This window comes from Vigna angularis, chromosome 4 (assembly GCF_016808095.1).
Source record: "Vigna angularis cultivar LongXiaoDou No.4 chromosome 4, ASM1680809v1, whole genome shotgun sequence".
NCBI lineage: Eukaryota > Viridiplantae > Streptophyta > Magnoliopsida > Fabales > Fabaceae > Vigna > Vigna angularis.
Window position 1 is genome coordinate 26,024,365 of NC_068973.1, and position 144,179 is coordinate 26,168,543.

A 144,179-nucleotide genomic window follows, 5' to 3' on the forward strand; every position below is an offset into this window, starting at 1 on the left:
GAAAAGAAAATTTGGTGTGTAAATTGAAGAAATCAATATATAGAATGAAACAAGCTTCCCGATAATGGTATCTAAAATTTAATGATACCATAACTTCATATGGTTTTGTAGAGAACATTGTTGACCAATGTATATATATATATATATATATATATATAAAGATCAGTGGGAGTAAGTTTGTTATATTGGTTCTATATGTTGACGACATTCTTCTTGCTGCTAATGATGTTGGTATGTTACATGATGTAAAGAAGTTTCTCTCTAGCAACTTTAAAATGAAAGATATGAATGAGGCATCTTAAGTGATAGGAATAGAAATATTCCCTGATAGATCACAAGGATTGTTAAGTTTGTCTCAAAAAGGCTATATTAACGAAGTGTTAGAGAGATTCAGAATGGAAAAATGCTCTCCCGGAGTAGTTCCAATTCAAAAAGGGGACAAGTTTAGTCAAATGCAATGTCCCAAGAATGATTTGAAACGAAAGGCCATGGAGTACATTCCTTATGCGTCAGTACTTGGGAGTTTGATGTATGCTCAAACTTGTACTCGGCCAGATATCAATTTTGCTGTTGGAATGTTAGGTCGATATCAAAGTAATCCCGGAATGGATCACTGGAAAGTTGCAAAGAAAGTTCTTAGGTACTTACAAGGTACCAAAGAATACATGCTCACCTACAGAAGGTCATATCATCTTGAGGTGATTGGCTACTCGAATTCAGACTATGCTGGATGTGTGGATTCAATAAAATCCACATTTGGGTATGTTTATCTATTAGTTGGAGGAGCAATTTCTTGGAAAATTACAAAACAATCAGTCATTGCTACCACCATGGAGGCTGAATTCGTGGCATGCTTTGAGGCCACGGTTCATGCTTTGTGGTTGCGAAACTTTGTATCAAGGCTTGACATTATTAACAGTATTGCTAGACCAATAAAGATTTATTATGATAATTCCGTAGCCGTCTTCTTCTCTAAAAATGACAAGTACTCAAAGGGTGCTAAACACATGGATTTGAAATACTTGTTGGTCAAAGAAGAAGTGTAGAAACATAGAGTGTTAATTGATCATATTGGTATGGATTTGATGATAGCATATTCGTTAACTAAAGGACTACCGCCCAAAACTTTTATTGGCCATGTTGAAAGTATGTGCATTATGGATAAGTCAATATGAACATGATGATGTTATCTATCTATATGGATATGTATAGTTATATGGTTATACTGTCATGACACTTGTGAATTCAATTAAAGTCATGTTTCTCTTTATTCTATTGTTATCCACATTAAGTTATATACATGTATTATTGATTGTGGTAACATGTTATATCTCTTTTAGATACATGAAAGTTATAAGATTGATTAAAGTTATGTTGAGTTGTTTTGATTATGTGATACATGGAAAGAATCTTGTCGTTTATGACTTTTGCCCGCCATGATCCGATCATTTCAATTCATATAAGGATGATGACTTGGTAATTCTAATGAATGGTGCGCACTTAAAGTTTAGTTTTAGATCTTCAAGTCATCACATGAACCAAGTGGGAGAATATTAAATTATATTAATTTAAGATTGGTTCATGTAATTTAAAGTATAACTTTGATGTACATATTCTAATGTGATGATTATTAGAATATAAAGTATTAAAATTATAGGGATTATTTTAGAGTTATTAAAATTAATCCCTCTCTTCTCACTTCAATAAAGGACATTTTGGTATTTTATTAAAGTTGATTAAAGTTTATGAAAATAGAGAAAAACAAGTTACGTTCTCTGAAAGAAAGAAAGAAACTGTAAGTTCTTTTCTACTATGTATAAGAGAATAGTGAGTATCATGAAAATTTTCAAGATCCTGTGTGTGTTTTTCATTCAATTAAAAATTAAAGAATTGCTTACTGTTACTCATAAAACTATTTATATTAAAACTTTTTAATTTTAAAATAATCAAGTCTTATTATTTTTAAACTTCTACCACTTCTAAAATACTATTTTCTAGACTTTATCATTTATTCTGTATTAGACTCAAAAATTCGTTATCTTAGCAATTTAAATTGAATATTGTAATATTATAATTTATATCCTAATGTCATATCTTATTTAACATCATTATCTGGAAAAAAAATCAATTATTTTAAAAAAATGAAATCAAAATTTTCAAATAATTAAGATAATTTAGAATGGTAATAAAAAAGTATACATGTAAATAGACAATAGTAATAAAAATATATCTGACAAGTTGTATCAAGAATAAAAGTTTAATTTGGTCTATCATATAAAAGTATATATGATGATATAACTTCATCTTGTTGATCATATACAACCTGATAACTTTCATTGGAAAATAAATGCAATGTCATTTACCTCTACACTTTGTCTGTTAAATAGATATGATATTCACGATGTTACCGTGTTAATATGCATATAGATCCAAGCCAAAAGTTTGTTTTTACCTTTACAACAAAATAAAAATAGGATTTAATTTAAAATATATCACAAAACAAGTGATAAATGTTTAAAATACGTAAATTTTCATATGATTTTAACATAAGTGTATGAATTGTTCATATTTTAGAAATAAACAATTCTCTTTAGTTTAAAAAGACAAAATAAGGTACGGAAAATTAAAATTTCTAAAATTTAATGATATTTTGGTGAATTTTAGAGAGAAACATAAATGATGTAGTTGAGTTATAACTATTGACTATGAACACTTAAAACAACAAAAAAAAGAATATGAATTTTGACCTTACAACTAAGCGATGTAGAATAATGTTGAGCCACAAAATAAAACCCCTTGTATAAGAAAACATGAAACACCAAGTAAAGGGGTTAAGTTACCAATGACATCCTGAAAAGAAGGAAAACTCAAATGTTGGTCATCAAAATGAAGGGGTGAGCTGAAAGAAAATTCATCATGGGAGAAAACCTATGTTGTTAATCACAAAAAAATGAAGTTGAGCATTGCCCAAAATTATCTATAAATACAAGGTCTTGCCTCTGATTTTTTTCATCTCATTTTAGCTACTGTAGGCACTCTCTTTGTATTGAAGTAGAATATCTTAGTTAGAGGCATAAGGGAGGTACAACAAACTCCTAGAGTTTAACATTTCCTATGTTGATGTTGGGTGTAGTTGATTCTAATTCTTTGTAGTGCTTCCTCTTTACTGTTTATGTATGCTTTTATTCAACTATTTATGGTTTGATTTATGCTTATTGTTTGGGTGAATTAACTAGTCATATTATTTTACTGATTTGGATTGAGTTGGAAAAGTCATTTTAAATTGTGGTTTAATCAAAGTATCTCATTTTTATTAGAGGCTAGTACATGCTCTAAAACTTTGACTATGTATAAAAGTCATACACTTAAGATAATGATTCATTCAACTATAATTGGAGTAGAGAAATAAAATGGGTAGGAAGTTCTTAGGTTTTCAAATATAGGAATGGGTCTAAAATTATCTTAAAGTACTTCCAAGACATTGGATAAATTATATACTAAATATAAAAGATAAATAATAATATAGTAGAAAAATAATAAATGAAATTCAACCTCAATATATATTTATTATAATATTTTTCAAATCTTTATAAAGCCTTGTTTTTATAATCATCACAAATTTACAAACAGTTTTCCGTTGAAATTAATTCATAATTAAATATTAGATAATCTTAATAAATCCTTATGAATATTACACTTAATTAATACTAGTACGTATTCAATACATTTGTTGATTTTTTTTTTATAAAATGAAATAAAATATGAATTGAAATATTGGTTAAAATTAATTTAAAAGGAAATGTGTGTGATTAGTTAAAAAAATGGTTTTAATCCATGAAATTAATTTAAAATAAAATGTCAGAAAATAATTTTAATAAAATGAAATAAAATCTAAATTGAAGTAACTGTAAAAGATTTAAACAACAATATGTAAAAATTTTGTTGATAGATCATATTACACATACAAATAGTTAAATTACAATAATTTAAATAAAATAAAATAAAAAGAACAATCATATCTATCATTTGAGAGAATCATCAAACTTTTGTTCCAAAGTGTTAATTCTTTCATTCATCCTCTCAAACTAACTAATCCTTCCTACCACTCCAAATTTGTGAAAACATTTAAGCATCATGGTGGACTGAGGGTTATGGTCTATTGGTGTCAATACAATTGTTAGGTATTGATCTTAAGGATCTTGTTCTTAAGGTTTTTGTTCACCATCTTTATTCATCCTATCATGTTGTCAGACATGGTTAACATTAACGACATATAATTTGTTTAAGTTTTTTTTTTTTTTTTTGTGTGACAAAAATAGTGTGCTTGCCCTACTAGTCTACTTAGACTTTTCATTGATAGACAAGTCTCCCTAATAATAGTCATGACGAGGATAATAATAATAATATTATATGGTAGAAATTCTTAATCCTATTTAATTATATATTGCATGATGTAATTAGATTAATTAATCAATATATTATTTTTCATAACGTATTACATAAGAATGTCTTTCTCCAATAATTATATAAATTTAGTTACTACTGAATTAAAAATATATGCATGTAAAAGTCTCTTATTAATATTCAAACGACTTACATTCTTAAGATATTAATTATGCATTTTTGGTCTAATAATGAAACTTAATGTGATATCACATCATATATAAACTTTTTGTAATGTTTGTAAATTACAATTTTTAATCTTGTTTGAGATTAGTTATAACAAATTAATTAACATGTTTCATTTTAATATGTATCTTATTAATATCATTACAAAGATTACTAAGTGTTTTGGGTATAGGGTAGAAGTCTCTTACTCAAAGCAATACAAGTCGTCTTGAAGATCGGACGAGCTTCTTAGTGGTCCTATATCTTCTAAGTTGTATTTGTTCTTCCTCCTTCTCGTCAAAGTCGTGCAGGCGGGTACTTGTCAAAATCACTCCGACGTTCAAGTTAGTAATATAACCGATTGGTTAGCTAAGCAAGTCAGGCATATAATGTGCATCGTGATCCTAAAGTCATACCTGAGACCTTTATTTATATTAGTTGGTGATAGATCTTTACCTTTCGCTAGCCAAATGACGATCCAATCACACCTTAATCTGCATTAGAGGCTTAATGAATCATTACCGCTGGACACGGCCTGAGAGGACGACCAAGGGAGGACGGCCACGGGAGGACGACCACTGGAGGACAACAACGGGAGGACGGCCTCGGGAGGACGACCATGGGAGGACGGCCACAAGAGGATGGCCACGGGAGGACGACCATAGGAGGACGGTCACGGGAGGACGGCCACGAGAGGACGTCAACGGGAGGACGACCTCGGGAGGATAGCCACTAGAGGACGATAACGAGAGGATGACCACGAGAGGACGGCCTCGGGAGGACAGCCACGAGAGGACGGCCATGGGAGGATGGCCAGGGGAGGATGACCCTAAGAGAACGGCCCCATGAGGGTCGTACGATACACAAGCCCCCCAAGCTCGAGCATGATGTTATTCTGTGAATGGGTTCTGTACATGACCCTTTTGATAAGGACGGGTTCTCCGGTTGGCCTTTTGTCTCTATGTCCTCTTTGTTCGTTGATCATGATGGAAAAACGGGTCTTGCCTTTATCGGCTGAGCTGGATAAGCTACTGATCCTTCGATGAGGCCGACATTGATTCTTTTGGTGAAGATCCACAGTCGCCGACCTTCAGTGAGGTCGGCCGGGATTCCTTTGGTGAACATCCACGGTCGTCGACCTTCGGTGAGGCTAGCCGGGATTCCTTTGAGACCAAGGTATGACCGAGCAGTTGAGGCCGGATGGCCGGATGATTTATGCCAAATTTGGCTAAATACCTGTGAGGCCAGATGGGCGAGTAGTTGAGGTCGGATGGTTGATGCCAAATTTGGCTAAGCACCTGTGAGGCCGGATGGCCGGATGCTTGATGCCAAATTTGAATAAGTACTTGTGAGGCCGAATGACCGAGCAATTGAGGCCGGATGACCGGATGCGTGATGCCAAACTTGGCTAAGTATGTGTGAGACCGGATGACCGTGTAGTTGAGGCCGAATGGTTGATGCCAAATTTGGCTAAGCACCTGTGAGGCTTGATGGCCGAGCAGTTGAGGCCGGATAGCCGGATGCTTGATGCCAAATTTGGCTAAGTACCTATGAGGCCGGATGACCAAATGCTTGATGCCAATTTGGCTAAGTATTTGTGAGGCTGGATGGCCATTCATTTGAGGTCGGATGGTTGATGCCCCATTTGGCTAAGCACTTGTGAGACTAGGTGGCCGAGTAGTTGAGGTCAGATGCTCGATTCCAAATTTGGCTAAGTACTTGTGAGGCTGGATGCCCGAGCAATTGAGGCTGGATGGTTGATGCCAAATTTGGCTAAGCACTTATGAGGCCGGATGACCGGATGCTTTATGCCAAATTTGGCTAAGTACCTATGAGGCCGGATGGCCAAATGCTTGATGTCAAATTTGACTAAGTACCTTTGAAGCCGAAAGGCCGAATGCTTGATACCAAATTTGGCTAAGTACCTCTAGGGCCGAATGACCAAGCAGTTGAGGTCGGATGGCCGGATGCTTGATACCAAATTTGGCTAAGTATCTGTGAGGCTGGATGGACGACCAATTGAAGTCGGATGACCGGATGCTCGATGCCAAATTTGGTTAAGTACTTGTGAGGCCGAAAGGTTTACGTCCTTTAAAACACCACTCACTGGTTCCTTATGGTTACAATGGGGGATACTAGCTCGGCCCCAGGGTGGGCGCTAAAATGTTTCGGATATAGGGTAGATGGAAGTCCCTTACTCAAAGCAATACAAGTCGTCTTGAAGACCAGATGAGCTTCTTAGTGGTCCTCTAGCCTCCAAGTTGTATTCGCTCTCCCTCTTTCTCGTCAAAGTCGTGCGGGTTGGTACTTGTCAAAGGCACTCCGACGCTCAAGTTAGTAATATAACCGATCGATTAGTTAAGCAAGCCATGCATATAATGTGCATCGTGATCCTAAAATCATACCTAGGACCTTTATTTATACTAGTTGGTAATGAGCCTTTACCTTTCGTTGGCCTAATGACAACCCAATCACACCTTAATTTGCATTAGGGACTTAATGAATCATTACTGCTGGACACGACCTAAGAGAATGACCACGAGATGACGACCTCAAGAAAACAGTCACGAAAAGACAACCGCAAGAGAACGACCACGAAAGAACATCCACGGAAGAACAACCTCAGAAAGACGGCCTCAGAAACGACTCCAAAAGACCAAATTATGTCAAAATAATAATGTCTAGATCTTTGTAGTATACTGTTCTAATAGACACAACTTGTGTTAACACTTCAAAATACAAAAATCCAAACAATTTCACTCAATTTCACTCACTTGAGACAAATACACAAATATGACATTTTGTGATAATTTAACCAAATGCTCTATTATAAGAAAGACTAATTTTTTAAATCAGTACTGTTGTTGATTACACTAATACAACTCAACTAAAATGTCAATTTAAAATGATGAATTTCCTGTTTGCATTTTTTAGTAACATCTAGAAAAAAAAAACATGAAGTGTGAGAGGTTTTTACCGTAGGTATGAGGATGGTGAAAGAAATAATTAAAAGCATAAAGTAAGGTGTAAAGGAGTGGGTGGGCTGTGTTGTGAATTTGAGGGTTTGACCTGTCTCGTCAATTGTGGTAAGCCATATCACGCCCACAGCTAACGCCCCTCACGTGAGACTTTTGGAGTTACAGACAAAGTTACAAGAATTGGTCTGGTATGGTTTCTCAACTCCCACTCTCACCTAACATTTCAGTTCACCTTCCTCCAACACCATCAATCAAAAACCAAACACCACAAACCTCAAATCCCAATCATTAAAAACATCAAACAGTATCATTAATCCCACGTTCAATTCCCTTCCAAAACAAAATGGACAATTCCACCCAAGATTCTCTCTTGCGATCGGAGAACTCCGTCACCTATGAATCGCCATACCCAATTTACGCCATGGCTTTTTCACCCTCCCACCCCCACCGTCTCGCCCTTGGAAGCTTCATTGAAGAATACACCAACCGCGTCCACATCCTCTCCTTCCACCCTGAAACCCTCTCACTCTCCCCACACCCTTCCCTCTCCTTCGATCACCCTTACCCTCCAACCAAGCTAATGTTCCATCCTCGCAAACCTTCTCCCTCTTCCTCCACCGACCTTCTAGCCACCTCTGGCGACTATCTCCGCCTCTGGGACGTCCGCGAAAACTCCGTCGAGCCCCTCTCCCTCTTCAACAACAGCAAGACCAGCGAGTTCTGTGCCCCCCTCACCTCCTTCGACTGGAACGACATCGATCATAACCGCATCGGCACCTCCAGCATCGACACCACCTGCACCATCTGGGACATTGAGCGCACCGTCGTCGAGACGCAGCTCATCGCCCACGACAAGGAGGTCTACGACATCGCCTGGGGCGAGGCAAGAGTCTTCGCCTCCGTGTCCGCTGACGGCTCCGTGCGAATCTTCGATTTGCGTGACAAAGAACACTCCACCATCATCTACGAAAGCCCCCACCCTGATACCCCTTTGCTTCGTTTGGCTTGGAATAAGCAGGATCTCAGGTACATGGCTACCATTTTGATGGATAGTAATAAAGTTGTGATATTGGATATTAGGTCCCCCACTACTCCTGTGGCGGAATTAGAGAGGCATCGTGGTAGTGTGAATGCCATTGCTTGGGCTCCTCATAGCTCCACGCATATTTGTTCTGCTGGGGATGATACTCAGGCTCTTATCTGGGAATTGCCCACTCTGGCTGCTCCCACTGGGATTGATCCCATGTGCATGTATTCTGCTGGCTGTGAAATCAACCAGCTCCAATGGTCCGCTGCTCAGCCTGATTGGATTGCTATTGCTTTCGCCAACAAGGTGCAGCTTTTGAAGGTTTGAGGTGAGGTGAGAAACAAACATAGTTAACTTGGTTGTGTGATAGATAGGACTCTTTTGCCGAATGCTGCTGCAACTTGTCAGTTCTCACTTATTTTTTTTGGGTTTTTTAGCTTGTGGATTACAGTATGAGTGAGTTAGTGTATACCAGTTAGCACAGACTAGTTTGCCTTCCTCTCTTGGGGGAAAAATCGATGTTTCACTTGTTATAGTTGTAAAATGTTGTATGTATTCCCATTTGATCGTTACTAAATTCAAGCACCTTGCTCCTGCTACGAATGGATCTGTGATTTTGAGCATCTGCTTTCACGCCTCCATCACTTTGCTTTGCTGATGCTGTTGTTTGTTATCACTTAGAGTGTCCTTGATAAACATTTATTCGTCTAACTGTAATAATCTCATTTCTTAGACCTCTGAATATTATGATGTTCGTAGACCACAATAAGATTATCAGTTTTTTGAACTAGCTGCAACTCAATGATTGGTTTTGGCAATTCATTTGTGGCCCAGCCTAAAAGTCGTTGCTCATTAAGGATATCATTCTTAGTGAGGTCCGTCTGGTAGTGCTGGAAGTTTGGTGTTAAATTCAGGCATTTGTCTGGAGCAATTTCAATGACAAATTCCTGTTTTTTTTTTTAATTATGACCCACTTGAACCTGTTGCTTCATTGAGCACTAGTGGTCTTCTACATTTATGTTTTGATCGTCCCTTCAAATCGTGTGGTTTGCTTGAGTTAGTCACATGATCTTAAGCTTCCCATCACCAAGGTTTTAAAGTCAATTCTTGGAGCTTAACTAGCTTTATACCTGCAGTCTATCACCCCCTTTCAAATTGGGTTGCAATATTAATGTAGAAGGTGTGTGTGGGGGGAGTTTATTTGATGTCAAGCTATTTTGACTTAGTTGATAACGCCGTTAATAATAACATAATCCAATGCCATGCTCTTTTTTCCTATTCCTATAACTGTTCTGATGTTACCTGTGGCATTTTGAAGTAAATGAATTTACTCTGTGTATTGATATAGTACATTTCTAATACATGTCGAGTCCTGTTGGCTGATGATTCTGCTACTTGTAAATGATGGGATCGCTTATCAGTGGAGCTCATAATTAATTTGAAGTTGGATGTGTGTGATTTGTACTCATATATGCAATGCTTATCTTTTCATTCAGAAGCAAACTTATAAACATTCGTGAACGCCTTGTCTGCATGTCCTAGTACTTTTGTTAGGATGTTTTTAAACGCTTTGCATTACTAAGAAGTGAGGCTAATTTTGGTTTTCCCCCACGGCAATGGTAAAATTAACTGAATTACTGGTTGGTAATATTTTGGAATATTTGATTACTGCTATTGAAATTCTGGTACAGGGCCAAGTAACTTCGTTGCCTTCATATTTTTCTAGTTGTAATCCAGTTTCTCGGAGTTGGGGACAATATTAAATTTGTTTGAGGTGTTTATGTTTTGACCGCAAATTTGTCTGAGGTTAAAGTGCTGGGGAGATGAATACATTTTCAAAAGAATCAAGTGTTGACCCACATGTCTCTGTGGTTTTTCCGTGGCCCATGACTTGACGTTTTTTATAGTCCTTTTTCTATGGAAGACAGGCCCTTTGGTTTAAAGTTTCTTGTACTCATAACTTCATTCCTCTAGGCGCGTTGTCTGTTGGAGAAAATTCCCTACATGTCGTGCCAATTAAGATGAGGAGTAGTTTACTTTAACATAAATGAGAGTAGCTTTTTTTAGATCTATGACCAATTTCTTTCCCATAAGCCTCTAAAAATTGCATGAAACGGTACTTGTTACATTAGCCAACAGTGCCTGATGTTGTTCTTTAGTAAAACATGGTACATTCTGAGTCATTATTATCTTTAAGGCTTTATTCACTTGAATGGATTTGGAAGAGAGTGATTGAATGAATTTGAGAGGATTTGAAAATAAATTTTTTTATTGTTTATTCGAGTGGATTTAGAGGTAGGTCACAGTGGATTTGGAAGTAAATTTTTTTAATTTGTCACATCAATCAAATCTTACAGTAATCTTTACAAAACGTTGCTTCCAAATTCACTCTTACTTATCTTTAAATTCACTCAAATAAATATTTTGTTATCTGCTGGCATTTCACCTCTTTCAAATAGGAATTGTTCACACGTGAGCTTTGGTTGTTATCACTTGTTGGATAACCGCCATACCTTTTTGAGCAGGTATCCTCCACCTCTGTCTCTACCTGTCGGTTTCTTGGTCTTGAATGCATTAACAAATGTTTACGAATTAGAAACTACTTCATTAAAAAGTCCTATAGGTAACGGATGCTCCTCATCTCAGAAAACTGCTCCGAACTCCTCATTATGTCTCATAACTCAGCAATTCAAATGAGATCTCCTCGAGAGAATATCTCTTTAAAATCATTCTACACATCAATAGCAGCATGTATTATATGAATTATACTTTGATTGATCGAAGGTGACAACGAATGTCGGATTTAGGATTGGACGAGACATTGTTGCTTGCGTTTCTCCCATGCTTTATAATTACGTATGATACTCGAATCATGTCATGGATGGACCCATATTTATTCTTTGAAATCAAACAATCTTGTCAAAGTATTAATGGTTTCTCCACTGAATGGTGGTAGGATTCTGGTTCAATGCGCATAATAGAAACTGGTGGGATTTAGTGTTGTGTTTAGATTCACAGTCATGGATGCTCCACATGTATTCTAACAATGTCGTTGATTCCAATTCAAGGAATGGGAGAGAAAGAGAACTCTGATACCGTAAAAGCTTCCGACAAAACACGTTCCAAGTAAACAAAAGTATATTCTTCCATCAAAGGAACGATACACAGTAGCAGCAGCATACTTGTTTTTGTTGAATTCTCTTTGCTTTCTTCATCCAAATCATGTAAAAGGGTTAATGTATTCGCTTAGCTAAACTCAGATTATACGAAGGATGTAAACTAAAAAAAGATGATGTTTTGATTGATGTTTTTGTGACAATCTTTTGTAACTAATTTCTGGTGCCTTATGCCGGTACGAAGACAGAGTATTTAGTAACTAGAAAGCAAATGACGAGAGCAGCTCTCCCTCAACCTCTTACTTTTCATTCTCTGCAACTCCAAATTTCATTAATAACAACCAGTTTGAAAAAAGTAGTTTAAGAAATTTATTTAATCGATTTAGTTGATAAAATTTTAACCAACTTTTGAAAATCGGTAAAGTTTTAACCAACTTTTGAAAATTGATAAAGTTTTAACTAACTTTCGAAAGTTCGTTAAGTAAAATTTTTAATCTAAGTTTTGGTTTTTGAAAATTTGTTAAGATTTTTTTAAAAATTTTTTAGTTTACTTTTTGTTTTTATTTGATAAAAATAATAATAAGATATATTAAAAAATTAAAAACAAAATTTAATATTTTAAATTAAAAAAATTATTTATTTTAATTTAATAATAAAAAAAAACTAAAAATAAAAAATTTAAGAAAACTATACTAATTATATTTAGAAATTTGGTTAACATATTCGATTTAAATATTAATGTATCAAAGGTTAATATATTTTTTTAAGTTTTTTTCTTTTTAATTTTTTAATATGTTTTATTTATTTTTGTTTAATAAATAATATTTTTTAAATTAAAATATTAATATATATTAAATTAATTAAACATTTATTTAATAAACAAATATTTTATTATTATTAAATTTAAAAAAAATAATTTTTTTAATTTTGTTTTGCAATTTAAAATATTAAATTTTATTTTATAATTTTGTAATATGTTTTATTATTATTATTATTATTAAATAAAAAAAATTAAGAAAAATTAGAAAAAAAAGAAAAAAAATCTTACCCAACTTTTTAAAGCCCATTAAAAAATTTACTTAATCAACTTTTAAAAACTAGTTAAGATTTTATTGACTTTCAAAAGTTGGCTAAGGTTTTAATCATTTTTAAAATTTGTAAACTTTTTAATCGACTTTTAAAAATAGATTATTATTAATGAAATGGGGTAATGATGAAATTTTTGGAGATGTGGATGAAAAGTGCAAGATTAAGAGACGAGGATGATGAGTAAAGTAAATGGAATGATATTATTTAAGTACTATGATATGTTAATAATTTTTTTTAACAATTTTTTTATAATATACTATGTATTACTATTTTATTGATTTGTATATTTGTAAAAAAGTTGTGAAAAGAAATTGTTAAAAAAAGATTTTCCTTTATTTAATTGAGAATTGAAATGTTAATTGAGAAATATTTGAGGCATTGGTGAAGTGGGAAGTAATAATAAAAAGAAATAGAAGAAGAAAATGGTTGGGCCTGTGAAGATGCAGGGCAGAGTAGTAGCAGTGAAGTCCAAGTAGAGAAAGAAAGTGGGACCATAAGAAATGAGAACCATAGAGAGAGTGGAGAGTGAATGAAGAAGAGGGAAGCCACGTGATGAGAAGAAAGCCCAAAGGCCCCAAAACACAGAGGGAAGCAGAGGAACTAAAAACAAAAACAAATCAAAATATAAAAGAGAATAAGCAGAGGAATCAATATCTAATCCCATCCCCACCTCTTATTTTATTTTATTTTTCTTTCCACAAAACAACTTAATAAATCAAATTCACCAACACCAACCCAACCCCATTCACCCACAATGGACCTCACCCCTCACACGGCGCAACGCCCCCCAACCCCCCGCCGCGCTTGAGATGTTCCCACCGCCTCCTCAGCCACTGACCACCCTCCCCTCCCTGCCCGATCTCCTCCTCACGGCTCTATCCGTCTGCTTCCTCGTCTCCTCCTCCAAGCCCAACGTCGCTTCCACCCGCTGCCCCTTCCCGCGCCGCTTCCTCAAATTCCCCGCCATGTCCCTCACCGCAACACCTTCCAAAAATACCGCCACTGCCCTCAACACCCTACCCCCGCGCCGCCACAACTTCGCGTCTCCGCAATCCCTCTCCGACTGGCTCAGACCCCGCCTCCCCTCCGAGTCCTTCGCCTCGTGGGGCGTCAAGCCCGGTACCAAAAACGTGCACAACCTCTGGCTCGAACTCTCCCAGGGAGAAACCTCCCTTGCCGATTCCACTCCTCCGGTTCGGACAGTCCACGTCGTTCTCGTCCGTGTCACCGCCAAACACGGCAAGGTCCTCGTCGAGTCGCACCAGGAGTTGTCCGATGGCAACGTCCGGAAGCGCGGCAGGCCCTTGTCGGAGAAGATGAAGCCCAACGAGGACCCCGAGTCCGCCGCCGTCAGGGGCATTTTCGAAGAGCTTGGCTCTGCGATTGTTGGTGCCGGACCCAATCCCGAAATCGCTGACATTGTCACCATCGATCCCAATTCGTACGAGATGCGGGTCGAGGAGCGCGATTCGGGTTCGTACCCGGGTTTGCCCGGTTGCTACGTTTTGCACACGCTAAGCGCTACGGTTGAGGGTTTACCCGAAGGTGATTTTTGCACGTACGAGGTTGATGAGTACGAGGGGGTTGTTGAGGAGAAGAATCTTGCGGACAGGGCTGTCTCTGTGAAGAAACATTATTGGACTTGGGTCAGTGCTGATTCCATCCAGACTTGATTCATACATACCTTTTTGCATTTTCATAGTTGAGTTTAAGCTGACAATTTTTTTCTTTATGTTGGAAGTTTTTATGGATATCATATGAAATATTGATAGCATCGGTTTTTTGTTTTACTTGTAATATAGTATTTGAGATAATAAGCTGGGGGCAGATTATGAGAGTAAAGCTGCTACTTGAATCATGTCAATAAAGCACGGGTATAGAATTTGCTGTAATTGTGGCGTTTCTTTATTCTCTTTTCTGACTTCAATCACCTCCACTCTTAGTTTTCATTGCATGTGAATTGCCAAATTTCTGAGTTGGGTGTGTTGCTGTTTCCTTCTTGAATGCCAACTACTTCATTTTGTTCAAATGAATTCAGAAATAGGAGTGGTAATCAGATAATGGGTTGAATGAGTTGCTGTTAAGTTGTTGCTAATGCACAGCTTGTGTTTGTATTTGTGAGTTTCTCTCCATCTTCGTTTTCTCCATGGAGGACTTCAATGCGTTTTATCCTTGATTGAAAAATCATATCTAAGTAAAGAATGAGATGATATGGTGAATGAAATTATTCCAAGGGAGGATGCAGAGGATAATGCACGTCATTCATTCACCCTCCTTACTCCCATTATCATGAAAAGATGACTATGAATCTTGTATTATTTGTGAGTCAAGCAAGGTTAGAAATTTCTAAGAATTTGGTGACGATGACCCATCCCCTATTTTTCATGACAGTTGCTGTATCAGTCTAAAGGCGGCTATTGCACTCTAATTGTTAGAAAGTAGAAGCCTCTCCGTCTACATCTACATCTAACTAAACTGCAAGCATTTCAGAACCTCCTATTTACTCATAACGTAAACAGGAATCAAGCACACTAATATCTAACATCTTGGCTCCAAACTAGTCATGGTAACTCCATATGCAAACTAGATATAAATATAATTTCCACCTGTGACTAGTGCAATAGTGTTTACTAATTTCATGAGAATCAAGACCAGCCTGTAAGCCAAGCCTAAGACTGGCTTGGACCAACCATTTTTTCTATCCAAATTTGCATTGTGGTTTTGGAATACTAGCCTACACGTTTGGGAAAAATTAAGTTGAGAGTCTTCTGCAACCAAAATAAAGGGCCTGCAGTTGGGAATACGTAAATGATTAATAAAGACAAATATTTGATACCGCTGGCGTAGAAGTTTATAGAAAGGAAACAAAAAAACTCAGTTAATAACGCATAATGGTCCAAGTTTAAGGAATTTGTTTTCCTTGAAATTAAACAAGGCGTTCCAAGTCTTCTAAATGAAGAAAAAATGTGAGGAGTTTTGCCTTATTAAGTTCACTTGTCTCAACCTAGATTAGTCCGAGCCAAAATAATTTTTAAACATCAAACGTGCAATACTTTCTGTATATTTTTTAACAAAATTGTTTCATCACATGAAACAAATTACCGTACATTAATTTTCACTGTTCAAAAGTCCTTCTTCATGACGTGGTCCCAGTTTCTAACTTTTTTAGTGAAATCGCATCACAGATTAAAACCAGCACCATTTTCAGATTTAACAGTTATTTTAAGAGAGGTGGTTCCCTTAAGCACTAAGTCTGCTTCAGAAATTCACAGATAAAAAAAAAGGTTTACTTCCTAGTCTATGATAGATGAGTAACGTACTCATTTGAGTATATACTAATAATGGATGAGTAGGGGTTTGGAGTTGGAGATGGTAGAAGCAAGCTATACGTATGTAGCAAACAAATAATATGTACTCAACTAAACTTTTTGACAAATTTGTTAGATACCTTCAAAAAGTTACACGTTGTTCAAGCAAACCAAGTTGAATTTTCGGGGTTCTCACTAACCAACACGTTGCCTAACATTTGGAAGCGACTTTCATGTCCATTAAAGCCACTGCACATCAATTTTTTCAAACGTGAAGCCATCAAACCAATGAGCCCAGCAGCACTTCCAAATTGCTGTTTCTCATACATCCAATTTTTGGGTCACCTTTTGCCTCAACGTCAATGTACACTTTTTTTAGGTCAAGTCTTATAGCACTTAAGTCTCATTTGTAATTTAGATGAAAAAAAAAGACAAAAGTGTGAATGATTTTATATTTTCTTTCCTTTTCCACTCAAAGAAATAACATAGCAATAACTTCCGTAATATTCATGGTCTGAATAATGTTACTTGAAGAGACATTGTAATTTCTCAAAGTAGACGAGTTTAAAGTTACTTTTTGTGAAGAATTTCTGTTGAGGTAGGTTTCCTTGTTGGCTGACTTTGTTTATCAAAATTCTAAGTGCGACAAGTATTTGCCATAATACTTAGTTTCTACAATTCTACTCAATGTGGAAGAGGGTTCTCGTTTTGAAGACTTGCATTTGTATTTTGTACAACATCCTTGTTAGACCAATTGAAATTACTTTATCTGCATACATCGTTTGGGACTCTGGAATTTTTTAATGGAAGTGTTTGCTATTGTCAAGTTCATTTGTTTTTCCTTGCCCTTTTTCACGTTAATATCAGTTCCAATTTGTAGGGACCGGTAGGTAGAGATTTTTGGCTTTTATAATCCTCAAAAAGTTATCTGAATTTACATTATTTGAGCCACTATAATTTTATATTATAATATCATAATCTCATCTCAGCTTAAAACTAATTACCAAACTTGCTGCTTTAACTTTTGTAGGCTTACGTTTTACGCATCTGTTTCGTGAGCCATTCGCTTTCAATAGCAACACGTGTCGTCCAAAGAATTCTCTCCTTCATAGTTCATAATACTAATTTTTTTAGACTGTAAGAATATCTCAAAATACTACAGCCTTTATAAGATGAACACAAAATCAGCAGAAATATAAAATTAAGTTGGTTTTTATTTTCAGAAGGACTAATTTAATCAAACCTGGAATATTCATGTAAATTTTTTAAAATACTCCAGTCAGACCTTTTGACTTGGTTAAATAAATATATTATAAGTAAAAGTTTTTCAACTGGGAGCTTCGGGATATGCATGTAATTAAGAATTCCGAAAATATTGCCGCCATGGTTATGGTTGCATTGATGAAGGAGTAGCTCTTGACAATGAATGCGTGAGACAAAAATGCAGTAAATAAAGAAGTAATCAAGTTTTTAACTATGAATCCCTGGTATATTCGTTTGAGACATGCATGGCCAGTATCATCTCTTCTTTGTTAAAAAAAAGACAGAAAAATGTAAGCTGATTCATAGTTACCAAAAGTTTGATTAAAGTAAACCACACACGATTCTTAAAGGCAAGGAATTGACATGTAAAATCTGCAGATTCTTCAAAGAAAGCTACCAGTTTTCTTTCTTTCTCTCTTCTCCGAATCACATCTACAGATTCTTCAATCAAAGTGTTTTTTCCTTCGCATCCAAAAAACAAACCAAAGAAACAAAGGTGACCCAACATCTACTCATGCATCCACTTCCAAAAGCCACCAGTGAGACCCCATGAAATCCAACACTAAACTCCTTTTCACTTCTATTTCTACCATCGCGGCTCAAGCAAAACAAATTTCAATAGATAGTGCGAGGAAAAAGAGAGAAAAGAAAGAGAAAGAGATGAAACTAAAAGGCAAATTAAAGAGATAAGACGAGCATCGATAATAAGCATTCTCTTTTCATTTTCACTCACAAAGTGTAACTTTTTTATGTCCTACCATTAACATATATTTTATTTACAAATCACTTAGCGGCTGCAAAAACACGTTTCAATACAAAGCCAACAAAAATCTGCAAAACAAGAAAGCTTCTTGATATGAGTAGTACTGGATTATACCATTACCATTTATACGTTGAAGTTAGCAAGATGATGCTGATTTTAGAGTGTGGTAGAGCACTGCGCTCCTCGATTGGAAGTGAGAGGAGCTGCAGGAATAGAGGGTCCAAAGGCATTGATAGCGACACAATTAACATTGAACCTGTAACGCCCAGAAACCCAAGTTCCCACCTTCCAACGAAGCTTTCCATTGGCTTTGAGATTCAAAACCAGTCTTCCAACAGTTTGATCACGACCCAGTTCAAAGCCAAGAGAGGGAGCCACAGGTAAAATGTTTCCCACCAAAGAGGCTGTTATGAGATTACTCTCCTCTTGGCCCTGGTAGAAGGGTGGCACAGGCGTGTCAGCGGTAATTTGCTGCCCCTTGTAGGCTGCATAGACTTGAATCTCGTCGTAGTAAATGCCAACTTTCTGGTTAGGGTTCTTGGAGAAGAGGGTGAGTTGGATGGAGGAGTTGAGATTGGGGCCTGAGAGACTCAGCTGGTAGATGTCAACTTCTTTGAGGGAGAATTGAGGCTTGGCAGGGTGGAGGATGAGCCAAATAAGAAGTATTAGCAGTAGAATTGAGGTAAAAAATGCTGATAAAGTGAAGTAGAGCTTCTTGTAGTTGCTCTTAATCTTCAATCCTTCTTTTGCAGCACAGTGTTTTGGAGAGGTTACTGTGATTTTAGACATTTGTGAGAGAAAGAGTGAGAGAGAGAGAGAGAGAGAGAGAGAGAGAGAGAGAGAGAGAGAGAGAAAGAAAGTGGAAAGAAGAAGGGATGCTTACAACGTTAAGGAAGAGGGGGTGGGGTTGTTTATAAAGAGAGCAGAAAGTCACAATTATTATGTCTGCTAGCATGCTTTTGACTGGTAGCACTCGCCTTCTCATTGTGCTGATTAGTGTTTAATAATTATTATTATCAGATGTTAAAGCAGAAAACTTCTTGAAACATTGTAAGGGAATTCTGGTAATGGCTCAGATGCATACGCGTCTAACTAGCATGGGTAAATTCAGCTGTTAACTTTGCTGAAAATTTACATAAACTTTTTTAGGTTTCTGAATCATACCCTTTTTCAAAAGAATGACAGTGTTATTTAAGTATGGACATCAATTCAGATAACATATTACTATTTACTTTGGAAGTAAAACTAGAAAAAAAGAAAGAAACGCATATTCTAACATTCTTTTTCACTTTGCGTTTTCCAATATAATTACAACTAAAGAAGTATGTATATACTTTCTTCTTCAGCCTTATTCACAAGATTCTTGAGCAATTTAAACAATTAAAAAAATGATTAAAAACAATAAATTTGTATGTTGTTTTAAAGTCATCATCCTTTCACGTTTAAAACTAAAATATTTGAGACTTTGGTAACCCGTGAAAGATGAGGAAAACGCTCCTTGATTGTGTATGCACTTTGGGACACACAGAATGAACTACTTTGAACCTGTAGTTTGGTGCATCCGAATGTCACCGAATCATTTCCATCACTTTTTCTTACCAAACTATTTAATTTTTCCAAAATCTTTTGCAAAGAAATATTAGCGAAGTTTCAGTGGTACAGGGGAAGCTTTAGCCTTTTCCCTTGAAAACAAAATTTGCAAGTTCATAGTTAAAATGTTTAGAGCACTAAAGTTCAGAGAGATAGAGGGTAGAAATCCTAGAATGTAACGAGTTGTGTTAATGTAATAGGTATTTACGTTGTTTCGACGGTACTCATACTACTTTTCTTTTTGCCGTAAACCGCTATGGTCGTTGTCACCGTTTTCTGTAATGAGATGATTGAGACTGCCACACAACGCTAAGAACCAAATATGTGGCAATAACTGTCCCCTATCCAAGCTGTTCTTTTTGGCGCAATTGGGTCTGCACTACCTTACTTTTCCAAAAGATCTTAATTCAGACAAAACTTTGTTTGAGCAATTCAAGCAACACCAAAAAATAAAAGTGCAACCTGAATTGAACATCCAACCTCCTTTAATTCGTATCGACTTTGATATTTGATTCTCTCAAACATTCAATAAAAATGTTTTACTTGAATTAGCACCAAATTAAAAGGGTTCTACTTCTCTGGGAAAAATTACCAATCAAAACTTCCAAGTAAAGGAAGTATCTTTAATGTGTTCTTTGTATACTGCTTCATTTCTTAGACATTGAAAAGTTATGTATGTAGCTCGAAGAATTAATAACAAGCAACAATAACAATGTAAAGAGAACAAGCCAAATAGCCCCATGAAGTGCACGTCACTGGTTGCTATTACCAACTGTAATCACAGAAGTAGGACACATGAGACCTAAGAGGGTACACTATAATTCAGTGGGCCCGAGTTCCTCCTCCCAAATACATCAAATATATTGGATGCCTTATTGCCCTAAGATAACTCATAAGGATAACTTTTGGGAATTGCAAATTAAAATGATAGTATTTTCATGGGTCTTTTTCAGGAGAAATTATATAAATCTAATCCACACAGAGAATCCAATATTACTTTTAATCCAAAACTTTAAATAATTCGTTTTATCAGTTTTTTTATGCTGTGTTTAACTTTATTATTTGGACTTAAATTAATATTTGAGTTATTATTATTATTATTATTATATATGCAAATGATTGAAGGAAGAGGATACGGTTATAGATGATAGGTCTTTAAGCAATAATGGGGTGATTAGAAAAGAAAGGCAAAAGCAAAGCTTCTTTTGTAAAAAGAGACGTAGAGGAAATAGGCTAAATAGACTTTTTTTCATGATTGGAGATATGGCAAAAATGGCCTAGTGGCATGCCTCTGGCTTGTGCCCATTGGAAACTATATCCTAGCGGCATAGTGTGATGTGTTGTTCAGAAAATTGCAGAGACTTTGGTTCTCATGATCTCAGTTTCATGGTTAGATTGGTACGAATAATCTTGATCAACTTTTAAGCAGTTGATTAACCAAATAAATAATAATTATAGTGGTAGTTAAGTAAAAGGATTACCTTGTGAAGTTCCATCATGCACATCAATACATGGTAATGGGGGACCATTTGATTGCTTTAATTTTGGGTCATTTGTCCTTCATATGACCCTTCTTGTTACAAGTTTAGATACAACCGTAGCAGAGACGTTTGACATTAAAAGTACCTTTTTTCTGTTATTATTGAGTGTTGATGACCCCATGATCAAGTGCTTTATCCTCTTCTCACCTTTGTTTCTCAATTTATTTTCCTTATTTCTTTGCTAATGGATTATATAAGGGGAAATTTTTTGCTTAGTTTTGGGAGATAAAAGAAAAGTTCCACACTTGTAGTTATATATGTTTCTTTTCTTTTATTATTTCCAGAATGCCAAAGGGTCACCTGATGGAATAGAAGCATTTTTGGCTGCTACCATTTGTCCATTTCTAAACTATGTATTCTGTTTCTGTCTGCACACATTTCTTCTTAAATTTTATCCACAAACTTAAAAAAGAATGCAAATGCTTTATTGCTACCTGCAATTCTTGAAGCAAATACGAGTCCATAATTTCTACTTACGCAATTCAAAAATTCAGGTGATAAGGATCCGAACTCTGATATTAGCATGTGAAGGGGAATTGTTTTAAGCTCTGCCTTTTGTTTTACTTCTTTGTATGCATCGAAAGTGTGGACAATTTTGAAAAGAAAAATAAGTATTTTTTTTTTCATGATTTAACATTTATTTGAGAAAATTAGAAAGGACTTGAGCAAAAAAAAAAAGTATTAAGCTTTTGTTTCTTTTAAAACTGAACTCATCTTAAAATTCTTCAAGCAAGTCCTTTTTAATCTTAAAATGCCTACTTTAGAATAATATATGATTGAGTTACACTTTCCTTTCTCATAAATGAACATGTATTGTACATAAATACATTTTAATCTAAATAAAATTTTACAGTGTTGCTTTTTTCTCTCAAACTAATTTAAAACCTTTAGTATCAATTTGATGACTTCGGAAAGTTAGATAAAACCTGTAAACAAAATTTATAACTAATAATAATAAAGCTTAATATTCAATTTTATCTCTTTTAAAAATAAAATTAATATTAGTGGACAAAATAACCCTCAATAACATAAACAGATGCAAAAGAAAGAAAATGCACTCTAAAAAGTAAATAAATCATTATTTTGAATTACATTAAAAAGTTGGTCCCAAAGTAAAAAATAACATGGCAAAAGCTATTAAAAAGGTAGATGGCGTCCTGATATCATGCAGCTTCCAATGGAAATCAATGGTACTTCTTTTTCTATTTTTTAATTCTCCTTTTGTGGGGAAGGAATATGGGTGGTGGTGGTGGGACGGGAATCACTTTCGAAACTTTCATATGCACTCTTTAAGAAAAGTTTGCTTGCTAAACCTGCAACCACCTTAGGTAAACCAAAATTTTACAAAAATAATAGGTGATGCATGTCTTGAACAAAACATAAAAAGTTATATGGTAGTTATTATAAAAATTTATAAAGTTATGGCATTATGTAAGGACTCTTGTAAGCGATCAACAAGTAGCGAGTCCTTGTAAGAAACAACTTCCTATAAGTTAATAAATAATGTGGCACAAATATCTCTGTAAAACTTTATAAAATTACAATGATATAATAATACATTAGGTATATTATTCATGATCTACAGCGAGGGAAAATGAGAAAATTGGTTTTAGAAAGCATATACAGAAATCTGGTATTTAAGGATTCAGGAAAACAAAATTTTGAAGCAACTATACACTATGAATTCATGCTCTCCTCTCCAGTGAGTCAGAAATCCGTGAATGATCATATTCTTTACCATCTTGTTCTGCAACAAGAGAATCAGGATGAACTTGACGAACAAACTGTCCTTTCACTCTTGGACGCTGCTCTGCTAGTTTCTTTCTGCTCTCATATCGAACCTGTTTAAAAGCACAAGAAAAAGTTAGCATCTTTCTGAAACAATGGCAGTCTTAGTATAACAATATTACGGGGATAGTGGTGAACCTTCTTCTCATAGCATCTCTCTTTTCTTTTCAACCGGAATTTGTTTAGTGCTGCTTCTCTTTGGATGGATCGATGAGTGTTTGCATTGTTTGTGAGGTCCTCATTCTTGTTCTCTGAAGCTACCCTGACAGTGGTAACTTGATCGGCATTGCTGCTACTTCCACAGTTGCTTCCATAACCGATGCTATTAAAATGGCTTGCGTTTCCATTACAGAAACTACTTGACACACTTTGATCAGTTGTAGGAGAGATATGCCCGCGATCCTCCGCATGTTCTGATTTGTGTTCCTGTGTGTACACGATGTGATTCTGGGAACTGTTCCCATTTGGACCAAGAGGTTGATAAAGCTGCTCTGTACTACTCTCTTTAATGTTTGACTGATAAAATGCATTCTGAAAGTTTGGTTCAAGGAGCACAACTGAACTTGGACTTGGCATTACTGGTGGACCTGATTGTGTACGAAACATTGAAGGAAGTACAGAACGATAGGCTGTGCATAGATCATTGAACCTTACACCCTTTACTGGAATTGGGAGAGAATGCCCTTGCTGAGAGTGTGAGGTTGCAATTTCAGACTCTTTTGATTGGACTGTAGTTGGAGACACGATACATCTTTGCATACCTGGTGCTGAACTATCGGAGTTGCAGCCAGGAACAATGTGTGAGATGCTTTTGTCACCATTTGCACTCTGATCTCTTTGTTGGTCAGTGAAGTTAACTAATGCTGCAGGCGTCAATACTTGCAATTGCCTGTTAGTATACCTGCATCCATTTCAATGATAAGCATATAGCAAGTCAACAGGGCAGCGAATTTATACCAGACCAATAGACAAAATTCATAAACTTACAAAATTCTTCCCCATCCCAAAGAAGAAACAAACCTAACAATGGAATTTTTAGTTATCAAAATTTAAAATGTTTTTTAGGTCCGAGAAATTAGCGCTTTTCTCAAAATTATCACTCAATAATCACCATCCTTTAATATATTTCAGCAGGTAATTTTAACAAAAACTGAACTCAACCTTTTAATACATAATTTTAGACTAGAGATCTGATATTTCCACACAAGATAGTTTGTTTAAGGCCTTTTCATCCCTGGAACTCCTTCTTAGTAAATTAATTAAATAAGGAAAGGTGCACACATATAGCAACCAACTGATTTCTACCGGTTAAAGAGAACAAGGAACTTCAACAAAATTTAAAATCAGGATAACAAGATTTTAGCAGATACCGTTTGAAGGCTGAAGCATTGGAATGCATCAGGGTGTGCCTTTCTTCAGTGAGTTCATTCTCAAAGCTGCTGGGACGAGATCTTCTCAGAGAAAGATCTAATTGAGGAGAAAGGTCAACCTTGTCTGTGCAATCAACTGTGGGACTTTTTACCGTCCAGTTGGGATGAGTATGAAATGCTCCAATCAAGTCAATAGCTTCCTTAGATGAGTTAATTTGAACATAGTGATTGTCATGAGCCTCACCACTGATGCTAGCATTCCCCAAATGCTCCAGATCAGCATCCTTGTCATTAGTTGTGCTTGCTTCACCAGTTCTGTGCATAGTTAATCCTAAAAAAATACAAGTTTGGTTCAGTTTTAGACATTCTTCCCTTCCAAGTAACTGCATAACAAAAGATTTGCAGTAAAGTGGTAGAAACTTACCTCCAGCATGACTGTCATTCATCATCAATGTCTGTCCTAAACGAATGCATGTTTCAACCTCTTGTGTCTCTGCTCCACTTGGATATTCTTCCCCACATTTCAGTGGAGAAAATGCCTGCATGTTATCAACAGGCCCACTCTCAGCTTCCAAGTCAGGCTTAGTACATGAGCTCTGCAACAGAAAGCAAACATACAGAATCTATATGAAAACTTAATCCAAACAACCCAAAATGAAAGCAATTTTTTCTTTAAACTATCAGAGGTTTATAGCAGTACAAACATGTAGTTGCATTTGAAATACAACAAGGAAATGTAAATTTTGGAGCACTGTTACCATACCAAAAGGTGATACGGTTTGGTAGTGTGCCAAAGAAGTTCAGAAGTCAATTTACTTAAATAACTGCTAAGGCAATTTCAGACACATACGATCGAATTTCCAAGCTGATTAGAGACTGGCATGCAAAAGAGACAGCAGTGGAGACTGTAATGAGTGTAGTGTGACATTATCCTAGCATCTTATAAGAAACAACAGTTGGGTTCTCATTCGCAATGAATTAGCCAGAAAAAAAAATTATATTGATAATTAGATGGATCTATGGAAATTCTGCATCCCCCGGAATCTGGTGACATACCCAACGTATGTGATTGTGTTGTTCTTAGTCCTTTGCACAAATGTCTTCAAATAAATGCAATAATAATAACTTCTAGCTTTGGAAAACTAACCTGTGCATCACTTCCTTTCTCAATTAATTCCATATTTCGCTGAATGCAAGCAGCATCACCACTTGAACGATTACTAGCAGCATTATTTTCAGCAGTGGCTTCGACCTTCTGCTGTGCAACACTCTCATCTTGGGGACCATTTATGCCAGTGGCTGACTGACAGGGAAAATAAATAAATTAAAATTTCAATCAGATGCCAAGAACATGGGATATTTTAAGGAAAAAGGAACTGAAAACGAGAGAAGAAGAGTCCTACTGATTGTCTTCTCCAAACATGTTGCCACAGATTTCTCAGTTCATTTTTTCTTATTGGCTTAACAAGATAATCGGCAGCACCCCTCAGCATGCATTTGTATACCGTGCTAATTGAATCTTGGGAAGACATCACTGGAAAATCATTAAGAAATTCAAATTAAATACTTTAGGTGTTAACAAGAGTGGGAAAATTTAGTAACAGCTAAACATTTAGCAGTGATATCATACTTATGACAGGGATGTTTTTGCAAATATCATGCTCCATAATTAAGGTAAGAAGTGCATAGCCAGATATGGATGGCAAATCCACCTCCGTCAGTATTAGATCAATATTGCCCGGTCTTCCCTTGAGTAATTCCCACGCCTTCAACCCATCAGGAACAGCAGCAACTGCTCAAAACAGATGGACAAAGTTATTTTGATGTTCTAAGAGTGTGTAATTAGTTTAATGTACTTAATATTCTCACGTTAAAGCACTAAACAAGAAAAGGTCAATAACAGAAATTCTTTATGCAAATTGACAACTAAAATAATTATATCATGTAAGAAAATAATTGAATCATGTAAGCCTGTAGTTTCCAAACTGCCAAGACTCTTAAAGCAAGTTGAAAGGAGCCATTAGTTCCTTAGACTTTCATTGAACCCAGATCCCCATCACATAACCTGTCAGAAAATAGATAATTTCTTTTAAAAGGGAAAATATAATTAAAACGTTATAAAAGAAATAAAAGGCCCATTTTTGTGTACACAGTTTTTCATTTCTCTCCCTAACTTATTTTTCTGTACTAAAAATCCTCACGAGCTTTCCGACTGCTGGCACAGTTTATATTACCAAAGATCATATGTCAATCCTTTCTCATATTGGGACTCCAGAGACCTCGATTTCCTATATTTTCTTCCTCTTGCTCCCCCCTTCTTCATTGAGTGTGGTCAATAAAATCCCTAATGACTCAGGCCCCATAAAAGAACCCAATGTTTACAATCAATCAAACTCACGGTTTCATCCCCGAAAAACGGAACCGAGACAGAGGAAAAAGCAGAACAGACCAACTGACATGTTTATTTTACAGAAAACCATTGAACATGCAAGCCACAGAATACAAGATGGAACAGAAGCTAACATAATGCAAAAGGAAAAACAAACAGTAAAACTAACAACAAAAAAATGCGAACTGTAATATTGACCATGAAAGAAGCAAGCGAGTTCTGATATGCAGGTGGAGTCAATCGAAGAAAAAAATACATTAAAAGAAACAAACATAAATCGAAATTCATAAAAAAAGAGAAAAGAAGAAGCAAAAGAAAACGAGCGTGGTGAAATTAAAGACAGAGGAGATAGAAGAAGGTTGTCTAACCTTTGTAGCTGCATTTTCTGAGAAGCGCAGCAATAATCTGTCTTGTGGAGTCATCGGCTTCAACCAATAACACCCTCAAAATCATCCTGGGAAGAAACTTCTCCCACCTCATCAAGCCCTTCAATTCACCCTTGCTCCCACTCCCACTCTCTTCCTTCTCCACTCTGACTGACTTCTCTCCACTCATGACCACCTCCCCCATATTCCCACCGAATGAATCCAGCCACCGAAATCGCACTACAGCATCAGAATTCAGAATCTTGGCGGAAGCAAAACCTCTCTCAACACGCACAAAGAGAGAGTAACAATCTCATATCTTGTATACAAATTTGGAGGGTAAAAAAAACATAAAAGCAAGAAAAAGGCGATGTGTGGAAGCAAGGGTGGACGGGGAGACACCGTTAAGTTTAACAGAGAGTTGATCGAACGGCCTGGGAGAAGACAGAAACACTGACCGCCCTCTGATCCAACGGCCAGCGAAAATATCCTTGTTTCAGAAAATATCTAGACACTTGGAGACGGTGGCCCACATGTTCCACGTCATCAATCAGATCTGATTTTCGACCAAAGATCTAAAGCCAAAAAGCCATTGGGTTCTCGTGGTTGGTGCTGGTGGTGGATATTTTTTCACCCTCCTTTTATTTTATTTTATTTTTCTTTTGGTTCTCATTATTTCGCTCCTTTCGTTCCCATCCAAATCCAAAATATCAGAATTTATTATGTGTGTGCGAGCATTTGGATATTTTTCCTGTGGGACACCCATTAAGATATTAACACTAAACCCACTCTCTCTCTCTCAGATATTTTTCAAGTGCTTTCACCCCGCCCAGCTATCACATGGTCGACATCGAGACACGTGGCTCTGTCTTAGGGGATAGTCTTCTTTTGTGGCTTTGAAGTTGTCAAACGCTATCTACCACATCTCACGCGCCACACCTATATCGTGTTCAAAACTCGCTCTTCCGTTGGATGCTAGAATATCCCAGAGCGTGGGTCCTCCCTCCTTGTTTGACTTTGTGTTGATTAGAGAGGAGAGAGTGCGTGTTAATTTTATATTACCACCTGAGCGTAGGTGTGGTGGAAAGCTCACCTCAAATCAACCTAGGAAATTTTTCAACATCCTATTGCTTCTCATAAACCCTTCTTCTTATCTCGTAATTAACTATTTAATTACTCCTTTTTCTATCTCCAAATCTCCTAACAACCTTATAAATTAAATTGATGTTTTTGCACTCGTTCCAATCTCTACTACCACTAGTTTGTTTTTCCCCCACTTGTCTCTTTCTCTCTTTTTCTCCTCTTCATCTTCAACTCTTTCTTTTCTTTTGCAAATTATAATCTTCAATATTTCATAACTTTATTTCTTGCCAACCACTCTTTGTTGTGTGTGTATTGATTTCTTTTCAGCAATAGTAATGTTGTAGGAACGAAGCTTACAACCACTGAACTTTAATTTTTAACCAAAATATCTTTCCTTTTTATTAGTTCTAACGACAAAAACAATTTTGGTTTACCAAAAACACTACTTCCGACATCAGTATTGTTTTCTAAGACACGTGAACAATTTATTTAGTGTTGATTTGTAACTGTTTGCTCTAATTAGTTAGCTATAATAGAGCTTCAAATTTTAAATAACTAAAATTAGAAATAGTATATTGCTAGAAAACTAAATTATGCAGACATGTATTTGGCCATTCCAGCTATTTGATACTGTTATTAATCAAGTTTAAGCTCATAATCTCACTCCTATAAACATAAAAATGTGATTGGTTAGAAGTCTGGTTTGATGGAAAAAACTGTTGGGTTCCTGTATATGTGAAGCTGTGTGACTTTGGATATAAAATATCTTCAAACATTAATGGCATTAGACGTTACCCGGGAGAAGATATTTTATTTTCAAGAGAAATGAAAATTATTCATAAAGTTATATGCTAACTGAATTTAAATTGCATAGCAACGGATACTAAAGGTTTTACCTTTAAGCTGAAGATATTAAAAGTTCCCTATTGAAAGTGATAATGAAAATTTGTTTGAAGTGTGTGGTGAGTATCGATGAGTGTTTAAGGGAAGGAAGGGAGAAAAAAAAGGTATGAGACAAAACATGTGAAAGCATAGGACGTGCAAGGGTTATCAGCCTTTTAAACTTTTTTTTTTCTGCCCAAGAATTATGTAATCCTGAGAGGTCAGGATTAGTTCCAAGAAAACAAGAAAAAGATATTATGAGATTATAAGTTTGCAATTTTTATATAAGATGATCATAACTGAATGGTAACAGCATGCAAAATAACAACTTCCACTAAGTGAATGACAGCTGTCTACTAATACATTAGATAAAATATTCAGTGTTCTAGTCCTCCCATGAACATTTGGTGAGGTGTCTTGGCCTAACTCCCTCGTCATTCTTAGGTCCATCATCATCAGTAGTGTTTAGATTTTGAATCTTTGTTAAATATATTTTTCATCTTTTAATTTTAATAAAAATTAAAATTAGTTTTTTTTCGAGTCAATTTAATTCCTGATTCTTATACATATGTAAATTTAATTAATTTTTTTTAAGTTTCTTTTGATGTTTTAAATCCATTTCATTGTAACATTTGAGTTGTTTATACTATTTGATATTTTTTTGTTTTAGTTGAGAAACGTGTTTTAAACTTTAAATAAACTTAACAAAATTTGTTTAAAAGAACTAAATTCACACTATTCTAAAAATGAGAGGCTTATTTCGAAGAGTGACTTATTCAAAATTTCATAAAAGTTAAGGGATAAAAACATATTTAATTCTTTTGAAATCTTTCGAGAATTTTAAAATTCATTAAAGGCTTTAACGAATTTTAAAATCTATTGAAAGTCTCGACGAATTTTGAAATTAATTGAAGGCTTCAACTATTATTTCTTTAGTACTTTACATTTATCATAACTATTTTTTTATTTTGAATTTATTATTAATTTGTTAGATGCCTTTTATTAGTTTATTTTTTTAAGTTTTATTATTTTAAATTTATTATAATTTGTTACATGGTTTTAAATAATTTTATTTTGTTTTATTATTTTAAATTTATGAATAATTTTTAAGATTGTTTTTAGTATTTTTTTGGTATTATTATCATTATTATTATTATTATTATTATTATTATTATTATTATTATTATGAATTAGGTTAGATATTGAGGGGTGTGTATTATGTTATAGGTGATTTTACTATAAAATAGAAGAATATCCTTATGGGATAGATTCTTAGGTAAATTCTATATTCATATCAGATTTTTCTTCTTTCATAAATGAAATAGTATAGGGAGATTTGACAAATAATTTCACAACAAATGAAATATTTTTCTTTCGTGATGACTTAATTCAATGAGTAGGAGAGATTGCACATCATTTTGGGTTTTGTTGTTGTAACGATAAGATCGGACAAAGCTATAAATGAAGCAGGAAGGAAGACGTTTTTCTTGTTAGGATGTGAAAGAGGTAGAAATTATAAGAAATACAAACCCAATGTTCAGCCAAGTATATACAACACAAGAAAATGTGAGTATCCTTTTAAGTTAAGGGGCAAACCATCTTCTAATGATAACAGGTGGATATTGAAAGTAATATGTGGATATCACAACCACGATTTGATAGGGAGTTTAGTGGTACACCCTTTTTTTGGCAAGTTAAATCCTAGTGAAGAGTCATCACTTGTTGATATGACTAAGACTCGAGTAACACCTGCAAATATTTTATTAACTCTTAAAGAAAATAACAAATGTAATGTCACATCAATGAAACAAATCCACAACACAAGGTATACATACAAACAATTATTAAGAGGGTCGAGAACTAAACTGTAGTAGTTGATGATGATGTTGGATGGTAATAACTACATTCTTTGGAGTACATGTGTCGATAAATATGACGTTGTAAGTGACCTATTCTGGATACATTTTGATGCAGTCAAATTGTTGAACGCATTTAATATTATTTTGTTGATGGATTTGATGTACAAAATAAACAAATATTGGTTGTCCTTGCTTGAGATAGTTGGTGTGATATCTATACGGTTGACCTTCTCAACGATTTTTACATTCTTATCAAGTGAATAGCAAAATAATTTCATTTGGGCTTTGGAACTATTGAGAGGTTTATTTTTTTACATCTTAGAGTGATGCACAAGTCATTGTTAGTGATACAGACCTTGTTTTGTTTAATGTCATTGTCAATGCATTCCATTAGTCTTATTGGTTGCTATGTCGCTTTCATATTCTAAAAAATATGAAAGCCAAGTGCAAAATGTTAGTTAGTTTTGTTGAGGCATGGGATATGGTCATGGAAGCATGGGAAAATGTCATGGATTGTGAAGACGAGTCCATATTTGGTGACTATGTGAATCACCTTCAGTATGCTTGTAATTCATGGCCTTTATTCTTTGAATATGTGAATCATACTTGAATTATTCCTTGTGTAAGACCCATGAAAAATATTTACCTTAATAGTAACAATTTTATTACTAGTAGTAATAAATTTCTTTGTGAATGGAAAATATAATAAGTTTATGTAAAAATAAAATGTGGAAAGCTAAATAAGAAATTTTGGTAGCTTAATTAGTAGAAAATTGTGGTGATTTCAAGAACATGAATTCAAACTCTTTTCTACCTTTTTGTTTAAAAAAAAATTAAAATATTGATAGTGTATAAAGCACTCCAGGTTTTAAGGCATTATTGAGGGATCCAATATGTCAAGTGGTGATTAAAATATTAATAACATAATATTAAAATAATAAATAATATTAAAAAATTGTTGAATAGTAAAATTTTTGGACTATAAATAGTCATGAGAGGGGAGGCTATTCTACACAAAGAGAGGAAGAATCAAGTGAGAAATCTTGAGAAATAGAGAAGAAAGAGTTAGGAAGAAATTTTTAGTTGCAAGAAGAGTAGAGGTTCTGGAGGGTTTTTGGGGAAACAAATTCTGAGCAAGAGATTAAGTCTAGAATAGAGGTAGGGGAGCTAACCTTTCTAAGCTTTTATATTACGATTTAGTATTGTTTTATTACTATTCATGTCTTGAAATTCTGTGTGAATACTGTTAATGAAAAACATAGGTGCTTGTTATATATCTATATTGAATTTCTGTGTTAATATTATATGTTGTTGTTTTGAATCTGTAAATAAGAAATTTGTTAAAACTAGCTGAGGAACACTTTGGCTAAGGAAAGACTTGGTACTTAAGTTGTCCATTGTGACACACCTCTCTTTCCTAGAAGTCTACTCGACAAGTTTTTAACTTAAATCTTGTTGAACAGATTATGTACTGTTAAATTATTGTGCAATATATCTCGTTGGAATGAAAATGTCTGATGAATTCATGTTATCGTGGTAGATATGGAATTATGAATTATAATTGTGATGGTAGGATAGAGGAATCTTAAAAATCGGAGTTGGTACATCCCTGATCATAAAGCAGCCCTGGTCAAATCCAGTAAGTTGTGACTAGTCATATGTACTGGCGTTTATGGTGAGTTTGATTCGTCAAACATTTGATTCTTCTCCGGTGACCATTTATGGTGATATTTTAGTATTGTTAATTTATTTTGTGATATATTCATTTTGTATGATTTCTGTGATGATTGTATTTTATTATATTGGATTTGAATTTATGCATCTCAACATGATATGAGTATTATGGGGAGATTTTGTAAGGGTATAATGTGAGTTGAGGAATACGAGCACGGTATGAGTCTAGTGGAGAGATTCAGTAATGATATGGTATATGTGTATATGTTGATGTTTAGGGTCCTGTAGTTGGAGGTTATCATGATACTCTAATAATCATCCAGTCTCATGTAGAGAAGGATGGATTATGTGGTGAGAAGGGCAGGAAGTCCTGGTCTATGTGCCGGTTTTGGACATAGTGTTGAGGACTAACCTTGTGGATGGTATGGAGTATTTTGGAAGTGTATTTGTAAGAGGAAGTAGAAGTCATCACAAGTGCATAACCTCCCGTGACCGCTCATCAACATATCATCGGAATGAGTGTCTATTGGGTATTGTGGAATGAGTGTCTATTGAGTATTGTGGAACGAGTGTCTATTAAGTATTGTGGGATGAGTCTCTATTAATAATTGTGGTATTGTGAGATGAGTATCTATGATGCGATTGTTGTATAATGGTATGAGTATCTATGATGCGATTGTTGTATGATGGTATGAAGGTGTCTGACATAATTATTATATGAGGTTTGTTGAGTGTATCAAAGTAATGGATGAGTATCTATGATGCGATTGTTGTATGATGGTATGAGGGTGTCTGACATAATTATTATATGAGGTTTGTTGAGTGTATCAAAGTAATTGTGCATGTTTTATAAATGATTGGTTGCATGTTAGCTCACCCTACTTGTTTGTGTTTCTGTATGTGCGATGATCGTATAATTCGTTATACGGGAGCAGATGGAGGAATGTCGTCTGATTCAGTGCCAATGAAGAAAGAGATAGAAGAATAAATTAGAAGAATTCGAGTTATATTTATGAGTTTGTAGTTGAAATCTGAGTTTAAAACATATATATATATATATATATATATATATATATATATATATATATATATATATATATATATATATATATATATATATATATATATATATATATATATATATATATATCAACTATGAATTATCAAGTGTGAGATTAAGGGATGTTACCTTAAATGTAATGCTACAATATATCAATTATGAATTATCAAGTGTGAGATTACGGGATGTTACACATTGTAAGTCATACTTTGTAAAGGCTTGGATAAAGTTATGCATTTAGGAAACACAACAATAAACATGTATGTTTTAATGTTATTTTACATAGTTGTTTTTGTTAAATATTTTATTATGTTGTTGAAGTCATTTTTGTCAGGGTTGAGTTTGCTCACTAGAGCCTTAGGAAATTTTTGGGGAGCAGTATGAGATATCTTTGTTCTTATTGTAATGTTATTCAGAACGTCATTATCCTCCAACATAATAAAGATAACAACATCCTTTGAAAAAAAAATCTAAATCTTATAAGTGAAGCTTTCAAAGGAATTATATACAGAAAACTTGTTGGATTTGTATCCAAATATGCTTTGAGACTCATTGTTGAAGAATTTGAATGAGTAAAACATATAGGATTAAATAGTGAAAGTTGTGGATGCATATTTAGACAGATGTACGATCTGTCATGTGCTTGTGAATTAACACGATATGACCTTAGGTGATTCATTTGAATAAAATTTATATTATGTGGACCATATTGAGTTTTTCAAATATTTTATCAAATGAATCCCGGTCAAAGTTATCCATTGAACGTGAACTTGATATGGTTCAAGAACGATTCAAAGAGGTTGACATTGGTGGTAAAGTCACCATCAAGCAAAAGTTACTTTAAATTGCTTGTCATGCAATGACATCTATGATACCTTTATTGCATAAAATTAAGACAAATGGTGCATAAAAGAGAAAACTTCACTAAACTGAAAGGTCTACAAAGGGTGAGTCATCATATTTTGAGCACGTAGACGTCGTGCACTAATCAAATGAATCTTCATCTAAAAAAACAATTATAATCAAGGAAAATTTTTTGCAACGAAGGAGACAACCCATGATAAAGTAATTCCATCCTATTTTTCACCCATACATTCTCGATGTTGTTGGCTGATGGTCATTGTGGTTGGGGGATGAGTCATGGCCCCTTATCCAACATGATCTCTACAAAGAATTTAGTCAATGGTGTAATGAATATGTAACACTAGTAGGAAGCAATGAGCAACTCAAAGAACTGAGGAAGTCTTTGTTAATGGAGTCACAATCAATGGTACACATTCTTATATTTCACATTGTATTTATTATTTGTTTCCTTTTTCTATCGTAACAATTTTTTTCATTCCTTACAAGCTAATGCCAACAAGTGGATGATTATACTGACATTGGCTATGCAATTGTTAATCGATATAATGTGTCATCTTAGTTTGTCTGTCATATGGTCAAACTTATCGATGCACGCCTCATGGAACAACCGGGGAGACTCCCTTCAACCTGACGTACGGCACTGGCGCCATGTTGCCGGTTGAGCTGGGAGAGCCATCATTGCGGCGGCAGGTCGAGGACCTACAGCTGAATAGCTAGGAACTAAGGATCGAGCTAGACTCCTTAGACGAACGTCGAGACCGGGCGGCCTTAAGAGCCGAAGCATGCAAACGCATGGTGGAAAGAAAATACAACTCCAAGGTGCGGCCTAGAAGCTTCCAGGAAGGCGACTTAGTATGAAGAAAGGCTGGCGAAGCTCACCGAGTAGCTGCGCATGGCAAGTTGGCAGCAAAATGGGAGGGACCTTTCCGGGTAGTCGAAGCGCTCAGAAATGGAGCATACAGACTACAAAACTCGGACGGACGGCCTATCCCAAACACTTGGAACGCTACACATTTGAAATTTTATTTCAGTTGAATTATGACTTGTATTTTCATTGTTCAATTATTAATTCAATGACAGGACGCCCGTTTTCTCTCAAGATTAAGTCTCAGATTAAGGCAAAAGTCCAAGTTGATGAACGGAGAGTTCCCCAGGAACCACTGTCAACTTGGCCGGACGGTGAACGGAGAGTTCTTTCCGAAGAACCACTATCATTCGCGCCCTAAAAAGTCCAAGTTGATGAACGGAGAGTTCCCCAGGAACCATTGTCAACTTGGCCGGACGGTGAACGGAGAGTTCTTTCCGAAGAACCACTGCCGTCCGCATCCTAAAAAGTCCAAGTTGATGAGCGGAGAGTTCCCCAGGAACCACTGTCAACTTGGCCGGACGGTGAACGGAGAGTTCTTTCCGAAGAACCACTGTCGTCCGCGCCTTAGAAGTCTGAGTTGATGAATGAAGCGTTCCCCAGGAACCAGTCAACTTGGCCCGACGGTCAGCAAAGATTTCTTCTCCGAAGAGCCACTGACCGTCCGCGCCTTAAAAGCTCAAGTCGATTTGGGCGGACGGTTAACGAAGAATAACGTTTAGTTTGGTTTAGTTTACCTCAAACAAAAAATATAAGTGTACATCGAAAAAACTTAAAAGAAGCAAAGAAAATAAAGTTGTGTATTGATCGGCAAAAGCACCAAAACGTGCCAGCATTTACAAAAGGACCGCCCGGCCAACATCTCGACAACCCAAGATGTTGGGCGGGCGGCCACAAGAATACACGTTACAAAAAGTTAAAGTATAAAAAAGAAAATCTAGTTATCCCTAACGATCTCCTCTTCAGCCTGCCCGGCCTCGACAGCTTCCACAGCTCCGGAAGGCCCCTCGACCGCTGGATCTTCATCGTCCACGGTATTGAGATCCACGAGGACGCCATCAAAAACGTCCTTCTCAATATCGAAACCCAGGGCGTACGGTTCCTGAATACCGGCCAGAAGGGACGCTTGCCGGAGGGCTTTGTTAAAACCCTCCTCATGCTCAAAGACAATGGTCGCCTCGAGCTCGGCGATCCTCTCGTTGGCTTTCGTCAGATCGGCGGACAGCGTCCGATTGGCCTTCTGGAGCCCCGCCTCAGAGTTCTGCTGGAGTGAAACCTTGGCATTCAGTTGGTTGCACTCCTCCAAGACCCGTTCGCGATCGCCCCGGGTGACTGCCAGACGATCGTTGGCTTCAGCGGCCTCCCTCTTTGATTTCTCAAAATCGCTCTCTAGCTGCTCGATCCTCTTATCATACTCGTCTTGATTCAGGATCAGCTGCTCCATTTCTAATTGGAGGGAGGACGAGTTCTTCTTCTCCGCCAGCAGCTCGGCGCGCACTTCCTCCACCCCCGGGCGGTCGGCAAACTTCTTTAAGTACCACGCAAGGGAGGCCGCCCGGGTTGACATCTCCAGCATGGCATTGGTAAGTTCTACCTCAGAAAGAGGTTCAATGAGCGCCCGCTGCGAGGAGCTCATGTGGAATTTTGTCCGGTCGCTCATGCTGAACGCCAGACTAAATATCCCGCCCGATAGGGGAACCCTGGGAGTCCTCTCCTTGTCCTTCTCTTTCTCCTTGCCCTTACGGGCTCTCTTCGACGCTGACCGCGACGAAGAGCCTTCCTTGTCCTTACGGCCTTCGACCGCAGGATCCTTCCTCTTGCGCACCAAAGGGGCGCCAGAAGTAGTGGCCGCCTCGGAAGACGGATCCACGTGAACGGCTACAAGTTCAGAAGTTGGGGGTAGGCGGCCGCCCGATTCAACTTGGGGGGCTTGCTGTGCCTGCGTGGAGCGCACTGGGGGTAGGCGGCCGCCCGACGATCTCAAAGGCAGAGGACGGGGTGCTTTAGGCGCGACCTTCGGCCGGGCTGAGGATGAGCTGGCTCCACCCCGCTTTCGGGAAGCCATGAGTTGGATTGACGGGGAGCAGGAGTCGTCATAAGTTCTGAAAGAAACAAACCAATTCAGAAACGTTAAGATCAGTGTACTAGATACAAACAAACTCAACATAATAATACCATACCGAACGCCATTTGTCCACAATCCTCAAGACTAAGGCATTCGACCAAGTGACGGGCGGAAATCCGGCGGGGGAGGGCATTGATGGTGCGCACGGCCTTAAGTCGGATGGACTCAACGCTCCCACAGGGGACGCCCTTATTCTCCGGGGCTCCCTCGTCCAGTAAAAAGGGAACAACGGTTTCCCCTCGCCATCGTGGAATTCATGGCGGTCGGCGGCGTCGATGATTATTTTAAAGTAGTGGTGCTTGAAGTTCTTGAATGAATCCGAGAAGGGGCGGAAGAGTGTCCTCTCCCGAACGGAGGTGAAGGACACCCAACCGCCGGTGGGAGGCGGACGGACTTCAAAGTAGTGAAAGAAGACAGGAATCGTGGGAGTGACGCCCACGGCCAAGCACATAGCCAAGAATGCTTGCACGGCCGCCCAAGAGTTAGGATGCAGTTGCGCGGGAGCCACGTTAACCTCCCGGAGGACGGCCATTTGGAACTTGGTAAAGGGCACCCGGACGAAAAGATGAGTAAAGAAATTCACATACATATAGAAGAAATCGTCCGGGCTCGACCTCTTTTCGTAGAAAACCCTCTCGTTTCTCATACTAACTCCCGCCCGGATCAATCTCGAGTCTTCTATATCCCGGACGATATGCGTACGATTGACCCTCCACTCCAGATCCTTGCGGGAACCATACGCGGAAGCATACAGGCCGGGGACGTAAGGAGCCCAGTCAGATACCACTATCCCATAACCGTCCGGCTCGTAAGGAGAACCCTCTACCCGGACGCCGCCTTGGAGCAAGAAGAGAGGCACGCCGTGGAATATCCGATCGCCCGCCGTGTTCGACGCCTCCGGATCCGGCCCCGAGAACTCGACAGCCTCATCCAGGAAGCGAGAAGAAACCGAACTTGGAGAATCGCCGCCGCTCCTTGCAGACCCCCCCGGACTCCACCCGACGACTCAAAACCAGAAGACCCAGTATGGACAACGGCCATTTATTACCTGAGGGAAAAAGAATTTCTAATCTTGAATGAAACGGAGAAAAGTGAAAATGACACCGTTCCCATCCGCTATTTATAGAAAATTTTAGGTGACCGTTGAAGGCATCTGTGCTGTCCAGATCCAACGCAACCAACGCCCCAGATTTGAAGACGTTTCCCCTTCCGCCAGTGTGGATGCACCACGTGTTTTCCCGCCAAAAGTCCAAACTCAAAAGCCCACCAGATCCGGCCCAACTACGGATCGCTAGCCCACGCCGCGCAACACTCGAAGTCCTACGCGCACTACGTGCACTAGGGCTTGGGGGGCTTGTGTACCAGCAGGGACCGGACGCCATACGGAAGGACACCCACGTCATTGGACTGCCAACTGACCGGCCGCCCACATCACCGTATGAGACCCAAGGACCGGCCGGACACCGTACGAAAGGACATCCATGTCATCGGACTACCAAACGGACCGGCCGCCCACATTACCGTATGAGACCCAGGAAACCTCTTTTACTCACTGTTGGGAAGGGTCAGGTATTGAAGAGCGGACGCCCATGTGCCCGTGATCACTCACTATTGTGAAAGGTTATGTATGGCAGGGCGGACACCCGTGCGCCCATACTCAAAACTCACCCAAAGCCGGCCGCCCAGGCCGTGGACTCGTCAAGACCGGTCGACCTCGAGGATAAGACCCGTGAGGGCGGTCGGCCATGTTACTAATCATCCTAACTTAAGGTAAGTAGGGTTTAAAAGCTATTTGGGCTGAATTGGGCCGTGATTAACTTTTCACTAATCCAATGCCCATAGCGAAAACTATAAATACAGATCCAGGGTGAGTGGTAGATAGGTTGCATTTACTGCACATTCATTACTGTCTGAGAAAAACGCCTTAGCTCTCAACTGACTTTGGCATCGGAGAATCTTTTGCAGGTCTCCCACCGGCGAACTGAGGAGTGAGTACAGAGGATCCAACGTACGGAATATGAGAAGAGAGTGACGTGGAGACGTGGGACCAGTACAACCCCTCACATCCGAAACAGTAGGTATATTGGTTAATGATGGATTAAGACTAACCTTAAGCCCATTTATTTTCTAAGTGGACTAACTGAAGTTAGGTCTTTTAATTTAAGATTTTATGTTTAAATAAAATTATTTATAATTGTATGGATTTTATATTTGATATTCACTTAAAAAAATATAATTATCGACAAAAAAAAACTTGTTAGTAATAATAAAATATTGTTGATAAGTTAAGATTACAAACAGTTAAAAGTGCTGCTAAATCTTACTTATTAATTATAAAAATATGACGATATCAACGACCAAAATTCATTGGTAACGTTTTTTTGTTTGTAACGATTGACAGCCAAAATCTGTCGTAAAAATTGCCAACCAAATTTTTTTTTCCTCCCCAAATTATCAGATATGAGATGCAAAGGAACTCTCATTTATTTAAACTGTAATATGGAAATATACAAATTAATAGAGGATTAGTAGATAGAACATGGTACACACTAATTTGGGTCTGATATTAATAAAAGAAAGAGAAAAGATTGTAATTGTTCTTCTTCTTTTCACATCCAATATGTCCATGACCATCTTTTTCCAGCAATTTTGCACTGACGTGGTGCCACACGTGATTATGACAAGAGTCAAGATTTAATATTCTTTTATGTTAAAAATTATAAATGAAAATAGAAGTTTGATATTTTAAAATTTTCATATTAAATAATAACATTTACGTGTTAAATTTAGTAAAGTTAAATTATATAAATAATATTTATCTTTTATGTTTTATTTATTTTATTTTTTTCTTTTATATTTTTAAAATACTTTGATATCTTAAAAAAATTAACTATGTAATATTCAAAAGTAAATAAATAGTTTAATTTTGAATTGTGAATTGATTAAAAATCACTTCAGACATGATTTAAAATTTATTGTAAAATTAACAACCTTGTCATATTTATAATTAGATAACATGGTAAAGGAATTACTTCTAAGATTATATAAATATAGTTTGTGTAAGTAAAAAAATAGCAATTATATAAATATAGTATATGAAAAAATTAAGTATAATTTTTTCTTTTTTCGTAAAAATACTTATAAAAAATTGTGATATGAGTTGTACTATGATAAAAAAAAGTATATTATATTTCTAAAAATAAAAAATCATATCTATGTGAGATCTAAGTTGGCTTATAATATCCATGTTTACTTCTCATCTATAATTTGAAAAGAAAAAAAAATTGTCATGAACTCTAAATAAGAATCACTACAAACTATCTCTTTTTAAAATAGTAAGATATTATGTCATATCTATTAGGTTTTACCTTTTAGGGTTTAATCAATTTTAATTCAATTATTTGTAAGAATAAATATTATTTAAAAAAATTATGACTCAAAATTAATTTAAATATTATTGAGTATAGTTACTATGTTGTCGTAAGAAAATTTCAGAAAACAAAACAACACTCTATTTCCAATATGTTAGAAAAATAATAAAACAATTAAAATATTAAATGAATTTGGATTGAAAATGTTTCTTTAATAGTTTTATGAAGTTTTTTTTGGAGTTATTGCGATATTCAATTGTCAATGAACTGGGATTATGACCATCCATGCACTATCACCAGTTTTACTACAGCTAAAGATCTTGGTATCAAATAATGTTATGTTGGATTAATGATATCCAAGAATACTATGTTGGATTAATTATACCATTTATTGAATTATAACTATATATTATTATGTTTATTTGTACTAATTAAATTGTATATATTTAATATTTATGGAGTCATAAGTATATATACTATTGTGTTTATGATAATGTGATTTATAGGAACAATAAATTATCTTTCATAATGGTTAAGTAAATGTTATTCACTAATATTAATAAAAATATAAATAAATGTCTTTAACATTAAACCTGTCATTTTGAATAATTAAATGATACTTTGTATCAAATTAGAGGTTTTCCATTTACACACAACAAATTATAAGTTTTCATAAAAAAATTTAATTTACATGTTTTATATATTATTTTTTATAAAATGAAAAAACTTACCTACAAGTCATTTATTAAATGCTAATAAATAATAGAATAAACATATAATACTTTATATTCTGTACCGTAGAAGGAATAAACGCATATTCCTATAAGAAAAGTTTCATATTGGAACAAGAAAAGTTTGATGTGGTGAAATAAGTGTGAGCATAATAACAAAAATTAAATGTTAGAATTGAGAAATCCTATTAATATTAAGAATATTTTAAAATTTTATTTTAAAATATTTTAGTGTTTTTTGTTAAATAAAATTCAAAATATAATTTCACCAATTATTTGAATCTATTTCATTATTTTACTTTATTTAATTATATTTTAAGTAGAAGTATGAACACTCATGTCAAATACACATATGCATTATTTAAAATTTATATATTTTTATTTACTTATTATTTATTTATTATTCACATTTAATATTAGTTTTTATTAAAAATTATTTATTATGAAGTTTAATATTTATTTTAGTTTCTATTTTTGAAACTTTTGTTCAAAATGGTTTTCAACTTTTTTTTTGTTGAAAGTGATCTTAATTTTTGTAATTTTTGTTCAATTTAGTCTTTTTTTCTTTATAGCATTTAAATCGTTATGATGTGGCCCCATTTTTTTATGTGACTGCCCAAAGTCTCTTTCCACCTCATTATCTTTAACCTCTCACCACCAGATCACCATGGTTTCCTTCCACCATTGCTGGTAATTCGTTGCACCTTTCGTCTTCGTCAACCACCACATAACAATACAGAGTCACCACAAGCCACCATTGTTCGAAATCGCAACCTTCAGCAAAAAGACCCAAATCGAAAAAGAAACCAATACCACAAAATCACGAGCACCCAAAATCATGAATCACATCCCAAACCTGTAATCTCAAATTGCAATGCTAGTTCGCACCACCACAGATATCCCTTTCTAAACTACGATGAAACCTGATTGCATTCACCTTGCATAACACCATTTGTCATCTTCTCCAAACTAGAAAATCTCAAATCGTGAGTTTAACACTTCTTAGCTCCACTAGAGAAGACCACCACAAAATCACATCTCTTATAGCACCTGCAATGCAGAACCACCATAAACTAACACGAAACAACAATAACCTAAAAATCGAAAACCCAAACAAAAAACCTTAATTGTTTCACTACCATAGGAAACCAGAAAACTCTAATTACTTCATTGCAATGGAAAACCAAGAAACCCTAATTACTTCACTATCAAGGGAAACCAAAAAACCTAATTGCTTCACTACCATGGGAAACTAGAAAATCCTAATTGCTTCATTGCCATGGGAAACCAAAAAATCCTAATTGCTTCGCTATCATAGGCAACCACATTAGACAAAATGACAACAACATCATTCATTGAGGCTCACGTGGACATTGTGTTGTTAACAATTCAAATCTCATAAAGGAAAATGACTAAATTGAACAAAAACTACAAAAAAAGATACCACTTTGAACGTGGAAAAAAGTCAAGGACCACTTTGAACAAAAGTTATGAAAATAAGGACTAAAATAGGTATTAAGTCTTATAAATATATTATAATCTTAAAGCTTAATTAAACAATTTGGTCCTTTAAACTTTTCATTCATTTTGGTTCTATATTTTTTTTTTCAGTCAAATGAGTCCCTACATTTGTTAACTACAATCAATATAGGAGTGTTACATGTCAAAATCTAGATATGTTACATGTTAAAATAAGGATCGTCTTCTATCTTAGAACACTCTTATTTTGATATGTGACACTATTCAAAATAGGAGATAACTTAGATTTTGATACCTAATACTTCAAACAGTGTTAACAATAATATAACGAAAATGAAAATGACCACATTGACAATATTAGGATTGAATTGAGTAAATAAATAAATAAATATCAAAATGAATTAGAGGTTTAAAACATAGAGACCAATTTACTATAGGAAATACACCGCATAATGTTTGGATTTTGACAACAAGCAAAATGGGGTGAACTGGTTTTTCAATAAAACTAGCTTCTTTTTAAATGGACTTCCTTTTTTAAAGGTTTAATCATTCAACAGGTTCCATTTTTGGATGAGAATCTCAAATTGGTCATGTTCTTTTTCGGTGTCTCAATTGAGTTCTTATTTTATGAAAATTGCAACAATTGGGCCCCTGCCGTTAAATTGGGCCCAACGACGTTAATCTGTGATTGACGTGGCACGATGAACTGTCTTTTTAATTGATGTGGCTCAATGATGTGGATTTAGGTTCTTTTAAAAACTGTAGAAAAGTTTATTCTAATTGATGTGTTCTTTTATTTACTTTCTTATACTTGTTCTTTTAAAAATTAACTTCACATTACAGAAAAATCAAGACAAATATAAGAAAGTAAATAAAAGAGTATAAGAGAGAAAAACTTGCATAGTAATTTTTATATTGGATTGTCCAGTTAGTAATCTCACTAAAATAGGATTAACTTATAACTAAAAATAAACCAACAATTTACAAAGTGAAGTATAATAGAGGTTTGGAAATAGTCCTTTCTTGATTGACAAGATATTTACAACACCTCCTTTTAACAAACACAAGGATGGACAAGCTAAATTTTGCTCACCAGATGTGCTACAACATACTAAGACTAGCATTTCCTTTACCAAGTTTCTCAACCTTACGTAAAATATAGAGAGTTTAGATAAAATACTTAATTATCAAGAAAGTTTTAAGATTTCGTAACTTTAAAAAAGCTCAAAAATAAGTTATATATAAGCTCAGTTCAAAAATAAGATAAAAGCTCAAAAGTCTTATTGCAACTGTCATGTGAATAATTCATTATTCCAAATGATAATCTATTATTTGTAAACCTTTTCAAAGTATTTTTTTCTAAAATAATCGATTATCCCAAATGATAATCGATTAATCCAAAAAATATTATATTTCTGATCTCTACTAGAATAATCAATTATCCCAAATAATAATCAATATTCTAGTGTGTTTTCTGAAAATTATCTTATTGTAGTATTGATAAAAATAAGTTTAAAATACAAAAACTAATATATAATATAATTACAAATTGCTAAAAATAAAAGTTTTAATTTAATAATAATTTTATTAGTCATCAATTCCAAATTTAACTTTGTCATCAAAACTCTTTTGTTGCTAACAATTACTAATTAATCCTAATGTGTTACATTACACAGATACAAATACTAGATTGTAAATATACAAAATAAAAATCTGAATATTAATTCATCTAAACAAAATATTGACTAAAATACATATGAGATTTGTACATCTTAATAAGATTTTTTTTTTAAAATAATTATTTTTATGCTTATTATTTATGTAATTTTCTTTTTTTGTTGATTTAACAAGAAGACTCGTTCCATGATCAAGGAAGACAAAAATGAAAAATGACAACCAAATCAAGTTAACATTTGAGTAATTCTATAGATCCGTCTCAAAAAACGATCTAACAGGAAAAATTTATAGAAATTAGCACAAATAATTATATTAATATACATTTATAGTGATTATGTAATATCACTTGAACATCACGAAATGAAATCAATGCTTAATGTCTGAATTTTTTTAGATTTGTTTGGTTACAGATAAAATGGGCCACGTGTGACACTTGAATATTCATCCTCATCCGACAAGAGGAAGAGACAAACCCATATCCAATGCTGTCACTCTCACTCTTGCTCCAAACTATCATCCCCTTCGTTCAGCTTCCTCACACCTTCACCAAAAATCCTCCATCTTCATTTCCCTTCATCCACTCTCTTTTCAATGGCCACTCTCTTTAGTTTTCACACCACCCTTCGCCCCTCTTGCTATCTTCCCTCATCACTCTCCTCACCTTATCTGCTGCTACCTCCACACCCCTTCTCCAACACCCTCTCCACAACTTTCTTGGGCCACACTGTAAGCCTCAAATATGCTGCCACTTCCACAACCAACACTGGCCGTTCACTCTCTGCTCGCATGTCATGGGACGGTCCTCTCTCTTCCGTCAAATTGATCATTCAGGGTAAAAATCTCGAGGTATGCTTGGGTTTTGGGTTTACCCCCACACTGTTGCCCCCATTTTCTTTTTCTTTAAAAAGCAACAATTTTTGAAACACCAAACTCAGCTTTCTTGAAATTAACCTAATAAGTTATTTATCTTGGTTTTTAGCTGACTGATGCTGTGAAGGAGCATGTGGAAGATAAGGTGGGAAAGGCGGTTCAGAAGCATACTCACCTAGTGAGAGAGGTTGATGTGAGGCTTTCTACTAGAGGAGGAGGTGAATTTGGAAGAGGACCCAGAACTCGTAGGTGTGAGGTGTGCCTATTTTCATTTTCAAGTACTAATTTTGGTAACATGGGATGTGATTGGTACACATTTACCAAGTGGGTTTAATTCTTTGATTCTGGTTTGTATTAGGTGACTTTGTTCACTAAGAGGCACGGAGTGTTGCGGGCTGAGGAGGACGCTGAAAGCACCTATGGAAGTATAGATTTGGTATCATCGATCATTCAGAGAAAGTTGAGGAAAATAAAGGAAAAGGAGTCAGATCATGGTCGCCACATGAAGGGTTTCAATAGGTCGAAGGTTAGGGAGCCGGTGGAGCAATTACCTGTGGTAGAGGATGAAATATTATCCCCAGAGGAGGAAGAAGAATCAATTGATGAGGTTGGTAGTTGGTACTTCACGGCTAGGTCTTATTGTTTAGTTTCATATATCTACACTTAAATTCAGCTTCATGTGATGCCTACTTCCTTCGTTTGCTCTGTTCTGCTTTTGCTTTGCTTTCTGATTATGCATATCTTAAATTGGGTTCGTACACGTTTATTAATGTTTCTAGAAAATAAGTTTGAGATATTCACCAGTACATCTCTTTCCTTCCCCCAAAAATACTTAATGCTAGATTGTGATATATTCTAGAAATAGAAGTGAAAGTAGTTCTACGTAGACATAATATTAAAATTGGTTTGTCTGGTTTGGAAGGGTTGTTCTGATGATGTTTTGCAATGAGTAATTCAAACCTTGCACTTAAATTCCTTTGCTATCTGTTGTTAGTAGTCTAGTAGATGCATTATTTCTTAGCATGAGACGGGATTTTTCTCTCTTTCCTTACATTGCTCCTACCCAAATTGTGAGCTGTCTTAACAGGTTGTTCGCACAAAGTACTTTGACATGCCACCCTTGACTGTGTCTGAAGCAATAGAGCAACTTGTAAATGTTGATCATGACTTCTATGGTTTTCGAAACGAAGAAACTGGTGAGAAATTAGTGGATATTTATCTATATTTTGTTTGGATATGCTTCTCCTGCCGTTTTCTTGGACCTCTTCCCTAATTACGAGTACTTTATCTTTTTTTATATCCTGGGAAATTAAAAATGTTTTTCGTTTGCTTCAGGGGAAATTAATATTGTGTATAAAAGAAAAGAAGGTGGATATGGACTCATTATACCCAAAGGTAATGGTGAAGCAGAGAAATTGGAGCCTGTTGTGCTTGAACCAGCTGTAGAACCCTCCCTGAAAGAATGATATGCACCTGCAAGAAATTGTTTTTGTTAGAATATATAAGAGCTTGTACATGATTAGCGGATACTAATGGCAGTTTCTTGGAGCCAGTGCAGAGGCAATTTCAGTGTAGTCTCTGATCTTTTAAAGTGCAAAATGAAAGGGATGCACCACTTTGTGCGCACTGTATTTGCATATAATTTCCAGAATGTCTTTTCTCCACACAATTTCATCGCTGGTTTTGTTCTGTTTCTTGTCTATTGCTTATTCAGATTACACCATGAAAAGTCAATAATTTGTCACTCCTTTTGTTTTATTTAATTGTTCGTCTAGCCAATTTTATTGCGTATTGTGTAGAGGTGATCATGTAAATTTTGGCTGGCAAAAGAAATGCAAGTGATTGAATCACAGTCAAACACTTGTTTAGGGTATGTGATAAACTAAACCTGCCAGAATTATCTTTAATGTATGCTGCTATGCTGGTTAAGGCAGAGAGGAGGGGTCGATAGCACCTTTGTAGTTTAAGTGCACTGTCCCTATATATGTGAATATTCTAGCTACGGCTGTGGACTTTCCAAGGGATGGAATGTTTATGGAAAGTAATGTGGTTAATGTGAGCATTATGGAGTTCCTTTGGGCAGGGCATTAGATAACATGGTTATGATGGAAAGTAAGATTTTGAATGCTGTTTCACATTCAATATAACCTATTTTTGGATTCAAGATCCAGCATTCAACTGATCAGTAATAGTTTTTCCTCCTTTTTCTTCTCGTGTGCCTTTATCTTCTTTTTTATCTCTGCTCTTTTTCCTTCATGGATCTAAGGCGTGTTGTCAAGCTTCAAGATGGTCACCGTCACACTTGAATAAGATCTCTGCTGCGCCTTGGCTATCTTGTTGTTCTCTCATTGTCTCTTTTCCTTTGTTTCATTCTGGCTGTTTTCTTTCGCTCCTGTGGCAGAAGAATTACAACAAACACCTTCTATGCACGGTAGTTTGTATATGCATCCCAGTGAAAATTCAGCCAAATGTCTTGTTTCTCATGTCTTTTATGATAACAATTACCATTCCTTAGTACTAAAAATCTGCTTGGAGTTTGTTGGTGGGAGCATGGATGAAACACTATTTAAAATGATAGTGAATCAAAACTTACAAAGAGACATGCAAATATCCTAATTGGAGAAAAGCCATGAATGAAGAAATCCTGGCTCTTGAAAATAATAATATTTGCCACATGATAAATCTATCATAGGATCCAAATGGATATATAAAAGTAAACACAGCTGATGGAATTAAAATAGATGCAAAGCTAGTCTAATAGCTACGATATACTTAATTAGAAGATTAGACTTTCCTATGACTTTTTATCCGTAGGTAAGTCAACTACTATTAACAATTTTTTCTTATGGGTTAACTTGTCAAGCATTATATGATAACAAATCGTTATATATAAATATATATATATATATATATATATATATATATATATATATATATATATATATATATATATATATATATATATTCTTGTTTTAACTTATATTTTCTGTTTATATTTTATTATTATAGTATTTTTAAAATTATTTTTGTATTTAAAAATTCTTATTTGTGATTATTACTATATATAAATCATGAATATAAGCACAATCAAATATTTTACATTATTAATATATAATTAATTTAATATATAAAATTATATATTTTATTAGATAATCAAATATGTTATAGTTTTCTTATATTTAAATTAATATTTTTGTATCATATTTATTATTATGTTATTAAATGAAATATATAATATATAGTTTAATATAATTATTGATTATAATTTATTTATTAATTTTATCAGTTTTTTAAATACGAAACTTATAGTATTTAATAAAGTACTACAGTGTGATAAATTTCTATATATAACAGAAAAAACATAAAATTTAGTCCAAATATGAAAAAATTGAATTAATTCTAATAAAATTTTACTAAACTTTTCTTATAATTACTAAATATATACTTATTATTATTATTATTATTATTATTATATATATATTTATTGATTATTAGGAGAAATTAATAATTGATAAAATTTAAATATAAATTTAAGTCATACATAAAAAAAAGGAAAACAATAATATAATTAAAAAATTCATAAATTTATTATTCATAAACTCATTATTTTAAACTTTTAAAATGAGATTTTTTTATGTATGGCACAATAAAATTAAATGATTATTTTATATATTTTAAAAATATGTTTAGTTAGTTAAAGATTTTGATGTCTTATGTTATTGCATAATACTTTTATATAAGTAAGCAATCAAATTTATTGAAACTTTTTATAAAGTTTTTGTTAGTTTGATTAAAATGTTTATATATAATTTTTTGACAAATTAAAAGCACTTAAATTTATGACAAAATGAGAGTTAATTGCATTTTATTATTGTATTAAAATAAATATTTTTTTTTTCTGAAAAGAAAGTTCATAAATCAACCCTAACCCACAAGACTTGTGGATACATTGGTCTTGTGAACTTTTTCAATGGAATTTCTCTTGTTTGTGTTGTAATTTTTTTTAACCCCAATTGATAATGCTAATTCTTACCATTATCTAGGCATCATTTTAGTAGTAAAATCAACTCTTTTCTAGCTTGAAACTTGTTTAATCCTCTTTTTTATCTTGCTTTTATAAATAAGTGTGTTTTGAGCCACATTGATATAATATCATCACTAATCCTTTTATTTTGTAGCTAATATTATCCTTAGAAGAAGCTCCGCCAATGTATAGAGTTTAACCAGCCACAAAAGCAAGCAAAACAAAAAGAGAGAATTTTGGAATGTTGTAGCTGGGCTGCAGTTGGGCTACGGCTGAACTATATCTGTCTCTAGAATGTTGTAGCTGAGGTGCAGCTGGGGTGCAACTAAGCGCCTGCTTTCTGGACTGCTGCCACTGAGGTACAGCTGGGGTGCAGCTGAGTGCTCTGTCACTGAAATTTTGTGGCTGAGCTACAACTAGACTGTAGCTGAGCGCCAACCCTCTAGAATGCCACGACTGGGCTGCAGCTGGGGTGCAGTTGAGCGGTGACGATGCTGATGTGGAAAAATTGGTTTATGTAGACCCAAAACGCAAAGGGAAATAGATCTTTGGTTCTTTGGAGGTGCATCTCACTCAAAGGAGAGCTTGGAGGGCTGCTAGGGCTCGTGGGAACACTCCCTTCTTCCTCTTTGGTTCTTCATCTTCTTCCATGGCCATTTTGTAAGCTTAAAGGCTCTCCATGGAAATGGAGAGCCAAACCCATCTTGTTGGGGATTGTTGAAGCCTCTGAGTTCTTGTGTATTTGTTGCATGATTTGATTATATATATATATACATGCTTTTTTTTATCAATTACTAGTATTCTTGTTTCTGATCTTAAAGCTTGCATGTAATAGGAATGTTCATGACTTGATTTTTGGGGTTTCATGGATTATGGGGACGTAAGATGGAACCTAAAACTAAAACAAGAGTCCTTGTGGTCATTGATTCTGGGGATGGAAGATGATTCACATGTTGTCTTAAGATCCTAGCTCATTAATGTGGGTTTGCGTGTTAGATTTTCCAAGGGATTGAAGTTTAATCGGGAAAACCTAGGCTCTTGCACCTAAGGGATTAGGGCTAGAGTGTTTTTGTGGATTGACTTTAGTGAATTGATGGAGAGGAGATGAAATTGGGTAAGCACAAGAGTGAGTGAAGTAGGTGAAAACTAACCTTAAGAATGTCATTTCATACCATTTCTAGTCTATTCCATTTCTAAGTGCCTTCAAACACCAAAGTCCAACCTTGTAATTATTTATGAATTTATCTTTTTGCACATGCTTGTAAATGAATGATGTTCTATTGAGTCTAAATGAGTTGTTAATCGCACAATTCTTTAGTATTACGAGTCTCTTGGGAAAACGATACCTGGTCTTACCATGGTTTTATTACTTGAACGATTCGGTACGCTTGCCGAAATGACCTAACAAGTTTTTGGCGCCATTGTCAGCGACTCTTGTCAATACTAGACTTTTGTGAAGTTTCTAACTTGTGTAGACTTGATTTTGTATAGAGAACTAACTCTTTTTTTGTAAATAAATTTTCTGTTCTACTTGGGCTAATTTGTGTTTCTAGTTTAGTTGTCTCCAAGTTGATGCAGGACAATTTCACACAAAGAGGACTGCAGCCTCAAATTTTTCATGTTTGCCCCGAGATTGAAGGAAGCATGATGCCAAAAGGGGACAATAAGCTTGAGCACAACAATCAGCCCCAAATTCCCCCTTCCTTGAAGATGCTCAAAGGGCTAAGTGAAAGAAGAAGAAGAAAGGGAGAAGCAAAAGAGAAAGACTAGTCACCACCACCCTTTGATGAGAGACAAAGAACTTGAGCCTAGCAAGCCAAAGTTGATCAAGAGGATTGAGTGTTTGAAGATGTCAAGGTAGTGGAAGAACTAAAATAAAGATGCTTAAGCTATGCGAGTTGATTTGGTGGCTAGAAAGTGATTTAAGAGGAGTTGGTGAAAGGAGCATACCAACAACAACATCCATGCCTAATTGAGTAATCTGTCAAGATAAGGACGTTAAACAAGCGCTTTTGGGAGACAGCTCCATTTTCTTACCCTTTTTACTTGTGTTTGTATGGTTTTTGTGTCATGTGCATTAGTAACTTATGTTTTGCCTGTTTATGTTGTGTTGCATTTTTGTGATTTTTGAGTTGTAATGTTGTGTTTGTGGTTGTTATGAGTGTATTAGGTTAGTTTTAGCTTGTTTGGTGTGTAAATGCATTGAAAGAGTGTCAATTGCCAAAAATCATAGAGTGAAAGGCAAATTTTCACAAAAAGCTGAATTTTGCAGAATAGTTGGGCTGCAACTGAACGCCAGTGTTGCAGAGGCATTTTGGTCTTGGCACGTTTTTATTGTTGTTTGTTTTGAGGTTTTCTTTTCTTTGCACCTTTTCACACATTCCTTTTAGTTTGTTTTTGGACCTTTCTATCCAGTTATTAACTATAGAATGTTATTTTTGCTTTGAGCTTAATTTTTGTAGGATAACATCTTCCTTAGGACTTTAAAGGTGTCAAAAACCACCATTGGTCAACCTTTGAGGCATGTGTGATCTGAGTATGACTTGAAGATTTTGCTGCTTGTGTAGCATGGCCTGGGGCCAGGCCCCTACTTATGGGGGAGGTGGAGCTGTTGTAGAGTATAAGCTACTAGGAAGAGGAAGATGCTTTAAATGAAAGTGAAGTTAGTGTTCCATGGGAGCTGCGGGAACTGCAAAGTGTCCAACTTGATCGATTTTTTAGTTTCAATTTTAAGTTTTATTTGCTTTCACTTTTTAGTTTTTGGATTTCTTTTTGACTTGCCTAGTGGATAGTTCTTGTGCAATTGGTTTGGTAATTTGAGTGAATCATATTTTTTGCTTGAATTGAATACAAATCTTGTGTTTGCTCTTTATCCATGAGAATTGTTTTGAAAATCTGATTGGGATGATATGGTTGAGCTTGTTGAACAGAGGTTGTGGTTGCTTGTATTTGTTTAGATAGATGCTTGGTTTTAATTGTGATCAATATTCTTGGCATGATGTTTATCAAAATTTGGAACCCTGAGTTAACCTGTGAAATGTTGTGCCCAAGATTTATTGTTGAATGTTATCACTTTGGAATCACAATTGATTTTGCTTGAGTTTCTCTGTTTGAACTATTTGCTTGCTCGTTTCATATGATCAAGGTCGTCTTCTTCTTCAACCTCTTCTACATTTTTGAACCTAAAAGCCAATGAAAAACCTTTGAACCTTAAAGAAAAACTTTCTCATTCCTGGAACCTTAAGCTTATTGAAAAATCCTTCACCTCCTTACCTTGAGTTGAGATGAACATATATGTTAGGATGAAGAGAATGGTTTAAGTTTGGGGGAGTTCTTATTATCAAAAGGGAGCATTGAGAAAAATAACAGGTTGAGTTAAAAAGAGAGAAAATGAAGAAAGAAGAAGAAGAAAAACAAAAATGAATTCAATGAACAAGAGTTGGAAAATAAGTTGAGAAGTGGTTTATTAAATTTTGGAGCAAAAGAAAGACTAATGCTATATCATGAATTAAATTGTTTGGTCTCTTAGTTCAAGGTGTTTTGTTGTCCAGAAAAACCAATTTCTCTTCTTAGCCCAGCCACAATACAAGCCTTAAAAAGTCCTTGTGATGGTAAATTGCTTGTGAATGTGTTTGATATTGTTCAAACGAATGACAAAGTTGATTTGTGTAACATTGTGATAGTAGAGACTGAGACACATCCTTATACACCATTGTTCTTGAGAGAAACACTTTCTTTGGTAAGGAGTGGTTCCATGCCTTCAATGAAAACAACTTGTAGTAGTGCAGAAAGGGCTTTAGACGTCTGTTATTTTGGCCTTTTAACGTCGGATCCATATCCGACGTCTTTGTGGGTGACGTTAATAAGACGTCGGACAGTGTATACCAGACGTCTATATAGACGTCAGACTGGATATATCAAACGTCTATATAGACGTCGGAGGTGGATATAACAGACGTCTATATAGACATCAGATGTTGGATATAACACACGAGTATATAGACATCGGATGTAGCCATATCCGACGTCTATAGGCCCTGAAACATTTTGTTCACTGTAACTCATTGGACGTCAGTTTGTGCATTGATAGACATCTATAGACGTCGGGCATGGCATTAACCGACGTCTACTGGTGTTTTGTTTTTAAAAATTAATTTATTGTTGCAATAAAACCACACCTGAAATTGTTCCAGAACAATATACTATAATATATATATATATATATATATATATATATATATATATATATATATATATATATATATATATATATATAGTTTCATATAAAGAAAGTTCTACTTAATGTAAAAAACAATCCAATACCAAAACTATCAAAATATAAACTTAAACTAAACCAAAGTAATGTTCAACAAGAAATATAAGTGTTCCTAGCTCCATCTTTGCAGAAGATAGTTGTCCACTCCTGCCTTATCTGTCTAATTGTGTCCTCTGGTATAGGAGATGTACTCTTGAAGCACTGCAAAATGAAGAAAGATTCATTATGGTTTCATATATGTTTTAAGATGAATTTGATTTGTAATGTATTCAAGGTATGCATCATTACCTCATTCCAGTCATCTGGAATGACAACTCGAATGATGGTCTTAATCCAACACATGACATAGAAGCCACATTCCTATGAATCTAGCTGCTTGTTACACTAAAATGACAAACTAAATAGTCAAGAATTTAGATCATTCAATAACATAGAAAATGAATTAGAAGTATAAATGACTTACAACCTTTGGATACAAAATTTGAACTAGTTGACCTCGGGATTTACCAATAACTCTATTTAGATTGAAAACACAAAGTAAAATTAATATAACTATATTTATCATAAAGGTTTAAGGTGAACATCAAATTCAAAGTCATTGTTGGAGAAACACTTACCCTTGAAGCATGGTTCTCAAGTCAGTTTTCATCTTCCTGTGCAGCGAACAAAACCATATAATTTTACATTGTTTGGGAATGATGACCATTAGCTGCCAGTGCGACCTATCACGAATCACAAATAGTTAATTAACTAATTAAGTAAACTTTAATGAACTTTTACATATAACAACACCTACCCATCAATGTATGGCATAAGGTATACGTATCTTTTTGACTCATCCATCCATGTTTGCAAATAATGTTGTTTGCTTTCAAGTGTGTTACCAGAAGGTTGAATGGTCTGAGGTTCAACAAATCCGTACATGGAAGACCGACCTTGGTCTACAACGATTGTGTCCATGTACCTAAAACAACAAAGTTAAGTTGTTAGAAACTAGGAATCTAAATAAAACTAATATGGAAGACAAAATTAAGTATCTTACATGCACCATAGTTGAATGATGGAAATATTCAACATCCTGTCTCCCTCAATTACCTCCAATGCATCAGTCAATGTGATATATATTGGCACATGGGGGGGGGGGGGAGACCAAATACTCTTAAATCCCAGTATAGTTCTAATGGTGCTCTCTTCAACCTAGGTAATCTTGTCATTAGCTTTCATAAAGTAACATGCATACAAAAAAGTTATCAACAAAGAAGCTAACCTTTTTAGCAGATTAAAAAAGCAATGCAGGGAAATGGAGTAATGCACGCCAAAAAACGTAGGCCAAAAAGAGTCAAAAACGCCACCCAAGCACACGCCAAAAACTGCACCAAAACGTAACGAAAACGCATTTTAATCGGTTCAAATGGAAGATATTTCATCAAAGAGTAATTTAATCGGAGTAAAAGTAAATTTAAACGGTCTTAAAGAGAGGAAACGCACCTGGAAATGCAATGTCTCAAAAAGAAAACGCGAGGAAGACGATGAACAGTGAGCGTAACTCCTCACGGGTTCGCGTTTTGCAGTATAACTGGCTGTAGAGGTCGGGTGCTGGGGGGGGGGGGTCTTTCTGATTTAAAAATGACGTCTTTCTGATTTAAAAATTCATATTCGTGAGGCTTATAGGTGTCGGTTTATAGGGGCCTGACATCTAGGTGAACGTTTCACCTACCCTGTCAGCTATATAGACGTCTGTTAGGAGGGGCCCCGACGTCTATAATATTATAGACGTTGGGGCCCCTCCTAACAGACGTCTATATGGCGGAAAAAATAACTTCTCACCTATCATGTCAGTCATATAGACGTCTGCAAGGAGGGGCCCCGACGTGTATAATATTATAGACGTTGGGGCCCCTCCTAACAAACGTCTATATGCCCAATTATTTACGAAAATACCACCGGTCAATAATTTACGTTGGTTATTTGGTGGACCGACATCTACAGGGTGACGTTAAAGGCCAATTCTGCACTAGTGTTGCCATGTTTGTTGATATATTATTTACATCTATCTTGTGCATTTTGAATTGTGAGCACCATGGTTGAAGTTTAGCTTGCTAATACCATATTATTTTTCTTGAATGTAATTTCCAAGTTGAGCAAGCATGATTGAATTTGTTATGTTGATTGAAATTGTGCTTGAGTTGCTAGACCATTGCAATTGAAATGTTTTCTAGGTGAAGTACTTTTGCTTGAGGACAAGCAAAGTTATAAGTTTGGGGGAGTTTGATAATGTTAATTCTTACCATTATCTAGGCATCATTTTAGTAGCAAAATCAACTCTTTTCTAGCCATGTTGATTAGGACCAAATCATGTGAGGAGATCTAGTTCCTAATAATTGACTACTTAAACAAGATTGCAGTGTTGCTTTTTTATATGGTGAAGAAGTTTACATGCCCATTCCTCCTTGTATGCATAGAGCTTTTATTGGACAGGTATGTAAATTACATAAATCTTTGGGTGGTTTTCGACAAGCTAGCAAACAATGGTATGAAAACCTATCTAATTTTCTTATTTCACAATGGTATAATTGTTTGTTAAGACCTCGGCAAGTGTACCGAATCGTATCAAGTAATAATAAATGGTAAGACCAAGTATCGTTTCCCAAGAGACTCACATCACTAAACAGTCATGTAATTACTTAACTAATTAAGACTTTGAAGAACAATTTAGGGTTTTTAAATGTAAAACAATAAAGTAAATATGAATGCAGTTTTTGATCAATTGAAAAGAAACGCAAAAGTGAGTGATGATGTTGGTATTATGAGATGAAGATGTTGTTGGGGTTTAGATTTCACCTAATCACTCTCATGCATATAAGAATTCAAATGTCACTTTCTAAATTACTTAGAACCCGATGTCTCGGCGAAAGAAGTTTATCCTTAATTACTAGACCACAATGTCTTGCATCCCTAATAATTAATGTTGCATTACGAACGAAAGCTTAAGACAACCAAGCGTTCTATCTCTATGTCTAGGCAATAGTTCCCTTGGGAGAAATTCTCCAGTTCTAGGTTTCTAGGTATTTGTCAATAACAAAGAAAACAAAAAATCATGTCATGAATGAGTTAGACATAACAAGCATAGAGCAAAGAAGAATAACCCTAACAATTAATTAAAGAAGCATATATAAATCGGAATCAATTCAAATACATGAGAGTTTAGAGGTTACATCTTCCCCAACAACAAATGAATTTAGTTCCCCCTTGTCATGGAGAAACTAGATGTACAATGGAATGAGAATGGAAGATAAACCCTAAAATCCAAAAAGGAGAGCTTTTGCATCCAATTCTGCCTCCAGAGAGCTGAAAGAGTCTGAATTTGGCTCCCTTATGTCAAAAGATACCCCCTATAGGACGTGCAAGTCCTTATATACAGCTGAATTGGATCATGGGCCAACGTCGCAAGCGCTCAACGCCCCTACTTAGGGCGCCCAGGCGAGCTTGCGAGAGAAGTGGTGCTCAACGCCCTAGGAAGGGCACCCAAGCGTGAAACGATACTTGAAGACTAACGCTCAAGCGTGGGCGTGAGACCTCCTGCGCTGAGGGCCCCAGAAAAGGGCGCTCAAGCGTCTTGCGACCTTTTGCAGCCTTCTATTTTGGTGCTCTTTCTATCCTTTCTGGGTTCGAACTTCTTGATATTTTAACTCCTCTTCCAATTTATCCCAATTTCCTACAAAATCAAGGGAATTTAGTTATAAAATCCTCAAGTATAACCTCAACTCTCTTATTCACAAAAACAAGCTAAAAACAAGAGAATAAGCAAGTTTTTAAGTAAAAAATGGTTCATTTATTATCAAAATTGAATCCAAAATAACAGTGAAATCAATCGTTATCACTTTGTTAGTGATCATTCTTTATTTCTGAAAACAACTAAAGACACTGACACTTCACAGTAATGAATGTTGATGACATTATTTTGGTTGGAAATGTCATAATTGAAATCATTTTATAACTAATCTTTTTAAAAGGACTTTCAAAATTAAAAATCTTAGAGATCCTACATATTTTCTTGGTTAGAGGCCACTAGAAATAAAATTGGAAAACACTTGTATCAACTTAAATGTATTTTAGTCTTGCTAGAGAACACTAGTAGATACAATGTGTCACTATTGTTTCTCCTATGAATCATATTGTGAAACTCGCGTTTAATGCTGGAAATGTGCTGCCTCATCCTTCTTCTTATTAAAGATTCATTGGAAAACTAATTTATTTAACCAACACAAGATCATATATTACTCAAATTGTTTACCATCTAAGTAAGTTCATCTCAGCTCGAACAAATGCTCATCCCAAGTAAAATTCATGTTTTATGATTCTTGAAACACAATCTCGGGAAAAGCACTTTATATGAAGTTAATAGTGAGATTCAACTCAAAAGATAATTAGAACTCTGATTGAGCTAAACGTGTAGAAACTAAAACTTCTGTATCTAGATATATAACAAACCTTGGTAATTCTTCCATATCTTGGAGTTCTAAAAAGAAACCTACTATTTCAAGAAGTTCATCTGAAGTTAAGTATAGAGGTTACAACAACTTGTGAATTGCAGTAGCTTACATATCTTAATGATTTAAAAGTCGAATACAAAAGACCAAAATTGCTTTATTGTGACAACTAGTTTGTTATACAAATTACCTCTAATCAAGTTATGCATGAATGAACAAAACATATCGAAATGGACTATCACATAGGTAAAAAAGAAAACTAGTAGAGTTTTGTTGAAACTTCTTCACATTTCTTCTAACATGCAACTGGTAATCGATTATGCATCAATGAATGCACAACAGTAAAAATCCTTCTTGAAAAATCTCATAATTTCTCGTGGTAATCAATTATGGCAAATCATAATTGATTATTGATAATCATTACCATAAGTAGTAATCGATTATCTTGGATATAAATGAAGTTTTCTTATTCAAAAGGATTTTTAACGCAACGTAAAGTAACAATACACATAATCAAATATAAGTCACACCCTATACATCAATCTACTAAATTACAAAAAAATTTAACATAAAAACAAGTCTTCATGAAGATCTTCTTGCACACTTGACTTCGAGACATTACCAAAATTTTTGTTTTTCAGCTCTATGCTAACAATTACTACTATATATATATATATCATAACATAATATAAATACAATCAAATATTTTAAATTATTAATATATTATTTATGTACACATAAAATTATATATTTTATTATAAAGTCTAATATGTTATAATTTTATTATATTTAAATTAATATTTTTATATTATGTTTATTATTATATTATTAAATAAAATATATAATATATAGTTTAATATAATTATTCACTACAATTTATTTCTTAATTTTATCAATTTCGTAGACATTATAGTAAATTTTTATATATGACAGAAAAAAAACAGTTAAATTTTTATATATATGATAGAAAAAATATGAAGTGTAGTCAAAATATAAAAATATCATATTAATTCTAATAAAATTCATAGTTCTTTTATAATTACTAAATATATACTTATTATATATATATATATATATTGATTATTAAAAGAAATAAATAATTGATAAAATTTAAATTTAAATTTAAGTCATACATTAAAAAAAAGAAAACAGATAACATATAATAAAAAAATTCATAAACTTATTATTGATAAATTCATTATTTTAAATTTTTAAATTAAGATGTTTTATTTACTTTTGATGGCACAATAAAACTAAATGACTATTTTATATACTTTGAAAATATGTTTAGTCAATTATAAGGATTTCAATGTCCTATGTTGCTGCATAATTTTCCTATATAAGCTAGTAATCAAATTTATTGAAACTTTTTACAAAGTCTATGTTAGTTTGACTAAAATGTTTATATACAGTTATTTGACAAATTAAAAGTACTTAGATTTGTTACAAATTAAGAGCTAATTGCATTTTTTTTCTTATATTCAAATGAATACTTTCTCTTAAAAGAAGGTTCTCCGAAAAGAAGGTTCATGGACGAATCCTAACTCACAAGAATTTTGTGGATATATTGGTTCTATGAACTTTTTCAATGGATTTTTTTTTATCCTGTATTGATTTTTTCTAACCCAAACCTATGTGGATTAGGACCAAATCACGTGAAGAGATCCAAATTGACGAGTTTAGTTCTTAATAATTAACATCTTAAACAGTTAAATTGTACTGATGCTTTTTTATATGATGAAGAAGTTTACATGCTCATTCTTCCTTGTATGCGTAGAGCTTCTATTGGACATGTTACATAAATCTTTGCATGGTTTTCGGCAAGCTAGCAAAGAATGGTATGAAAACCTATCTAATTTTCTTATTTCACAATGGTATAATTGCTTTGTTAATGATCATTCTTTATTTCTGAAAACAACTAACAACACTGACATTGGAAAATTGATTTATTTAACCAACACAAGACCACATATTACTCAAATTGTTTGCCATCTAAGTAAGTTCATCTCAGCTCTAACAAACGCTCATCTAAAGTACTATGCATGTTTTATGATTCTTGAAACAAAGGCACTTTATATGTAGTTAATAGTGAGATTCAACTCAAAAGATAATTAGAACTCTGATTGAGCTAAACGTGCAGAAACTAAAAGATCTATATCTAGATATATAACATACCTTGGTAATTCTTCCATATCTTGGAGTTCTAAAAAGCAACCTACTATTTCACGAAGTTCATCTAAAGTTAAGTATAGAGGTTACAACAACTTGTGAACTGCAGTAGCTTACATATCTTAATGATTTAAAAGTCGAATACAAAAGACCAAAATTGCTTTATTGTGACAACTAGTTTATTATACAAATTACCTCTAATCAAGTTATGCATGAATGAACAAAACACATCGAAATGGACTATCACATAGATAAAAGAGAGAACTGGTAGAGTTTTGTTAAAACTTCTTCACATTTTTTCTAACATGCAACTAGTAATCGATTATGCATCAATGAATGCACAACGGTAAAAAAACATGCTTGAAACTTCTCATATCATGGTAATCGATTATTGCAAATCATAATTGATTATTGATAATCGATTATTATAAGTGGTAATCGATTATCTTGGGTATAAATGAGGTTTTCTGATTCAAAACGAATTTTAACGCAGCCTAAAGTAAACAATACACATAATCAAATATAAGCCATACCTTATACATCAATTCACTAAATTACAAAAATTTTAACATAAAAAAATTCTTCATGAAGATCTTCCTGCACTTAAGACTTGACTTTGAGACATTATCAAAATTTATGTTTTTCAATTTTATGCTAGCAATTATTACTCTATATAAATCATAACATGAATATAAATACAATCAAATATTTTAAATTAATAATATATTATTTATGTACACATATAAAAATTAAATATTTTATTAGAAAGTCTAATATGTTATAATTTTATTATATTTAAATCAATATTTTTATATTATATTTATTATTATATTATTAAATAAAATATGTATACTATATAGTTTAATATAATTATTGACTACAATTTATTTCTTAATTTTATCAATTTCATATACATTGTAAATTTTTATATATGACATAAAAAAGCACTACATAGTACATTGTAGTAAATTTTTATATATGACAGAAAAAAATATGAAGTCTAGTCAAAATATAAAAATATCATATTAATTCTAATAAAATTCATACTAAAGTTTTTTTATAATTTCTAAATATATACTTATTATATATATATATATATATATATATATATATATATATATATATATATATATATATTGATTATTAAAAGAAATAAATAATTAATAAATTTTAAATATAAATTTAAGTCGTACATTGAAAAAGAAAACAAATAACATATAATAAAAAAATTCATAAACTTATTATTCATAAATTCATTATTTTAAACTTTTAAATTAAGATGTTTTATTTACTTTTGATGGCACAATAAAACTAAATGACTATTTTATATATTTTGAAAATATGTTTAGTGAGTTATAAGGATTTCAATGTCCTATGTTGCTGCATAATTTTCCTATATAAGCTAGCAATCAAATTTATTGAAACTTTTTAAAAAGTCTATGTTAGTTTGACTAAAATGTTTGTATACAGTTATTTGACAAATTAAAAGTACTTAGATTTGTTACAATTTAAGAGTTAATTGCATTTTTTTCTTGTATTCAAATGAATATTTTCTCTTAAAAGAAGGTTATCTGAAAAGAAGGTTCATGGACTGATCCTAACCCATAAGACTTTTGTGGATATATTGGTTTTATGAACTTTTTCAATGGAATTTTTTTATCCTATATTGATTTTTTCTGACCTAACCCTATGTGGAATATGACCAAATCACGTGAGGAGATCCAAATTGACGAGTTTAGTTCCTAATAATTAACATCTTAAACGGTTAAATTGTAGTGATGCTTTTTTATATGGTGAAGAAGTTTACATGCTCATTCTTCCTTGTATGCATAGAGCTTCTATTGGACATGTTACATAAATCTTTGCGTGGTTTTCGGCAAGCTAGCAAAGAATGCTATGAAAACCTATCTAATTTTCTTATTTCACAATGGTATAATTGCTTTGTTAATGATCATTCTTTATTTCTGAAACCAACTAACAAATTCTTTATTTCTGAAACCAACTAACAACACTAACACTTCATAGTAGTGTATATGTTGATGACAGTATTCTTGTTGGAAATGCCATAATAGAAATCATTTTATAACTAATCTTTTTAATAGCACTTTCAAAATTAAAAATCTTAGAGATCCTACACATTTTCTTGGTTAGAGGCAACTAGAAATAAAATTGGAATACACTTGTATCAACTCAAATGTATTTTAGTCTTGCTAGAGAACACTAGTAGATAGAATGTGTCACTATTGTTTCTCCTATGATTCATATTGTCAAACTCGCGTTTGATGCTGGAAATGTGTTGCCTCATCCTTCTTCTTATTAAAGATTCATTGGAAATCTGATTTATTTAACCAACACAAGACCGCATATTACTCAGATTGTTTACCATCTAAGTAGGTTCATCTCAGCTCCAACAAATGCTCATCTCAAGTAGCTTTGCATGTTTTATGATTCTTGAAACACACTCTCAGGAAAGGCAATTTTCATGCAGTTTATCGAAATTGATTATCACATAGTTTAAAGAGAAAACTAGTAGAGTTTTGTTCATATTTCTTCTAACATCCAACTGGATAATAAGTTCACCAAGGCTCTTCCATCCTTTATGTTTAACAACATATGTTCCAAACTAGGCATACTAGGTCGATGATTCTCAATGAAGTAAAAATAATAAATAATAACTGAAGGAATCATCAATTTTTGTAACTGCTACACTTATATTAGTTTTAATTCTTTCTTTTGTATTGTATTATTCCAACTCTCTCCTCGTACCTTTACAACTAATCAATAACAGTCTTTCCTTCTTATTCTTCTTGTGTTCCTCTATTTTCTTTTTCTCGTGCTATTCTTTTTCCTTCATTCATATGAAGCGCGTTGTCAAGCTTCAAGATGGTCACCATTACACTTTAATAATGTATATCTACAAGGTCCACCTATTTTACCTCCATGGTATGACTATTATTACCTTATACATACTCCTGAAGTTTACAAGATGTTGATTCTAGCTATTATAGGGGATGAAGGATTTGAATTTCAATTTCATGGCTTAGTTCGTGAAACGTAATAGTTGTATTGAATCGAGTCCGAATATATATAAAGAAGGTAAACGTTCGTTCTATTACAATCAACCAACAAAGAAATAGAGTTGCAATATATGCAGAACAGAACGGTGTGATAAGGACGATCAACAAAACACGTAATAGAAGAGGAAATAAAGAAAGGCTGAACGGTATTTGGGTATTGACCGAACGGTATCGTCAGCCGAACGGTTACTGTAGCACCTCCAGAAGAACAGGATTCAACCTGTGTCCAAAATGAGCAGAGAAAAAGCAGAGAGAATGTTCAGAGAGTCTAGAAAGTTAGAGAAGGATTCATACCAGGCATGTGTCACCCCCTCAAACGAAATCCTCCAAATACCCACTTCTCTTCCGTTGACGTGTGCGCCTCCTAACCGTTTTGTTGCATGTATTCTCTGTCATTTGTTACCCCATGCTTCTTTTATTTATGCATTCTCCTTTCTGCCCCTATCCTTGTCGTTGTCCTTTTATGCATGTTAAATTACCCTCCTCATCAAAAACAACCTTGTCCTCAAGGTTGAACAAGGGATAAGCTTCTTTCACCTCCTTCACATCTTCCCAAGTAGCTTCTTTAGGATCTAAAATGTCCCATTGCAGTAATATATGTGATACCTTTTACTGATTTCGTGTTATCACCCGACATTTCAATACTTTCCAAGGTTGCACTGTGGGACCAAACTCTGAGGTAGTTAACGACAGAGGGAGATATTGTTATGGTGGAATACTTTGAAATTTCTTGAGTAAAGAAATATGAAACACTAGATGGATTTTTGCTATGTCTGGCAACTTGAGTTTGTAGGCCACCGATCCTATCTTTTCAATCACCTCAAAGGGTCCAAAAAAACTTTAGTCCCAGTTTTTTATTTTTTCTTAAGGCTAGAGACTGTTGCCTATATGGTTGCAGCTTGACTAAAGCAAGATCTCCCACTTGTAATTGAAAATCTCGCCTCTTTTTATCATCTTGTTGCTTCATATAGTTTTGAGACTTCAATAAATTAGCCTTAAGTTGTGAAAGGAGTTTCTGTTTGTCAAAGCTTCTCTAACTGACATGGGATCCTTTTGATTTTGATCATATCTAACAAGTGGCGGAGGAAGGCGTCCAAACACTGCTTGAAAGGGAGTCATACCTAACTGTGATGAAAGGAAGTATTATACCAATATTGGGCCCAAGGCAGCATATTCATCCAAGACTTAGGGTTCTCATACACAGCACCTCAAATACATTTCTAATGTTTTATTAAGATTATATGTTTGACCATCGGATTGAGGATGATACGCGGATCCCATGTCTAAGGTTGTTCCTTGAGATTTAAACAATTGTTGCCAAAAAGAGCTAATAAAAACTCTATCTCTGTTAGATACAATGGACTTGGGCATTCCATGTATCTTTACCACCTGAGCAATAAAGGCTTCTGCAACAGATTTGCTTGAAAAATCGGATTTCAGGGGAATGAAATAAGCAAACTTGGACAATCGGTCAATCACCACCATGATGGTTGTATAACCCGTAACTACTGGAAGATGGGTGATAAAATCCATGGCAATGTCCTCCCAAATTTGTTGAGGAAAAGGCAATGGTTGTAGTAGCCCTTTCGGTAAGGCGTGATGTACCTTAGCTTGTTGACAAACCACATATTCATTGACAAATTTTCGAATGTCCTGCTGCATATTGGGCCAATGGAATTGGTTTCCAATTCTGCTCGCGATCTTGGTGATGTTGGCATGACCTCCAATCTTTGAATTATGAAACTCGTGAAGTATTTGGTTAATAAGAGTGGAATTCTTAGGCACTAGGATACGACCCTTCCAAAAAAGAATACCATCCTTAATAGTGTATTCGAAATTTGGATATTGACCTTGAAGACATTGGCTATATACTTTAGACAATTTCTGATCGGTTTTAGTGACCTCCACCAGATGTTGAAGCCATACACAATTTGGTTCAGACCAAGCCATAACACAACTCCTTGATAAGGCATTTGCAGGAATATTTTCCTTCCCAGCTTTATATTGTATCTCAAAGTCATATCCTAATAGTTTTGGCAGCCACTGTTGTTGCTCAGGTGTTTGGAGGGTCTGGTCCAACAACTGCTTCAAACTTTTTTGATCAGTTTTAATGACAAAATGGTGTCCTAGGAGATAATGTTTGAATTTAGCCAAAGCTTCTGTAATTGCATAAAGCTCTCTTACATATGCATATTGTTTTTGCATTATAGGTGACATTTTCTTGGAGAAATAAGCGATTGGATGTTGGTTCTGACTTAGGACAGCACCTACTGCCATTCCCGATGCATCAGTTTCTAACACAAAAGGTGCTTTAAAATTGGGAATAGTCAAAACAGGAGCAGATGTCATGGCCAACTTTAACTGCTCAAACGATGTAGTAGCTTTTTCACATAGTTTTTCACAAATCGGTTAATGGTGCAACAATACTCGCATAGTTTTTCACAAATCTTCTATAGTATCTTGTGAGACCAAGGAAACCTCTCAATTGTTTTAAATTTGAAGGTTGGGGCCATGCACGTACTGCAACCAGTTTTCTATCATCCATATCTACTCCAAAACTAGACAAAGTATGCCCCAAGATATTCAATTTGTGTCACTCCAAAACTGCACTTAGAAAACCTTGCAAAGAGTTGATGCTTCTGCAGAATGCTAAGGACAACTTCCAAATGGTATAAGTGATCCTTCCAATTGCAACTATATACCAAAATATCATAAAAAAAAACAACACAAATTTTCGTAATAACTCGTGGAATATGTGATTCATTAAACTTTCAAATGAAGCTGGTGCATTAGTCAATCCAAATGGCATAACTAACCATTCATAATGGCCATGATGTGTTCTAAAAGTTGTCTTGTGTCGGTCCTCTGGCTTCAATAAAATCTGGTGGTATCCAGATCTGAGATCAAACTTGGAATGAGTTCATCCACAGTTGGAATGGGAAAGCTATCTTTGATAGTTATAGCATTAAGAGCTCTATAGTTTGTACCAACTCTCCATGAGCCATCCTTCTTCTTGACTAAATAATGGGAGAAGAAAAAGGACTTTTACTATGTTGTATAATACCTTCCTTTATCATTCCTTCTACCAGCTTTTCAATCTCCTCTTTTTGGATATGAGGATACCTATAAGGCTTGACCTTGACCGGATTAGAGCCTTCCAACAGGGGAATAGAGTGATCATGGAATCTTTGAGGTGGTAGATTATGAGGAGTATCAAAAATTGAACTATAATTTTGCAGTAACATAGCGAGTTCATGTTGCATCTCAGTTTGTGCCTCTAACAGTGGACCAGAGTGGAGGTTCTCTTCCAATAATTGCATCTTGTATATTTCTGTTATAGCATTGGTCTGATCATTCTTCTGATATGGTTTAATTGAGCTTAAGTTGGCACCAACTCTCTATCGCCTTGTAGTGTGGTAAATTTGCCCTCATGAAGTAACTTCAATTGCCAAGGACATAAATTGCAAATAATAATCAGAGATCGAACCCGTTTGCTGTAGTTTGAAAAGTTTTGCCATTGGACAATCGAAAGGCGAAGGTCCAAATTGTGATTCAAGAGCACGGGTTCAATCCATCCACGTATTTACAGCGGCTAACCTCTGTAACATCTAAAACCAAGGTACCACTTCACCTTCAAAAGGCATAGCAACTATTTCCACTCGCGCCATATCTGGTGTACTATGATAGTTGAAAATTTTCTCCGCCTTGAAAATCCAACTAAGCACTGAAGACGTGCCATCAAAATGAGGAAACTCCAAAGAAATATTCCTCATGGGAAACGCAACATTAATCGGTGGTGGTGGAGTGTTCGCCGTGGACTCTTCATGTTGTTGGTGAACTGATTTTTCCAGTAACAAGCGTTCTAAGTTTGCTTGTATTTGATCAAAATGATGTTAATTTTCTGCCTCTTTTTGTACATTGTAGTCACGCTGTTGACGGTCTCGCATCTCAAATCGTTCAAGTAACCGTTGAATCTCATTGCCTTGAGTTTTCAACTCAACTTGAATATCCTTCAGTCTGGTAGCTTCCGCCTTGAAGAGCAATGAAAGCACCAATGAAACGTAATAGTTGTATTGAACCGAGTCCGGATATATATAAATAAGGTAAATGTTCGTTCTATTACAATCAACCAACAAAGCAAAAGAGTTGTAATATATGCAGAACAGAACGGTGTAATAAGGACGATCAACAAAACACGTAATAAAAGAGGAAATAAAGAAAGATCGAACGGTATTTGGGTATTGATCGAACGGTACTGTGGCAGAATGATGAAGATGACCGAACAGTACTGTGGCAGAATGAAGAAGAGGACCGAACGGTATCGTCTGCCGAACGGTTACTATAGCACCTCCAGAAGAACAGGATTCAACCTGTGGAATGAAGAATTCCAGAATGAGCAGAGAAAATGTTCAGAGAGTCTAGAAAGTTAGAGAAGGATTCATATCAGGCCTGTGTCACCCCCTCAAACGAAATCCTCCAAATACCCACTTCTTTTCTGCTGACGTGTGCCCCTCCTAACCGTTTTGCTGCATGTATTCTCTGTCATCTGCTGCCCCATGCTTCTTTTATTTGTGCATTCTCCTTTATGCCCCTGTCCTTGCCCTTGTCCTTTTATGCATGTTACAGTCTGTTCCATGGTTGTCAACTTTTAGCATTAACTCGAAAATTTGAACGAGATTCCTCAATGTCTACAAGTCCTCTCGTTTATAAACTTGTTTTTGTGGTGGATTCAATTTATTTAGGTTTGTTACGTTTCTATTTTGGATAATGAGAAATATCAAATTATCATTCATATTATTTTCTATTTCTAGTACTCAATATTCAAAATGGTATCTAGATCTTGATGCTTTATTCTGGCAATCTTGTTGTCATCGTTTTACTTCAATCTCTTTGATTCATGATTACTATTCTAGACCCCAAATCCTCTTCTTATCCTCCTATGGTGTTGCTCGTTGTCACCAGTTCTTTTCTACATGATATAGGAGAAACTCTCTGATATCAATTTCCTCCTTTAGAAACAAAAAGTCAAATCGGCCATCAAAGCTTACCGTCTCCATCATTGTGTTGTTAACCCTCTTATTCCTCTTAAGTTATTGTCAGTTTCTGATCGTGATTTCAGAATTGAGAATTCTGAGTTCAATGCTTGGGAAACTCAAGACCAACATCTTTTATCATGGCTGCAGTTGTCTTTTTCGGTCTCTTTCTTAACCCACTTTATTGTTATAAAAGTTGAATAAGTATTTCAAAAAGTCTGCAGATCTTCTGCCAAAAGTTTCAGTGAGTAATTGGTTATTTGATTTAGTAACCAAAAGACTCGTGATTGGTTATTTGATGTTTTGAACGTTGGTGGCCAGCTCACGAGACTACCACTGCAAGTCTTGTTTCTTCTAGCCTCATTTACTCTTCCAAAATATACATGTTTCTCATTTTTTTTTTCTTCTCTCTTTTCTTTCTTATCATATCATAAGTTTACTATTTTGTATTTTTAGAGTTCCTTAGTAATTTTCGTATCCTCAAAAAATTTTGAAAGTTGATGTATTTTGGAATCTTGAACAACACATCACGGATAAGTATTTAAAGACAATAAATATATGAAGTTGTTTTTCTTAGTGCACTTTCTAATGATTTATTCGATGTGTGTATTGTTCATATAAGGAAGTAAAAGACATTTAGGATTCATTGGTTCTCAAATACACTGCTAAAGATGTGATCAAACAAAGGTTTATCATTGGCAATTACTGTCACTGGGAAGTGATTAAAGATAAGAACATCAAGTCCCAAATTAACGAGTACCATAGTATGCTTGAATATATCACAGAGAAGAACATTCTTCTATCCGATAAATTTGTTTCAGAACTTTTGATCAAGAAATTGCCCTCATCTTAGACTAATTGCAAACAACAATTGAACACATACACAAGTAGATGTCACATCTTACACACATAATTATTGAAGATACCAATAGGAAAAAATGTGTTACTACAAGGACTAAAGCTTTGTCTGCAAAAGCAAATATGATAGAAGACAAACCTGCTCTAAAAAGGTACGAACACAAACCTGATCATAAAAGAAAAAATAATTTTTGAAAATCTTGCCCTAAAGGATCTAACCTCACTTTTAAGAAGAAAATAAATTGCTTCATGTGTAGAAAGTCAGGCCACAATGCACCATAATGTAGGCCTAGAGCAAGAAACGACAATCCTCCTAGGACAAATATAGTTGAAGGAGATTATATTATTATTGTATGTGAGCAAATAAGTGGTAGACACTTATGCAACCAGACATATCTGTGCAAACATAAGTGCCTTTACCTCGTACACCAGTGTAAGGGGTGGGAAAGAACACATTTACCTCGGTGATTCTAGGACAACTCATGTTATGAGAAAAGGGAAAACTCTTCTCAAGCTCACATATGGAAAGACTCTGACCTTGAGTGATGTGCTACATGTGTCATCAATTAGAGTTAATTTAATCTCTGTAACACTATTTTGAAAAGTGGGGGTTAAAATGTCATTCGAGTCTAACAAGATTGTAATGACAAAAAATAATGTTTTTGTAAGGAATGGATATTGTGGTCAAGGTCTCTGAGTACTCAATATTTCTAAAAATATTAATGAATCTTGTTTTTCTACTTATATTGTTGATTCATATAATGTTTGACATGCTAGATTAGGACATGTGAATTATCCATATGTTAATAAAATACAACGACTATGATTAGTTAATATGCATATTAACAGAGTACTAAATGTCATATATGTGTAGAATCTAAAATAACAAAAAAAAAACTTGTTATTTTATGGATCGTCAAACTGAATTGTTAGGGTTAATTCATACTGATATAGCTTATTTCAAACAAATCATGTTTAGAGGTGGTAAAAATTACTTTGTAACCTTTATAGATGATTATTCTATATACACCGAAGTGTACTTAATCAAATATAAAAATGAAGCATTTGATATTTTTGACCTATAAAGCAGAATTAGAAAATTAAAGAAATAAGAAAATTAAGAGGATTAAATCAGATAAAGGTGGTGAATATGTATTGTTTACCTCGAATGTATCTGTATGGGGAATATATAGATGGGGTTGTAGGAGCGAATACAATCGGTGAGGGTGGGTACAAGAGTGTGATTGATTCTTTCCACTGTGGTGTTTATGGTACGGTGATGCTCATAATGTTGTTTATGACTGGAAAAGTCATGATGATAGTGTATTTATAATGGTGTTCATGATATTTAAGATGCTACAACCTCGACAAGTGTACTGAATCGTATCAAGTAATAATAAAATGGTAAGACCAACTATCGTTTCCCAAAGGACTCACGGCCTAAACAGTTATGTGATTTGTTGATTATCTTAGACTTGTAACCGAAAATATTGTTGTTGAACTATGAAAAATAAACATGAATGCAAAGTCTTGATCAATGGACTTGAAAGATGCAAAAACGGTTGATGTATAATATGAATGATTATGTTGTTGGGGTTTTCAATTCATCCTATCCACTCTCATGTATTCAAGAATTCATCTTTCTTCATTAATGTTAATGTCACCTTCTAATTTACCTTAAACCCGACGTCTCGGTGAAGAAAGCCTACTCCTAATCACTAGTTTACAATGTCTTGTCTCCCTAGCAATTATTCATGCATTACATTCACGCAGAAGCTTAAAGGCAACCAATCCTCCTATCCCTATGTCTAGGCAATATTGCTCTTGGGAGAATTTCTTCAGTTCTAGATTTACTTATATGTGTCCATACAAATAACATCAATGATCATGCAATTGAATGAGTTAAACAAAGCATGCATAGAGTATAGAAGAAAAACCCTAACAATTAATGAAAGAAAGCATGAGAGTTTCAAAGGATTACATTTGTTTCCCAACAACAATGAAGGTTTAGTTCACCATAGACATGGCGAAATTAGATGAAAAACAATGAAAGAATGAAAGATAGAACCCTAGAAGTTGAAGAATAGAGCTTGAGCACCCAAAATCCTCCTCCAAGGGGTGAAGAAAGTGTGATTTCGCCTCTTTCTGTCCAAAGATATTAACCCTAATTCGGCTAAAACCTTATATAGCTTCCTAAAAATTACAGAAAATTGGCCCAAGGCCCAATAAAATGGCGCTCAGCGGTAAGTGCGATTCTTCTATTTTGACGCTCAGCTGCAGTTTTTCCCCTCAGCGTTGACTGCAGGACTTCAGAGTGTTGCTCAGCGGTAAAAGTGGCACTGAGTGGTACTTGCGGCTCTTCTTTTGTGCACTTTTTCTTCCTTTTCTGAGTCCAACTTCTCGCTACTTCACTTCTTTCATTCAATTCATCTTAAAACCTGCAAAAACAAGGAAAACCAAGCATAAAACCTACCCAACACTCTTATTTCCAAAACTTGATTTCAAGCTAATTTCTAAGTCATAAAGGTTGTCTTTAAGGTCAAAATTAAGTATAAAAATAACAGTTTTTCAACTGTTATCAGTGATGTTATGTGACAGCAACATTACTATAAAAGTTATAGTAAGTAGTAACATAGGCGCTAATGAGTGGATAGACCAAGGGTCTAAGTGAAAGATGTTAGTGATGACATCAAAAGTTAGAGGTCAAGGACCTAAGATTGAGGATCGAGGATCGAGTAATTTGTTTTGATTGAATTGTCATGTTAGTGGATTAGGAATCTCCTTGTCATTACTATTATGTATGAGGTATTTGATTATTCTTGATTTAATCAGTGTGTTTGTATCATTTATTATGATTGTTTTACTAGTAGCTTACCTCATACGTGTTTGTGTGTTATTGAATGATATTATTGGCATGATCGTATAATGTGTTATACGTGAGCAAATGATGTTGGAGATGGTGCTGAGACATGATAGATTCGAGAGATGACGGGGGACAGACTTGAGATTTTATTCATTGTTATTACATTTGAACTTTAAGACAATGTAATTGAAGTCATTTTATTTCCTTCGTTATTTTCATTGGACAAATGTTTTGGAACTATTATGTTTTATGCACGTTTAAATGTTGAGGTTTTTGAAAATACGTTTTCGCGTTATGTTAAAGTTTGAAATTTTACCGATTTTTGAGTAATCTGTGACACCTTGGAAATTGGGGCATTACAAATATTGTTTGGTCGTGAGATTTCATGCTGATGGGAGGCACGATTTGCGATAGATCGATCTTGCTTGTGGTGTCGCAAGGTTTTGTTGCAGGTGGTGGTTGTTAAGACTCCGACAAATATACCGAATCGTATCAAGTAATAAACATGGTAAGACCAAGTATCGTTTCCCTAGAGACTCACGGCCTAAATATTTATGTGATTTCTTGCTTAAATAAGACTTGAAAACAAACTCTTTTGGGTTTAGAATGCAAATACTGAAAAGTAGATATGCATGCAATTTGAACAATTGGACAAAAGTGTAAAGATGAATAGATTTGATATTATGGAATGAATATGTTGTTGGGGTTAGATTTCACCTAGTTTACTCTCATGCATATACGAATTATACTTCTTCGTTAATGTTAGTGTCACTATCTAAAATACTTAAAACCCAATTCCTCGGCGAAGAAAGCATATCCTTAACTATTAGTTCATACAATTTCTAGCATTCTTAATAATTAAATCTTAAGATCATAAGCTTAAGACAATCAGAACTCATACCCCCATTCTTGAGCAATACTGCTTTTGGGAATAATTCTCTAGATCATGAATTGTAAGATACTTTCTGGTACTCGTGCAAATCATACATCATGCTAAATAATGAGTTAAACAAAGCAAGCATTATGCGAAGAAGAATTATCCTAACAATTAATGAAAGAAGCATATATAATCAAGAATCAATTCAATATATGAGAGTTTACAAAGGTTACATCATTCCCCAACAACAAATAGAGTTTAGTTCACCATTGATATGGTGAAACTAGATGAATAATGGAAAAGGAATGAAAGAAAAAATCCTAGAAATTGAAGATAGGAGCTTCTGCATCCAAATTCGCCTCCGAGGGATCAAAGAGTGTGTTTTTGTGCCTATTTCATCTAAAGATGTGAACCCTAGGACGTCCAAGTCCTTAAATAGAACATAAAAATAACATAAAACGGGTCAAAGCCCACAAGACCAGCACTCAGCGCCGTACTTAGGGCGCCTAGGCGATGTGCGGGTCAGAATTGGCGCTTAGGGTTAGCTCAGAAGGCAAGCAGACGTGGTGCGACTCAAGGAAGTTGCGCTCAGCACCCCTAAAAAGGGCGCCCAGGCGCGAGCCAGGGGTATCCTGCGTTGAGGGCTCTAGAAAAGGGCAGCCAAGCGTGAGACAGTGTACTCTGGCGCTGAGGGCCCCTAAAGTGGCGCTCAGCGCTGCTGTGATCCTCCTTTCTGATGCTTTTTCAATTCTTCCTGAGTTCCAACTCCTTACTACTTCAACTCTTCTTCCAAATCATCTCAAATCCTGTTGAAAACAAGAAAATCTAGCACAAAACCATTAAATTCACCTTTAACTCTCTTATTCATCAAAAATATGGTTCCAAGCTAGTTTCTAAGTCAAAGAGGGTGTTTTTAGTATCAAAATTAAGTATCAAATAAAGTTAAATTCAATCGTTATCAGTGGTGTAGCGTTCTCCCTTTCTATCGGTAGATGGCGAAACGATGTGAAGAAGAAGGTCAAATGCCACGTATCGTCCACCTCATCATCTCCTAACATGTCCACGTCGTCATTTCCTAATGTCGCTTAGTCAATTTAACGGCAAGGGCGGGATTGCATCAATTTTTCCAAATTAGGGTCCCAATTGAGGCAAAAAAAAATTGAGAGACCGATCTACAATTCCGAACCAAAAATGAAGACCAGTAGAATGATTAAACCTATAATATATTTTATTTTCTTCAAATAAAATTACACCTAAATATAATAAATAATATGATTGACTCAAACTAAACTAATTTGTTCCATATTGTGTTAATTCAATGTAGATTATGTTTTGTACAGTATGACTGCCCGATCAGCCATGGATCAGACGGTCATTCGTCATTCAAATCCATGAACAAGTCACCATTTGGACCGAACGGTCGAGGAGTAGAGCCAATTGGTCGATGGTTAAGACATTTAACCTTAATGCTTACCAACTTGGAGGTAAATTGTGATTACTCACAATTGGATCACAATTAGGCCAATATTAATCAAAAGTCCAGTCCAAAATTTATAAATACAGGTTTGAGGTAAAAAGGTAGGTGATATGCATTTACTGCATCGTTAATACTTGAACAATCAAACTTTGGGTTGACTTTAGCATTGGAGTGCCTTCTATAAGTATCTTCCGAACAGTTTTGACAAACAATTACGAGAGGACTTGGATTTCGAGACAGTGTTTGGACCTTAATTGACCTACTTGACGTTGGACCGTTGACCTTGACTCCTTATTGTAAAACATGTTTAATTTTTTTTAAAAAAAATGAATAAAACTAAATCAATAAAATTGATTAGTTGAAAATTTATTTTATTACAAATCCTACCATGAACACCTCAAGAAAATCAACCAATAGCTCTTAGTATATCCACATATGCCAAGTGAAAAATGAGTTATCTTTTTACATACACGAAATTAAAATTTATTTATTTTTTAAATCTTTAATATGTTTTGGTCATCAAAACATAAATAAATATAAATATAGTCTTTTTAAATCTAATTATTGAATTTTTTTTAATATATTAAACAATTTAATATTTACGATATCAAAACATAAATAAATATAGTGTTTTTAATCTAACTATATCAATTAATATATAAATAAATTTAATATTTACACTATTTGATACGTTAATTAGAAAGTTATATGATATGTAAAAAAATTTAATTTAATTGAATTAAAAATATTATAACTATTCAATTTTTAATGTTTGATGAGTAAAAATATATCAAAGTTTAAATTGAAAACAAATTCTAAATTTGTGTCAAATAAGTAAAAAAGATATTTAACCCATAAACAAAGAAATGTATCTTTTAAAACATCAATGCATGAAATGTGTTTTTATACATGATTGCACCCATCACACTACAAGATTTCCCCTCTCTTTTAACGCCCGGTATGAATTCTTAGAGCTGAAGAAGTGGTAGAACTACTCTTCCTACTACGGTTCCTTGGATAAGGCTTTGAGACACAAGGAATGAAACAAAAAGGGGCATCAAAACTGAAGCAGAAGAAAGAAAATAGGTTGACTATTCACCTTTATATTACTGAAGCTCCGCTATGCATGGGCCTTTTTTGGTTTGCCAGTGAATGTCTCCTCGGAAACAGATAAAAGCTTATTGATAGACATTCCTGCACCTCTAACACTCTTCTTCACTTCATACCTATGCTTAATCCTATCATCTAACTTGTACCCAAGGAATGCAGGAAAAACCAGTAACTCCTCAGTGTCACGCCCCATTTCCTCTATCAAGTATTCCATCTTCATCTCCAAAGAAGCGTGATTATACTGTAGTATTTGTGGATGCTTCTTGCTCATGGCAACGATCTCTTCACATGAAAACCCATAATTCAAGAACATACCAATCACCTTCTGCATGTTCATACTGTTTGTCCTAGTGGCAGACCTAACCGCCACTGAGAAGTCCTTTGTCCTGAACCTATACCCAATCTTCACCAGCAACACCAGCTTATATGCAATGTTCTCATGGAATGAAGTGCTGAGAAATGTGGGTGCTTTAATCAAGAACTTGAAGATTTCATCTGAGACTAACCCGCAGTCCTTGAGAAACTGTATTCTTGGACGCAGTTTCCTCTCTCTGCTGGCAGTAACAACAGCCGGATACACTTGTATTATCCTAAATATCTGTCTGTAATCTAGCTCAGCAAAAGAACTCAAAAACCCAACATGTCCCTCCACATGTTCCACACTATAGTTCAAAAAAAGGGGAAACCTAACCAACACTTTCCCAACACTATCCACATCTCCATCACTAAGCTCCATCAGAACATTCACTCTTGGAATAATTTGAGCATCCAAATCATGGTTCAAAATTTGAGGGCGTTTAAGAATCAAATCAATGCCACCAAAGGGTTCCAAGAAAGCTAAAGTTCTATCGATTTCATCAACCGACCTGCCACACAAGACCTTTGGCAAACTCACTTTGTTGAGCACATGCACAACCTGGTCAACGGGGATTCCCCGGTCAACGAGGAATCGAACCTTCTGAGGAAAACTCGCCAATATATTTTGTTCCGTAGAAGATAAGAGGCGATTCAGTCGCGGTTTCTCGAGTTTTCCTTGCAATTCGTCTCGAAGGAAGGTCAACAAAGGGTCAATTTGGTTGTCTGTTAGGACAGTTGGACGCTTTGTGATTAATTTGCCGAGTGCGAGAGGGTCGAAGTCGAGAGATCGTAGAGAACTAAGGCGAGCGCGCAATGATTCTACAGACACAGAGGTTAGGTCAGGGTTGTTGGAGAAGAGCACTCGAGTTTCCTCAAAGCCAATCCCAATTTCTTGAAACAGAGCAAAGAACGACGCTGAAAACACGAAGAGCGCAAGTGAGTCAGTAACAAAGGTGTTTGAGAAATTGCCTCTGAGAAGTTAGGGGTTTACCTACCGGCTTGAGCATCAGCAATGGGAAGGGAATTGGTGCTGCGACGGCGACGAATGGAGTCGCGGTTTGATAGTTGGGGTTTGACGTGGATTTTAGCCAGTGAGCATTGGGGTTGAGGCTGAAGCTTAGTGTGAAAGGTTGAAGAATAACGAGAGGGTGGGTTTGGTAGTGGGAATGGACAGAAGATGGTAGAAGAACAGGAACACCAACAGTTACCAAACAGAGCAGCAAGTGGCAACACCATCTCTGCAATGCCCAAGTAGACGAAATTGTGTTTAGTGAAGTGGCAGTGGTGAAAACGGAAAACATGCCCCCTGAGTGAGCGAAGCACAAAATATTAAAATTTATAACTTTTAAATTAAATCAACTTTATTTATTTTTTCCTTTCTGTCATTTTCTCCTTTTCAATTATTTTATTATTATTATGAACTTGGTATATTAAATAATTTAAAATGTTTAAATATATCTTTACTCGTCCATATATTAATTATATTTTATAACCAATATTAAAATATCTTTAAATATTATTTCACCCTGGCAAATACCATAACTTACGAAGTAAAGATGTATAATGAAGTATAGATTAAGAGAATATCTTTAGGCTATGTTTATGATGAATTCAGAATGAATAAATGGATAAATTTGAGGAAATTTTAGAATAAAGTGTGTATTGTTTTTTTTTTAGGAATTTAAAGATACAAAGAGTGAATTTGAAAGTAAAATTTATAAAAATTTAGAAAGAATTTCATTCGTGATAGATTAAAGAAAATATTTTAATAAATAAATAAAAAATTATTAAATTGTTCTTAATAGTAATAGTAATATATAATAATATTTATGACTAACATATTTTTTGGCAAAAATTATTTGAAATAGTCATTAGTGTAAAAAAGAGTTTTCATGTTGGTGTTTTTTGGACTTTAACGTCCAAAAATAGATTGATGTCATATCAGGAGACATTAATTAACGTTGGAAAATACTACTGATGTCCTTTGACGTCGGAAAAAATATGTATATTGACATCATATGGAGCCTAGAGCAAATCCCTTCGCGCTTAGCGGTGATCCAAGGGTGGTTTTTGTAAAATGAAAAGGGAGATTTGACATCTGAATATATATTCCCCGACATCAATATCGTTGAGCCACACCATTTCGTTCAGCGAAATTTTTCCCCTGAAGTGGCATTGTAAGGGATTTGAAGTCGAAAAATGCATTCCTCGAATTTCGACGTCAATTAGCATCAAGAAATGTATCTTTCGACGTCTTTGTAGTGTTTTTTTTATATAAAAGCTTCGTTTTTTCGATTTTACCACACCTAAAAATCAAAAAACCAGTGTTTGTATTTGATATATCCAGAATTCATCTTTTCAAAATTCAAACTATAACTACAACTATGACAAATAAAACTAAAACTAAAGCTATTAATATCAAAACAAAAAGAATTGAGAGTAAACTATTGTAGTCTAACTCCATCTCTCTAGAAGATATGTTGTCCATTCCTGTCATAACTTCCTGATTGCAGCATCTGTTAATGGGGATGGATTGTTGAACCGTTGCAAAACAAGAAAACTTAACTATTATTTTCCTCCTAGTGTTCAAGGTTGAATGTGATTTGTAAGATTTCAAAGCTAAATTATCACCTCTATCCAATTATCTCTAATTCCTGCTCGGATAATGATCTTCATCCATGACATTATGTAGTACCTACATGCCCAAGAATTTGACTGCTTGTTACACTAAATATGGCAAAGAAAATAGTTAAATATGATAGTCTAAATTTCACATATGAAAATTAATAAGTTAAATATCAATGAAGACCAACATATAGATTATTTCAATTTGTTGTGCTTTGGGCCTACTGACAACTCTAAACCAATTTGAATCATTTGAAACATTTAAAACATAAGTTGATATATTAATATCAAAATGAATTGATATGAGATAATGTAATACTTACGTTTGTAACAAGGATTTCAAGTTAGATTTCATCTTCCTATGCAGGGAACAAAACATACAGTTTAGGTTTGTCTTGGTATGGTTACCATCACTTGTCAATGGCTCCTATCATGAATCACAAATATTGAGTTGATTAATTAAATGTTGATAAAAATGTACAATATTGAGTAACACATACTCATCAATGTATAACGCAATATACAACTCTCTTTTGAACCTAGTCATCTATGTTTGCATATATGTTTGCTTGTTTTATATTGTGTTTCCAAATGGTTGAATGGCCTTAGGTTCAAAAAAATCATACATAGTTGTCCGACCTTGGTCCACTATGATAGTGTTTGGTTCCTATAATAATAAATAAAAATTCTTAATGTATTTGTTATGAAAAAGATGTTCAATATTTTTGTGGATATTATTTTGTTGACATATTTAATTAAATACCAATTTAATAATAAATTGAAAAACCTATATATTTGATTATTAGATAATAACAATGATTATTATTTTGATTAATTTAATAATTATGTAAAAATTAATAGAAAGAATAATGATTTATTGAAATTGTTAAAATAATAATAACATGTGAAACAATAAAGTTAAAATTTTGTATCACATAGTTTTTGAAGTGAAAGAAGGAAAATATTCAAACAAAACGTGATCTGAGTTTGGGATATTTTGGTAATAAAACCATTTGGCACTCCTAAATCTGCTCAGTACAGGCGAGATGAAAGGAGCAAATAATCCTGCAAAACTATCGTGTGCATTGCTCATAAATCACTCAAAGCAAACACCAGCCATCCATGCAAATTTGAGCCTGTGAACAGTAAATTCATACAAGCAAACATAACCTTAAAGTTCACAATTTTTTTTTCTCTAGCAATCAAAGCGTGAGATCAATCATAATAGGGTACTTAATCTAAGTATGTATTCTCTCAAACCAAAAAGCTCTAGCACTATAAGGAATCCAGACATATCTTACACCTTAGAAAAACAAATTTTAAGAAAATAAATTTTATCAAAATCTTAAATAAAGAGAACTTCATTTGTAGTTTTATTTTACTTTTAAATAAAGTATATCAATAATATCACATCTTAAAGGTATGTTTCGTGTCCTTACAGATAAATAAAGTGAAGTTTTTCAAACTTTCAAAGTTGTTGCTTCCACAATTTAGTCTATGTAGTTTGAAAAATTCTAAATAAACATAAGTTGTTAAAAGACAATTCAAATTTAATGGTGAGGATTGTTTGGAATTCTAAGTAGTTACGTTCTTAGTCGAAGAAATATCTTACAAAGAGACTCTGACTCCACGGACTTCTTTAACTTTCACTTTCCCAGCTACTTGTTTTCTTCTTCTCATTACCTGTCCTTCATAAGATGAATATGTGTTATGTTTGGAGAAGATTATATGACGCTCAAGTAAGTTTTAAGTGGCAGCAAAAAAGTCAAAATGGTAATTAATGTCAAAAGCGAAAACAAACCTCAATTACTAGTATATTTATAATATAATTTAATACTCATAGGCCCTTAGTTGGATGGGTCTAGGTTTGAGCCAATGGCCCAATGGCCCATTTACCTTGATTGAGACAATGCTTTGACTAGATTTTGTAAGTTTTATAGTGAGCGGCATAACATGAGATTTGGTAAGCCAACACATACTTGGTTAGGCCACTTAGTAGGCAATTCACTTGGTAAGAGGCATGTAGCCCTCGAAAAGAAACACCTAATTATTGCCAGACGATGCCAAGTGATGTCATACCCCCTAGCCATGGCCAAACATACTCAAGAAGAGTTGGAGTCATCTGTGGAAGGTGGGCCTAAGCTCTTATAATCATGGGTCATTAGTAAGTTTTTAGTATATTAGGTTTATTTTAGACCTTGTATCATGAGCCAAGTAGTATAGGATTTCCTTTTTAGGCCTTGTATAATAGGCCAAGTAGTGTAGTGTTTTGGTTAACTTGGGTCAACAAAGGTCAACACCCAATTTGACCCAAGAGAGGTTCGTATTATAGAGTTGACTACATGGGTCAATGTTTAGTCTTTGCCTTGGTAAGCAAAGGAGAAAGGTGTGTCCCACCTTTGGGAGAGAGTGGCCATGTGTCATGCTCTCAATGGAAAGGATTTCTCATAGATAGTGGTCATGTGTCATTCTAGGAATGGAGAGGATTCTCCTATGTTAGTGGTCACATGTCCTCCTCCTAAGAGAGAGAATTTGTACTTTGGTCTCCGAGCTAACCAAATTGAGGTTTTTAGGGTTTTACTTCTACAATTTAGAGACACCTTAAGTCTATAAATAGAGGTGTCTCCCCCATGTAAATTAACTTTTGAATTGAGTATTGTTATGCTACCAAATTTGTGTCATACTATCCAACTTAGGTCACCAAAACTAGAGCACCCCTTCTAGGTTTTCTCTAGCCATCATTCCTCTTAAGTTGGTCCAACCTCTCTTAAGAGTACACCAAACACCACCATAGCCTCTCCGCTAGCCATAACTTGAAGGAGGAGTCATCATCTCACCACATCAAATCCACCATTTGTACACAATATTTCTATCACCATCAAGCTTTCGCAACCATCGACCCATTTAGAAATCCCCACTTTACTTGAGTCATATAGTTTAGAAGAGCTTATTCCATCGCCAAGTCTTGGTTGGCAGCAAATAGTCTTTAGCAAGCAGCACATGGCCATCAACAAGCAACACTTAACCTTCTACATATAACACTTGATCCTCGACACATGGTCTTTAGTAGACAGTGTTTAACCTTCAGTAGGTAGCATTTCACTCTCAACCCTCAAAACACAACACATGACACTTAGCATTTAACCTTATGTAGAGGACATTTGGCCATCAACAAGAGACACCAAAAGTGTGCTCTATACTAAGTTGTCCTAAGAAGAGATCAATGTTAATAAGAGTGAAAAATATTTGACTATGTACAACTAATTACAAACTTTTAAAATGTAAAATATTGATCGAAAATAATCCAAAACAAAATAAAATCCTAGTAGACATAAAAGGAACTTGCAATGGTACATTTACGATAAGTATTGTTGTAGGATATATACACTGTTATATACACTGTGATATTTTCCAGTCACCAAGAGAGAATGAGTATGTATAGAAAAAGTGTTAGTCTAACGTTATTAAAATAATTAACAAATTATCTATAAGTCTTAAAACATAGGAATATTAGACGAGATCTGAAACTCCTATCTAAACCCCTAGCCCAACTTAATGGTTTTGACTGAACACAAACTAATTCACTTTTAAAAAGACTAGTCAGTTTAAATTAAGTTTAATTTAGTATAATTTTAATTCAGATAATTAAACTAATTTTATTACTATTTATTTAGTAACTTAATACAACAATAACGAGATTAGGTCGAATTAAATCATTAGTTAAATAATTTAAATTGTATAATCACTTCTTAATCTGTTAAAAAACTTCATAATCAACATTTACATTTCTTAATTCTTGTCAGATAGCAGTAGTACTATATAACAAACATAAACAATCTTTCTTAACTTATTTAAAGTTAAAAAGATAATCATATATCTATTTACAATCCTTAAAAAGATGTGTATTATACATTATTTACTATTAAATATTATACATGGAACAAAACATTTATACGGCCAACTATGAAATTGGTTTTCACACCAAATGTATTTGATAGATAATATTCTTGTCATATATTTATTATGTAATTGAATTGTATCAGATTCATCTGTCTGAAGCTTAATGGATACACTAAACGAAACTTAACTCAATCCAAAGAATTCAAACCACAAAAATGCAATTAGACTAGAAGGTTAGGGTTGTAAGCCACCCACTTCCACCCCTGAACATGAACCAAAATATCGAAACAATAACCAACTCAGAAAAGCAACTCACGGCTGCAAATAAATATATTGATGAAAAAATATTTCAATTTGGGAAAAATGGAACTGAAATTTACAAAAGGAAAATGTTTTGACACTACAACTAATGTTTAGAACAACAGAGACAAGCCCTCTTCAAGAGGACATGGTTTTTAATTGATAAATGCCAATGGAAGACCAGTAGTGCCACCATCAAATCGAAGAAAGGGCAAAGCCTGCATCATAACTTGCTGCAGCTAACTTCAAATTTGAAGTTAAATTACCTGTAAAAACTTGAATTATTTTCTTACTCTTGGTTTGTTGAACTTTGTTCTTTTTCCTTTGCTCTTTTACAAGGAGATGACTGTTATTAAATGACTGGTATGTTTTCCTTTCTTGAATTTTTGGAAGACCTGAAAAAGGGAGAGAACCAGCAAGATGTTATGGCATATTCCTAGTCAACATAGAAACAGAAAGTATTTGAAGAGAAACGAATGGGAGAAGATCAATCTCCTTCCATTCCCTGTTCTTCACATACTTCCCACGAAAATGGGACTGATTAGAGCATAAAAAGAAAAAATAATAACCATACGCAACTTGCAGTAAGTAGACTTGCCTCCTTTGGGGATAAGGCTTTAGATGACCCTGTGTGTCTTTACAGGCTTGTCTCCTCTCATGTTGATAACAATGTCCCTGAAAAATGACAGCACAAGAAATATAAAAATTCTTAGGACTGAAAATTATATGTATTTGAAGCAGGCCACATCCACAAAATGTGAATATTATCTCCATGACCCCAAAAAGAGAACAGTTCTTTAAACTGATTGGCTTATTACTACTTATTTCAAAGGTTAAAAACATTGCATACAACCACTTGCTTCACAACCAGAAACGTAAAACGGTTCAGCACAATATATATATACACACACACACACACAACACACACATTTATTTGTTTATGAACTATATGAACCGATAGAACAAGGAGCATGAACGCAAGTGCTTTTTACCAGCTTTGCTATGTAGAAGAAAAAAAACAAGGACAAACTTGTACTCAATCTATGATGTCTATCATCATGGTAATTTTCAAACAGCACAAAGCTCATAGCAATAGCTGTTGACAGAAAAATGCCTCGCTCTCAATTTGCTAGAACAAGGAAACATAGATGTATCTGGGGAAATTATCTCAAAAAACAGAATTTAAATAAATCTAATCATTCAAGGGCATGCAGATTGAAGTACAATAAACTATTTATTGAAACCTGTGGAAACTTAAAAAAATACAAAGATAATACTATGATTGGAATTTAATACAAGGAACAGGATAAATTATATATGAAAATTGATTGTCTTAGAATGGGAGTGAATAACTTAAGTGGCTGAAGGGTTAGTTAAAAATACATTGACTCATAGGAAAATAGTATGACGCGTTTTTTGAGTACTGTTACTCTAAAACTAATTATGAACAGCTTAAAATAAAAGTAAAATAGAAAAAAAAGTACTTTTCAGAGGGCTTTATCCTTTATCTTTGAAATACAGTGAGAGGCTTGTACATAACAGAGTCTCCTACCAGTAAACTTGATTACCAGGATGTTATCCTTCATTTTCTTTCTGGATGTCAGGTTTTGTTGTCAACCAATTACAGTATTGTATGTAGTTGAAGAAATCCTCATCATAGTTTTTATATTTGAGAGAGGAGACTATACAAGTAGTATTAACAGATCTACAAGCCCATCTCAATAAACATAGTTAGGAAGCCATAAGCACCAGATTAACTTCCAGTACTGTAATAGGGAGATTTGCCCGCTTATAGTTAGATATATTTTTCTGTATATTTTCTTGATCTACTATTAAGCTTCAGGGAGAATGAAAAATGGTATGAAATGCTGAAAAGGTTTGTCTAAAAGAAGCACTCTGACCCAATAGGTAATAAACCGTTAATTCAATACACTGAAACCTCTTAAAACATAAATATCGTGTTTATGAGCACCCAATTAATTATATTTCTTACCAAAAAAAACATAATATACCCACGTCCGCACCACAATCATCTAAACATGCAATAACTAAACAGTAGTAAAGCTATACTTGAACACACAAAGCACTCTTAATCAAAGATTATGCAATGCTTATAAATATGGGGATGGAATAAGATAAGAATCTGTAATGAAATAAATGTTATCATTCGTTTTGGGTTCTAAATAACACCAACATTTCTATGATACATACATGCATAAACACACGTATATATACAGAAGATGTAGTGTGAACATTTACAAGGATTTATCTTACAGAAAGCAAACCTTATCATCAAGTTTAAGAACATAAGTAAGAACAGGAAATATAACGATTAAAGAAGCCAAAATAGCAGTTCAAAACCTCCAGCAGAAAGTGAGTGATAGGAAATATTGAGATAGATCCCATGCAATCATAAAAATCAGGAAGAAAACTAAACACTTTTTTAAGTTGCACTAGAAGTTGCAATTTTATTCTTCATCAAATAGCTGTCAAATCTAAACAAAACCTTCCGTACGTACAGCCAAAAGAACACTGACATTACCACTCCAAACTTCCACCAACACAAATCTTGAACAGGATATTGATCAATCTGCCGAAACCAACATAAAATATAAAGGCACCACCATTTTCCAAGCATGCGATAACGATGCAAGCAACAAAGCACACCCAATAACAGTAACAAAGAATAGAGAAATACAAAAAACAAAGCAAGTGGCAAACTCCTCGTATGTTAGTAAGAGTAACACAGTTCAAAAATTAAACGCAAGAGCCTCAGCAAAGGCACAAGGTATGAGAACTTCAATTTCAAAGTTCAAACCGGAGCAAAAGCATTCCAATGGTTTAAGATTCAGAAACAAAAGCTACGTACGCTCTTACTTGGAGTTCTCAATTGCATTGACATCAGCGTCACGATGCACGAGAGTAGAGTTACTCTTCCTCTTAGCGAGAAACTTGTTCTTAGGTTTCCTCTCTCTGACTTTCCAAACGTTGTTCTTCCTGAACACGAACTTGTCCACCTTCCACCCAGGGCAACTCGTGTCGATCACGGTCACCTCGCTCTTCGTGAAACCCTTCAACTCGTTACCCTCCTCCTCCTCGCCGCGATCCGCGACGGTCTCCTCTTCCACTTCCGCCACCAACGCATCGCCTCTCGGGGCGGCGGAGGCGACGGCTACGGCGGTATTAGCGGCGGAGGACGAGAGGAAGATTTTAGGGTTGGTCTGTTTCCTGGGGCATTTTTTGTTGGTTTTAGTGATGGTGGCGCCCATGCAAAAGAGCTCAGCAAGGAGGGCCGTCATGGGCTTGGGCTCGTCTCGGGCTGCGGAGGGAGGTTTCCGGGGCGGGTCATTGGGGCGGGCCTGGGGGGACTGAGGATGGGCCGTGAGGAGGAAGGAATCGAGGTCAGGTTCGTCGCCGGTGGGGATGCCCTTGTTGGACCGGAGACGGTCGAGCCAATTCAGACCGGATTTTCCGGTCTGGGCTGAGCAGAGCATGGTAGTTGAGTAGAGATAGAAAGTGAATGTGGACGACAGTGGTGGGAGTGATAAACGAAACCAAACAAAAGAAAGAAAGGGGAAAGAGGAAGAGGAGTGCGCAATGCGCGTCGTGAGTCGTCGGTGACTGCCACGTGGGCGACAAAGTGATATACTGTGTTTAAAATTGGAGAAAACCTATTTATTATTTATTATCTGTTGTCCTTAATTGTATTTAGAATTTTATCGTATTTATTACTGATATACTTATATTTTAATGAAATGTAATGTATTGTTAAGGTAGAATTCTGAACACATTAAAAAAAAACAACTGCAATATCTGTAAAATCGAAAGGAAAGAAGAAACAAGAAATGTGATTGCACTTACCTATGTATGAATGTATTTGGGAAGTGGCGAGAGTAAAAACAAAAACAACGTGGATGTCTTGTGAACCACGCCCCTCAAAAACCGCTGAGAATAGATTTTTACTTTCAGTTTTTTTCTACTTCATCCTCAATAAATAAACAAATTCTTTTATTACTGCATCTGTTATTAGACCTGTCAATTTCGCCCTCCTTACATGGTTTGGCCCTGTGGGTTAGGGCCAGAAAAATCCACAGGGCCAAAAAGCTCCTCGTAGAAAAAGCCCACAGGATCAAAATATCTTCAAAAGCCCTGTGGGGCAGGGCCAGCCCATGGGCCTTTTTTTTAGAAAAAATGTTCATTTTGAATACAAGAAAAAAATATAATTAAATCCTAATTTGTTACAAAAATAGTTACTATAGAAAATAAATTAAAATTTTTGTAAGAGGAGAGTTCTAAAATCAAGAAGTAAAAGCAAAATGACAATATTTATTGAGTTAGATTCTCTAAGTATATAATTAAAGGATCATTTTATAAATTTGAAATTTAAATATTTAATTTCACTTTTTTTTAAGTTATAAGTAAGAAATTAACTTTTTATCTAAAATTATCCTAATTGAAATTTAAGAGAAGATTTTCTCTAATTGAAACTCTTAATTTAAAAAAAAATGAGGCTTTTTAATTTTCTTAGAAAGTTATTGAAAAAGAAATTAAATATAAATGATTTTTTTTTTCATTTTATACTCAACAAATCATGTTCATAACAAAAATAATAAATAAAAAGAAAAAACTCATAAACCTTGTGCAGACTAAAGTTGTATTCGCCCATAGAATTCAATCTCGTCGTACTACTCACTCAAAATGTTTACATTTTTAAATGTCATAAACATAAATATAAACATAAACATAAACATACATTTATGTTATGTGTTCTAATTGAAAGTTAAAAATAAATTATTTAATGTTTTAGTTAAAGAATTGAAACACTATAACATTTGTCATTCTTTAGTAATTTAGGCCTATTTAAAATTTTCATTTTTTATAAATTTTTAAGAAATTAACTTTCTTTTCATAATATATCTTATGGTGATTTTGAGAAAAGATTATCAGAGAGAAAAAAACAAAATAAAACATAAGTTTAATTTACACATAAAATATTAATACTATTTTTGATCCAAAAATTTTAGATAATAAATTTTTGAATTATTTTTAATTTTAAATAATTAAAAACAGATTGAGTGATATTTTAGAAGTCGAGGAAACAAAACAGTGATTCTTTTTAAGAATTGTAAAAGCAGTGCAAATATTAAATCAAATTAATATGTTATTATCTCTTTTTGTGGTATTTTGATATTACTAATTATATATAATTGGTGTCTGCAATATAAGACATAATTTTATTAAAATTGACAACAAAATAAAGCATTTTTATAATATTTCAGTAAAATAAATTTGTAATACTATTTAGTTGTATAAAATTAAGTGTGTGGTTTGCAATTATTTTTAATTATTTAAAAAAGTGGTTATTTTGAGTATTAAATATTCTATTATACTATAATTAATTAGTTTTATTTAATAATTTGAAATAAGAAATCAATTACATGAATATAAAATTTAGTACTTTTAATAGTTACTATTAAGAATGTTGAAGTTTAGTTTCCAAAAAAAAATTTAGTGGACTAAACCTACCTTAACCTTGACCCTAACCCCCTTGAGAGGGGGCTTTGGGGGTTGGGGCTTTTTTTTGGCCCCCATTTGAGGAGCTTCTTAAGAGGGGACTTTTTCAAGAGTGGGTTAGGACTAGCCCCGAGGTCATGGATCAAATTGACATCTCTATCTGTTATAATACTCTGTTCCTAAACTTTTATTGGAAATTATACAAGAATTGTATTGGCAGCTCTTTCCAATAAGAAGTTAGAGTTTAGAAAATAACCAAGTTCAAATTATATTTATATGTGCGAGGATCTTTATTAATTGTATTTCTCGTTTTGATTGTTGTAATAATAAATGTTCAAGTATGACATTAGATGTTATAGTTATTAGAATTACAAAATTTAAATCAATTGTATTAAAATCGTTTGTTTGTTATAATTCATTCAAGCAATATTTTTTAACTTTTTATCATTATTGAAGTCATATGATTGTAGATAAATGTATATACTGATATTATTAACTTACTTGTATGTTGTGTTGATTTTCTTTGAATGTTATCAATGGGAATGATGATTATTTATATGATAATTTACTTATACAACATAAAAAGTGTAATTGAACATGAAACCATCAATCATTGGAAATATTCGTGTTTCACGAATATTAAAAAAATAGATAAAGATATGAGATATGTGAGAAATTGATGAATTTGCACTATTATACAGTATAACAAGCATTAGAAAGTTCTCATGATTCTTATGAATTAATATGTAAGTGGATATATTCAAATTTTGAGAGTTAGTTATTAGCACATGATACTTGTATTTAATATTTGTCTTCTGAAAATTATTGAGTTATAAGTTAAGTCCATGATTCATAATAACATTAAATGAAGTTTAGGATACAAGTGAAAATTAATTTATAACTTTATTATTAGATACATTATAGTTTATAATTTTTAAAACAAAATATATTATTTAATTTTATTTAAATTGAAAGATTTTCCAATTTTGAATCATATTATACTAATTTACCTTTTTTTAAAGTATATGCCTAGAGTGTTGTTACGTGTATATATATATATATATATATATATATATATATATATATATATATATATATATATATATATATATATATATATATATATATATATATATATATATATATATATAACATTGTATGTATTTTGGATGTCGCATACACCAATAAGTTTTGAGTTTTGCCGTAAGAGATAACTTCCCTTTAGTTCGAAACAAAGTTCTTCCTCCTCTAAAGGATAATAATTTTTTTTAAAAAAAAGGTTATTTAGATAAAAATCCATTTAAGGGTAATCGGAATAAGAGGAATCGTGCAAGCAAGTAATTGTTTAGTATGAAAAACTGTTCCATTACTTTTATTATTATGTTAAGTCAAACATATTACAATGAATGCATGATATGGAATAAATATATATTCGGATATACAGCTAACAATTTTTTTTACTGTCTTTAAAGTAATTATTTTGTAGACAAAAATTTCAATTGAAAAATAAAAAACGCAAAAGGATTTGGTTCACACAAAACAAACATGAAAAAAGAAAGCTGGTGGCGAATTACGATGGCCGATGCCCTAACCTTAGTTTTCCACGATCTCATTATTAGACATTTAGACTAATACAAGTATGTTTCATATGCTAAGTTTGGTTATGGTCTTGTTAGAACTTTTTTAGTCTAACAAACACCACTGTGTGACTTTTGCTTCCTTTAGTGGATACTCTTTTTTTTCTCCATAAGAAGAACTAAGTTCTACTTGTTATGATATATGAAAATGGAATATAGACCTTTTTTGTTATACCATTAGTATAAAAAACAAAATTTTATGATATTTTTTATATCATTACTTAATTAGGTTTTCAACGTTTAAAAGTTTAGTAGTTTTCAATGCTGTATCTCTATTGTTCTTTTTCCTCATTGTCATAAAAGAAATTATTTACTCTTTTAGATGTTCTTCATAGAAGTCTTGCTTTATCTTTGACTTAGAATTCATATTGTAATTATTATTTTGATTATTTTACCCATTGATTTTTATTTCTGGGTATAAGTATTTTTTTTGTGTGTGCATAATTAATTAAATATATATATTTACAAAACTATTTTTACGAAATAAATTAGTATAGTTCTTTCTTGGTATTATAAGTTTTGTCATTGTCATTTGCATTTATATAATTGTAGATGCGATGTAATAAATATAATAAATATCATTTAACCGACATAAAAGATATCGGCACTAACACAGTATTCGTTTGAACATATTATATTGTTGAGAGACGAATGCGAGCGACGATTTGAAAATTAAGTCGTGTTCGAATGAGAGAAAACATGAGGTTGCTGAAAACGGATTTGCGGGATGCCTTGATTTTTCATCACCCACGAAAGTGAAGAGATTTGGAGGGATTAGTGGTAAAAAGTCAGTTGTGCCCTCAGTGTATTATAAAATTCCATCTCTGTACGAGTTTAATATACCTAATCGATTCGTTTTTACACAGAACCGATTCCACTCCGGCAAAAGATTCACAAAAACGCTGTATTCGGTTCGCATCAAGTGATATTCGGTTCCAGACATTTTGGTAACTTGACGAAGGAGATGTATTCGGTTACCATGGAGTGGTATTCGGTTCCCACTATGCAGAACCACTTCGAACAACGCTGTATTCGGTTGTTTCCTTCAAGCAGCAAGGTTGGCGTGGAGGTGGAGGCGGTCTGATGTTTGACGAAGGTGTTTCCATGGTGGTGGATGGTGGACAATCACCCTTGGCCCATGACCCATGATGCTAGAGGATGCAGCTCCATCCCATGCTCCTTCAAGCAGTCGACGAAGGTGGAGAACGACATGAATTAACAGGAAGTTGATGGGCGAATGTGTGAAGAAGATGAGGGAGGCGCGAGGGAGATGGCGGCCCTGAAGTGGCGACGTCCGATTAAAGGGCGAGAGAGTATCGGTGGCGCGAGGGTTTGGCAATAAGCGCCGCGGCCAAGGGCAACACTCGCCGTAACCCGCATCCTCAAAGGCGATTGGTCGAGCGATGGCGTTTTGCAGGTTCTGCGGTGGCGACGTCGTCCATGAGCGGTGATGGCCAACGAATATGACAGTGGTGGGGAACGAGCAAACCGGTGACACGGTGGTGACTCACTACTATTTCAGTTGCAGGAATGAAGAAGAACAGAGGCGTATTCGATTACACAACATCTATATTCGGTTCCTGCAGTACAAACAAATACAAAGGGACCTGTACTCGGTTCCTGTGTTTGTATTTGGTTCCCTAAAGTAAAAACATGTGTATTCGGTTCCATTTTTCTGTATTTGATTCCCTTACAATTTGGCTTCACGTTACACCCTGTATTCCATTCTACAGTGGTATGTATTCGGTTCTTTTGGAGCACATTTGGGTTGCAAGCTTGTAGGTGGAGGTGCCATCATCTGTGATGAAGTTGGAGAGGGATCCTCACCGGAGGTTGCAAGCTTGAAGGTGGAGGTGGAGGTTGCAAGCTTGAATAATTTTGTACTGACCTTTCTAGGTTTGAGAGAGCATGGATCCTCACCGGAGCACTTTACTGGCGACTGGTACTTCGTGCCGGAACTCTGCTGCTTGCGAAATCACCGGTTGAACGTCCACCTCGATCACTTCTCGGGGACCCATTTTTCTGGATGATATAATTAGGTTAATGTTGTTTAATTATTGTATTAAACATACATGATGTATCAACCTTTTGTCAATGGAGTATCTGGTATTGAGGCAGAATGTAGTTGTTGTTTTTTAGATTATATAATGGTTTTGAATCCTTTATTAGCTGCGTTTGAATTGATGAAAGAATATGGAATGAATTTAAGGTTTGGATCGAAAAATAAGAGTAGAAAACGAAAGGTGATGTTTTGATAGTATCATTGTATTAGTACATTTTTGAAACCTGGTGGTGTGGAAACTACTTCTGAAATTATAAACAAGACACTTCCAAACTGTAATAAAATCATACCGTTTGGTAATAAATAATATTATAAAAATATTATAATTAAAAATAAATTCATTTTACTAAAATATTTTTTTTTATAATATTATAATTAATTTTAATAATTATTTTTAGTTTTTTACTCTTTATAAACATTTTTACAGTTAAATATAACATTAACAAATAACATTTTATATTACTTTAATAACTAGGAACATTTTGGTAATTTTTAATTTATATCAATTAAACAAATTTTTTAAATATGTCACATCAATCAAATCCTCCACTAATTCTCACAAATTGTACTTCCAAATCCACTCTCAATTACCTTCAAATTCACTCAAACAAACAACAAAAAGATTATCCTTAAATCCATTCAATTACTCTCCTCAAAATCATCTGCCACAAATCATCTCATGTGAAGAAAGCCTAAGACTCGAAATATTACTTCTTTTATGTACTACTTTCTGAAATATATATTATATACCACTATTGTCGCTAATGTTATTTTCTTGTTCATATAGTTAATTATTTATGTATTGCCTTTGTCGTTTAAAAAGAAAACTGGAAATAAAAGGATTTGAAAGGTAAACAAAAACAACACTCAAGGAGAAACTAATTAATATAAAATACAACATTATAGCCCTTTTTTCATATTGAGAGATTATATAACCTTTCACAAACGCAATCTTCTAACATGTGTATTTGTTTTTGGGAGAATTAATGGGAAAAGGAGGAAGTAGAGTTAAAAGTGAAATTTTCATGATGTTTACGGTTTTTGTTTTTATTTTATTATACTTTTCTTCTGGTTAACTATAATCATATAATTTTATAATTTATTTTCTTATAGGAGGAAAAAAGTTTTAGCTATCTTCTCTTTTCTTTTGTAATTTGTACTAAAATATCTAAAAATAATCTCTTATTTTTTAAATATTTTTCCTGTTTTCCTTTATTATGCAATGCCTGTTAAGTTTTGCTTATTGTGTTATTCGTTAGGTCTTATGTGTAAGTTTTGAATCCATACTATTGAAAGATAAAGTGTATCCGAGCAAATCCCCTTTGTAGTGAGATGCGTGATTTCTCTTACATTAAATTAAATATCTCATTCTTTATTTTTATACTTTTATTTCTTTCAAATAATAATTCTCAAATCTAGTCAATCTTAATTTGAGTTTGAATTTTGAAGTTGTTGTAGAGCTTGTTAGAATTCATACAATTATAATATCATCCTTTAATTCAAGTGTTATCCCTTTTAATTAAAGTCTCTTATTCTACTTGAAAATTCGTAATTTTGTAAAATTATTTAATAATTAATAATTTTATATGTATTTATAATAGAGCCGAAACTCGGCTAATTAATTATTGTAGACATCAAACGTTATGGACGGAAACCGCCCACTCCTTAATATATCTTATGAATATATTTTTTTCCATTTCTCCAATAAAAAGGAGTACGGAAAGATAATTGTAACCAAAAATAGAAAATTAAATTTAGAAATAATATGAGAGATAAAGTCCTATCACCAATTAGTATAAATAAAAGTCTAAGTATGACTTTAGAATCACGGTACACATTACATGCATCACTTACTTAATTAACCGATCGATTATATTATTAACTTGATTGTCGGAATGTCTTTGATAGGTACTGCCCGCTCGGCTTTGACGAAAAGGAGGGAGAACAAATATATACTGAAGGATGAAGGACCACTAAGAAGTTCGTCCAGTCTTATCGACAACTTTGAATGATTTAAATGAGGACTTCAATCCTATACCAAAACAAGGTTCATTTTGTATTGAACTAACGAAGATGAGAAAAAAAAAACAGAAAGAGATTAGATATTTCCAATGCAAGACATGACAATATTAACTTCATACCGAACTGGTATAGTTTTGTTAAGATTACTGTGAGTTTTTCCCTTTTCTCTTATTCTTATTAAACAGATTGCAAAGGAAGCATCAAGAAAGGGAAAATAGAGAGAAGCAAATATTTTGGTCTGTGGAAGTCGTTCTCTTCTTGTGCGCTGTGCGGCTAGAATTCAATTGTACTTTTCTTTTCCTGTGGAAGAGTGAATTGTGTAGAAAGTGCAAGCCCACCTTCTGTGTTCTGTCACTGTCAATGTGGCAAACCATTTTGTTTCTATCTCTGTTCTGGTGGAGACTTTTTTCGTAGTTTGCTTTATTTTATTTTTTTATAATGTGCAAAGTGTTTCTTCTTATCTTTTGTTAGGCAAAGACAATAGCATTATTCTAAACTTTGTCCCTCTAACAGTGTTATGCTTTCGAATTAACCTATGATTAGTGTTGCCCCACAGATAGTTAACTCACATAAAGACAGTCAAAAGAATCATTTACTTAACAGCAAATGTTAAGTCAGAAATTTAGTTTTCACCAAATGAAAAAAACAAATACCTTTTACATATTAAACGGCAACCTAGAATGTCACTCTTAGGAATAACCAACCACGTGAGAAAGTTGAAAATTAAACTAAATTTTACATGAAAAAGTTTATAAAAAACATACTCCTTGATTTATTATTTTAAAGTTTAAAAAATAATACCACTTTTTATATAAATTAGACTTAGATGTTATTAATGTTGTATTTTTTTATAATTTTTTTTCAAAAGACTCATTGGTTGTATAAAGATAATATTAGCCAAGATAATGGAAACACAATCACTGTTATAATATTCTTCATGTTTGCACTTACAGAGTGTCAGCTTCCACATTATGTTTTGCTACAGATAATGCTGTCATGATCTCTTCATCAGTCTCTATTCAAAACAATGTGGAGCATATGGTGCATGGTGGATAATATTTTTCTCTCGTGGGTCTAAATTCGTGTTCCCATTCAGGAAAAAAAATAATGTTTCAAAACCGTGTTTGATGACTTTTCACTCGCAAGGCCAAGCTATTATGTAGTTTATTATTGCACAGTTTGTGCACAAGTTGCAAATTACGTTGACTACATCTATAGTCAAATAATTAAGAACAATGGTAATATTACTATAAGATTTAGTATTACTATTATCACTAAGGTTTTGGGAGTTAAATTTTATTTATATGGATTTTGTTGAATAATTTGATTTATTGTTTCTTTAATTAAACTTGCATAATTTAAGTTAATATTAAGGATAAGAATGTGTTAAGATTTCTCACATTCAAACCCCAAGTATCAATGCATTAGTTAATATCACTGGTAAGGATAATTAATGCAATTGTCAACTATCCACTTTGGTCTCTTCAAACATTCAATAAATGAAAGTTAATTTTAGTTATGTGTTGCTGTATATCTGGTCTATGCCTCCTATTTAGAAAGCATAAATTAGACCTGACTATCCAATTTCATACAAATATATATGTACGGCCATTGCTTACCACTTTAATTCTAAGTATAACATATTATCTATATTGACCACGGAATTAATTAAACATTAATTGGACGTTGTAATAAAATGGATGATATCCTCTTAATTAATTTATTGCTGAAGTTAAATATTTCTATTTGTAATTCTTAATTACTAAACGTTAATAGTTATTAAAACTATATGTAAGAACCCAAAACATTATTCATTTATTGAATGAAATTTTTTACACGTAACTTCTGATCATGTTTGAATACGTTTTCGTATCTTATTTATAATAAAATTAGTTGTTCATTAAGAAATACTTAAGTTGTTAATACAAGAAGTATTAAAAAACTGATTTAATCAAAAAAATTATCATAATTGTGGACTTTAATATTAATAGAATTATATTTTAAATATTTTCGAGATTATTACTATTTTGTTTTTATACTAAATTTAATTGCGTTAGTAAAAAATTGATTCACATTTTTTGAAGTTTCAACAACCAACTCGATTAAAAGACGAATGAGATTCAAAAATCGTATTTTTAGTTAATAATCGATCAATAATATAAGAGTCAAAGTTAAACTATCTATTAAATAGTTAGTTTAGTCTTAAGCCGATTTAAGAGTAAAAACTGTCAGATGTTTTAAAAATTTATAGAAATTCTTTGTGGATTATGAAGGTACACAATCAAACAAAACTATACATTAATTTAAATTTTTTAATACGTGTATTTGATTTTAGATAAATAGATTTTAATTAATGAATATAATTTTGTAGAAAGGTAAATGTAAATGAAAACTTTTGATATTGCATAACACAGAAAAGTCTAACCACTGTAAATCGTTTTACATGAATTTCGTACACAACAACATGACCTGACTTTTATTTTGACTTTATCGTGTTATTATCTCTGTTCACCAAACGTTTCAAACCAAAATCCTAAAGTCATATCTTTCCTTAATCTATTATAAATTCGTGAGTTTTTTCAACTTATGTTATTTTATTCATTACTATTGCAAAAACATAATTTTGCTATGTAATAAACATAATTTCAGATATAATTTTTTAACATGATTGTAATAAAAGTTGAAACTTTGTTATGGTGTAATTTATAATTGATTGACAGAATAAAAAATAAGATAAATATTTTTCAACTATGGTTTGATTAGGTGAGTGATGTTAGATGATTAATAATTAATAGTTTAATGTAAAGAAATAAACATACCAACCACAGCTAGTCGGTGCCGCAACTGGAGTTGGTCTGTGTTAAGAAATTTGGTAAAGTGTCACTAAAAAGGAAGAAGTCAAGTGTAAAAGATGTGTATGTGGTGCAATTTAAAAAACTGGAAAAAAAAATCAATTTAAAACTTCATTGATTATGATTTCAAATTTTGAAAATTAATATTTAACTAGGAATGTATATGTGTTGCATTTTACTTATAATATTAAACTTAACTAAAAATTTTAAATACAATTGTTTGTAATTTTATCATCTTATTGTTGCTATAAATACCATCCTAATTTTCTATTCACACTTCATATACAGTTATGTAATGATGAAAATTTATTGTATTCCTTCTATATATTCAACGTAGTTTTGCTCCAACTAATATAATTGGTATAACAAATATTTTAAAATATACTTTTAAGGAGTTATTTTTACAAAAGCAACTTACATCCATAACAAACACATCTCTAAATTCTGGAATTGTTATCTCGAGTTCCTAAGTTCATTCCTATAATTGAATATTTTTGTAAAGTCTAGGAAAAGCTTTTAAGAATGACACGTGGTTATTTTAATATTACGTGATAACATTATACCTAAAATAATTCCTTGAGTGTGACTAAAAGTATAAATAATTGTCAAGTCTAAGTTAGTTAGTTGTGTGATTAGTTTATAAATTTACATGTTTAGTTTTTACAAATAAAAAATAATAATTAATGATTACTATCAAAGGTGAAACGGGTCAATAAATAAATAAATAATCCCAATTTATTAAAATCGATCTCGTATTAATGAAAATTTATTAATTTCCGTTAGAAAACCGAACTTGTTGGCGTCTTTATTCCTATTAACATTTATAAAATTCAAGTGAAGACTTAAAGAAATAAATCCAATTTAATGAAGTAATTAGGTAATAATACAAATAAAAAAATGTGTTATATTTTTAGTAAGGTGTTTTAACACTTTGAATAATCATAATGATTGCATGGTTTGAGTGAGTGATAAACATTCAAGTGATATGTAAAACATAACAAAGAAATCAAAAGACTTAGCACAATAATTTATTAAAAAATCAACTCAACCATTTTTATATATTTTAATTATTTTAACGATGGGATCGAAAATCATAATCAAAACATTCATTCATAATTTTCTTTCTATCCTTTGGGGCCTTGTTCACTTGAATGTATTTGAGATAGAGTGATTGAGGGGATTTGAAAGTAAATTTTTTTTTGTTGTTTATTTGAGTGAATTTGGAGGTAAATGAGAGTGAATTTGAAAGTAAAGTTTGTGGGAATTAGTATACGATTTGATTGACGAGACAGATTAAAAAAATTTACTTCAAAATCCACTCTCATTTACTTCCAAATTCACTTAAATAAACAACAAAAAAATTTACCTTCAAATCCCCTTAATTACTTTTCCCCAAATCCATTCAAAGCCTTAATGTCGTCTTAGGTCTCTGTTATAAAGTTATGTTTAGTTCTTTGTATTCAAACTTTGAATACTTGTTAAAGACACACCGATCAAATATCATAGAAAAGTCTTAAATTCACAATAAATGCAATCATTTACATCCTTACTTTATTTATCTATTTATAAGTTTCAAAATAAGCTTTTAGTTAGAATTAACCTAATCATGGTCCAAAAGTTGAAAAATACATTTTACCTGTAAATATGTTTGATTTGTAATGTGGGTGTCTAATATATTTGTAAAATTAATATTTAAAAAAGGCATATTTATATAAATTAGAAAGATATAATATATGTGTAGATATTTAAGCATTTTTTTCTACATAATTTTTTTTTCAAAAATAAAAATTAATAACATAAATAAGTGTAGATTGGATTTGGTATACATGGAGAGTTGGAGAGGCATTAACTTTTCTGAATGGATGACTGTTACCATATAAATAAAAAAATGATGACAGTTGGATACTACTATCTTCAACCATGAATATCATAAAATTGAGTTATATTATCTACAGACAAAGCTACGAGCATCTCAATGATAAAATAAATAAAACTTTCTTTATTTATTGAATAAAATGATTTGTAATAATAGACGTTATAAGAGAATTGAAGGTCATTTTCTAAAAAAAAAATCATACAAAAATATTTATACTTATTTTTAGCAAAGTAAAGATTCCCCAAGGATGTGTTCAATGTTACCTAAACCATGTGCAGTCAAATGAAGTAATTTTTGTAGCTTTTATATAGATAAATGAAAAGAATATACTAAGTAAGGAAGAATAAAATGTATTATGAGGTAAAGGGAGCTAAAAAAATACATGTGTGCCCAAAGGAACAGACCCATGTGAGATAATAAGAAATGCAAGAAAAACGAGTTGGCGCAACGTGAAAAACAAGGCCTATGAAAAACTCGGTAGTCTGGTCTTAAAAAACCACACCCTTGCTCGGTCCTTTCAAATGGATTGTCTCCATTCACTCGTTAACGATTCTTATACACTATTTATTTATTTATCAGCCTCCAATTCAACCAACCAAGCAACAAACACCGTCAGTCAAATAGAGGAACAACGTTAGACTTCCACCCCCACGGTTCCTTTCGTTTCTACGTCACTCTGTCGAATAATTCACACGCATCACTTCGCCACCATTCTTTTTTATGTGGTCGTTTTGATTCCTTCCCTCTCACGTCCATTGGCTCCTCCAAAACACTTATCCCTTTTCATCTTACACCGCCATTGCCCACATCACGACACGGCGTCGTTTTGCACCAACCCCTTTCTCCTCCTCTACCCTTCCCATCTCTATCCTCACACCCTTATCGCCTCAAATCTTTTTTGTCCTTCTCCCCCTCTGATTTTTCGCCAATTTTCTCATCTTTTTGTTTCCTCCGCTTGATTTTTCTTCGCCTCAAATATTCTTCTGCGTCTCCTTCTCCCAAACCCCCTTTAACTCTTGTGAGGAGCTGAACAGATTTTGGGGGTTCTTTCTACTTGTTATTATTATATAATTCCCTCCTAGTTTTTTTTTTCTTTCTTTATTTCTTTCTTCTTCTTATGCCTTTGCCCCAATCTTTATACGATATGTTGGAGAACCCTGCAACATTGGGGTTCTGTACACTTGTGGGAATGTTTTTTAGTCCTCTGTGGGTAGCATTTTTCGTTGGGGTCATTGTTGGATGGTTTTGGAAGCCGAAATGGGCGAGGTTGGGTAAGGAAAAATTAACAACTTCTCTTGCCAAATCCTTAGATTTTGCCTCACCCTCCTCGGCTTCTTCTCCTTCTAAGTCTGTAGTTTCTCCCATTAGGAGTTCTTCTTCGTCTCCCTGCCTTAACTCCATTAAGATGCAACGACCGAACCCAGAATCTCTGGCCATGAAGAAAGGGACAGATAAAAAAACTTCTTCTTCGTCCTCTCCCGTGAAATTTGCAAGTTCCGTTAGGTATTTTTGGATTTATACATTATTCTCATGTTATTCTGATAACATAAACAGTTGTTGCACAAATACAGAGTATTAATTAATCCATCTACCTTTTATTGTTCTTATAATGAAATTGGGGAAAAAGATGGAGACAGAAGAAATTTGGACATGTTAATATGAATTTGTAACATGTTCTTGCAAACTGTTTTTTTTGTGATTGACAAATTAGAATGTGGTGTTAGCATGCCGTTGTATTTATCACTTTGTTTTACCGTGCAGTTCACCCAAAACGGCTGAAGAAACGCCCGATGCCGTGACAATAAGGGATTTTCATCATCTGTGGTTGCTTGTGGAGGAGAAAGATGGAGGTCTCGCTTGGAATCAGATGATGGATCGTTCTACCCCAACTATGAGTTATAAAGCATGGAAAAGAGAACCAAAGGTATGCTATTTCCTTGGTAAAATCTTTTGCTCGTATTTGAATTACCTACTCTACTTGGTTGTTTTTTATATTTGTTTTGTTCGCTTGTTAGGATGGTCCTCCCCAATATAGAAGCAGCACTATTTTTGAAGATGCTACCCCTGAGATGGTGAGGGACTTGTTCTGGGATGATGAATTCAGACCTAGATGGGACGACATGCTTACAAGCTCCTCAACTATTGAAGAGTGTCCAACTACTGGTACCATGAAAGTGCAATGGATACGGAAGGTGCATAACAAGTTTCTTCTGATTTAAGTGTATTTAATTGTTCTCCTAGCTCAGTGTGCTAATTATCTGTGAAACAGTTTCCCTTTTTCTGTAAGGATAGAGAATACATAATTGGTCGGCGAATATGGGAATCTGGAAGACATTACTATTGTGTGACCAAGGTATGAGAATAAAGCTCACCCTTTGTTCTGGAATATTTGAATATGTTGGTTGATGGTGGATGTTTTCCACTGTTATTACAGTATTATGCTTAACTTCGTTTTGTTTTGCTTTTTGTTCTTTCAGGGAATAGATTGCCCTTCAATCCCTAGAAGAGACAAACCTAGACGTGTTGATGTGTACTATTCTAGTTGGTGCATTAGAGCAGGTGAAATTTGATACCCTTGTAATTGAATTATAACTTGTACTTGTTCTTTTCTAACCCACCATTTAAAGTAGATGTTCCGTCACTGCTAGAATTGTTGGGACTGATATGGTATTCTTTTAACAGTGGAATCAAAGAGAGGGACCGGTCAGTTAACTGCCTGTGAAGTCTTACTTTTCCATCATGAAGAAATGGGCATTCCATGGGAAATTGCAAAGCTTGGAGTAAGGAAAGGAATGTGGGGAACTGTTCAGAAGATTGAACCTGGTTTGAGAGCCTATCAAGAAACAAGAGCTTCTGGTGCTGCACTTTCTCATTCAGCCTTTATGGCTCAAGTCAACACAAAAATAAGTCCTGAAGACTTGCAATCCATTGGAGCCAATGATAATTCAGAGGAGGATAGAAGTGTTGCTTCTCCTGAGAAACCACAGGGCGTGAACATTCCCAAGATGCTAGTTATTGGTGGTGCTGTAGCACTTGCTTGTAGTCTGGATAGGGGTCTAGTGACCAAGTATCTTTTATTTGGTGTTGCTAGAAGATTTGCTAATATAGGTAAAAGATAGTTAAAAATGGAGAAGGAATGAATGCCTTAAATGGCATTCTTTTGGACGATAACTCTTGTTATTATTGCTCTAAAAAATTAGAATTTAGAGGTCTCTTTTGTGGAGCAATTAAGTTATAGTTCAAAAATAATATCAAAGAAAACAAGACAATCCCGAGGTGATGGAGGGAGTAGGTGGTGAATTTTTTTTTCTTGGACTATGAGTAGTTCTCGTTGATCAAGATTCAGGGCTGTGTAAGTTTGTGTAAATTCAGTATCAATTAAAAAGGAAATACATGAAAAAGTCTTTCTGTGGTTCCTTTATTCTCCAAGTCACTCCTCTGGTGTAATTCCTTTGTCTGTTTGAGTTATCCACACCCACAATCACTGTAACGACAGTAGTATAATATCTTTATATCGGTAACATTTTCTAGATTCTATTTGCAGAGCTTGGAGCTAATAATGAGTATTTGGCTCTGTCAGGCGACATCAGCTAACCACCGAGATACTGGTTGTTGCTTTCATCTGACAACGTTTTTTTGTGTTTAACGTCTATTTCTACTAATCTACGGTTACCAGAAAATATCCAACATAGAAAATTACAGAGTGGGATTCGTTATATCTAATTTTAAATGAATAATACATATAGACTGCCTCAGTTTTAAAAATTTAAGAAGCTTTTAACGATGCAGGAAGAAAATAAAATAAGCTAGGATGATTTTGGTCTCGTATTAATTTATGCTCCGTGTTTTCCTTTTCATTATATTTTAACTAGTGATATGTCAACGCTTCCTCTCTTTAAAACTTGCCAAGACCTAGTAGATGGAATTGATATGAAACAATAATGAAGTTGTTGGGAGGAAATATCATCTTATAATAACAAATGGGTAATAGTAGGTTAACACATATATTCATTTGACAGATTTTTTAATGGAAAAGTGAAAAATAATTATCAAATGAATATAGAAGTGTCTCAAAATAATTTTTCCCCGTATCTAACATTCATTCTGCACAAGGCACAAACAGTTCCATCCCAAGCAAACTCAATTCATCACCAAGGTTTCGAAACAATCTAAACCATCAAACTGTGGTGCCAATTTTGGCATTTGAAGGCTCTTTGCTCGTTCTTTCACTTCTGCTAGCATCTTTTGACTGGATACTGATGACCCTTGTTTGATTTCCTGCAGACAAGACATCTTGAACTTTAGCTATACAAAACATTGCATAGCCTTTCTTACCTTGACATACCCTTATGTTCTTCCTAAATAAAACAATAGATGCAACTTTTCTTACCTTGACGTTGTTTCTGCCTATGAAATAAAATCCAGCAGCAGCAGCAATAGCTGGCACAGCTGCAAAAATACTTCCCATGGCCATTATTCCCCCTGAAAGATCAATTCTTGAAATTGGAATGAACAACTAGTCTTTCATCAAGATATAAGGCAGAGGAGGACGTAAAGAGACAGAGAAGATGCCTTGGTGATGAAGAGAAGCAAACACTGATCTATAAAGATAGGAAAAGGATAAAAAGACAGTTAAGTAAGGTTTGCAGTATCTTCAACTTTCTGAAAAGTAACTTCAAATGGCGGGATCATGGGAATATTTAACAAATGAAGACTTCACTTATTCTATGTTTCTGCTGTAAAACACCTTTATTTTTTCCCCAGTCGTTAAGAAATAACATTATCCCTTGCTTCATCAGAGTTTGTCACCTATCCCTCAAAGTAAATCCATGGCCTTGTCTCCTAAAATTGACCGGATCTGTAAAAAAGGTTTTAAAGTTTTGAAATTTAATTGAAATTGTGAACTTTCTAAAAATAACTGTGGTACCTAATAGGAAAATGCATGTACTTTATTAATTAAGACTTGCTTAAAGGAAGAGAATGAGTGTGTGATAGGATTTAACTCTCTAATAAACTAATAGTCCTGCTTAAGTCTGTCAAATTTGTAAGTTAACAGTTTTATCTTTTAAAAGAAATATCAGTAAGAAATAAGAGTACATATAAATTGTTATTAACCTTAACTTCTATTCATTGTCAAGCTTTTCTTAAGATGAAACACCTGTATATTGTTGATTCATTGTTTATTTTAGGCGACTCACTACCTTAAGCCCGAATTTCTAGTCCTATTTCAACAAGCATATACGAGCAAGATAATTTGTAAGCTAAAAAAATAGATTGTATGATTATACAATAATGCAAGAAAATTCTCAAATGATCTATTTAACCCATTATATAAAAGAGTGTAAAGAAGTTAGGTGATTCAAACACCCGATTCTTAGAAGGGAGAAAGTAATTTCAATTTTTCTTATTGTTCATTTCGTAATGCTAATTTTATCAATCTCTGCAGAAATTATACATGGTCCGTAGCAAATATAAGTTACTCATTGTTGCACCAACCCTGCGCAACATAAAAATATGTACATTTGATTAAAGGATTACTGAGGTTATTGCATGAAGCTGTGTTGAAAGAATGGCACGTTGTGAGAACCGCACATGTCATTTAGCTCATGCTTTTCTGTACCCTCCACCGTCCCTTTAGTTCTTCCCGTTCCATTATTTTTTTGTTTTCTTGCAGAAAACATGTTTTTCCTTCCTTTGTTGACTCTAATGAAGGACAGAAAAAGATATATCCACCTTGATGTCGTGGTCGGTTTCTAGTATCTTGAAGGAGAGTGGAGTAGAGACCACCAAATCCAAAATGGCTATGGTCGGCAATGGGAAAACGAGAAGAGCACTATTTTGGTGGCAATGAAATTACGTGGTGCACTACCAACTGAAAGAAAATCTGCACCTGCTTCACATTTTTCTCCTCTAACTCTGAATAAGTGATCACCGACCAAAATACCCTTTTGTTATCCCTTTACCTTGGTGGAATTGTGTGGAGAAAATTGGCAGAAAAAAAACATACAGATACTGTATCATTGCCTTTAATTGAAGCAGATTGCTGTGGGAGTAGGATTCAATCACTGTAATTTAAAAAAAAAAAGATCTATTTTTTATTGCTAACAGCTTTTTTATACATCCAGTTTTCTTACACGATGATTGATGAAGATTACTGGTAAAAAAGTAGAACTGCAATTATGGCCACGAGCAATTTTTAAGTTACGGGATAAACATAGTTCGATTTCTGGTGTACACACAAGTTTTCTCAATCGTTGATTAAACTATACAGAAAACAAATTAATTGAATTGAATTGTCTCGTATTTTTATACGACGTAATTATTACAAACAAATTGAGAAGGTTGGAGACGAAGGAATCCTTCTAACAGAGGACGATGGATTCAAAGCAGTGTAACCCGTCGAACTCTGGAGCAAACCTGGGCTTCAAACGGTCCGGGTTTTGCTTGGATCCACCGGTTGAAGATTGATTGGGATCTTTTCTAGCGGTTTTAGACTCGGCGGAGGAAGAAGTGCCCTCGGAGTTTGGTTTTGAATCGGCTCCTTTCACCGGGCCCAGGCCCAACGAGAAGCTCCAGTTCTGGCCCTGCGCGATGTCAAAGTGGCTGAACATAGACATAAACATGTTGTTGTGTTCTGGGGATTTTGAAAACAGCGGTGTCTGGTATTTTGCTTAAGTTGAAGTTGTTGTTTCTGCGACGATGGAAATATGTTATATGAGTATTTATATGGAATTAGACGAATAGGTGCAAAGGAAGAGTCGTAGGAAATTTGATTTGGATTTTTCAGGAAGTTTCTGCATATATGCGGTGTTTGGGTAGAAGTTTCGTTGCATTGACACGTAATTGAACGATTTACGCGATCAACCTTCACCTCAGTTGACTCGTGTATGGACAACCAACTTTGATTCAACTTAATTTTCTTATTCATTCTTCACCATACACGGTTGACCAAAATTGAAAAATTAGTATAATAACAGAATAATAGTTCCATATTGGTTAGTGATAATGTGAAAAAGCCTTAGATGATAGTAAGGTTTGGTATTTTCACCTGCAATTTACTTCAACTGTTTCCGTTATTTGATTGAGGTTAGAAGCTGACATTCAATTTAACTAAACCCAACTCAACTATCTTAGGTTGAGTTTCTCTTGTTTAATTGTTTTGAAACCACTTTAACCCAATTTAGTTTGAGTAAGTTGTTTTTAATTGTCTTAGAACAGCTTGCCCAAGTCAATTTAGTCAACCTTCCCTAGATGATTAGGTAGGTAATAGATGACATATATGAAATTCACACAACCAAAAGTAACTAGATGTGTATTTTTTTTAAATATTAAATTATTCAAGTATTAAATAATATAATCTATTTTGAAAAATATTATAAAAATCTAAACAAAATCATCTTAAATTATAAAATTTAATAAAAATAAATTTAAATTCATAATCAAATTGATCTAATAACCCAATTAATGATGGATTGAGCTAAATTGATATAACAAAAAAAATTTTACAAACTTCATCCAACTTAACTCAACTTTTGGGTGACGTTTATGATTGATTTGTCATAAACATCACTATTAATATATACCATATGTGTACGTGTGTGTTATTAATAAAATAAGATAAGATAAGAAATGTTAAAATGAGTCACTACATCCATTTTGGTTACTCTTAATTTTTGTTGCCAAAAGAAACTAAAAAATCCATAAAAAGGAAGCTGAATATCTAACTCGTTAACTTATATATATATATATATATATATATATATATATATATAAGGCTTAAATGCTTACTTGATCTCTATGTTAAGAGGTGAATTTCTGTTTAGTACCCGATTTTAAAAATGTATCTATTGAGTGTCAAAGTTATAAAAATTATATAAATGAAATCCCTCCATTAAATTGGCTTAAACGGAGTTAACTTCTACTAAAATATAAAACCGGCTTGTAAGGTGAGGTTTGCACCTCACTTATATATTATCATTTGGCCTTATCTCTAGTCGATGTGGGACTTCCAACACACCCCCTTCACGCCGAGGTATAGACATCTCGTGCATGATAGTAGAAATTGGGTGGTCCGATAGCGGCCCGATTGCGGGTGGAAGAGAAGAATAGAATGCCCACTTAGAACTCGCTAGGATAGGCTCTAACCATGGCTCTGATACCATATTAGTAATGGGTTTTAAGCCTAACTCAACCCCACAAAACCGGCTTGTAAGGAGAGGTTTGCACCTCACTTATATATTATCATTTGGCCTTATCTCTAGTCGATGTGGGACTTCCAACACACCCCCTTCACGCCGAGGTATAGACATCTCGTGCGTGATAGTATAAATTGGGTGGTCCGATAGCGGCCCGATTGCGGGTGGAAGAGAAGAATAGAATGCCCACTTAGAACTCGCTAGGATAGGCTCTAACCATGGCTCTGATACCATATTAGAAAGTGAGTTTATGCTCTATATAAAAAAAATAGTGTTGATATTTTTCTTCTAATTTTATCTTTTAAATAATTTTTAAATTAAAATAATTATTTTATTAATTTTATTTTTGAAACAATTACTTTTCAAAATTTAATCTATTTTTTATTATCCGTTTTGTTAAACTTAACTACTTTTTTCACTACCAGAGAAATTATTTTTAAATAGATTAATTTTGGCATTTATGACGATTTTAAATTTCACTAAAGGCAGTACTTAAGGTTTGTTTTTTCTTTAAAAAAAAAAAGAAAAAAAAACCGACGTTAACGAATTATCGACAGTTTTGACTAACTCTTGATAAGGTAGTACTTACCGGATATCGGATATTTACATGTGATTTGATAACCTTTGTTACTTATTAATGACTATAAAATCCCTTTTATTATGAGCAGTTTACAAATTCTTAGTACTTTGTAAGAGACCTCTACTAATATAACGGTTTTAAATCAGTATTACAAACCTCAGTGATTGTTATCCTTATAATATAATTAATTATTTATTAATATTTTACTTAATGTTTTAAATTTCCTTAATTTTATTTATTACACTTTTTTTAATGCACATAATTCCTAAAACATATGAAATAAAAAGTAAAATTTTAAAATTTTGTTATTTGTTTATATTTAGATATAGAATTCATAGAAAAAACATTCTTCATCTAACCTCTAATTTAATAATATAAATTACTAAATAAAACATTATATATCCTACAACATATAGATAAAAAAACATATAAAATATTATTAAAGTTATCCCAGTAATAATTATATAACAAAATATATGTACAACCTTCTTGTTACTGAGTATCTCAAAAGAGTAAAGTTGATAAACAAAACATCTATACATATAAACATATATATTAAAGCCCAACAAACTCTATCCTCTGACTCCAATAAAGGTAAGTTATCACCTACAGCGTCCTCTGCTTTTACCAATAGGTAATCATTGCAAAGAAATAAAACAAAATACACATAGAAACAAAGCAGGATAAATTAGTATACAAAGAAATTATCATAATTCAAAATAACATATCAAGTTTCAATTCAGTGTTTACAACACTATATCAAACATATAATCATGCAAGTAAGTGACTTAGATTCAATTATCCGGATACAATGTTTTGATACAGACATTAATGAAGGCTTACACCCGTGGTAGCATTTATACTCTGCAACATTATAAACAAGGATTATTCGACCTACTACTCATGAGGTTAATCTTTTACTCCTAAGACTCAAAAGTCTAAGGTAAAAACCTTCTGTCATTCTCTTCGCCACATCATTCCTCTCTACTTGAGTTGAATGGTTGGTAGAATATCAAGATACCTCCTTTCGAAATATTTGTCTATCAAGCATACACCACAACTTTCTCAAAGAGAACCTATCCTCGAGGTTCTTCTCATATCACATATCTTCCATTCTCACAATCATATATATATATATATATATATATATATATCATCCAATAAACATTAATATATATCAACAACATAAGTATACTTTAAACCAGTTCAAACAAAGCATCACTTAGAAAACATTTAAGGAACTAAAAGAAACAGGTGTCGTGAGGTTAATAATCTTTATTTCTTTTGAGATAATTAACTATCTTACTTGATAATCGATTATTCCAGAAAACTCTTCAATAAAAAAGGAACTCTGTCTAAAATAATCGAATACTAGATAGGATAATCGATTATTCCAAAGATATTCTAAGCAAAGAAATTTTTTTGACTAAGATAATCAATTATCAGATAGGATGATTGATTATTTTAGAGAGTTTTGAAGAAAAGAAATTTTTTTGACTGAGATAATCGATTATCAGATAGGATAATTGATTATTTCAGAGAGTTTTGAAGAAAAAAAGGAATTCTGACTAAAATAATTGATTATCAGATATGATAATTGACTATTTCTGTCAATTTTTGACAGCTACCTAATTTTCTGGTATGGTTGTACCTAAGACTCATCCAAATGACCAAAGTGGTATCCTTCACACTATAATTAATCCAAAAACATGTTTATGACCATAATTGAATATCATTTTGCTCTTTTGGTCAAGAATAAGATGTATCAAATCAAATCATCATTCTAAAAACCATATACCATATTTTACACATTTCAAATCAAAATTTTGCTGACCTAAGTGGCCAAACAAATCTTAAATGGGATAAAAAAAACTCCAACCATCAAGTTTCTTCCCAAAATAACTTCCTTAGAAAATCATCTATCAAACCCTCATTTTTGACCGACATTTTTCTTTAATCTATTATTAGACCAAGGTTCAACAACACTTAATCCAATCAAGATAACTAATCTTATCATTATAAATTCCCAAGACTCAAGCATAAACGTAATAAATCATCTAGGCACAAAATACATCAAATTCCACTCAACATACCTACTTTATCAAGTAAGTCAACATATCAAGTTTCACAAATCAATTCAATTTCATAAAGCAACTACCATACCATCATACAATCATCAGTTAAGATGTGTTTCTAAAATCTCTCCCATAGCTCCACAAACTCTATCTGCTTCTACAAACCACAACAACTTGATCAGAGCATACCTCTATTACCATTAGAGAAAACTCAAACTGCAAATTAGAGAGGGACATAGAGACATGTAAAATACCTTAATCAAGAAAACAATAGAAATTAACTTACTCTTTAACGAAACTTGATCGGCTAGAAACAAGGATCTCGTCTCAAAGATTCCTCAAGCAGTCTATGATCTTCAAACAGATGAGTAGATGATTATGTATTTTAAAGAGAAGGTAGATAAATCTTAAAGAAAAGAGTTTTAGTGAGATAAAATTTTTTAGATAATGAAACTCCTTAATATAAAATTCTATTTATGCTTTTATTATTTTTAAATTAAAATAATAAAATACATTATTTAAAAAAGTCTATTATATTTAAAACATTCTATCACATATTTGATTTTTTTTAGGATATTTCCATTTAAAGTAAATAATAAATTTTAAAAATTCAAATATATTGAAAGTCCAATAACATTCTTTAATTATTTATCTTAATATAATAAAAGTCTAATAATATTCTTTAATTATCTATCTTAATTTAAATAATTTGTTTTCTCAATAGGAAGACTCATACTTAACACAAAAACTAAATAACATTATAATATAAAATATATATTAATATACTTAAGATTTTATAATTAAATTCAATTATAAATTTATTTATAAAATAGATAAAAATTATTTATAATAAAATTGAAAATTGTATTTATATTTAATTTATAATTATAAAAATAAATAATAATAATAATTTTATTATTTTTTAATATTAAGATATATAATTTGATTGGTTCAATAAGATAAATTATTTACTTATTTAATTCTTATTATGTCCTGAATAAAAAGAAGTTGTTATGGTTATTTTATGTTTAATTAATTAAATAAATCTGTAATAAATTAATTAATTCATCCAATGATATGTTCACGGTGATTAATACAGTCATTATATAGTCTGACTTGTATAATTGTTTGATAGAAACGTAACATCACTAGTTTTGGTAAAATGAATTTTAAATCACTTGAAGAATTTTAAATATTTATCTCATGACACAATAAAATTGATTAGTATTAAACTTAACAGGGTTCTTATCTTGGTAGATGGTATAAAACTAGAACTGCAGTTATGGAATCAGCAACAAGAAGAAGAATAATGCATCAAAATTTAACTTCCGATATTTTCAAGTTTCTGCGAAACACTGTTAGATGAACCCCATACGCGGCTTTCTCAAGAACATAACTAGTGATAAAAATAAATTGAATTGAATTTAAACGAATTGAGACCAGAGACGGAAGGATTCCATCTAACAGGGCAAGATAGTTTCAAAACAGTGTATCCCATCCAACTCCGGCGCAAATCTGGGTCTCAAACGGGTCGGGTTTTGTTTTGTTGTAGAGGCCGGTGATGGATTCAGATATTTTCTGGTGGTTTCGGGCTCAGCGGTGGAAGAAATGCCTTTTGTGACAGGCTTGGAAGACAATTCCTTCTTGGGGCCCGTGCCCAAAGAAAAACCCCACTTCTGGCCTTGCACGATCTCGAAGTGGCTGAACATAGACATCATATGGTGATGTTGTTAAGGTTTGCGGATATAAAAAAACTGGTTAAGGAAGTGGTCGACTTGTGTGTTATTGTTCTGCTAAGGTGGTTGTTGTGTTGTCTGCAATTGTACTAAACGATGAGGAGTATTTATATTGAATGAGACGAAAGGGTGCTTTAGAAATGGTGGAGGAGTCTGGTAGAAGTTTGTGTGGTTGACACGCAGTTGAATCATTTACTCGTTCAACCTTCACCTCCGTTTGACTCAGTAATGGTAAGCCGAGTTTGATTCAATTCAATTTTCCATAACTTTCTTGACTCTTCTCCACACGCGCTTCAACTCCAACTATGTCATCTTTTTATTTTATTACATCACACAAATAAAGTGTTGTTAGTACAATAGGATAATTGTTCACAATTGGATTGTTTTTAAGACTTTTTTTTTTTTCTGACATAACACATGTTAGATTTTAAGTTAGATTTTAAATTACGAACGTAGCATACTGTTCCTTAAAATTACACAGATAGCATGATTTTTCTTAGTTCGGAATTCGGTTTTTCGAAAAGACTTTGTTATCCTTTTTTACAAGTTTGAGTTAAAATTCAGTTTTTTAGAAAGAGGGGGTGATGCATCAAGTGTAGTTGAGTGAAAGAGGGTAGCAAGTGTTATGAGAATTCAAGATCTGATGAATGCAAGTGAAGAAGATATGATGTTGTTCTTTCATGGGTTTAAGGTGTGATCGCAAGTGAAAGTTTGATGGTTTAAATTCGTTTTGAGTGGTTATAGTCTTCAAAAGAAGAGTTGTGTTTAGAGAAGGAGAACCATTGGTTATGCATTAGAAAGTTGATCAAGTTATAGATGTGAAGATGAAGGGTTGTAGAAGCCGGAAGAATTTAACAAGGATAAGTGGAGTTCACTTTAGAATAATGTCTAAAGCAGAACCGATGTTAGTAATATTTTGGATGGTTCCTATTGATGTGGTGTAGTAACAGAGGAAGGTAGAAGTTTGGTTAGAGCAATAGTGTTTTTGGGACTCTGTATAATTGTAAGGGAGTATGTTTTCATAGAATAGAAACAAGGTTGGGGAAATAAATGACAAGGTTATTGTGGAAGAGAAGAGTTATAAGGATTGTTACAATATCATAGCAGTTCGAAATGAAGTCCTAGAGAGAGATCGTTTCGGGTTACAGTTGGTGTGAAGAGAATATCCGGTAAACAGAGGAGTAAGCAAGTATGAGAATCAGAGTAGCGTAGCGTATGATAGTGGATAGGTTCTTATCAGTAAGTGGTGTGGGCAAAGCGTTCTATTAATCATGGATTGGTGGTTTGTGAGAGATGAGTTTCTTTGAAACAATATTGGTGTTGTTATATGAATATGAGTCGGGAGTGTTTGGTAATCCTCAAGAGTTAGAAATGAGTTGGGTATGGAAGAATTAGGTATCAGGCAGAAAAGATAAGTGAGTCTACGGTTTCAAGCTGAAAGGTCAACTTTAAAAGTGAGGAAGTATTTATGGATTTGAAGAATGGGTCAGTGAACGAAGGAAATGAGTTGAGCTATGGTTTTGAGCTGTAGTGGCAATCTAGAGGTAAGAAAATGTTAACAGATAGTTTGAACAAAGAGAAGATTTAGGTTCTTGGTTTGATAGGGATTAAGTGTAAATTGGTTGAAGAATACGAAGATTTGGAGTCTGTAATGAAGTTTATAAAGTGATTTCATTAGTATAGTTGAAGTACTATAACTAGTGGGTTTCCTAAAATGGTTGAGAAAGCGCAGTGTGGATAATCCTAGTTTGAGATGTATCATAAGTTGGCTGGATACTGATCAAGCTAGTGATCGCAAGTTGAGGTGGTTGCAGATCTAAGTGTGATGGAGAGAAATGGGTCATGAAATGCATATGGTCCAGTTTGACAAGTTGAAGGAGTGAAGATGAAGTGTTCACTTTGTTTTGGGAAATTGCAAAAGAGAAGAGTTTATTTCGGATAATGAGATAGGATAGTTGGAAACTATGCTACTCAAGAGTGGAGATTAGTAAAACAAGGTGAAGCCCCCAAATGTCAGTAGTTGAAGGTAATAAAGAGCATATTAGTTAGTAGTTGGATCAGAAGTGGTAACATGATGGTTATTAGAATAAACATGAGGAGGTATAAGAGTATCAGTCAAGGTTTTATCTGAAGTGAAGACTAGTGGAAGATAGATGAAGGGTTGGCGGTGTGGCAGACAATAGGGTTGGTTATGAGAAAGAAAGGTTCTCAAAAAGCTCAGGTGTAGTAGTTCAGAGTTGTTTTAAGGTTAATGGCTAGACCAATCTACACTATTTAACACTAGAGTATTTTAACACAGAGGTAAGGTTTTCTTGTCAGCCAGGTTGTTGGGGAGTAGTATCTTTGTCAAGTAGGGATTTGAAATAGAAAATGTGATGAGAGTAGGTTGTTCCTTCTAGCTGATAAGTGAATTTTCGAGGTTGAAATTTTTTGATGTTGGGGAGAATGTAAAGACCCAGAAAATAGAATAATAGAGTAGATAGAGGTATTAAAATAACTAAATTGAGCTTTTAAGGTTGAAATACACCAATAGTATAAATAGAAATTTCTAAATACTCAGTTCATTATCTTAAAACTGTTTATCTCTCTAGAACCATTATTTCCTAATTTCCCCCTCCCTTCTCTCTAGATTTCTCTCATCTCACTTCATTTGATTCAAAATCATGTTGCGCGTACGACATCCTAGTGTCAAGGGCTTCCTTTTCCACCGGTCAATTTCGTGTTTAGAGCCGGTAAGTGCGTCTCTCTTTGATTCTTGAAATTTCTGCAATTTCTGGTACATGCAAGCACTCTTCGGCTTACATGCAAGCACTGTTCGGCTTTGCATGTGTTCATCAACTCTTCATCTGAGTTCTGATTCTGTTTCTGGTTCGGTGGTTGGTTTCCTTTCACCGATTCAAAGTCTGTAGGATGTTCTAGGATCACTTGCAGTTTAGCAAAGGTGTGAAGAAGGTTAAAATCTGTCAAGTTATGTTGTGCAATTGAGAGGTAAGGGAAGCTAGTTAATTTAATTACGATTTTCTGAGTATGAAAATGTTGTTTGATGACCCTACATGTGTATGAAATTGGATTTTTGGTGTGCTCGGCATTGTCCCATGAACTATCATATTATGTGAACATGTTGATTTGCTTTTTTAGTGTTTTGTTATTGTGCCGTGTGAATTTCTATGAATTGGAGTAGTGAAATTGGGGAATTTTAGATTGGGTATGGAGTTGGTTGACAGGAAGAGTCTAGACAAGTTGTTTTGGACCTGTTAGAGCTCTTAGAACCTTTAAAAATGTGTAAAAAGTAGGAAAACAGAGTTTAGGTCTTTGAGTTGTGGATTATGCAGAATTTGAAGAGAAATCTGGTACGAGACTCTTTGGAATGATGTTAGAAAGATTTAGGTACTCTTGGATAGGTGTAAATGTGTATATGATTCGTGTTTCGAAGATTAGAAGTTTGGAAAAATGTTTAGTTTTGGTAAAATTTGATGTGTTCATAATTCTGCAGAAGTTTTTGCAGAATTATGTAGAAAACTGAGGGTTTGTTGTTGACCGCTCGGTCATGCGCTGATTGGCCATTCGGCCATATTCAGGTGCTCGGTCATTAATTGGGTTCAGTCTCTTTGGAGTCTTACCAGTTCATGACCGTTCGATATTAGGTGTGGGTGGTCTTCCTCTAGTGTTCGGTCTTAACTAAGTTCTACTTCTGTGGAGTTTTCAGTTAATGACCGGATGGTCTTGCACTAGTACTCGGTTTGGTATTGATGTTCGGTCTTAACTGTGTTCGGCCTCTGATGGGCCTTACCTGTTAATGATCGTTCGGTCATGCTTTAGTGTTCGGTCCTGAGAGAGTATTCTGTCTAAGTCTAGAGTGTTCGATTTTAAGTGGATACTTTCTCTTGGTAGTGCTCGGACTTGTATTAGTGTTTTGTCTTTCCCTGGTGATTTGGTCCTTAATAGTGTTCAGACATTTCCTTAACCTTACTGAGTATGGACCGTTCGGTCCTATTTTGTGGATAGTGAAGACCGCTCGGTCTTACACTAAGTGTTCGGTTTAAGTTCTTAGCATTCGGGCCAAGATCTAAGTGTTCGGTTGCTATAGTGTTTGATCCTCAAATTGTATTTTTCTCATGTTTGAGCCTTATTCTTCAAATTGACCGTTCGGTCATATTTATGTGTGATAGTCATTACCGATCGATTCTATACTGGGATAGTGAGAAACCGTTCGGTCATATTTATGTGTGATAGTCATTACCGATCGATTCTATACTGGGATAGTGAGAAACCGTTCGGTCTCCAACATTCATAGGGTGTTCGGCCTTGTCTATAGGTTGTGTTGATCTTTCAAGTTCGGTTGTGCTCGAGTGTGGTAGTGGTTTTAGTATTCGGTTTGATTTTACTTAAATGTGTTATGAATGAAGGAATATGATGGCATTAAAGTATGATGTGACTTATATCAATTGGATATGAACGAGTGTTCCAAGGAGGAATATCTCAGGGATGATTATTGAATGGTAAAGTATGAATGTGGTTATGCTTAGCTCGCGTTTATCCTGATATTCTGTGATTACTCATTCTCCCGTAGAAATGAGTAACTCATGTGTGAGAGTGGCAGGAGGTCCTACTCCATAAGGTGAACTTGGGCTAGGTATAACAGACTAACCTCGGTGGCAGCTGTTGAGGGCATCCCAGCTACTACACCATCCGGGTGCAAAAACGTCGTAGCTACACAATTCATACAGTCTGGACAGTCAAAGTAAAAGTGGTCGGTCATTGCATGTATTATACGTACGGTCATTACTGGAAATGTATGTTTGGTTGTTGCATGATTGACATGTTGGTTTTTGTTTACTCTTATGTTTGTCTGAAGTATATGTTATCATAGTTAATTAAATTACACTAGCCTACCCTTGCTTTTCTGTGGTTTGTTGTTATATGTTGTTATTCTTTTGCGATGATCACCTTGATGGTGTGAGCTTAGGGATGCAGTGTTTTCCGTGGAGCCGTCGAAGGGGAAAAAGCCAAGCTTGTAGAATAGGTAGTTATTTTTTTTACTCTGGAGAAAATTTTTATTCACCAAATTTGTAGTTTTTGTTTTATCATTATGCATGTAATGTTTCATTTTAGTAATTTTTACATTACTAAATTTGGGATGTTACATTAGTAGTGATCCAGATAATTGATTTCAGATATAATTTATTATTTAATTTTTATTTAATTGAAATGAAGGAGAATAATTTTTTTAAGACAAATATAAGTTTTATTCAATGAATTTAATGATGGGATGTGGATCCACTAATGCCAGGATTGTGAGGACAATGATTTCGTGTGTGGCTTGGGGTTTGACAGTATGAGCAATTTTATGGGTGTGGTTGTTCCCTAATATCCATTTCAGTCCTGATTATGGATGATTTTGGTCGACCCTTTGCATTCCTTATTGTGGCTGGATAAGGCCAAATTTTAGTGCCTTGGTATGGTGGCCAATATTCTTCATGTCATAGCTCCCCAAACATATTATTATACACTTTCATGATGACATCCAACCTATAGTAGAGACTGATGTAAATGTTAAAGTTGTGATGAGCATGTTTGCAAGCTGCTAAGACATGTGACACAGTAGATGAATCTTTTGAAACATGCCAAAATCACACCATCGTTCATCCAATCTGCCAATAAATTTTCCTGCAAGTCGTATTTCTCTTGGGTTTACCATCTCCTCGACTCTGAATCTTGTTGTATTTCTATCAAATTCAACAACCCTGTGGGTGTTTGATTTCGAATCACCATCCTGTAGGACCTTCGTGGCATTTTCAGAATAGACATGACCAACACTTATCATTGCAGTTATTTGTTTCCCTCTTTCTGTGAAAAAGGCGTTGCATCTTGTGCAGAGGAGATTGGTAAATTTCTTGCCTTCTTTAGGACTGAGTTAATTGCTTCGGCTAGATTTGTTGTTAGATAACCCCATCTTTTGTCTTCATCATACGCAAGTGTGAATTGTTGTCTTGGAATTTGATCAATCCAAGCTGCTGCTTCAGGATAGTTTTCCCTAATGATATTGTAGTAATAGTTACATCGCGGCTCAGTCATTACATATGCTGCAAAAATATTTAAGAAAATAATAATGATTACGGATAACGAAGAATAATAAAGACTACATTTATTAATTGTTAAAATTTGTAAAAATGAAGTAATTACCCATGTTGACAAGGTTCTTCTTCAAACTTGTATCCCTGAATCTTTGGGTGAAATTTTGTGCAATGTGTCGAATGCAATAGACATGCACACATTGCCCTTTTGTCCACCCACTGGTCGGTCTGTTGAATGTTGCACTAATAGAGTTGTGGCGATCCGAAATTAAGCATAAGTTTTGTTGAGGTGTGACATGTCTCCTAAGGTTTTTTAGGAAAAACAACCAAGCGTCTGTTGTTTCACCCTCAACTATAGCAAAAGCAATGGGGAGTATGTTGTTTCTCCCATCTTGTGCCACAACCACCAGAAGAGTCCCCCTATATCTTCCGTACAGGAATGTTCCGTCCACTTGCACCAACGGTTTGCAATATGGGAATCCATCAACACAAGGTTTGAAGGTCCAAAAAAGTCTTTTGAAATATTGTTGGTTTTGGCGGGCCTCCTGGCCATCAATAATTGGTTATGTTTTCAGTTTGTACATAAAACCAGGAAGAAAAGTTTGCATGGCTTTCAGTAAGCATGGCAATTTGTTGAACGATTCTTCCCAATTTCCATACACATGTTCAATTGCATGTTGTTTAGCCAACCAAGCCTTTCTGTAGGATGTAGTGTACCCCATAGAGGTCTTGATGGAAGCAATAATTGTTGCAATTGGTGTGGATGGGTCAGATTCGACCATCTCACGTATGTGATGGGAAATGATATGTGATCCCAGCCTATTGTGATCTTGTGTAATGAGTTGCGAAGCACATGTGTGGGCACCATCAATTTTTCTTATTTCCGAGACTTGATCTCGTGTACGAAGGATGGCTTGACAGTTCCATGGACGTTGTTGATGTACACATTGCACCCTCAACCTTGTTGTGTTAGAATGTGTCGTTTTGTATGTACAATGGTTTTGTATGTGAAATGTGTTTAGAGCATCGATGACTTGTTCCTTGGTTTGGAATCTCATTCCTTGAGTCAATGTTCCAGGTTGATGGTCGATAGTGTCATGCAAAACCGAATGGTGATCATATGCATGAGGATATTGTTGTAGACGCGAGGGAAATTCTTCATACCATTGGAAGTGTTAGGGTGGGTTATAGGGTTGTTGTTGTTGTTGTTGTGTGGAGGGGATATCTAAGTTTTGTTGTTCATCATGATCGTGTTGGCTTAGGATTTCATCCTCATCTTCACTAAATGGATCTAATGACGATGAAGGTAAGCCTACTATTTCATTTTCTTGTAAAGAAGGAGGCGATAAGGGTTCTGTGTTTTGATGTGGGAGATATTGGAAAAGTTGTGAGCTGGATTGACCGGTTAATAGTTCAGTGTATGACTGTATGTCATTTTGTCATTCCCCTAAATATGTGTTGTTAAGGTCACAAGAGTGATGTGTGGGTTGGGTAAGTGAGGGTGGTTCATCTTGGTTAGATTGTGTTCCAAAATTCGGTAAGGAAGATGAAATAGTTGTAGTATAGATGGAATAGTTGTAGTATAGGTGGAACAAATTTGTATGCATGATAAAATTGGGTTTGCCTCTGTCATGTCGATTGCACCTTCCAAGTCATCGTCATCTTGAATCTGAGTTGTTGTGAAGGTGATATGTCTCCCAAATATTTGAGTTGGAAATCTAAAGTGGAGGATTGGAGGTGGACGGGTTGGATCTCTATTAGACTTTTGCAATAGTATCTGTATTAATCTGGACAACGTAAAACCTCTGTGAATGCAAATCATGATTTTAGTGTCTGATGTAAATAGAACACCACTTTCAGGATCAGGAACAATGTCACCATCATCGTAGATGCATGCATAGATGAAAGCTACCATTTGAAGTTGTGGTAGAAGATGATTTCCAGGAAAGTGCACATTAAAAAACCAATTAGATCATTATCCATGTTATAGAACTTAGAAACCGTTAATTCATTAATCGGGTTTCGAAAACCATTAGAGCATTGAACTGGGTTTCGAAAACCATTAGAGCATTAAATGGATTTTGAAAACCGTTAGATGATTAATCGGTTTTTGAAAACCATCAGATTCGTTAAACGGGTTTTGAAAACCCTGAGATAATTCAATGGTTTTTGAAAACCATTACAACGTTAACCAGGTTTCGAAAACCGGTTTTGTTAAAGCGTTAAAAGAGAAAACGGTTTACCAAACTCGTTTAACACTAAAAACGTTTCTGAAAAATGTTTAAGTATTTATTTTTGTTAAATTTTATAATATTTTACATTAAGAAATAATATATTTGAACAATTAAATAATACATATAATAGTAAAAATAATAACAATAATATAAAAAATAATTATATCAATAATAATAGTAATAATAATAATATTAAAAAGAAAAAAATAATAATAATGCAATTAATAATAATAATAATAAAACAATAAATAAATAAAATTAATGTATATAGTTCGTATATTTTATGAAATTTGTTTGTATAATTTAAAATATAAAAAATATTTAATTAATTACTAGTTTTAATATAATTGAAATTTAAAGAAATAAAGTTTGGAACCAAATTACCTATGAAGGAAGATTAACAATTAGGAAGAACAATGTAGTGCACGAATGGAGAAGAACAACACAATGAAAAGTAAATTTAGATGTTTCGATGTGTATTGAAAATGGTTGAAAGGTGCATGTTTTATAGGTAAAAGTTACACCGTACCTTAGTTGATGATGTCACTTACAATAATACATTCATTTACTGATGTGTAGACTGACATCAGATAAGTGGAACAACGATAAATAACATACAATACTTCATTACATTTTTGAAAAATAAGGTAGGTCATCCTCAATGCAGATTTAGTGAGAAATTGAAGTTATTAGACAAATCGTAATAAAGTTCATTAGGGGTTGTGTTTGGTTGAATTGGTGTAATAAATGTCATTATTTCAACATGAACCTGCATAGCTTTTTGTGTTGCCATAAAAAATATTGTCTCCAAGTCGTCATCTGCAGAAATATTACATGAACGATAATGTGCATTGCCACCACATATGTAGATTGGTAACCTATATTGTAATTCAACTTGATATTGGTTTTGCGCTGACATGTTGAAGTGGTTGAGAATTGCTTGCTTCACTTTGACAATATTCATCGTATCAACAATAGTGACCCAAGCTGTTTCAGAACTAATGTATGTCTCAAAATAATTTTCTTCTATGAAGATGGTGTCATTGAAGTACACTAAGACAAGTAATGGTGTTGATGTCATGGCTGTTTACAAGGGTATTTTACTGACTTGATTAGATTGATCGAATAAGCATTTATTGTTTTCTCACATGCCGAAAGTCTGACAAGTCATGCTCAATGTTTTGTCCATGTTTGCAGCACTTTGTATAAAGCAACTGACATTTATTGTTTTCATGACTATATGTCATTTTTTCAACGTATGGAGATTTTGGTGAATTTAATGGGGTCTACGAAGACACCTTTAGTTGTACCCATTCACTTTTTCCATGTGAAATATTACTATTTCCATGCACGCGAAAAGTAAAGCTCATTCATTTCTTTAGTATTATTATTATATTCTTTGATAATAAAACAAATATGTTGCAGGGACATGTGAATGTGGTGGTGGTAAAGAGTTCTGCCAAAGTCAATTATTTATTTGCTTTTGGTCATATGTCAATTTATTACATATGCATAGTTTGCTATGGGATATTCAAAATTTCAAATACTTGTTGCAGTCAGACATTGTGATATTTTATGTTAACTTTAATCCAACGGATAATATTGAATTGATGTAGTGAGGAATTGTCTACATATATCTTCAACCGTGGTTGTTCATAACCTCATGACATACTGATATTATTGGAAACAATTAAATCGTAGACGACAAAAACATTTCAAAGATGTTGTTGTGGAGGCAAGAAAAACATAGAGCTGCATATATTGCATCCATGGTATTTTATTTTAAAATTTTTTTAAACTTAAATTTCAATTAACTTTTGTTCTAAACTTTCTTTATTTGTTGATTTTTAGGATGCAGAGTGCAGCATTATCTCTTCATACTGTCATTCCATGCCTGAACCACATGTTGTAGTTCTTCCTGTTATAGAGGAAGCTGGGTTTGGTGTCGTATGTAAATTGAGACACTTAAAAGTAGATCACGGGTTAGTTACAGCATTGGTCGAAAGGTGGAGGCCTGAGACACATACTTTTCATCTTCCAACTAGAGAATGCACAATTACCTTGCAAGATGTGTCACAACAATTGGGGCTTACAGTTGATGGTCCTCAGTGATTGGACCTACAATGTTTGATTGGGAAGATATGTGTGATACATTGTTAGGGATTAGACCGATTAAGTGGGAGTCCCTTGTTCGATCTACGGTGAAGCTAAAGTGGGGTCGGGAAAATATGTTCCCTATACATGAACCCCTCCATGTAATAAACTTATGGAGGACATGCCTGATAAAACAGGTAATAAAGTACACTTAATGTACTTGAATTTCTTAAGTAATCTTCGTAGAACTCGACGATATAGTTGGGGTTTGCTTGTTTAGCTGTGTTGTATAGGGAGATGTGTAGAGCAACAGATCGACAAGCGAAGACAATGGGTGGTTGTGCATTGTTGTTACAGTCGTGGGCATGGTTTCGTATGCCCTTTATTGCACCAATTTTGAGACTACAACTTAGTTTCCCACTTGTATGTCGATGGAGTGGAGGTCGTGTTCTGAGCTTTCTAAATGTCCCCCACAATGATTTAATGGGATATCAATCAAGGCTAGACCATATACAACATAACCAGGTAACATCATATTTGTGATTTAAATCTTTTATGAAAAATTATGTACTTAATCAGTAATGGTCCGGTGACGCAGTTTACATGGGCTCCGTATGAGGGATTAGAGTCAATTATTCCTCTCCACGCTTACAGAGACCAGGCGTTATGGATGTCATGCACAACTTTAGTTTGTTTTGCAATTGTTGAATGACACCAGTCAGACAGGGTCATGTTACAATTTTGCCTATCACAACATGTTCCTGAATTACCAAACAATCTTGATGACCTCCATAAAGTTGATATGAGGGGCAAACAAGATGAGAATTGGCTTACTAGACATGCCCAGTGGATAGACGTATGAAACAACAGTTGTGAGCTGACATTGACGGGTGTTCTAGTTCTAGGGTCGCTTGTCCACACAAACGAGTACATGTCCTGGTATTTTGAGAACACAATTTTGTTTTATCTATTCCACAAATGTTGAATGACCCTAGGATACATCGTGCCTCGACATTGACACATCTTCATTCTCCTGAATACCATGACAATAGGGACCATGAAAACACTCCTCGTGCAGAGCCGAGTATGGATGCAAGAAGGCATTCCATTTCATCGTTCTCTGCTCTTGGCATGCTAAGCATATTTGGAGCTTATGCCCCTACTTCACCTTCCACCCATGCTCTTGGGGGACCTTATGATAACTCGTTTTATTTTGATGAAAGCCATATCGAAATAGGTACTTCCTCTGCTGCTTATGGAGGACATGAAGGTGAAGAACATATTCAACCACAACCTTCACAGGAAGAACCACCTAGACCTCCACAGGGAAGGAGAAATCCAACTAGGAACAGGCGACGACCACGTGTTGGAACTGGTCACCATTATGGGGATTGATTAGTTAATTATTAGTTTTAATGTTCGATGTAGTCGTAATAACAATCATGTTTGAGACTTTGTTATGGAAGACAATTATGTTAAAATTAAAGAAAATGTTTAATTTAATTTAATATATTTAATATATGTTATTATTTTAATAATTATTATGAAAATTATAATAGTAATAATAAAACAAAATAAAAATAAATATAATAATATTAATAATAATAATAATGTTAAATTTGATTTAATATAGTATAACATATTAAATAATATTAAAATAAATTAATTTTTTATTAATTTTAAATTAAAAGCAAAATTTTAAAAACATTAATATATCCTTCAACGGTTTTCGAAAACCTTTTAATCTTTCATCGGTTTTTAAAAATTGTTAAAGCTTTAAATGGTTTGTGAAAATCGATGAATATATTATGGCAAAAGTTATTAAACAAGCAAATTTGAATTTGGTTTCCAGAAAATCGAATTCTAACAAACTTTTTTATGAAAATTTTTTAAATAAAAAGTGAGAATTCGGTTTCTCGAAAATTGAATTATGAGGTTTTATAAAACTGTGTTATCCATTTAAATATTACCTATAGTATGCTAACTTCGTAAATTAAAAATAAAACTGTGTTAAATAAGAAAAAAAATCACCAAAACTCATCTTCAATGTCAATACACTTTAATATGACATTTTAATGAAGAAATGAATCCCCTCACATGCATTCTGCCACAAAGAAAAGACCTAACACCTTTATTAGGTAAGCGTGCCAAAGCCCATCTTCAATGTCAGTAGACTTTAATCTGACATTTACTACAACCAATTTTAATCAAGAAATGAATCCCCTCACATGCATTCTGCCACAAAGAAAAGATCTAACGCCTTTATTGGATAAGCGTGCCAAAACCAATATTCAATGTCAATAGCCTTTAATCTGACATGTACTACAACATAACACATTTAATGTATTCACATGCTTTGAACCGGAAAGACGACAATGAAGTTCCACTATAATAATAACACCTAAATGGAATCCGATCATAATCTTTTATTCCGTAATACACCTACCACTTGCAACCACTTTGCACACATCAACACTTACACTTCTTTGTGATGGAAAACGTTGGCATTAGTGAAGAACACAACCACTCAAATTCCTACCTTGCTGCCTTATTTTCAAATGGTCAAATGTCCGAGTCTGAAGAAGGTGTGTAGTTTCGTTGTCAAAATCCAAAATTATTTCGCATTCCATACACCTGCACTTTAGACCTCCTAAAGCAAAAAATGTGCAAACCTCTCGAATTACAAAACATAAAATCTATCAACAAGGTCTACTTCAGAAGACCTAGAGAGAATGAAGAAGGATCCATTGTCTATGATGCTCCTGAAATATCAACTGATGCCGATGTTGCACAAATGATTATTTGTAAGTCCAACTTTCCTATTAACATAATAATTGAGTTGTTTGTTACATTCACAAGATCCACTGAAGAAATACTTTCTCTTCTTAACCAAAAATCATCTTCTTCTTCCACTACCCCAAATCGTATCCCATATTCACCAACAATAGTTTATTATGGCGGACCTCTAAAAAGGGCAACCATCATAGATAGTCCATATGGTTATGGTCTATACTTTAGATCAGACACCCCTCTGACCATGTCAATCCCACACGATTATACCTTCAATGACCTTCTACAAAAATAACCAAAAGAATACATTGTGGGGATCGCAAAATAGTAACTCAAATTGACTACCTTTGTCCAACGAGAGTAGTTAATAGCAAACTTATCCATGACACGATTCAAATCAAATTGAATAATGACATCACACAAATGGTCAACCGGTGGCAAAAAATTCAACATATAGATCCATATGTTTATCGTCCTCACACTTGGAAATACATCAAATTGTTTGTGCAAACCATAGACATACGTCTACCAACACCTGATGAACAATGGGAAGAAATGAAATCTTGGAGTTATGTCGATTCCAAAGGAGGAATAAGATTTAGGTCACCAGTATTGTAATTTGTTTATTTAATTTCATTTTCAATTATGTCAATTGTTTTATGTGTAAGATTTAGGGAACCAGTATTTCAATGTGTTTTCTTCAATTCCATTTTCAATTATGTTACCTGTGTTATGCGTAAGATTTAGGGCTCCAGTATTGTAATATGTTTTCTGTAATTCTATTTTCAATTATGTCAATTGTGTTATGTGTAATATTTATGCCACCACTAATGTAATTTGTTTCCTTTAATTTCATTTTTCTTATGTCAACTATGTAAGTTTTTTTTTGTTCATTATTAAAAATTATGAACTTAAAAAATAATATAATTATAAAAGAACAATGAAAGTAACACAAATTTTACATACAACTACAATGCAAAATATTTATGGACTTCATAACTGTTACAACCAATTATGTGAAGTTGGTTTACCCCTAATATTTGTCTAATCTTAACAAATGTTCATCTTAACATTCAATTTAATTGTCTTTATTTCATTGCAAATCGATAAACTCTCATGCATATAACAACTGACATCCTCTCCATTAATATTTTATGTAGGTAAAAAGGCAAATCGATCAACCCTCAAGCAATAAAAACTCACATCCTCTCCATTAATATGCTAAGTATGGAAAAACGGACCAAATTGTTTAATTAGCTAAATAAATAACGTGCCACAAATCCAAATAATACATAAGAAGTCATAATCAACCACAAACATAAAAATAAAATCTGTAATCGACATCAAGATCGTTTGCCTCGTACATGTCTACCTCCTCTGCTGCTGCGTTCCTGTTCTTCAACCGAGGCACGAACAAGTTGTAATGCCTCATTAGCTCTGTCGTATCCTACAGTGCCCTCACTTACGTCACGACAAGAAATCATCGCGTGTAACAATGTCACTACGCGCCTAAAATTATCCTGCGTTCACGGTGACAACATAATTAATAATCATCGGTAAATAAACTTTAACACATAAATAATCAAGTAATACATACCAACACCACAGATTGAGAGGGCGATGTACGACGAACTGACACGTCATCTGGAATATGTCGTCGAAGTCGGGGTACAAGACTTGGTCGGTCCAAGTCCACACCAGGAATCATGTACGGATGGGATACTTGTCTAAACCACTGTACGTATCCCTCAATACAGTCATATGGAGATGACGCTAGTCTAACATGGGTTATAACGTGTGGTTCAAAGTGCCTCCAAATATCATCAATGGTCTCAATATCAACCTCTAGAACACTATTTGGAGGTCGTGGGATAGGCTGCTGAAACCCAAACTGCCTCAGCACGCGTTTAGGCAAATGTCGTTGAACCATGTCAGCAACTCTAATCCATCCAGAAAATAAAACAATCACCACAAGTGGACGAGTACCCCGATGAGAGTCGTATGGGACCAAATCACCTCATTATATGTTATTCTATCTAAATGTGCTCTCGCCTCTACTAGGCTGGAAATATGTCCCCAGTCTCCCATCGTGTTGCACGAGGTCTGTCTTCAACATAAGATGACATCACACGCCTCCTTCCTATACTAGGGAAGTGCTCATAAATCCAACTCTGCAAAAGAAAATTAATTACTCTTTACTCAACAAAGAAAAATTAAAAGAAATCTAACTACAAAATATATGTTTTCCTGTAAAAGAGTCATATATCCAACCATCTGTCTGGTCGTAGCAAGGCTGACATCTCCGAGCAGCTCTTACAAGTGGGCAAGCGCAACAACGCCCCAAGCATATCTGCCACACCTATCCAACTCTCTGAACAACATCAAGTATTTAACATGAATAGATGTGTCACTCTTATTTGAACAAATATTGCATCCAACTAGATGCAACAAGAAGGCTCGTGCGGCCAAGTCCCACCGTTGCTGCTCAAGACACTCAGTATAAACACTTCTTAACCAGCTAAGTCTCACTTTTGGTCCACGCGCTTCTGTCATCTCAGTTCCCGCCCTCCCGCCATCCACACCCAAAAGGTCCACGAGAGCAGACTGAGCTTCTTCCCATTCCAAGTCCTCCATTGCACAAAATTCTCCCTCTATAGACAAGTGAAGGAGTGATGATACGTCATCCAATGTAACGCTCATCTCTCCCACTAGCAAATGGAAAGTGTTTGTCTCCGAATGCCATCTCTCAGCAAACGCCAACAATAAACCCTTGTCGGCGTAGTCGTACGAAATTCCACAAAGAGGCAATAATCCAGAATTCAACACAATTTCTTCAATTGCCTTGTGACAAGCTCCAAATCTATTTAATTTCTTTCCATGAGAGATCAACCTAATCTTCCCTCGATCCTACACAAAATCTATTAATATAAAATTTATTTAAACAACTCATTACCAATTTAAATTCAAATATTGTACTAACCTCACCCTGCCACTGTTAACTTTTTACCGAATCGTTCCAAGTAATATAGTGAATAAGTAAAAGTATCGTCTCCCAAGGGCCTTGTGCAACACATGACAATTCTTCCTTCTATAACTCAATTAGACATCAAAATGCACAAAAAAACACAAGAAACTATTTTTGGTATTTTATCAAACAGTTGGTGTGCAAGGAATTTATATTTAAAAGAAACTTCGTTGGAATTGGGTTTCATGAATCATATGAATATAAAACTCTGTTCAATATTTCATTACTTCATTCAAACAATCACATCAAGGCATACTAGTCCTAATCCCTTAGCAACTAGTTCTAAATTAATATATTAAAATGATAATCCCTTAGTCAATTTAACATACAATTTGCATTAAGTCCGATGTTAAGAATGATCAAGTTATTGAGTCTATCCCTAGATCCCAATCACTTAAGTGCTTTATCTACGTTCATGTTCAAAGTTACTTTCCAGTAATCAAAGACATTCAAATAACATTATATTTTCATACAATGATAATAAATTCAAGAAAGAGCATATGAACGAACAACGATATATTGAGCGGGAAAATTAAATCACAGTGAGTTCATTACATCCAATCCCAACGAAAGAGAAATTTAACTACTCCTAGTCATCTAAAACGTACACATTTGAAGCAATCTCTTGCAACAATGGTGTCTTGATGCCTAGTAGTCTTCGGAAGTTCATGAGATGTTTTCGTTTCTTTCTTTTGTTCGGAACTTCTGTCAGAAGAATGTTTTTGTCTTTCTGTCACGTCTTTTAAAGCCACTTAACTTCATTAATTCGCTCAGCGCACATGTACTGGTGCGCTATGCGAATTTTCTTAACTGTTGCACTTTAACTGATGTTTTTCGCTCAGCGCACAGGTATTGGTGCGCTATGCGAATTTCCTTCTTCTGGCAGTGCGAATTTTGGTTTTCGCTTTGCGAAAATTGGCTGACAGAGTCTAAATAATACATCATTTCATGTACAATATTTTACATAACAATCTACTACCTATTACAACTTTTCAATGAGGAACAACATGAATAATTACAAGATTGAGCTCATTTATAAGTATAAAAACAACTTTTTTTCACACTTATCAGCCACAACGCATGTGCAACATGTGGTGCATAGTGAATGAGCAAACATGTATCGCGTGGACCTCTGGGAAATCTATCAACTTCCTCTTCACCAACATTCTCATTCTCCCCTTCTTGAACATAATGCTCTTCGATAACATTATGTTCCTCCTCATGAATATCGACTTCTCCTTGTCTTCTTCGAGCTAATGTAGTAGGTCTCCTCCTTTCCCCTTAAGAAGAACTCTCTCCTTGATAAGATGATGCACCTCGCGTTCTAACCATATCTGCAGAAACACAATAATCTTAAAAACAACAAAATTTAAAATAAATATTTCAAATCAAATTAGTACAATTTTAAAATAAACATTTGAAATAAAATTAATAGAAATTTTAAAAAAATTAAATAAAATTAATACAAATTTGTTGTAATTAGAAGAAATATCTATAAAATCTTTTTAATTAGAGATAATATCTATAGGATTTTCCTAACTGGACAAAAAATTTTGTAGGGTCTAATAATTTATTTTGCAAAATATATTGTTTCCTTATTTACCCTTTTAGAATATTAGAATATTACAAATACAATCTTTCTTGAGAGAGAAAATATTTGTAGAATCTTCTATATTATTTTTAGTATATTGTTTCACAATTTTCCTTTTTACAAAATTAAATTTAAAAAATAATAATTAATTCACTATCTTTTTCAAATACAACAAAACAAGTTTTTTTTCCATAAACTTCAAAAACAATAACATAAATAAATAAACATCACAAATTAATAAAAATTAAAAACATTCATTCAACTCCTTCATGGTTTTCAATAATTAAAAAAAAATTGTTCACCGGGTTTCAAAAACCATCCAATCCTTCAATAGTTTTCCAAACCCATTCAACTGATTCATGGTTTTCAATATTTAAAAAAAAAATTGTTCACCGAGAAAGGGTTTTCAATAATTAAAAATAAAATTAAAATTGTTCACTGGGTTTCAAAAACTATTGAAATCTTCCATGGTTTTCCAAACCCATTCAACGGCAATGGCTAAAAATCAGCTTCACTGTTTTTCCCTTTCTTTCATATGCATCACTATTTTTCTCAAGCACAAACCAAACTAATTTTTATATATAACTATTTAAAATCTAAACATGCAAATCTTCTGAAAACTGTAATAGTACCTGGGATTTGCGGTGATGGAGTGCCACAACAACAAAGAAGAAAAGAAAAAGAACTTAACAAAGGAAGAAGAAACGGGGAAGAAGAAAAGGGGATGCGACTACTAGGTCAAGAGAGAAGAGAAAAAGTGGGGAAGGTTTGAGAGTAAAAAGTTAAAGTAAATATCTGAAAGTTAAAAACCTTCACAGAATTCGTTTTCTTGACAAACGAATTTCGAATTTTAATTTTTATAAAAACATCTTGAAAGATATTAAAAATTCGGTTTCTCAAAAACCGAATTCTGAACCTATTAAAAACTGTGCTATATAGGTAAATATAATAAATAGTATGCTATATGTGAAATTAAGAAAGTAATCTTTGTTATTAGTGAAAAAAAAATCTTGTTTTTAAGTCTAATATCCTCTTCCATCAATAAGCCGATTTTTTTTCTTATATAACATAGTTTTATTTTTAATTTACGTATATAGCACACTGTAAATAATATTTACATGAATAATACGGTTTTATAAAAGTTCAGAATTCGGTTTTTCACTTCTTATTTTGAAATTTTTTACAAAAATGTATGTTAGAATTCGATTGTTCGAAAACCGAATTCTGATCGAAAATATATACTGAAAATCTTCAACACTTTGCGAAAACCATCTAAGATTTTAAAAGTTTTCAAAAACCGCTGAAAGCTTAAAACGTTTTCTTTGAAGCTTTAAACGGTTTTCGAAAACCTTTGAATATATTAAATTTTAACATATTTTTAAAATTTTGTTTTTAATTTAAAATTAACAAATAATTAATTTATTCTAATATTATTTAATATGTTACACTATATTAAATAAAATTTTACACTATTATTATTAATATTTTTATATTTATATTTAGGTTTAATACATCATTTGGTCCCTACTTTTAGGGGTTTGGTTCAAAGTAATCCTACAGTAAGACTCCATATTTTGTTAAAAAATGTTCAATCCAGTCCTTTCCACTCACGCTGTTAAAAACATAACGGTGCAACTGCCACTATGGCATCTCTTAAGCACATGGCACACGTTAATAGGTGGACTTAAAATGATTTTTTAATTTTTAAAAAAAAGTCCATGCCATGTCATCATCACCATCTCCAGACAAACCCTAATTTCTCTCCAAGAAACCCTAGCTGCCGCACCATCTAGCGTCGTCACCACCATCCTCGCCGGCAGCTGTCCTCTCCAACGCATCACACTCCACCACTAAAGCTATGTGACGAGAACGCGAGAAACCCTAGGTTTCCACAGTTTGCTTACAGGTGTGATTGTGGTTGTAGGTGGAGGCAAGCAGCGGCGCGATTAATGGTGAAGAAGAGTGGCGATTCGTGATCTACAGCAGCTAGCGATTTGGCTGGTGGTTAGTGGTGGACGATTTTGTGGTGGAGATTGGACGACAGTATTGTTGGCACGACAACGATTTGGCTGTTGCGAGGGTAAAAATGGTGAAGATTGGTGGTTGCAGCATAGCAAGGGATCGCATTGGGTGGTGGCGCGAGAACAAAGGTGAGATGCGAAGGTGATGGAGGTGCAACAGAAGGGAGAAGACGCTTTGGTGGTGGCGCGTGATGTGTTGGAGAGGACGACTGTCGACGAGGATGGCGGTGAGGGCGCTGGATGGTGCGGCGGCTAGGGTTTCTTGGAGAGAAATTAGGGTTTGTCTGGAGATGGTGATGATGACATGGCATGGACTTTTTTTTAAAAATTAAAAAATCATTTTAAGTCCACCTATTAACGTGTGCCATGTGCTTAAGAGATGCCATAGTGGCAGTTGCACCGTTATGTTTTTAACAGCGTGAGTGGAAAGGACTGGATTGAACATTTTTTAACAAAATATGGAGTCTTACTGTAGGATTACTTTGAACCAAACCCCTAAAAGTAGGGACCAAATGATGTATTAAACCTAAATATAAATATAAAAATATTAATAATAATAGTGTAAAATTTTATTTAATATAGTGTAACATATTAAATAATATTAGAATAAATTAATTATTTTTTAATTTTAAAATAAAAGCAAAATTTTAAAAATATGTTAAAAGTTAATATATTCAACGGTTTTCGAAAACCGTTTAAGCCTTCAAAGGAAACGTTTTAAACTTTGAGTGGTATGAAAAACTGTTAAAGCCTTAGATGGTTTTCGTAAACCGTTGAAGATTTTCGGTATATATTTTCGAAAGAATAAAATAAGAATTTGGTTTCGAATAACCGAATTCTAACATACTTTTCTGTAAAAAAGTTTAAAATAACAAGTGAGAATTCGGTTTTCCAAAAATCGAGTTTTGAACTTTTACAAAACTGTGCTATCCATGTAAATATTATCTACAGTGTGCTATATACGTAAATTAAAAATAAAACTATGTTATATAAGAAAAAAATCTCAATAAGCCTATGATATATTGTTCAAGAAGATTGATTATGATGTTAAAAGTGTTACTACGACATATTGTTTTATATTTTTTTAATGGGCTAAGATATCATGATGAGTATTTGTCCATCAAACTTAGTTGATTTAGGTTGAGCTAATATAATCACAAGTCTAATAGAGTAAATTCTGATTGAATATTCAATTTAGATGGTCGTAATCGAAAATCAAGTTAAATCAATTTAGGTTGAGATTAAAATAAGTTAATATTAGTTTAGGTTAAGACAAGTTGGTCTAGACTCATGTTGACTCAAGTCAATTATGACTGATGTTGAAGTAAGTATGAGTGACAAAATAGATTGTAACACAAATTAACTTGTCAAAACTGGATAGATCAAGTTGAAATTTTCAACCATCAGTCTGTTTTGTTTTGGTTCAGCTCACCTAATCCACCAAATTAATGAGTCAAAAACAAGTCAAAATCCGCTTTTTATTTTTTAAATTAAAAATTAAAATTAAAATAATTCATAAGATTATAATTTTTGTGTTATATTTTTTTTAAAATATAAATATATGATACTATTATAATTTAAATCATTAATACTTATAAATTAAGAATAAAATAATTTAACAAGTAATAACTATTTATAAAAAGTTGTGTATTAAATAGATATTCTTATAAAAAGTTATTTTCAATATTTTCCATATAATCCAATAGCAATTAAATATTTACCAAATAAGTTAACATGGACAAATTCATATATTTATCAAGTTTACAAAACAATAATATAATTTCTTTTAATAAATTAAAAAATCTAAATATTTATAATAGCTTGAGTTATATTATGGTTGTAACATCTCGATTTAGGATACTACGTGTGTAAGTAAAAGAACAGTATTTGATTAAGATAAATATAACTTTGATAACATTCCAATATAGTAAAATATTTAAAGACCTCTTTACGTCGTTATAAAATTAATTAAAACTGGTAGAAATAATAAACAATCTCAATACAACTTGAAATATCGTACTAAAACTCCTAAACATAATTTATTTAAAAGAAATAAAGTTTGAAAACGACGAAAATAATTCCTTACTCGCCTCTCTATCTACATTTCATCATCACCATCAACAATTTCCACTGTAACATCATATGCTCCAATATAAATGCAATCATCCCAGGTGGAAATCATTATCATAAATGCAAGGGTGAGCTAACAACATCAGCATCCAAAAACACATATAATAGTACAATTATTATAATACAATTATCTAATAATGTATAAGCTCACAACATCTATTTATTTCACAACACAAAACACATTGTTAATCCAAAGTCTTATCCAAATAAATCATGTCAACATCACCAATCACTATCGCTATATTTCATCTTTGTACTCCAACACACACAACTAGTTCACCAAAAATGGGATTACGCACCAACGTAAGACTTTTTCTTTCACCAAAACGGGCTCATGCACTAATGAAGGTCTTGCCTACAGGACCCATGCACCAATGCAGAACTTGCCCGTTCACCAAAACAGGGTCTGCTCACTAAAGCAAGGACTTCCTCACATCACAACTAAAAAGTACGTAGGACGACATACAATCCATTGTCTCAAACATAGTTAAGACAATAACATGGATTATCAAACAATAGTAATGAAAAATAGTTCAACCAACACTACAAACACTCCAAACAACTCGGCACATACACACAACAACTTGACAAACAAATCACACAACTTAGAAAGTAATTTAAACATTCGGCCTCACCTAGACTAGCTCGGCAAAGTGCTCAAAAAGTTGAACCAACACCATAGACACCTTAACCAGGTGCTAAAACCCTAAGCCGACCTAAACCACACTAAAAAACAATTTCCAAAACCCCAAAACTGAGGTCCCCAAACAACACAACCATACAACTCGACCGAAACACAAACAATACAAATAACACCTCAAACAACTCGACCAACCTCACTAGGAAGACGGTTAACATAAAAACTCCCCCAAAATGACCGTAAGAACATTCAAATATGAGCTCTAGAACCTCGAGACTGATGCCAACTTGACCAAACACCTTGGCTAGCTTGACAACAACTCGGCTAACCCAGTTTCACACCCTATTTCTCCCATAATAGACCAACAAGGCATAAAAACATGGAAACACAACAAGTATTCATCAATAAAATCATAAAATATAATAATAACAACATAAGAAGCATATGAAAATCAACTATAGTAATGCATATAATTTGCCCATCCCTTAAACATCATTACCTCGTGTAAAACAACCCTAAAGAATGGCCTAGGTGTATATCAACATGGCATGACACATACATAACTTGGCAACCCCATAGCACATGTTATACTAACCTTAAAGCAATATGATATAACCCAATATGACCCCTACACAGCCCGATCTCAGAAAACAATAATCCAATAAAACCATATAATACATAAAATCATGTCTCATGTTCATACAACACGTAGAAACCCAAAAACTCTAAACCCATTCATAATAAATTACAAATATAAGGATGAACATAATTCAACAAAACACATGCAACACAATAACATTTGGTTAAAACAATTAACATGACTCACACGATACATACAATCACCTTCACGACACACACAACCAACAAAAAGGTCTTGCACTCACACATGAATCATACCATCACCTCTTGACCAATTTCTCTACTTGGACCAGTGTGTTCCAAACTAATAAATAGCACAAAAACAACTATATAATCCCTCTTTAACTCTTTTGAAAATTCCCCAACATCATAAAAAAATAACAATCACTTATATCATATACATACATTCACCGAACACATTTAAATTATAATAAATTCATACAATTATTATTTCTAAATATTCTTAAATTTTCCAAATCTTACTATGCTCCACTCTGATAAAAAGAATAACTAATTACTTATGTTGGAAAAACGTTTTCTAATAATGATTTTAATAATTTTAGAGTTATTTAATTTATAAAGACTAATATACACCTCTTCATTCTTCTTTTATAAGAATTGTTTTTTATTCAAGTAAAATATTATTTAATTTTTTTTATCTTCTCAAGTTCCTACTAAATTTTATCATTTTTATTAAGATGAGTAAAAGTTGTAGGGATTTATAAAATATAATAATGGATATTATGTAAGTATTGAGTAAATACTTTCTATTAGAATATATTGTGTTCCTATATATAAGTGAGTAGGGTTGAGAGACACACCTTTCTGCTATCACCTTCCTTTCTTTCTTACTCCTGAATCACTTGCTCCATGTTTTTTGAGTCCAAACCGAGCGGTGAGTACCTGCTAAAGACACTCCGACGCTCAAGTCAGATTTTAATCAATGAACTTAATTCACAATTAAGTATCAGAACTCAATTAAGCTAACCTTACTTTTGTAACTTACCCTCATATTTATAGGTATTTGGTGGACCTTAAATTGATGTTGGCCCAATATCATAGATATTTCGTGGACCTTAAATTGATGTTGGCCCACTAACACTAATGTTCACGCTGGCCCAATTACAGCTCAACACTTACAGGCCCACTTTTGCCTGTTTAACTATTAATTTAAAGATTACACTGAACGACCATAAATATATACCGTTGGGTTAACATATTATGTTTGTCATCGACGCGCTGACTTATTACTTAACTTACAGATCAGATATTATACCATACATATTGTATTTTTAAACTTTAAGATTAAAAATATTTAGTAATTGAGTATCTCTCCAAATACACTATCTTATATCAATATAACTAAATTGTTTAGATAATGACAATTCATTTATTCGAGTATTATAAAAATTTAATCTAAATACCTGAATATTCCAATTCGAGGAGGTAAATTTAGTTTTTTTATCTCATTCAATAATTAATAAAAATTACAAATCTAGTTCCCTGTATAATGACAATATTTATAAAATTTTTTTATTTGAGTATTATGAAAATTTACTCTAAATACCTAAATATCCTGGTTTGAGTTACTACAAATCTATTTTTTTTATTTCACACTTTCTATAACTAATCAAAATTAATACATTTAATACTAATAATAAAGTAAAATATTACAACTTTAAAATAAAAAGTATTTATAGACAATAAAATCTCAAACTAAAATTATAAATTTAACAACAGTTTTAAAAACACTATTATTAAGTGTTTCAAATAAATGATTGAAATTTTCATTTCAAAAGTACTAATTATTCTAATCACAAGTATAAACGATAAAATTTTCACTTTCCACTCCGTAGTTCATAAATAAACCTAAACTAATTAAACCAACATTAAATGACATCAAAACGAGGGTGACAAAGTTCGTGTGAATGGTGATGCTTATAACCTACATAAACAGTTACCAATAGTAATTTAAGAGAATATAAATAAAGACTATATTTATTTTTCTATTTTTCTCTAATTACTTATTTCCAACAATTATTTGCTTACCGGTGCATATAACTAGAGTGTTATAAAAGTCACAACTAGTTAGAATTAACAAGAGTACAACATAGAATCATCTTGTATTGATATAAGATTAAAAGAAACTTTTTTCAAACATAAACTAATTCTTAAAAGTAACACCACCTAATATATGTATTTGTTAGTTCAAAAAAAGTATAAACAAGATATAAGCAAAGAGAATAAAGGAAAGCATAATACTATCTATTATTTTGTGAATCACAACAACCACATTCGTCATCACATAATAGTAAACATAACAAAAGAAAAATAATCAACCATAATTGTTGAATAGTTATGCACAAGAAAATAAAAAACTGTAATGAAGAGTCAAATACAACATTTCTCCACCTTAACACTTCAATGCAGTTTGTACAACCACTCCCATGAAATCAAACATGACTAAAATCCACCATGCTTAAGCATTTTTCAAACTTATTTCTAGGTAACACTTTATTGGATATTCACTAGAGTCAATCTTCACCACTTCAATAACACTTGAATCAATCACATCTCTAATGAAATGTAGTTTAACATCAATATGTTTGGTCTTTGAATGATACATTTAATGGTTGGCTAGATGAATAGCACTTTGGCTATCACAAAATATCTGTACACTATTCTGTTTGAATCCAAGTTCAAAGAACATTTCCTTTAGCCATAAACCTTCTTTTACCCCTTCAACCAAAGCGTTATATTCTGCTTCTATGGTGGACAAAGCTACAACAGATTGTAGATTTTCCTTCTAACTCACAACTGTTCCAAACAGAGTAAATACATAACCTGAGAGAGATTTTCTAATATCAGGACATCCAGCATAGTCAGCATCAACAAAACCTTCAATGATGGATTTAAAATGAGTCTTTCTCTAATATAGAAGACCTGAGTTTAGAGATTCATTCACATATATGAGAATCACTTCAGAGCTTCCAATAGCATGTGCAGGTTCTGCCATGAACTTACTCACAACACTAATAGCATGTGCAAGATCTGGTCTAATGCATATCATTCCATACATAATGTTGCCTACTCCACAAGCATAAGGAATAGGTTCCATCTTCTTCCTATCATCATCAGACATGATGTCTTGACACCTTGAGAGTTTCATGTGATGGGCCAGAGGTGTGCTCACTGGTTTAGCTTTATACATTCTAAACCTTTCCACAATCTTCTTCATATAAATCTTTTAAGACAAAAATGAAGTACCTTGCGGCTTATATCTGATGATATCTAGTCCAAGAATTCGACTAGCTTTTCCACAATCCTTCATCTCGAATTCTGAATTCAGTGTATGCTTTAGATCATTAATCATCCCTTGGTCTTTGCTTGCTACTAGAATATCATCTACATACAATAATAGATACAACCAAACTCCCTTTTCGAGTATATAGACACAACTATCATAGCTACATCTCTTGAAGTTCAATTTCATTAAGAAGTCATCAAACTTCTTGTACCACTGCCTGAGACTTGTTTTAGACCATAAAATGATTTTTGCAAGAGGCATACCTTATCATCAAGTGCAAATCCCTCTGGTTGGCTCATATAGATTATTTCCTCTAAGTTTCCATGTAGGAAAGTAGTCTTGACATCCAATTGCTCCAGATATAAATCAAACAGGTTTACAATTGACATCAAAATTCTCACTGAACAATGTTTCACCACAGGTGCAAAAATCTCATTGTAATCCACACCTTCGACTTGAGTAAACCCCTTTGCCACCAATCTTCCTTAAATCGAGCCTTCTGAACTCCTGGAATCTCACCCTTCTTCTTGAAGATCCATTTGCATCCAATCACCTTTTGGCCCTTAGGTAAATTTACAAGTCTCCATGTGCTATTTACAAGTATAATATATTAAATCAACTTGTCCAAATCTCTGAGTTGGTTTGAAGATTCTTCTTTCCCTATCACGAACAAGTTGATAGTCATTGGTGGCTTGATTGGAAGATGAGTGCTCAATGTTACGTGATGAACTTTGTGGGCCATCATTAAGATCTTGTTGAGTTTTATCAATAGGAATGTCCACCTCAAATTGTAATTTCTCCATGCCTAATTCTTGGTTTAAAGTATGCACTCTCATCCTTGCTTCATCAAAGATTACATCTATGCTAATTATGAGTTTCGGTGGTTTTGGATCCAGCCTCCACAATCTGTATCCTTTAACACCTTCTGCATATCCATGGAACACACATTTCTCAGCCCTGGCTTCTAGCTTATCTTTCTTTACATGAGCATAAGCCAAAGCTCCAAACACCTTTATATTTGAGTAATTTGCAGGTTTACCACTCCAAACCTTCATTGGTGTTTTATTCTCTATGACAAATGATGGACTCTTACTTATCAGATAAACTGTTGTGTAGAAAAAATTACATCATCAACATAAATTTTGACTTAAAAACTAGGACTGCCTTATTTTAGGATCTGATACGGATAGCTAAAGTAAGTGAATTATAGAAAATAAACTAATACCTGAACATTATATTATACATGTACTTGTTTATAATTTCAATTTTTTTAGGTTATTTTCAAAGTTATGTTTTAAAATAAAAGAAAATTACCAAGTTAAAAATTTGATAATATACTTATTTTTTTTATAAATTAAGTTCTTTTGTTAATTAAATAATTCCACCGTATTCACATATTTTATTTAATTTTACAATGTAACCTATCACATTTCTAACGCGTTTTGGTTGGAAAAAAAAAACAATGCACAAAGTAAATATTCATTGGAAAAGAAAAAATCTAAAGACAAGATTAAAGGTTAACGAAAAAAAAAAAGTGAATAGATTAGTTAAAATGTTAATAATCTCACTTAAAAGTTATTAAAAAGTAAAATGTTTTATTATGAAATAAGTGATTTTTTAAATTTCTTAAATAAAAAAAGTAGCCAGCCCAAATTAGGTCGAAGGCCCATGTAACAGTAACCAAAACGAAGGGAAACCCTACTTAGACTCTGCCAACATTATATATTCAATTGTCGTCCTTGTCAAAACCCTAGTTTCGTATCTCTTATACTTCGCAAGCTGCAGCAGCAGCAGTTTCTAATCGATCCAGCAATGGCTGCTATGGATACCGGTGTTCAGGGCTGCATCTTATCCGTTTTGATTCTCCACGACGAGGAAATCTCAGTCACCGTGAGTTTACTATTTCCTTTTAAACCTTCTTCAATTATAATTCTACCTCAATCGTAGATCTCAATTTCTGTGTTCCTTTTCTAGGCCGAGAAGATCAACGCTTTGTTAAAGGCTGCCAATGTCTCCGTCGAGTCCTACTGGCCAAGCCTGTTCGCCAAACTCGCTCAGAATAAAAACATCGAAGACCTCATCTTGAACGCCGGTTCAGGCGGAGGTGCCGCCGTTGCTGTTGCCGCTCCCGCCGCCGGTGGTGCTGGTGCCGCTGCCGCGGCACCCGCTGCTGAGGAAAAGAAGGTAAAATGTCGTGAATATGTTGTTTACCGTGTGTTGCTAGCGAATGGTTAACTGCGTTCCGGTGAAACCTAACACTGTTGAAAATGGTTTGATGGTTTGAGATTATTGATGTCATTGTGATGTGTAATGTTGGATACAGTTTTAAAAGTCATCACACCATTGTATATTGCGAGTCAAACTGAGTGATTTGATCTTCCAATTGTCTAGGAGAGGAATAAGTGTATATTCGTGAATTATATTTTCTAACTTGAAAATTAGCAATTAGAGGTGAATGATATTTTGCTTCGTAGGAATAACCGGCAAGCTTCAAACATAATAAGCAGCTGCAACACAATTAAAAGAGTTGTGTTGTGGGTCATAGTTGGCCTAGTTTTATTGGGTATTCTCTATTTTATTTTATATTGTTGAGTGGTTCTCGTTGAATTTTGTGTTTGGCCTTGATAGTAGATCCAGTTAGACATTGCATAATTTTTCTGGAACTTGTGATTGGTTTTTCTTTACCTTTGTAAGGGATTTGTTGTAACATCTTATCATTCTTGGGAAAATATGATGAAAGCTAGACATTAGATTGGAATGAGGTTTGCTTTTATTTTTGAGGCAATGATAATCAGTGTTTTTCTTGTTGCTTTTCAAAAACTTGTTGTGCAAATAATGAATGGTCACAAAATGTAAGGCACGTTTTGAATTTGCTTTATATAATATGTTCTTCGGCTATTGATTTAGTTGGAAAGCTTACATGCATTGCTTAGACATTTGACTGCTCTTGAATGTATAGTGTTGCAGTATGCACTGCGGACATTTGATACCTTTTTGTTCTTGTGCTGTGTTTATTATTCATCTTGCCCTTGTATTCATTATTTTATTCAAGGCTGCTTTCAATTTGTGTTTACAGGAAGAAGTGAAGGAAGAAAGTGACGACGATATGGGATTCGGTTTGTTTGATTAGGTCTTCTTTAGATAGTTTGTAGCCAGTTTTTGAATTTAAAACGTGTTTTGTTCTATAAAATGTTTATTGGAGAGATTCTTGGCCGTGATTTTTAGTGGGTTTTTAATATATGTTTCAATTACATTTCTGATCAACCTATTTATTTTCTTGTTCTAGTTTTCGTTATTTATTGCATGTTGAAAGATTTCAGGTGGTTTCTGCCGAATAACTGTTATGAAATAAAAGTCGGTCTAGTTTTTACGCTTGTGTCGTCTGATTTCCCTCAATGGAATTACTGTTTTGAAATTTAGTCCGCGTCATTTTGGGTTCGGTATTCCCATGATTGATATAAATGTTTAACAAAACCCTATATACGTGAGGGCAACAGCCCATTCCAAGAGTTTTTATTGTTGGCCAGATGAATACAAAGTAATTTTATCAAACGATAGCTTTGACTTCATTTTTTTCCTCCAATGTTATTCGATGTTAATGTCCTTTTTCACAATTTTGCAGTTTCAATTATTAGTTTACACCATATAAGAAAATATGGTATCTATCGTATTAAAGTGTTAGTAAGATGATTTTGATAGACTAGTATGATTGAAATAATAAAATGTAAGAACATGCGGAAGTAATTTTTAATGAAGTGGAATGGGATTTGTAAGAACAGGCCTTGTAAATTGTTCGTTGGTTGATCAATACTTGTATCATGTGTATCCTTATATATAATTGGGGTTTCCGTGGGGAGTTGAGTCATCTACTACTTGATGCTTTCAACTACTTCCAATGGTCTGATTTTTGGGTGAAGTTCAGCTAATGAAGTTTCCAAAGTTTGTATTTGGGGAAGTTTTTCAAATACTTGATTTTTTCTAAATTTTTCCTTAAACCAAAGTTAGGGTAAAGCTTTTTTTTGTAAAACTAAAAGTGAAAATGGGACAAAGCTTTCCGGTTTCAGTATTCCATAAAACAATTAAAATTATTTTGTCTTGTTTCTTAACCTGTAATTTATAATGAAATGTTTCTAACGAATAATCTATAATTGTTAATTATCAATATTTAGTTGTATATTTTAAATTTTTAATTCTTAATTTCCTGCCTTCATGCTTAGAGGACGTATAATTGGATTTTTTTAATATACCATTCATAACATTAACATTGTTCAGGAGTGATGATAAAGAAAACAAAACATTGTTCAGGAGTGGCTTGCAGTTTTAAGTTTGTAGACAGGAGATGGATAGTGATTATAGTATGTTTATTTTAAATTGAATACTTTGAAGCAATTTTAAGTTTAAGTGATTGTTGTATATTTATGCTGCTAATTTGGCGAGTCTTCATAGAGAAATCTGATTAATGAATTACGTCTATTTTCAGTTACAAAATTTTTAATAAATGCCTCATCTAATTCATCACCAATCCAATTTTATATAAGCTCTTGATAATTTAAAAAACAGTTTAATTATATATTTTTACTCTTTAAGTTTCATCATTTAATAACTAATTTTTAATATGTTTGATGTACCAATCATAGTTAGCATAAATATACTACTAAGTATATATATGATGGATTTAAAACCTTTCAGTCATATGTCAAAAATAACAATAAGGTAAGTTAGCTAAATTATAATATATCATCTAAAATATAAATCAGCACATTAAATATATCTTAATAAAAAATAAATGTCTAACACAAAACATGTTTGTATTAATACCAAATAAGACAATCCCAAACTAATTTAGTCCTGTAGGCTTTTTCAAAATTTAGACATTTGATTTTATTTCTGAAAAACAGGTGTATTAAGTAAATTAAAAGAAAGGATTTTGCACCTGTCAAACTTTTCTCCTTCTACACAAAACAATATATGAATTAGGACCAATGCCCTCTCTATTAGTATGACAAGATAAATTTTGTATACCTACTAGGTTCCATTATTTTTTATATTGAATCTTTAGTTGGTTGGAATCTTCATTTACTCTCACCAGTGGATATATTTGTTTATGTGAGTTGGATTATAGTATAGTCAAGATAATATCATCAAATAACCATTTAATATATCCTAAGTTTAACTCACTATAGCACCTCCTCATTAGAAGTTACCATACTTTCATTATTTACACATTTCATACATCACACACCTCATGTCAAACATTTATTTAAATAAGTATAAGTTTAGAAACATTTTAACTTTAATTTTCACACATTAAAACAATTAATCTCACTTAGTGTCTTCATTTTCCACCCAAGGAACTACCCTTGGGGATGAGCTCGCTTAATGGGCAACACGACTCGCCCAACAAAATCATACTATTAGAACTCTTTAGATTTTTTAAAATATTTTCACTTAGCAGAGATAATGACTTATTTAGCAAGTGAGTATTGAAACAATTTTTCTTAAAATTTGTCTTGTGAAACTCAAACCCTACCAAAGACCATACTCACCTTAAGCTCACCAGACTTTTGCAAAAGTTTTTCGTTTAGCGAGGGTCTCTCCTGTCCAACAAATAAGGCCATTGGGAGTTTGTCTCACATACTCATTTAGCGAGTTTAATTTGATCCAACAAGAAACACCATTCTTTCTCTTTGGAATTTTCAAAACCATTTCATCTAGCAAACAAAATACTCCCATAACTAGTTTGCATAATTATTTAGAGACAAATCTTATATATGAGATCACCAAGCAAGCCATTTGGGTAATTTTACTCATTTCTCATGTTAAAACACTTACATTCTGGTTCAAAAATGTCTTAGAAGGAGTCACTGGATCAAAATGATGCATCAAATTTCAAATCACAAACCAATCCACATAA

At 33.8% G+C, this 144,179-nt stretch overlaps 9 protein-coding genes and 2 long non-coding RNA genes across 19 annotated transcripts; 6 read left to right on the forward strand and 5 right to left on the reverse strand.

The window, feature by feature from the left end:
- Positions 1-7,657: 7,657 nt before the first annotated feature.
- Positions 7,658-11,918, forward strand: LOC108332174 (protein TRANSPARENT TESTA GLABRA 1). Of its 7 annotated transcripts, none has more exons than XM_017567348.2 (2): positions 7,658-8,946; positions 11,570-11,918. In XM_017567348.2, the coding sequence occupies exon 1, from the start codon at positions 7,930-7,932 to the stop codon at positions 8,938-8,940; it is 1,011 nt and encodes a 336-aa protein (XP_017422837.1). In that variant the 5' UTR covers positions 7,658-7,929; the 3' UTR covers positions 8,941-8,946; positions 11,570-11,918. The 7 variants fall into 7 exon arrangements, with proteins under 7 accessions (XP_017422837.1, XP_017422836.1, XP_052732146.1 ...); XM_017567347.2 differs by having other exon boundaries at positions 11,682-11,918; XM_052876186.1 differs by having other exon boundaries at positions 7,658-8,941.
- A 1,561-nt stretch (positions 11,919-13,479) lies between these two features.
- On the forward strand, positions 13,480-14,710 carry LOC108330781 (uncharacterized). The gene has a single exon (XM_017565328.2). It carries the CDS (start codon positions 13,628-13,630, stop codon positions 14,489-14,491), a length of 864 nt encoding a protein of 287 aa, XP_017420817.1. The 5' UTR covers positions 13,480-13,627; the 3' UTR covers positions 14,492-14,710.
- A 3,379-nt stretch (positions 14,711-18,089) lies between these two features.
- On the reverse strand, positions 18,090-19,034 carry LOC108330824 (NDR1/HIN1-like protein 26). Its single transcript, XM_017565392.2, has one exon. It carries the CDS (start codon positions 18,939-18,941, stop codon positions 18,309-18,311), a length of 633 nt encoding a protein of 210 aa, XP_017420881.1. The 5' UTR covers positions 18,942-19,034; the 3' UTR covers positions 18,090-18,308.
- Positions 19,035-22,802: 3,768 nt separating this feature from the next.
- Positions 22,803-27,686, reverse strand: LOC108332184 (two-component response regulator-like APRR5). Its single transcript, XM_017567362.2, has 8 exons — positions 27,199-27,686; positions 26,072-26,233; positions 25,845-25,975; positions 25,589-25,744; positions 24,866-25,037; positions 24,442-24,772; positions 23,210-23,972; positions 22,803-23,124 (listed from the first exon to the last, which is right to left on the reverse strand). Exons 1-8 carry the CDS (start codon positions 27,398-27,400, stop codon positions 22,969-22,971), a joined length of 2,073 nt encoding a protein of 690 aa, XP_017422851.1. The 5' UTR covers positions 27,401-27,686; the 3' UTR covers positions 22,803-22,968.
- A 17,664-nt stretch (positions 27,687-45,350) lies between these two features.
- On the forward strand, positions 45,351-47,493 carry LOC108329892 (ribosome-binding factor PSRP1, chloroplastic). The gene is made up of 5 exons (XM_017564266.2): positions 45,351-45,711; positions 45,845-45,991; positions 46,094-46,342; positions 46,823-46,931; positions 47,071-47,493. The coding sequence occupies exons 1-5, from the start codon at positions 45,457-45,459 to the stop codon at positions 47,199-47,201; spliced, it is 891 nt and encodes a 296-aa protein (XP_017419755.1). The 5' UTR covers positions 45,351-45,456; the 3' UTR covers positions 47,202-47,493.
- A 28,241-nt stretch (positions 47,494-75,734) lies between these two features.
- On the reverse strand, positions 75,735-77,674 carry LOC108330844 (transcription termination factor MTERF8, chloroplastic). Of its 2 annotated transcripts, none has more exons than XM_017565420.2 (2): positions 77,338-77,674; positions 75,735-77,261 (listed from the first exon to the last, which is right to left on the reverse strand). In XM_017565420.2, exons 1-2 carry the CDS (start codon positions 77,645-77,647, stop codon positions 76,000-76,002), a joined length of 1,572 nt encoding a protein of 523 aa, XP_017420909.1. In that variant the 5' UTR covers positions 77,648-77,674; the 3' UTR covers positions 75,735-75,999. The 2 variants fall into 2 exon arrangements, with proteins under 2 accessions (XP_017420909.1, XP_017420910.1); XM_017565421.2 differs by having other exon boundaries at positions 77,342-77,668.
- A 5,496-nt stretch (positions 77,675-83,170) lies between these two features.
- LOC108329963 (uncharacterized) lies at positions 83,171-86,784 on the reverse strand. Its single transcript, XM_052876243.1, has 3 exons — positions 86,049-86,784; positions 83,770-83,846; positions 83,171-83,566 (listed from the first exon to the last, which is right to left on the reverse strand). Exons 1-2 carry the CDS (start codon positions 86,663-86,665, stop codon positions 83,789-83,791), a joined length of 675 nt encoding a protein of 224 aa, XP_052732203.1. The 5' UTR covers positions 86,666-86,784; the 3' UTR covers positions 83,171-83,566; positions 83,770-83,788.
- A 4,146-nt stretch (positions 86,785-90,930) lies between these two features.
- LOC128196166 (uncharacterized) lies at positions 90,931-92,485 on the forward strand. Of its 2 annotated transcripts, none has more exons than XR_008248371.1 (2): positions 90,931-91,109; positions 91,189-92,485. It is a non-coding gene; the product is annotated as an uncharacterized LOC128196166 (long non-coding RNA). The 2 variants fall into 2 exon arrangements; XR_008248370.1 differs by having other exon boundaries at positions 90,931-91,102.
- Positions 92,486-99,762: 7,277 nt separating this feature from the next.
- LOC108332057 (uncharacterized) lies at positions 99,763-102,550 on the forward strand. The gene is made up of 6 exons (XM_017567161.2): positions 99,763-100,637; positions 100,896-101,058; positions 101,150-101,326; positions 101,404-101,487; positions 101,612-101,693; positions 101,817-102,550. Exons 1-6 carry the CDS (start codon positions 100,252-100,254, stop codon positions 102,251-102,253), a joined length of 1,329 nt encoding a protein of 442 aa, XP_017422650.1. The 5' UTR covers positions 99,763-100,251; the 3' UTR covers positions 102,254-102,550.
- A 429-nt stretch (positions 102,551-102,979) lies between these two features.
- On the reverse strand, positions 102,980-105,850 carry LOC128196167 (uncharacterized). The gene is made up of 3 exons (XR_008248372.1): positions 103,882-105,850; positions 103,525-103,735; positions 102,980-103,412 (listed from the first exon to the last, which is right to left on the reverse strand). It is a non-coding gene; the product is annotated as an uncharacterized LOC128196167 (long non-coding RNA).
- Positions 105,851-139,980: 34,130 nt separating this feature from the next.
- LOC108330688 (60S acidic ribosomal protein P1) lies at positions 139,981-141,529 on the forward strand. Its single transcript, XM_017565197.2, has 3 exons — positions 139,981-140,155; positions 140,240-140,449; positions 141,342-141,529. The coding sequence occupies exons 1-3, from the start codon at positions 140,078-140,080 to the stop codon at positions 141,393-141,395; spliced, it is 342 nt and encodes a 113-aa protein (XP_017420686.1). The 5' UTR covers positions 139,981-140,077; the 3' UTR covers positions 141,396-141,529.
- Positions 141,530-144,179: the final 2,650 nt, after the last annotated feature.

What these genes read in the sequence shown, in the direction of transcription:
- LOC108332174 (XM_017567348.2), top strand. Translation starts at nt 7,930, where the DNA reads ATGGACAATTCCACCCAAGATTCTCTCTTGCGATCGGAGAACTCCGTC.
- LOC108330781 (XM_017565328.2), top strand. Translation starts at nt 13,628, where the DNA reads ATGTTCCCACCGCCTCCTCAGCCACTGACCACCCTCCCCTCCCTGCCC.
- LOC108330824 (XM_017565392.2), bottom strand. Translation starts at nt 18,941, where the DNA reads ATGTCTAAAATCACAGTAACCTCTCCAAAACACTGTGCTGCAAAAGAA.
- LOC108332184 (XM_017567362.2), bottom strand. Translation starts at nt 27,400, where the DNA reads ATGGGGGAGGTGGTCATGAGTGGAGAGAAGTCAGTCAGAGTGGAGAAG. An exon ending in CAGAAAATGCAGCTACAAAG is followed by an intron (nt 26,234 to 27,198) that starts GTTAGACAACCT and finishes TGTTTTGAGCAG; the next exon opens with TTGCTGCTGTTCCTGATGGG. An exon ending in CAAAAACATCCCTGTCATAA is followed by an intron (nt 25,976 to 26,071) that starts GTATGATATCAC and finishes ATGATTTTCCAG; the next exon opens with TGATGTCTTCCCAAGATTCA.
- LOC108329892 (XM_017564266.2), top strand. Translation starts at nt 45,457, where the DNA reads ATGGCCACTCTCTTTAGTTTTCACACCACCCTTCGCCCCTCTTGCTAT. An exon ending in AAGAAGAATCAATTGATGAG is followed by an intron (nt 46,343 to 46,822) that starts GTTGGTAGTTGG and finishes CTGTCTTAACAG; the next exon opens with GTTGTTCGCACAAAGTACTT. An exon ending in TTTTCGAAACGAAGAAACTG is followed by an intron (nt 46,932 to 47,070) that starts GTGAGAAATTAG and finishes CGTTTGCTTCAG; the next exon opens with GGGAAATTAATATTGTGTAT.
- LOC108330844 (XM_017565420.2), bottom strand. Translation starts at nt 77,647, where the DNA reads ATGTTTTCCGTTTTCACCACTGCCACTTCACTAAACACAATTTCGTCT. An exon ending in GCTGATGCTCAAGCCGGTAG is followed by an intron (nt 77,262 to 77,337) that starts GTAAACCCCTAA and finishes TCGTGTTTTCAG; the next exon opens with CGTCGTTCTTTGCTCTGTTT.
- LOC108329963 (XM_052876243.1), bottom strand. Translation starts at nt 86,665, where the DNA reads ATGCTCTGCTCAGCCCAGACCGGAAAATCCGGTCTGAATTGGCTCGAC. An exon ending in AATGCAATTGAGAACTCCAA is followed by an intron (nt 83,847 to 86,048) that starts GTAAGAGCGTAC and finishes GTCATTTTTCAG; the next exon opens with GGACATTGTTATCAACATGA.
- LOC108332057 (XM_017567161.2), top strand. Translation starts at nt 100,252, where the DNA reads ATGCCTTTGCCCCAATCTTTATACGATATGTTGGAGAACCCTGCAACA. An exon ending in AAATTTGCAAGTTCCGTTAG is followed by an intron (nt 100,638 to 100,895) that starts GTATTTTTGGAT and finishes TTTACCGTGCAG; the next exon opens with TTCACCCAAAACGGCTGAAG. An exon ending in AAGTGCAATGGATACGGAAG is followed by an intron (nt 101,327 to 101,403) that starts GTGCATAACAAG and finishes TCTGTGAAACAG; the next exon opens with TTTCCCTTTTTCTGTAAGGA.
- LOC108330688 (XM_017565197.2), top strand. Translation starts at nt 140,078, where the DNA reads ATGGCTGCTATGGATACCGGTGTTCAGGGCTGCATCTTATCCGTTTTG. An exon ending in ACGAGGAAATCTCAGTCACC is followed by an intron (nt 140,156 to 140,239) that starts GTGAGTTTACTA and finishes TTCCTTTTCTAG; the next exon opens with GCCGAGAAGATCAACGCTTT. An exon ending in CCGCTGCTGAGGAAAAGAAG is followed by an intron (nt 140,450 to 141,341) that starts GTAAAATGTCGT and finishes TTGTGTTTACAG; the next exon opens with GAAGAAGTGAAGGAAGAAAG.